This window comes from Microchirus variegatus, assembly GCF_963457635.1.
Source record: "Microchirus variegatus genome assembly, chromosome: 10".
Classification (NCBI taxonomy): domain Eukaryota; kingdom Metazoa; phylum Chordata; class Actinopteri; order Pleuronectiformes; family Soleidae; genus Microchirus; species Microchirus variegatus.
The window spans coordinates 7,666,619-7,810,797 of NC_139811.1; the positions used below are offsets into that span (position 1 = coordinate 7,666,619).

At 41.5% G+C, this 144,179-nt stretch overlaps 7 protein-coding genes across 7 annotated transcripts; 6 read left to right on the forward strand and 1 right to left on the reverse strand.

The window, feature by feature from the left end:
- Window positions 1–2,563: 2,563 nt before the first annotated feature.
- LOC310933100 (microtubule-associated serine/threonine-protein kinase 1-like) lies at window positions 2,564–48,188 on the forward strand (the record flags this gene model as incomplete). Its single annotated transcript, XM_083896522.1, has 27 exons — window positions 2,564–2,602; window positions 11,578–11,609; window positions 25,042–25,136; window positions 26,603–26,678; window positions 28,297–28,369; window positions 30,249–30,409; window positions 31,385–31,460; window positions 32,013–32,222; window positions 33,934–34,035; window positions 36,726–36,858; window positions 36,950–37,017; window positions 37,427–37,503; window positions 38,381–38,589; window positions 38,672–38,810; window positions 38,891–39,023; window positions 39,550–39,715; window positions 39,817–39,918; window positions 40,451–40,573; window positions 41,482–41,591; window positions 41,688–41,848; window positions 41,965–42,224; window positions 42,342–42,551; window positions 43,537–43,766; window positions 44,125–44,247; window positions 45,014–45,147; window positions 45,252–45,439; window positions 46,591–48,188. The coding sequence occupies 27 exons, from the start codon at window positions 2,564–2,566 to the stop codon at window positions 48,186–48,188; spliced, it is 5,028 nt and encodes a 1,675-aa protein (XP_083752648.1).
- Window positions 48,189–52,948: 4,760 nt separating this feature from the next.
- On the forward strand, window positions 52,949–57,335 carry LOC310933101 (cysteine protease atg4da-like; the record flags this gene model as incomplete). The annotated part of the gene is made up of 10 exons (XM_083896523.1): window positions 52,949–53,129; window positions 53,846–53,929; window positions 54,035–54,208; window positions 54,301–54,592; window positions 54,669–54,733; window positions 54,959–55,086; window positions 55,288–55,366; window positions 55,483–55,559; window positions 56,771–56,890; window positions 56,989–57,335. 10 exons carry the CDS (start codon window positions 52,949–52,951, stop codon window positions 57,154–57,156), a joined length of 1,368 nt encoding a protein of 455 aa, XP_083752649.1. The 3' UTR covers window positions 57,157–57,335.
- A 1,262-nt stretch (window positions 57,336–58,597) lies between these two features.
- Window positions 58,598–75,434, forward strand: smarca4a (SWI/SNF related BAF chromatin remodeling complex subunit ATPase 4a). The gene is made up of 34 exons (XM_083896679.1): window positions 58,598–58,681; window positions 60,783–61,046; window positions 61,227–61,359; window positions 62,558–63,007; window positions 64,638–64,736; window positions 64,830–65,085; window positions 65,196–65,322; window positions 65,444–65,617; window positions 65,740–65,913; window positions 66,013–66,180; window positions 66,272–66,322; window positions 66,438–66,568; window positions 67,139–67,199; window positions 67,320–67,435; window positions 67,589–67,736; window positions 67,836–67,999; window positions 68,475–68,541; window positions 68,642–68,752; window positions 68,838–69,080; window positions 69,170–69,283; window positions 69,566–69,673; window positions 69,799–69,885; window positions 69,972–70,018; window positions 70,120–70,286; window positions 70,852–71,015; window positions 71,100–71,366; window positions 71,901–71,978; window positions 72,069–72,287; window positions 72,426–72,685; window positions 73,193–73,298; window positions 73,394–73,495; window positions 73,591–73,723; window positions 73,827–73,975; window positions 74,834–75,434. Exons 2-34 carry the CDS (start codon window positions 60,825–60,827, stop codon window positions 74,864–74,866), a joined length of 4,929 nt encoding a protein of 1,642 aa, XP_083752805.1. The 5' UTR covers window positions 58,598–58,681; window positions 60,783–60,824; the 3' UTR covers window positions 74,867–75,434.
- Window positions 75,435–83,385: 7,951 nt separating this feature from the next.
- Window positions 83,386–92,222, forward strand: ldlra (low density lipoprotein receptor a; the record flags this gene model as incomplete). Its single annotated transcript, XM_083896524.1, has 18 exons — window positions 83,386–83,443; window positions 86,413–86,538; window positions 86,624–86,749; window positions 87,655–88,035; window positions 88,271–88,393; window positions 88,495–88,617; window positions 88,746–88,865; window positions 89,098–89,226; window positions 89,486–89,657; window positions 89,749–89,976; window positions 90,072–90,190; window positions 90,306–90,445; window positions 90,546–90,687; window positions 90,975–91,118; window positions 91,237–91,506; window positions 91,600–91,680; window positions 91,771–91,934; window positions 92,169–92,222. 18 exons carry the CDS (start codon window positions 83,386–83,388, stop codon window positions 92,220–92,222), a joined length of 2,700 nt encoding a protein of 899 aa, XP_083752650.1.
- A 6,593-nt stretch (window positions 92,223–98,815) lies between these two features.
- On the forward strand, window positions 98,816–105,707 carry kri1 (KRI1 homolog). Its single transcript, XM_083897111.1, has 18 exons — window positions 98,816–98,969; window positions 99,084–99,160; window positions 99,255–99,357; window positions 99,459–99,558; window positions 100,360–100,417; window positions 100,517–100,566; window positions 100,645–100,747; window positions 100,827–100,904; window positions 100,985–101,094; window positions 101,192–101,420; window positions 101,587–101,757; window positions 102,894–102,966; window positions 103,203–103,318; window positions 103,442–103,604; window positions 104,086–104,216; window positions 104,588–104,652; window positions 104,859–104,954; window positions 105,059–105,707. The coding sequence occupies exons 1-18, from the start codon at window positions 98,885–98,887 to the stop codon at window positions 105,576–105,578; spliced, it is 2,328 nt and encodes a 775-aa protein (XP_083753237.1). The 5' UTR covers window positions 98,816–98,884; the 3' UTR covers window positions 105,579–105,707.
- A 1,761-nt stretch (window positions 105,708–107,468) lies between these two features.
- On the forward strand, window positions 107,469–109,114 carry spc24 (SPC24 component of NDC80 kinetochore complex; the record flags this gene model as incomplete). Its single annotated transcript, XM_083896417.1, has 5 exons — window positions 107,469–107,634; window positions 107,734–107,878; window positions 107,968–108,072; window positions 108,717–108,793; window positions 108,886–109,114. 5 exons carry the CDS (start codon window positions 107,469–107,471, stop codon window positions 108,990–108,992), a joined length of 600 nt encoding a protein of 199 aa, XP_083752543.1. The 3' UTR covers window positions 108,993–109,114.
- A 2,374-nt stretch (window positions 109,115–111,488) lies between these two features.
- s1pr5a (sphingosine-1-phosphate receptor 5a) lies at window positions 111,489–113,583 on the reverse strand (the record flags this gene model as incomplete). The annotated part of the gene is made up of 1 exon (XM_083896588.1): window positions 111,489–113,583. The coding sequence occupies one exon, from the start codon at window positions 113,581–113,583 to the stop codon at window positions 112,375–112,377; it is 1,209 nt and encodes a 402-aa protein (XP_083752714.1). The 3' UTR covers window positions 111,489–112,374.
- Window positions 113,584–144,179: the final 30,596 nt, after the last annotated feature.

The window sequence follows — 144,179 nt, forward strand, 5'->3', positions numbered from 1 at the left end:
AGATAGATAGATAGATAGATAGATAGATAGATAGATAGATAGATAGATAGATAGATAGATAGAAATGCAATGATTTTGGCTAGGTGATAGCATAACCCTACCATGCTGATGCACCATATTAGCTTTATCTGGAATGGTGTCAACTGGTCGTGATGATTGAAACTGTATTATTTTGCCCCCCCCCCCCCCCCCCCCCGGTGGCTATTCAGTATATTCTTACTTCCCATTTAGCTTCAGCCAGCAAACTGTGGGAAGACCTGCACTTTTTATATCTGAACTATGGCCAATGTTTGTCCAGTGGTTGTTGAGATATATCAGTCTGTCAGACCATGACCATTACAGATGAAAGCTATTGTGGCTAATAGCATACATAACATAAAAATATTTTTTTCGTCTGCATTTCTTCAGTGTGGGCTGAGATTGGCTCTCCTGCTGTGTCTGGACTCTGGCACTGATGTGAAGCCATGGTTGTGTGGGCAGCTCAGACCGTATGTTACATAAAAAGAAAAAAACTGTGGAAATCACTAATTCCCGACACAAGCGTTATGTAATGACTTTGCAAAAAAGGGCCACCAGTCTGTCAATCACAGAGGTAATACCACCTCGTGTGACACCAGGACAGGACGAGTCTCTGTGTTTGCTTTGGTTTTACAATCACTCGTATTGAATCTGTGTTTCTTTGTGACTGGTACTAAAGAAACACCCGTGCTCAACCATGATGTAGCATTTGTGGATGAATCTGGCTATAAACACACACACACACACACACACACACACACATATATTCAGGTGGAAAGTGAGCTGAATTTTTCTACTGAAGTAAAATTGCCACTTTTTTGATAACATTTTACTTATGTACAAGTAAAAGTACTGGTCTAAAAATGTACTCATTAAAGTAAATAAATAAATACACCATTAAATAATTACTTAAATGTGTCATTATTTCATTCAAGTTGTAATTAAATACATATATGTTTCTCACATAAAATGAATTGGTAGTTTAATTAATTAATGACACATTTGAGTAATTATTTAATGGTGTATGTATTTAATTAATTAATTAACTAATTAATTATTTAATGACACATTTGAGTAATTATTTAATGGTGTATGTATGTATGTATTTATTTATTTTGTTAATTAAAAAACACATTTAATAAGACATTTATGTATTTAGTTCAAATTCTAATTAATTAATTACACATTTGAGTAATTATTTGAGTGGTGGTGTATTTATTTATTTATTTATTTATTTATTTATTTATTTATTTATTTAATTTTGGCACTTTCCGTCCCCCATACATGTTTGCGTGAATACTATTATATATACTAATGAGGAGATTATTATAATAACTCTGATAGTAACCCTGTATACACACAGCATACACACAGTGATTTGCCTTTTTTTTTAAAAGTGCTGAAGGATTATTATTAAGTATTATTTCAATTTAGGGATGGATTATTGTTGTTTTCATCACTTTTGTCTTCACAGTATTGCAGAATGTGACGTTGCCAGCTGAGATTGAGCCTGATAATGACGGGACGCTTTCAATCCAAACATGAATTTCTGGCCAAAATACCATTGGAATCTCGTGTGAAAAAACATCCCATGAATGGTCACAGAGCAGATCCAGAGCCTCCCTGCTGTGCACGAGGAGGAGGAGAAAGAGGAGAAAGAGGAGGAGGAGAAAGAGGAGGAGGAGGAGGAGGAGCCAGAGGGAAAACCCAGGAAGAGCTTTACAAATATCGCGTTGCTGCTGTCGCTCGCTCAGAATCACGGGATGTGACGGAGAGTCGACTGACTCAGTCAAAAACGGACGAATTTAAACTTTAAAACCTGAGGGGGGGTTTAGAGACGACGGGACAGGACCAAGCATCATCATCTTCATCATCATCAGCAGCAGCAGTAACGTCAGCCTGAGCGCACAGTCAGTCCACTGTGTGTGTGTGTGTGTGGAGATTAGAGGCAGCTCAGGGGTTTCTTCCTCTGGAGGATGGTGTGACAGAAGGACGGTGCTTGGATCGCTCTGTGTGTGCGTTTGCGGTGATTGTTCAGGCCTGCGCGCGCTTAACACACACACACTCACACTCACACACAAACGCAAAATGTCAAGGATGCTCCAAAGAGAAGGAGGAGGATGAGGAGGCAGCAGCAGCAGCAGCAGCAGCGTGACTGTCCGCACTGAGACACAGGACACGGATCAGGACTGAGAGAAATCCATTGCCCCTGCTTATGATTATTATTATTAATAGGGTTATATTGTTGTTTTAAGAGACTGTGGCACAATCGGACACAGTGCGATGGCTTGACATCGATTATTGCGCATCTCTGCGAGTTCCATCGTGACGTGACAGCGGACTCTCTGTGTAAGTGAGCGCCTTGTGATGATGATGGTGGTGGTGGTGTGCTGTTCGGGTGTGATCCAGTGAAGTGGAGCAGCAGCGGATGTCGCAGCCCTGCAGGGTCACAACGCGCACGACTGAAGGGTCGGGAGATTGTTGCAGCGAGGGGAATCCCCCCATCGCCGCCGCCGCCGCTGCCGCCGCCGCTCCTCATTACGCCATGGATGACTCGGGGATAATCCGCCGCCGGAGGCTGCAGGTGAGGAACATGATGGGATGTGCATGTGCTCCATGTTTCTTTGTGTGCCTTTACATTGTAAAGTTACTTTAATTTCATTTAATACATCAACATTGCAAGAGGGAGCCTTGTTGTTATGAGTGCTGCTGCTGCAAAAACAAATCTCATCTATTATGAAGCAGCCTGCTTAAAGGTGCATTATGTGATAAATGTAAAGCAACTGGCCATAAAATCCTCCTAATATGTCACAGAGACAGGAATAATATTCATATAACAAACTGAACTCACCAACAAGAACAGTACAGACAAAATATTTGCATTAAAAAAAATATTTTGCAGACTGCAAATCATGTTTTGGCATGTGGCGCCACCTACCGCCGTCTACCAATCATTGCAGTCAGTAGAGTCTCAGCTGCCGAGCAACCACGGGTTGCCAGTTATGTCAGAAAAACGTAAACCTAAAAGACCTCGGTATTTTGAATTTGAATGTAGTAACCGTTTTTTGGCCACATTCTTACATATGGCGCCTTTAACCATGGGTCATGCAGGTCATGAACCCCGCCCGCCACCCCCCCCACTCTACTGCACTCCCTATACTTCATCTTTGTGTGATTCAGTCAAGCAGAGCTGAAGGACCACTGTAGAGAGAGTGTGTGTGAGAGGGTTTCTTCTCCGTGTTCACTTACAGCCACGTTCAACCAAACAAGAGGACTTGTCAGCGAGGGCACGCCTGCCTGAGCTGCACACAGGCAAATTGGCCCCTATTACTCTGAGAGAGGGTGGGATGGATGGGAATGAAGTTGGGTGGTGGTGGTGGTGGGGAGAGGATTAGCAGTGAGGTGAACTGATGGTTCCACATCTCATCATCCCCAGCGCTCAGCTCGCTGCTGCGATGATGTATGACAGCAGGCTGTAAGAGTATTAATCATCTCAGAGTCACACACACACAAAAGCACCAGCAGTTTATTGATATAGGGAGTCCAGAATGATCTAGTGTGTTTAGTGTGTGTGAGAGAGAACAGAGAGGATGACTTTAAAGATGTAATATGTAACATCTGAACAATGATGAGACTATTGTTGATCCAACACGTCTTAAATGTATAGAAATCGATATTTTCCTTTTCAGGACATCATCGCCTTTTTCCATCGCTGCTATACATCAGTCATAGTGAAGAAGGAAATGTTAAATAATCATAGTTAGTTTTTGTCATATTATTATGTGTATATGTCTCCATATAGCACAAATGAACAGGACAACCAAACGTGACAAAAAGAAAATTCCCATAATGCAACACTCATTCCCAATTCCGTCATATATCTTACCTATCAAAGATTGAGAGGTTTATAAGTGGTAGAAATTGCCCACTCTACATTTTAGGCATGTGTGCTGGTGTGTAAATTGTGTGGCGTTGATTGGCTGTGCATGTCAGTCCCCTGGGCCTAATCATCCCAACCGTCACTCTCTCACTCTCTCATACACACACAATCATTCTCTCAGCACCATATGGCGACACACCCCACGCCCCTGCAGTCGGGGTCAGTGGGGTCACACCCATGATGCATTGCTCCGACACGACGAACATGAAATGAACATCGTTGTGATTCCTCGCACCTCCCGCGCGGCCGTGACACTTGCAGGCCCCGCGTTTAGCCAACTGACACATAAACAACATGTGCTGCGGAAATATCCTGAAATAACAGCTTTATCAGCCTCACAGGGGAATATAGGTAACGATATCTAATGTATTAAACAGACAGACACATCAGAGGTGAGGTCGAGGTTTACGTACAATGCTGTGGAAAAGTTGTTAGCCCTCCCTCAGCTTTGTCTTAAAGGTGCATTATGTAATAAATCTAAAGCAACTGGCCATAAATTTCCTCCTAATATGTCACAGAGACTCAGGAATAATTTTCATATAACAAACTGAACTCACCAACAACAACAGTACAGACAAAATATTTGCATTAAAAAATATATTTTTCAGACTGCAAATCATGTTTATGTTATGAAATCATGTTTTGGCATGTGGCGCCACCTACAGCCATCTACCAATCATTGCAGTCAGTAGAGTCTCAGCAGCCGAGCAACAACGGGTTGCCAGTTACGTCAGAAAAACGAAAACCTAAAAGACCTCGGTATTTTGAATTTGAATGTAGTAACCGTTTTTGGCCACATTCTTACATATGGCGCCTTTAATTTGAAAACTCCATTTCCTTGACCTTCCTTCAAATGTCTTTATTACTGTTTGAATACCTCATCTTGTTTCTAGTTTGTTTTCTGATTTTCCTGCATTGTTAGCATGTTAGCATGAGCTAGCAAGACGTCGCGCAGCTGCTCGTTTGGGGCACTGACCAAAATGTATGCAGTCTTCGGGTTTCTGTTTTTACTTTGGTGTTCAAACCTAATTGGTTTTTCACAAGAAAGCTGCCCAAATATGAACAGCAGGCGAGCTAGCGAGCTATCCTCACTTCCTCTCTTTGGTTCGCTGGTTAGCTAACCACAAGTGAACTGAGACCCACGTTTTCAGGAGCAGTTAGCTTGTTGAGCTTTCACATCTGTCAAAACGAAGTGGACTATCCGAGGAAAATGAACCCTTTAATACTACACTTTAACTTGTAGAAGCAGTTTTTATTATATTGTGTATTAAAGATAGAGAAAAGCATGTACGCTAATTAAACGTTAGCTAAAACAACAAATCAAAACCCTTTGGCATTGGAATTGGGAATGATTGCAGTTCTGCAAACCGTCATCAGCACCTTTTTTGGCTTCTACTTCAGCTCAGTGGGAAACATGATTGACGTTAGCGTACATTGTTTGGCCGTAAACTCATAAAGCACTGTAGCTGTGAGTGGCAGCTACCATTCCCCTGTTTTGTTCTTCTATCATGCAGAGACACGACTGACCTCTCAGCCCCTGATCCGTCAGACGGCAGATCAGTCGGTCAATCACCGCTGCAGATGTTGACTGCTCCCTGTTGTTTGTCTGCAGGTCTGCTCTCTGCACCATATTTTTTTTTTCTCCTTTTGCAGTGTGTGTTTTCAAAAACAATTGCACTGGCCAGGCTCAAACCACACCGAGCAGCGATGTGCTATGCAGTCAGAGAGCTCAGCTAATGCCATTTCATTACTGCAGAGGCATGTTTATTCCTTTAGTGCAGGCAGATGATCACAAAGGACCATTCAATCCTCAGTTATGGTTTACCGCCTCCATGCCCCGACTGACTTTACCGTCCATCACAGACATGGCTGAGCAGCAGCAGCAGGAGCCTCCCCAGCCTATGTCACGTTATCATAGACATAGACGGGAAAATCCATTGTAAATGGTTTAACCTGTGGACACAGGTTGAAGAGGCGTAATTCTGAATTTGAAGGATGAAGATACAGTCGGCGGACGTGACCCTGCGGACATTTCGGCCTCGGGGTTGAATGAATTACCGAATGATGCAGTGACAGTGACTCGAAACATGAGGCAGCCATAAGAACAGAGGCTGTTCTAGAGTCTGTTGGGGCCCGAAGTAAAAATTCCCAGGGGGCCCTTCCGACCACCTTTATATTATGAATAATGTTTTTATTCAAAATGAATTAAATAACATGGAAAAACCTTGTAATTTTGAAAATAAATAAAGTATGTGAAAATGTAAATAACAAAAAAATACTGTAAATAGCTTTTTAAAAAAACTATATAAACATAGTAAAAATATATATACATTACACTGTAAATAACACACATTATACATTTATAAACAAAATATAAAGTATAGAAGTTAAATAGTTTTCTTGGTTTTCTTCTACTAGTTAGCGTTAGCGTTAGCTAGCATTCTGACGCTAATGTTAGCTGCTGTTTAAGTCTGTGTCCGGTTAGTTAGACAAAGTAACAGTTCAATAACAGCAGTCGTTTACTGTTAATGTTATCATATCATTATCTGCATTATCTTTCTTTCTTTTTTCTTCCTCTTTTCCTTCAGCTTCGATTCCAACTTGCAGAACGATAACTTCACACAGGTTAAAGTGAGGTGGGGCCCCTTTAGGGAGGTTTCCTACTGAGATGTCATTGCAAATCACCCATTGTTGTTTAAGGGGGACGGGAATGCGCCTGGTCACTGCACATTTCAGTAAAAACAGACCTCAGGCTCTGAGTTTCAGGGGCCCCCTATCGGCTCGGGGGCCCCAAGCAGTTGCCTGCCTTGCCTGTTCACAAGCTGCGCGTCACTGACACACAGAAACTCCTACATATAAACCATAATAGCAGTTCTTCGTGTTGTCAAAGTGAACAAAGCATTATATATTCGTCTGTAGTCAACTGAAGTAATTTTCAATCAAAATGCTCATTTATAATCCACTGCTATTACACGAGTGAGTGTAAGTGAATAATATTCATCAGGCAAACGCTCACTGTCAGCCTGGCTCTCAAGAGGATAACACCGTCATTTAGAATCAGCAGCAGCCTCAGCGTTTCTCCCCCCACAGGACGCAGCTAAACAGGGTTTAAAAAAAAAAAAAAAGAGCTGTTCCTGTCAGGAAAATATGTACGTGGAGCTGTGTTCCATTCTAATCTGTGATCAGTGGATATGTCATATTTGTGACAGAGCCTCCCATCTGCCGCCAGACTTCATCGGTTGGACTCGTTGAACCCCAGCACACACATCAGCTGCAGCAGACGCAGCGTTGGCTTCTCTTTAAATCCCTTTTTTACGTGGGGGAAATGCAGCCATGCGATGAGCGACAATGGTGGCGTTCTGACAGACTAATGATACCACAGGAGAATTAAAAAAATAAATAAAAAATTTCGGATTATGTTGCAGGACATGAGGCAAGGATCGTATTTTCCTTAACGATGTATTTTTCTTCTGATTTGTGTAATCGTCCTGGTACAATGACCACTGATGAGCCGGGAAAACGATGGTCTCTTCTTGACCTTTTTACAAATTAAAGTGGAATTGGGGATAACGAGAGAGGCAGATAGGAGCAGACTCGAGAAATGTAATGGAATTCCTAGCGGGGTTAATAAAGGTCATTTCGTAACCGAGCTCCCCATCATAGCTATATAAACTGCCAGTCCACTCGCTGCGCCGTATATATTATTTCTGCTGTGTGGAAGCTCAGAGCAGGGGAAGTCACGAGAAGACGATGGAAGGAAGGTGGAAGCAATCGTTTTTTCCGCTGCGCCCAAATGTATTCTTTCAAACACCGATAGTTGACTGCACTTGTTTCATGTGCCAACTGCTTCTTTTATTGTCTAGACATGTCTGAAGTGCAGAGAGCTCCTCAGAGGGACGTCAGACAGACACCGAGCAGATGTTATCAGGGCTGGATTTAGCAATTTGCTCTGTTCCTCTGCTGCATGCAGTGTGTGTTTGGATTTTCACTTTTCGCTACTAAAACTGTTCTGGTGCATGAATGAAATCACATTCATCCGTGAGTATTGTGTAAGGAAAAGCTTTTGCTGATGCGCGTGCTAGTTCACGGACAATGACAAACACTTATTACAGTTCATTGTGAGGGGGAACACAAATAACCGGCAAGCCATTAAAGCCTCTCACACGTTAAAATTGCTTTTTTGAACGCGGGTGAAGCTGCTTAAAAACAGACGACTGACACCGCTCTCATTGACGATGGTTAGTCACAAATGAGTCAGAGGAAGAACGACAACGCTACGGAGCTCAGTGACAATGTGTTGACGATAAGGCGACGGTGGCTCAGTGCCAGAGTGAGTTGTCTTTCAGTTTGAAGGTTGTGGGTTTGGTTCCTGGCCTCAAAGCTAGTCTACAAATGCCGATGTGTCCATGGGCAAGAGACTTAACCTCATGTTGCTCCCGACAACTCTGCAGGTCGCGATCATCAGCAGCGACCTGGGCCAGACTCCTCTGTTAAATATTGACATTTTAGACATTTCCCTGGTAATTGTTGGCGATTGACCCACATTTTTAGGATTGTTAAAGCTCCCATAGAGTGGTCCTATCGCACATATATGTGAGTTATGGAGGTCTACTTACATACATTAACTTGTTTTTATGGTCAGAAACCTCCTAGTTGCTGGAAACTAGCCGATAGAAATCTCTCTTCACTGAAGCTCTCATCAGCCGCGCTGTTTCAAACCGAAATCTCACACTCAGAACACAGAACTGTGTTGTGATTGGCCGGTCATCGAGAGCTTTCCCAACTGTCTTGTGATTGGAGTGACGTAATCAGCACGTCAGCTCTCAGAAGCGCAGCTCCCCCCTCTGGAACGGTGGATGCACTGCTACTCATTATCAAAACATTGTTTTAGCTTAATCAGAAGACACTGTCGCAAGTGAAACACCTCTCCAACGTTATTCTTCTTCTGCGGTTCAATGTATGAAACCGGATGTACCCGGACTAGTGCCCGGAGCAGTAGGATCTGCCGTTCCCGAGAACCACTGGTTATGTAACCGGACCTGGTTTTTTCAGAGATAGTGGAAATGCAGCTTAATCATGCTGTGCCGAGGCGAGACTAGGCGAGATGTTAGGAACACGCCATAAAATATAAACATATGTATACAATGCAGTCATTTCAATGAAGAGTGAATACCAATGAAACACATATCCATCAGCCAACCAGACAAAATCAGACTTTTTTTTATTATTAAACCGGTGTGCACAATGGAGAACTGATCGATAAACCAGCATTGTCATGAAGTGTAATTAGAATCAATAACTACACTGTAGATATATATACAATACTGCGTTGTCTGATCAGTGGTTCCTGTGGAGGGACCGTGGATTTATAATGTCTCTAGATTCCTGGTACGGTGAGAATATCCGTTAAAAACACAGTTTTTATTTGACACAAAGAGGTTTTCACGTGTCGGCGCTGTTGACTTCCCCCCCGCGCCGTCACTGTGGCTTCAGCTCTCGTCGGGTGGTTTGTTTGTGTACAATAGTTGAACCCACTTGTCGCCGAGAAGCCTGTCTTGACGCCTCTTGTAAGTCATCGTCTCAGCGCCGACGGCTCGGGGTCAATTAGCCTGATCGATGAAGGACAAAGTGAACAACGGGGATCAATGGGTTGAATATTCACTCCTTGTAAAGACAGGATTTGTCTCTTTTCAGCGCGTAAAAACCTCCAGGACGTGCAGTTAAATAGCTGTTATGTTGCCTGTAAATGGATCTTGAGATAAGAACGTTATTATTATTATTATTATTTTCTTCCTCTTTTATTAGTAAAGCGTCTGCATGTTCCACAACATGGGCTTTCTCCTCTGGATGTAGTTGTTATCCATGACATAGGTTTGACCTTGTGGACGTTGATGGACTGCACAAAAAAGCACTCTGCCGTGTTGGAGGTTTTGTCCTTGTATTCGAAGCTTTGAGGCGACCACGGTGTGATACATGTATTTAGTGCTTCACAGAGATCAGTAGCAGCAGCAGCAGGTCCACACACACACACACACACACACACACACACACACACACACACACACACACACACACACACACACACACACACACACACACACACACACACACACACACACACACACACACACACACACACAAATCTTTATTTGAAGGTTAACCTAATAACTGCATTGACTGTGGTTTGCAGCAGGTCAATGTGATGCTAACAGCCCTTTAACCGCGTTACCGGGAGTGTGACGGCACAAAGTGCAAAGTGGCTAATGCATTAATTGTATCTGTAACTATATACTGAGTAACGACTCTCATGTCAAGCTGTTGCATTTGTATGACACACACACACACACACACACACACACACACACACACACACACACACACACACACACACACACACACACACACACACACACACACACATGGTTCCGACGGCCAAATGACTCAGGCTGAAGGATAAGCCTCCCTCCCACTTCTCTCACCCTCTACTCTACCCTTATTTACACCCTCCCTCTCTCAGCATGCAGGGTTTTATAAAGAGCCAGACTGTGTTGGCATGAGATCCGGCTCCACTCTCGCTGTTTTCTTTTTGCTGCTTTGTCTGCTGCTGTTTCAGTCCAACGCTCCCTGCACCCCGTCCATATGGACATGAGGACATGAGGAGCAAAAAATAAGAAGCAGTTTTCACGATAAACAAAGTGACTGCTGCTGTTTTTAAAAAACAGGCGCAGACACACAACCATGAGGACCATACAATACTAGCTTAAGAAAACATTTAGAAGTGAATTGACGTTGCATATTTGGAGTCCTGTCCATCTTTGGATACACGTACTTATGCCAGGCAGGTTTTTCTCAAGCATGAATTTCTTACTCTGCGTTTTATTTTGTCTCCACTTTATAAGAGATTATACCGCTATAACAGTTTTCTTTTTATATTAAACTTTATACATGTTATCTTAAATTTAGGGGTTTTGCGGGTCCAGATTAAGTTTATTTGGCTGGAGAGAGGGGGACAAAAATGGCTCTTTTTCATCCTAAAGGTTGCAGACCCTCAACCTCATTACTGTCTGATAGTTTTGCCTGACAGAGTGTGTTTTCAGATAAAGGATGTAGCATAGAGGCAGAACAAAAAACACCAGCAACAACAAAAAATCACCAAAAGTCACACACTGCAGCTTTAGACACATGCAGACGCTAAAATATATTGTGTATAAATGGAAGTTAGATTTATTTCCATGTTATTGTGAATAACCACCTAAGGGAAACCAAGGCTCCAAACCCCCAGAGTTCCTCCACAGGCGTCAGGGGTAAACTGTATAATAGTCACTTAGGCGCCGTCCAGCTTAGCTGTTGTTGCTAAGGCCAGTCGAGCTTTCTGTTTTCACACGGAACAAAACGCTGTTTTAATTGGCAGAGGCTGGTAATATAAAATATTTCAGACATTATTTATTTTCTTTGTATGAACTTTCTATTCCTTGCTATGACCTTTTGTAAAAAAAGGATTAAAATGTCACATATATTGCATAAACGGCATGTTTGTATATCTTCTGCACCCCTTATGTACATGTTGTATATGTACATATATGTTTGTACCTGATCTTTTTTCTTTGTTTTTCTTCCAGAAGGATTTGCCACTACCTCGCAAGAACAGCAGGTGAGTGTTGTGTTTGTTCCTCTCTCCTCCCTCCCTCCCTCCTCCCTCCCTCCTCTCTGGGGACAGACTGGGTCCCTCCCTGAAGAGGAAAAACAATGGCACTGAGTGAAGCTCATTCATCAACGAGGTCTCTCCTCCTGCGCTTACAGCAGACGGGGCTAGGCTTTCTTGGATGAGCATGATTTGCACGTTGCGTTTTTGAGAGCTCTGAGGGTGGTTGAGTGGTGCTTGTGCTGTGGAGAGTGTGGGGGAGGAGGAGGAGGAGGAAGAGGAAGAGGAGGAGGAGGCTGGAAGTCTGTCGGAGTCAGATTAAGGTCTGCCGGGAGCGCTGATGCTGTCCATGGTGCTGAATCCATTCTGCCTTTTTTCCGTCACTCATTTTTTTCTCTCTTTATCTTCTGCTCCCCCTGTTTCCTTTTACTGTGTTATCACTTCCTCTCTGTTGGACTTTCATTCCCACCCCTTTTGCCCTTTAAAAATCCCTCCCCGTGCTTGTTTGTCTGGTTATTATGGTATGTATGTGTTGAAGCAGTGTGGGAAGTCTAATATTTAGATTTAGTTACTGCGTATAGTAGTGAATAACGGCCTTCGACCCATCTAAATAAATATTTTTATATTATATATAAAGTCTATAATGATGTTTAGTATGAAAGGGGTTGTCTAATGCCACTTCTATCCATCTGTGCTGTGAATAAAAGTGGGTGAAAATGATTCAAGGCCACGTTCAGTCCTAGTATTTTATTTTATTTAACCTTTATTTAACCAGGTAGAACCCATTGAGATCAGAATCTCTTTGCCAACGGTGACCTGACCAAGAGGTCAACACCACATCCGTCATTAACATGCGTCTCCTGTGACTCCTTGACATTGGATCTCACTCCCTCAGGCTGTATGCTAACTCAGACGGATGTCATTTCCGTTGACAAGGACAAAATAATAACTACTACGACGAATAATAACTTAATTTGTATCGTTTTAAGCACATAGTTCTGTGTGAATCCTGAATAGATAATATCAGTAGCATCATAATATTAATAAAAGGTAACATAGAGGCTGATAAAGTGCTTAACTATAGTATCTCTTTGCTCCGCTGAGTAGTCAGTATAAACATCGGTGTCTCAATCTAAACTTGGAAAATGAAAAGATCAATCTTCACAGGAGTGATCCTAGCTGGAGAAAGACCTGATCATCGTGAGCCCTCCACATTTATACCTGAGCAACTCCTGTTTCGCATTCCTCCAATAGACAAAGAGTCTACCTTTCCAGGCACTGTTTTCGCACCCCTCTTTGTCCACTGTAGGTATCGGGGAGCCGACTCCCTGCGGATGCTGCAGGAAGGTGCAAGTTCAGGCCAGACATGCTAATTACACAATATACAATACACAAATACACAAAAGGACCTGATATTCTGTACTGGGCCTGTATGGGTGATGGGCAGTTGTAGCTCTGAGTCAGAGAAATTGAATTTACCATTACAGCGGTCACAGTCCACCACCACCGTCTCCACTCTCCTTCCTTGTCCCCCCACTCGCCACCATAACTTCTACCCTGTCCCGTCTTCTACCTCACCCCTCCCTTGTCCTTCGTCGTCGTCGCGCGTAACCGACCGTTAAATGACATCAACAGTTGTGTGTTTGTAAGTCGCGCTCTCCTCCTCCTTCTCCTCCTCGCACGCCTATCGCTAAATTTAACATCGCGCCGCGTCCTCTCCTCCTGCATCACATCCTGTCTTCCTCTGTAAGATGTAATCTGTCGGTCATCCATTATAGATGACTTCAGTGGAGTTTAAGCGTCACGTTTAATCTGCCCGTCACCGGTAAACACAGTTCAACATCTGTTTTAGGGTTACATCATGGTTAAGACGTCCACTTTGTCATTGTCTTCACCTTCCGCTCCCTCTCTTACATTCATTCCTGGAGTCCATGGCCTTTTTATCTCCCTATCTTTTCACTGTAAACACTGAAAGCATGGATGTACAGTAGAGGAAAGTCATAATATTAGTCTGTTTACAGCCCCATAGTCTGAGCCTTGACAAAAACGACCCACACTCCCCTGCTGCCTTTTGTTATTCCACTAAAAAAACCAGACCCAACCCACCTCTCCCTCTCCCTCTCTCTCTTCCTCTCTCTGTCTGTCCTTTGGCAGTTCTCAGCTCCTCTTGTCCAGACATTAGCGCACACCTCAGGGCTGTACGAGCTGCAGAGTGCGTTGCATTGCGATGACATTTTCTTCCAGACAGCTGCGTGCTGCTCAGCGCCCTCCCTCCCTCCTCCCTCCCTCCCTCTCTCACAGCTCAGCTGTTGCTGCTGCTGCTGCTGCTGCTGTTTGTTGTCCAGAGCTACGCCTCGATACTAAACCGGCAACATGTTCCGACGCACTAAAAGGTACAGCAGTAGACGCAACTGGGGCGGAAACATTTTGGCTTCTGTGTGTTGTGGATTGTGAGTGGCCTTTGGATGCCTTTGTACGCTGCTGCAGTGTCAAACATTACAGAGGCTGTTGAGGACAGTGACTGTTGTGTGTGCATGTGAAAAGTGTCAGTTTCAGAATATCGTCATTGTCATAGTTAAGGTCTGACAGCTCTGTAGGAACTTAAAGGGATAGTTTGGAATTTTGGACATAAGACCTATTTTCCAACTCAGCCGGTGTGATGGAGACGTCTGGAGACGTTTTCAAGAAATTTCATTCAGTTCTTCTATTTGCAGAGTTCGCTGGTGCTATGGCTAGCGCAAGTCAATGATAAAAGTTAGCATGGCATTAGACTCATACCGACTCCACAGTGCACCCGAGGCAAATCAATTGTAACGGCAGACTATCGATGTACATATCTGTGTTGATAGAATGTTTGAAATGAAACCAACCTTGCAATTTGAAGGATTTATGTCTCAGCAGCAGCAGCAGTGCGTCATACTTCCGGCAGCGGCGGACTGATTGCGCTGCTGCTGAGAAAGTAGTCCCTCAAAAATTCATGCGATGCAAGGTTAGTTTTGTTTCAAATATTATTCCATCAACACAGATTTGTACATCGATAGTCTGCCGTTACAATTGATTTGCATCGGGTGCACTGTGGAGTCTGTATGAGTGTTTCTAATGCCAGGTACCATTGACTTGGGCTAGCCATAGCACCAGCGAACTCGGCAACTAGACGTCTCCAGACGTCTCCATCACACCAGCTGAGTTGGAAAATAGATCTTATGTCCAAAATTCTGAACTATCCCTTTAAATCAGATTTAAATCTCTTACCCAAAACCGAATTAAATCATAAATCTGCTGAAGTCTATGATATTTAAAAATATATTTTCTCTTTCTGTCTAGAAACTGACGTGTGTAAACTGCTTACTACGCCAAAACTTTGCGTGTTGTAGCTCGCAGTGACACAGAAGCTGCTTGGACTGCTGCTTTGTTTGCTAATTTTCGAAATCTTCTGTAAATCGGAACAAAAGATCTTAGTCCTTTGGCCCTTTACAACAAACATGGTTGAAAAGAAAACCCGGAGGTAGTAATGGAGTCTGATTTTAAGCTTGATAAGAAGATTAGCAGTGTTTTTTTTTTGTGTTTTTTTACAGCTTCTTTCAATCGAGGCAAATAGCCACGGTTAAATCCATCACGACCTTGAAAGAACTCACAGACATGGACGTGATCTCTCAGTGTGCTTTATAAATACATTGGATTGGATTGAAAATATCTCAAAGAACTAAGTCACAAGATAACATCAATTAACAGCTCCTGTGTGCTGTGACGGAAAATAGCTGATTTTCCTCCTGGAAAAGAGTGCTTTAAAAACCTCACACTCCCTGGTGGTTCCATGGAAACCTTAATCAATGTGTTGAAAATGTGTCGACGTCTCATAAAACCTCACTAATCCAAAGAACGATGAAATCATTGGACCTTCATGCAGGTTTTTTCTTTTTCTTCTTCTTTCTTCTGTGCACAGCGCGTGATGCCTTAAGTGTCCTCACATCTGTGTTCTGCTTTTCTAACGACATGTTTGCAAACGCTAATTATTTCCCCATCAGCCTCATCTGTACTTAGTGTTTAATGCTAATTGAATGAATATGGAAATCCTCATATCTGCTTAACGCCCGTATTTGTCGCAACGCACCACGACGGCGATTAGCATCGTGCTCATTAATACATGAGATCGTGATAAATAAAGGAAACAAATCACATACAGTAATGAAATTATAGCACTTTAATCCCACATACATGTGACAGGAGCAACACAAACACGACACTGGATTCCGTGATCTGCAAATATCACATGTCAGAGCAATTTACTCCCATGGATGTTTTGAAATAGAAGGTTAGTATAGTTAGAGATTTACAACGATATACTCAGAACTGTTGAGCCTGACGTGAGTTTTATATGAAGTTATTGAAAAGGTGACTCATTCGTCACAGTCATGACATTTGTGCTCATGCCGAATCATCGTCTGATGTGATCAATCGGCAATTACGCGAGTCAAAAATGAGTCAGACGTCAAGTCTGACATCAAGTTTTTTTGGATGGATTTTTCCACAGTCTGACTCACTGACACTGAGAGATGTTTTTCGATGATTTGGAGGGTTATTTTTGGAGAGTTTGTCCAGCTCAAAACTCATTTTACCACATTTTCAGTGGCCAATGTCGATCTTAAGAAATCAGTGCAGTGATGGCCGACAAATGATGATGATTTTCTTTTTTTTTTATGGTTTATTTGGCTTTTTCCTCCATTGTTAAAGGTGCATTATGTAATAAATCTAAAGCAACTGGCCATAAAGTCCTCCTAATATGTCACAGAGACTGAGAAATAATGTTCATAATGTTGCTGATAAATGAAAAAATGGCCTGATTAGTTGAGTCTCCCTCTAATTTTGAATATCTAACACCTGTAGCTGGTGTAAACCAACGGCAGGTGAAAGCTGAATCTTCCTACGAGGGTCAATCAAATCCACATTTAATTCATATTTTCCAAATAACTTGTGTGTTTTTATGAATTTCAGTCACTCTGATATAAGGAGTGTGGAAATCCGAGCTGACATTCAAGCACCAGGAGCTTCCTCTTCACAGTGGCGTCTCAGAATGGCTTGGTTCTCCCCCCCCCCCCGCTGATCGGGGATTAAACCAGTTTCTATTAGAGCAGAGAATCTGGCCGTGACACACCTGAGCCCAGGCAGGCACTCAGGCGAGCAGATGGAAATAATGTCCACGTCTCGCCTTCTTTAATTACTACCACCCTCCTGCAGCGGTCGTGCTCGCGCACCCACGAGGAATTGTTTTAATAATCCTGCAGGTTTTGTATCGATGCTGCAGGATTGTTCAGAATACGGAAAAAAGTTCTCCCGCAGTTCATTCCTCTGCTGTTTTTACGACAGCGAGCTGCTCACGGCGCACAGTCACTGCCAGGAAAGAGAGAGGAGCAAAGGAATACGTGATTATGATGATGAAAGCAAAAGAGGTGGAAAAAGAGGAGGAGGAGGAGGAGGAGGAGAGAGAGCTGGAGCTCAGGGCCCTGGGGTGATATCTGTGTCTGCACTTCCATTAGGGACCAGCTCACTAAGGTTACGTGAGCAAGAAGACACGCACTGCTTTGACTTTACTTTCTTTCTTTTTCCTCCTCTGATTCACTCCTTCTGTATTCCTCTGCCCAGCAGAGAATAGATCTGAGCATCACTCGCTTATTTAATCACGAGCGAGCATGTAAGAGCTGCTCCTTAATCGCCCGTGTGCACGTGAACACTGATGCAGAACTATGAAGTAATGAATATTTATCATAGTTTAGTATCCTGACGGTAACTAGGCGTGGTATTCCAGTCGATTAGTGGATTCATCTGCTCGCCGAAGCTTTGAAATGAGCCAGTAAAGGATTATTCAGAAACATTTTAAGGAACTGAAGAAAAAAATGCATGTTTGATACTAGAGCTGCAACTAACGATTATTTCCGTGTGGTCCATAAAATGTGAGAAAATGTAAAAAAAAAACGTTGATCGGTGTTTGTCAAACGTTCTCGAGTGTCTTGTTTTGTGCACAAACTGAAATGATTCAGTTTTAATGATTTCTTTGTTATGTGGAGCAAAGAAACGAAGAAAATATGCACATTTGAGAAGCTAAAAACGATCAGAAATCTTGTTTTAATCATGAAAAAAGCTTCAAAGCGATTCATCGATTGATTGTTTCAGCTCTATTTGCTACAAACATAAGCGCAGTAGTGATGGGATCGGCCGATCATTTGAGTGTACTGAATCACTTGAATCAGTTCATTGAAATGATTCGTTCAAAAGGTTCGTTCACCGAATCGTTCAGTGCTTAGCAGGAGCCCAGTGCCCTGCTACGTTCGTGCCACGGGTCATTGAGTGAGTGACAGCGCGAACGAGATTCACGTCCTCAGCCACAGTTCTCCAGGTCTCTGTGTGTCAGTTCGTTCGCGAATCATGACTGAGTCAGTGTACTGACAGCGCGCACGAATCACAGCAGCACGGCAGACACAGTTCTTCTTACTAATCACTCCCCCCCCGCTCGGTGCACATTGGCTGGCGTAGTTTGCCGAAGATTCACGAGTGAGTGACGGCATCGGAGAACGACTTCACGAGTGATTCACAGAACGCGGCAGTTCCACTCCCCGGCCGCCACGATCGCTGCTGAGCTCAACTGAACTAAGAAAGGAACGAGTCAGTTCATGAAGTGATCACAGTCAGTCAGTTCGTTCACTCAACTGATTCGTACTTTCGAACGAATCACTCATGACCGACACAACAAATAAGCGCAGCTGGCTAACTAGCGTCCTGACCACTGCAGAAGATGATGGAACGTTCCAAGCAAGGTCATTCAGACAGTCAATGAAGGTCAACGGCTCCACATTTATACACTGATACAGTGAAGGAATTATCATCCAGTTAATATGACAGGGTTGTAGAGTCTGATGGCAGTGGACGTGAAGGACCTGTGGACGTCCTCCATCCCACTCTGGGATTTTTTTCTTAAAAACATCATTAAAGGAGGCAAAAAAAAAGAGAAGCTGCTGTATCCTCTTTGTTTTTTTGATAATCCTGATCCAAGGCTGACAAACTGACAAACATAATCCCTTCTGCAGAGGTTATGGCCACATCATAATTTAAAGAGTAACAGTTTGCATTAACTTCCACCTCCCACTTGTTTCAAATTCCCCTTTAAACTGGGGACAACTTTCACAGTCATTACCGATTTGAAGACTTGAAGTTCCCGCTACTTCCTACCATTTCCTGTTTCCCCACCCACTCTATTTCATTGACTGTTGGCCTAAGCCATTTTAATGACCGTAAAATAAACTGCTTGTGTGCAAATGTTCCACCAAAATGATAAAGTATTTCTGGAGCTCTGTCTTTGCATCCACCGAAGACAATTTGAATTGGTTGAAGAGTTTTCTTTTCACCGTCTTCCACAGCTGCTGCTGCTGCTGCTGTAATCATTCAGTCATTCTTGGCTTGGACTTTTCTCCAGTCTGAATATGGGGAACATTTGTCCATTCTGGTGGAGCTGGGCCTCAATACCCTCTCTGTTCTCTTGACTAAATCTGTGAAGCCAATGCTGCACACTGGCTGGTTTTCATCTCAGAGACTTTTCTGTCTGCTCTGTGGTGACAAGCAAAATGATTTAAATGATACTCGCAGTTTAATACACCAGAAGAAAATGTCGTCTTTAAACCTTTAAACCTTTTTCTTTAGAAGATTCAAGAATGTTTAATCAGTCGTTTGAGCAGCTGACCTAATTAGCTAATTTAAGCAAATGATAAAATGATTATCTTTTAGAAAAAGGAGTTAAGGGAATTGATTTACTTGGCTGGAAGCTATTATGGAAAGTGGAGTGATTGGAGTAGATACGATAATTGGAGATAGGACAATTGTGTGTGAGTGTGTGTGCTGGTATTACCTCTCTAGGACCTTTTTCTGGCATAAAAACTGACCAAAACCTGGTCCTAATGAGGCACAACCTCATTTCTGAGGAACTGGTTAAGATTTGAATCGTGGGGGGGCCGATTGCAGTGACCTGGGTTGATTCCGCCTGCGGTCCTTTGCTGTTTGTCTTCCCCCATCTCTCTTTCTCCCCTTCTTTCACGTTTCTCTGTACTATCGTTCATTCATTAATCTGAGAATGAGAGTCTAGAGCACACGTGTCAAACTCTGATGATGTGACTCAAAGATGTGGCCCGCCACGTCATTTTATGTGGCCCACTAGTGATTCACTGGTCTTAAAAATCTGTGTCAAAATAGGTCTATGCTGCTTTAAGGCATGCGTTAACCATTTCCCACAATGCATGGCGATTGTGTGACCCACAAAGTGACGGCACCGCCACTAGATCGCAGTGTATCATTGTATATGCATCATGCGACGAGTGAAATTGAATAAGTAATAAATATAGAAAGTTATTTAGCAAAATGTTAAGGAGTAGTTACCTTTATTTTGAATTATATTTGGTTACATTTAGTTACATTTATTCTATATGATAGTCACATCTGGCCCTTTGAGGGTAACCATTATGCTGATGTGTGGCTCTCAGTGAAAATGAGTTTGACACCCCTGGTCTAGAGGGAGGCTGGTGTCAATCCCAGGTTACATAGTGTGAAGGTTGGGGTACACCATGGACAGGACGCCAGTCCATCACAGCGCCACATATAGAGACAAACAACCACTACACTGTCCTGTCCATTAAATGCAAAAAAAAAGCCCCAAAAATATCTAAATTTGATTTGAATTGTGGTTAGATTAAAGTTAGGGTTAGGTATTAACTCATTATATTTAAGGTAAGGCATAAGGCTTTGGTTAGGCTGTCCAAATAAATGTGTGTGTGTGTGTGTGTGCTACACGTATCCACACACACAAACACAGTATACACTTGACTGAGTCGGTTACACGTAAAGAAGGTCACAAAGAGGCTGAAGTGTCTGACTCACACTGTGGAGCCTCTGCTTTAAAGTGTCGCGCTGTTTCCCGCAGAGCACACAGAAGGTGCTCCGTCCTCCATTAGCTCCCGATTCCAGCAAAGGGCGACCATCATTCCTCTCCTGTTAGAATAATAGGGTTCTTCTTATTCTCTTTGATCCTCCTCCTCCTCTCTCTTTCTACCCCCCACTGTCTCCCTCCTGGGGCTTCTCTTTACAGAAAGAACACTTTTGAGGACACAGACTTCCCGACGGCGCTACATTTGCGCGGAGCTTGACAGAAATTGGTACTGTCAGCTGCTGTGTAGCTCCTCAGACTAGATTTGAGACGACCGCTGAATGAAAGGACGGGGGGAAAAAAAAAGGTTAAGAAAGTAGTCGAGTGTTTCATCGTGGCTGATGTTTGAGACCCCACAGAAAACAGAAAACACAAAAGACAGGGGGGTTATGATGCCTCTCTGACATGTTTCTCCCCCTCGCCGTTTTATATAAGAGCAGATTTTTGACATTTAACATGGTGCTCAGTGATGGAGGTAAGTGAGGACAGTGTCCTGCCTCAGGCTCTCGTCACGACCCAATGATTTACTCACCTACTTTAGAGACTTGCAGGAAAACAAGGATCGATACGCTGTCCATACAGCATATACATAATGTTCTTACCTTGACCGCTGAGGCTAAGGAAAACTGAAATGATTGTTTAGGATTGATCACTTCATCACTGCATCATTGCAGCTGAAATACACGGTTTGGCTTAAATTTGCACTTTATTGTATTGCTGTTTCTCTTGGCTGCTGCAATGTTAGAAATTTTCCTGTAAAAAAACAGTAAAGAACCGGCACCTGGGTTGCCATTATGATACTGTTAAATTAACATCTTTTTACTGTCACTGAAATGTACAGTTTTGCCCTGTAAATGAAGAATACAGTGTAAACTGAAAATTACTTTCACTGTATTTTACGATTTAATGACCGTTTCCTGAATTTCAAAAATTCATCAAAATTATTCCTTAAGAGGTTTGCAAATATTTTCAACGGATCCTTGTTCAGGGCGATGCCGACTATTATGATGGTAAATTTCAAGTTATTCCGAGATACTTTTTGTTTTTGAGAAGACAGTCAGCTCACTGTCAAAGTGCACTGGGGCAATTTTGCCTGTCTGAGAGGCGCCCTGTTAGTAGATCAGGCCCTATGTTCTTTTGTCCTAAACCTGTCATGCTTGTTGATTTTCTTTCTTTTTTTTTTTTTTTACTCATATATAAGTCATATACTGTATATGTCATGAGGGGATACCGGTTGCCACTGCTTGCTGATGCTTTGCTGCAGGGATGAAACGTCTGTCTCCTCCTGAAATGTCAGTTTCCAGTCCCAGTGACTTCTTCACCTTTTACCTGGTGATGTCGCTCTGTCCTCTCCTTCTGTCTCCCTCTCTCCGCCCTCCAGCAGTGAACTTGTGTGACTTCTATAATGAGCGCTGCTTCCTCCCTCCTCCCTCCTTTTCCTTCTTTATGGTCCCTGGTCGTTATCAGAAGTCTTCCGTGCTGTTTGCTGCGTGACAACGAGTCCTCGTGCGACTCGTGTCACTCCCCCGTTTCCCCCAGCCGCATTGTTGTAGATCGCAACTAAAAGTCTTTCTCCTCTTCTGTCAAAGAACAGAAAAGTAAAAACCTTGATTTGTGTTTTGTCTCTTTCATGTTTCCACCAGCAGTGATTTATCCACCACAATCATTTTTCATGTTTAGCCTTGTTTTTACTCTCTCTCTCTCTCATGCTCTTTGTCCTTTTTAGATCTCCTCGCATGTATTTTCCATTTGTCTTTGTGTATATCACAGCTGCGTTTGTGCAGTCTCACGCGAATGTGTGGTTTGGTGTAATCAATATTAATGGTCCCCGTGCTGTTAGGTAAAGGGTGGAACATGCCGAGGATGAAGGCTCCTGCTTGTCTGCCTTTGTTAGAGCAGTGAACAATATTTCCCCCATGTATTTCTCTGTGTGTGTTTGTGTGTGTGTGTGAGCGAGAGATGGTGGAAAAAAACTGGGTCATGTTTACCTTGCACGGTGGGTGATAAGCACCACTGGGAACACTTTCAACCTACAGCTCCTTCTCTTGTTCTTGTTTTCCTCATTTCTCTCCCCCTCACATCTACTGAGTTTGCAGTTCTGTGCAGTTTTCGCCTTAAGCGTTTTCTTCTTCTTCTTCTTCTCTCTTTCATATCACGCTGGTTTAGCTCTCAGCCATAGACGATATATAAGAGATGCTGCATGTAGTCCTCTCAACTCCCACTTTGAAGCCTCAGTATATGAGATTTGACCAGCAGTGTCTGTCACTTCATGCTCTGACACCAACCTTTATCTCCTCGTGTAGTTTTTCTGCTTCTCTTATCTTAATAAATGTCCACATCGCTCACGTGATTACGGCGGTGTAGCAGACATCCATCCATCCATCTTCTACCGTGTTATCCTCCACATGAGGATCGCGGGGGGGGGGGGAGCTGTGCCATTCTCAGCTGACATAGGGCGAAAGGTGGGATACACCATTCCATCACAGGGGGAATTTAAGGCCAAGCACTGTGTGTGTGTGTGTGTGTGTGTGTGTGTGTGTGTGTGTGTGTGTGTGTGTGTGTGTGTGTGTGTGTGTGTGTGTGTGTGTGTGTGTGTGTGTGTGTGTGTGTGTGTGTGTGTGTGTGTGTGTGTGTGTGTGTGTGTGTGTGTACAGACCCGAATTCCATTGATTTCCTCCTGCACTGAAAATCCATTCACCAAGACTAACACTGCTGCTTTGGTTTGTCCTTTTTTTTTTTTTTTAAATGGTCTTTCTCTTAAGTCTGATCAAGCAAATTTACTTACTAATTATTTTTACATTTTTAGGACCCTGACACACACACACACACAGTCTGGTGTGTTTCCATGACTTCAGAGGACATTGCGTTTGACATTTTGTGGACACTTACTCTGACCTTAACCATAATTACTGCTGGCCTTTACCTTAACCCTAACCTCGTCATAACCTTTAAACACGTCTTCACCTTAAAATGTAGTGAATTACATGATGGGGACTTGCATTTTGTCCCCCATAAGGACGACTAGTCCCCATAATGTGACTGTGTGAACATATTTAGGTCCCCACAACATCCATAGTGAGGACACTGGTAGACATAATGCATTCCCTAGCCCCTTACCCTAACTCTAACCACCCACAAACGAGGTCTTAACCCCCCCCAAAAAGCCCTTTAAGGAAGCGAGGACCATCCAATAATGTCCTCACTGTGTATGTTTTATATATGGTCCTCACATTGCCACAAATACAAGAACACACACACAGGCTTTGATTGGTATCTGGCGTACAGGACCACGTGTGTGTGTGTGTGTGTGTGTGTGCGTGCGTGCGATTATGAATGTAATTGATCCAATTTAGAAAGTGTGAAATGGCACAATAGCACTTGGTGGATCTGCACGTCTTTAATCGAGCAGCACAAACACAGATTTTCTCCTAATATTGCGACTTTATTCTTGAAAGAATAAATATTTTTTTCTGTCCAGTTTGTCCCTCCTATTGCTCCATTTTAGTCCAGCGTACTAAAAAAAATTAACCATGTCTAAAGTATCTAATGTAAACGAAAGCATTGCAAATGAAACTGTGTGATGTCCTAACGTCAGCTTGTCGAGGCGATTCAGTGTTTTTCACTAGAGCTAAGAGGCCATATGTTAACACTGTGTGTAGTAGTGTGTGTTTCTGCATGCGTGTGTGTGTGTCTATCTCTATCCATGTTAACAATAGGGGAGGATTTAAGATTTGTTCATATTCAAATGTGGTTTTTAATGAGTCCTCACAGCGTCTTATAGCCTCTGTGGCATCATCACGTGATGATGATCTCATCTCAGTCCATTCACGTCTCTACTGTGTGTGTGTGTGTGTGTGTGTGTGTGTCCCGCTCACATGTGAAGCCACGTGACCACAGCTGAGACAGAGTTGACAAATCAAACACTGAGTGCAGAGATGAGACGACGCTGTTTAGTGTGCGTTTTGTTAGTTCTCTGTGTTTTATTTGCATATATTCATGCCCCTCACGTTGCCTTAGAACACGCATTAAAAGCCCTTTGAACAAATAACACTCTGTGCTGCTGCTGCTGAGGGGTTCAGTATCCTGAGGGAAAAGGAGTGCACGTTTAAAAAAAGCTGTAATGTGTGTGAATACAAAGTGATGCCACAGTCACATCTGACGTGGTATTAAGTGCTACAGAAAAGCTGATATTCTTCTTGAAATATCCCCCCACACTTTTAATCCTTATTCTTTCTTCTATCCCATGATTCTTGCTCCTAATCTCACCAAATTTGCCTCCCTCCCTCCCTCCCTCCGTCGCTCATCATCATCATCTTCTTCCACCCCCTCTTCCTTATTTCTTATCTGAGCCGACAGGGATGAATGACTGAGGAAATTGAATCCTCTTTATCACTGCTGCGCTTCCACAGTTGAGCCCTGCTGTTGCACACCTTTAGGTGATTGTGCTGCTACTTACTTCTCTCTCTCTCTTTTCTTTAGCTGTCGTACAAGCAACAGGAAGAGTCTGATCCTGACCACCACCTCTCCCACGCTGCCTCGTCCACACTCACCTCTGCCTCTTCCCGGACACCTCGGTGTGTAACTTTATCTCATCTGCCTGACCTTTGAACTTCTTTGTCTCTTAGTGACAGACAGGTCCACAAACCATCCTAATGTCATTTACTTACTGTGCAGCTCTACTGTACCTTTGAATCACAAACAATACTTTTTCAGCACTTTTTGAGTAATATGGCCAAACAACAAAGAAAAGAAAATGTAATCTTTCGAGAAAGAAATTGTAATATTTTAAGAGATATTGTATCATTATTTAATTTCAGTTTAAAATGTAATTGCTCCACGTTTCTCATTTTGTTTTAATGACTTTATTCTAATAATATTGTGACTTAATTCTCGTAATATTGTGACTTAATTCTCGTAATATTGCAACTTTATTCTTGTAATATTGCGACTTTATTTTTATAATATTATGACTTTTTTCTCATAATATTACAACTTTATTCTAATAATATTGCAACTTTTTTCCCATATTACGACTTTATTCTTGTAATGTTACAACTTTATTCTTGTAATATTGCGACTTTATTCTTGTAATATTGCGACTTTCTTCTCATGATATCGCAACTTTATTCTTGTAATATTGCGACTTTATTTGTGTAATATAACAGCTTTATTCTTGTAATATCGCAACTTTATTCTTGTGATATTGCGACTTTTTTTGTGTAATATAACAGCTTTATTCTTGTAATATCGCAACTTTATTCTTGTAATATTGCGACTTTATTCTTGTAATATTACAACTTTCTTCTCATAATATTACGACTTTATTCTAATAATATTGCGACCGCTTTTTTTCCTGCTTTCTTTCTACTTTCACTGGTGTCTTAGTTGATCCTGTGTCATAATTTATAACAAGATGTGTTTTTTATAAAAAAAATTTATTGGTATGGGTATGATGTTATTTGGCCTGAGTTAGACACAAAGCATTGTTTTCTTTTTTCTTTTTTTTAATGTTGCCATGGATTAGCTGCACTAATCATCATCATCATCATCGTCATCATCCAAGAGCAGCACTCCCATTTTCTTTATTTTTCAGCCAAATTCTATTTGTCCCCAGGGAGCAATTCAAGCGCTCACAGAGCGGACATTAAAACATTACAATAACAGTTCAGAAATGTTAGCACGTGCGAGGTCGTATCCGACCCTTCTTATGTTGTAACCTCTGGCATCTTCACGTCAGCTGCTCCTTTGATAGCTTGATACGTGACGTTTATGATCAAATGTCTCAGCCCGTTCATCAAAAACAGCCTCATTACTGTTCACAGCACGAGGCAAACAGAAGTCTAACATTCGCACGTCTATAAATCAATGTTGGGCCTTAATGGTTTGGCAAAAAATCAAAATCAATTTCACACCATAACGCCCCGTCAGACACTTCGTAATAATTATAAATAGTTGTTGACGTTGTCATGGCAGGGTTTTTTTTGTTTAATGCTCTCTTGTATCTCTAAATAATCTGTTTGTATCTTCTCGTCTTCATCAGGGAGCAGCCCTCTGGACAGCCCGCGGAACTTCTCTCCCAGCAACCCGGCACATTTCTCGTTTGCCTCCTCCAGAAGGTCACTGCTTTATATCGCTAAACATGTACTGTTTGCGTGTTTTGAATGAGACGGAGGAGGAGGGCTTGAGTTGGGATGTGTTTATTGTGCTTGGTGCTTGGACACAAGGGGGGGGGGGGCACATGAAGTCCAGACACAGGTGCTGATGATGGGTGGTTGACCTCACCAGTTGACATCACTTACTCCACAACAAATCCTAATACACTCTTAGAAATAAAAGTGCTAAGTAGAACCATATAAGGTTCTTCTGCTTGTCCTCATAGGACACACGTGTCAAACTCAAGGCCCGGGGCCCAGATGTGGCCCTCCACGTCATTTTATGTGGCCAACGAGCGATTAATTGGTCTTAAAAATCTGTGTTGAAATAGGTCTGTGCTGCTTTAAGGCGTGCGTTAACCATAAACTACATTTCCCACAATGCATGGCGATTGTGTTTCCTGCAAAGTGATGGCACCGCCACTAGATAGTTATTTATCAATATGTTACAGAGTAGTTACCTTTATTTTTACATTATATTTGGTTACATTTAGTTACATTTATTCTGTATGACGGTCACATCTGGCCCTTTGAGGGTCACCATTATGCTGATGTGGCCCTCAGTGAAAATGAGTTTGAGACCCCTGTCATAGGAGAAGCCTTTTTTTTCCACCTGGAACCCTTCTGGAGATTTCCACCAAGAACCCTTTTAAAATCCTTTATTCAGGAAAGGGGTTAAAGGGTTCTCTGGATCAAAATGGTTCTTACTGGAACCATTAGTGTTACCAAGAACCCTTGAAAAACCCTTTCTTCCGGAAAGGGTTTTTCAGAAGCAAATGGTTCCAGGTAGAACCTCAGCCCTTGTTGAAGAACCCTTTTAGAACCCTTTTTTCTAAGAGTGTACTCATTATATAGCTTATTCCGGTAACACATATTCACCATTAACTAGGTGCTTACTAACATGCATGTAAGTCGCATACTAGCCCTTTATTAGTAAATATTAAGCATGGATTAACACCTTATGTTGGAAAAATCTTACTTCATGTCATAATAGAGGTAGAATAAGGTGCTAATACATTACTAATAAAGGGCTAGTAAGCTACTTATGTATGTTAATAATCACCTACTTAATGGTCAACTGTATTGTCTGACCTCACCTCACCTCACTAATCCTCAAACTGGAAGCAAATACCTACAGGATTAGATTAGTTCAATAACACATGGATGCCATGCGGTGTGTTGTTATGAAATAATGCAGAATTAAATAAGGATAATACATTAAAAAAGTGGCTCCTGGACAGTTAATCACCACTGTCACTCAGTCAGACACAGACTTCTATAAATCCTCTCTTCATTTATCAAACCCGTCTGTCTGCCTGTCAACTGTGCCATCTGAGTGTGCGGAAGCAAACTGAGTGAGTGTTCTGTGTCCTGTGTTCTCCTCGCTGACGAAACGGCTCCAGGGACAAAGTAGTCGTGTTATAAGTCATTGTGGAATCTTTTAGTGGCCGCTGAAATTGAGACGTGCCTCTCGTGAGTCGCTGGGTTTGGTCTTGTTTTATTGTGTTTATGTCAGAATGTGTGGATGACTTTGGGTTGAGCGTTTGTTTAAATTATGTGATGTTGTGTGTTTTCCCTGCAGAGCGGATGGACGGCGGTGGTCTCTGGCGTCTTTGCCCTCTTCTGGATATGGCACCAACACTCCCAGCTCTACGGTAAATAGAATTATTCCCTCTTAGTGTCGTTTAAACGCCATTAAGCAGGAACTAATATGTTAATATTAAAAAAAAATCAACCTCTGACCTGGAATTGAAGATTATTATACTGCTGTAAATTAACATTTATATGAAAAAGTATCCAGTTTTATAGAGGGTTTAGTATTCAATACTTGTCTTAATCCCTGTGCCCTTTCACCACGCTCTCTCTGGTAATGTTAGACTCTGGCTCTGTTCTCTGTTCGTTATTAGATCTTGTTTCGCAGCAGGCTGCTTATTGACTTACTGTTTGTGATGAGATTTACTCCTGAGGTATCAAAATTTTGCTATTTGATATGTTGTAGAATTTCCCCCGCGCAGGTGGCACTCGCTGCTCGGCTTTTCTGTTTAAAGCTGGTACGAAGCATTTGCAGCGTTTTTTCTGTTTTTTACACACAAATACAATTGAGAGCGATAACTCGTTGGAGCTGAGAGCGAGCAGACGTCCTGGAGACCCACTGCCCTGCATGGTTTAGACGTGTCCTTGCAGAAGCCTGATAATCTGGATTGAGAAACTCTGGCCTAGAGTGAGTTACTGCTCTCCTCTTAAGCCCAATGTATACTCCTGCGTAAAGTGTTCTACGTCGTGTCCGTCACTCCGTCAAGGGACAACGGAGACGACAAGGGCTGCTATTGGTCCTCAGCACAGGCCGACAACGTCGCCGCCGAACTATAAATACGTCATATCTTAATACACAAACCACATGTTTAGACTCTAAATGGCCGAGAAACGGCCACTGTTTCAATGTTTTTCAGCTGCAACAACAACAACAGTCGTTCTCTCTTAGACGCCATTGCTCACTGTAGCCAGAAGCACAACAACCTTGCATAGTGACCCCTACTGATCGGGCGGGAAATTGCAGTGCGTATCCGGCACCTGGACGGAGAACTATGAAGGCTGGAGGGGTCTCCGTGGTTACGCAGTTACTTTAGACTGACAAAAGGAAATGGTTGACACACTTTAAAATAAATGAATTATATTTTTTCTAATGTAAGCAAATTGTCGTCCTATAATTTAGTACATTTAGTTTGAATTAGCTTAACTAGCACATAGTGAACGGGTACGGCCCTAAATAAATACAATTAAAGGTGTATATTGACTACTTGGTTTGTGGGTTGTGTCCAAATAGATGTAATGTAAATGTTATGTACTTTATTTCTGTAGCCCTTCACAACAACCCAAGTGCTTTTCAAAATAAAAGCATCACAGACGCACAGCATTAAAAGCAGACGGTAAAAATCATGAAAATCATGAAACATAAATCACAACATACCAAATAAAAACACGCAAAAATAAAAAAAAAACTGTATTAAACTGAATAAATATGTTTTAAAGATAAATAAATAATAATAATAATAATAATAAATATCTCTTTAAAAAATAGATATTTCTTATTTGGAAATGAACCAAATCATGCTTGCGGATTTATCACCTTTAGAATACTTTCGTGTGAATGTCCTGATGTCTCGTCTCATAAGCTCAAAAGTTTGCAGAAATGTCATTCTCAACTGAAATAGCAAGGAAAAATATATTACACTGTTCTGTTGAATCCAAAAAATAAAAACCCACAATGGAAATATAGTAAAGTATGAAAGAAAAGTCCATTTCAGTCATCCATTTAAGTCTGGTTAAATCTGGTCTGAATCTCAGGTTTTGTCTGTGACCCTGAGGCTAATGTTCTGTAACTGTAATAACTCTTACTGTCCTTCAGATCAATTTTTGATAATGTGCTTGATTTGGTCTGGTTTGTGTCATTAATGTTCCTTCCAACTCCTCCACCCTGTCTTATATCTTCCCTCCCTTCCTTCCTCCTCCTCCTCCTCCTCTTTACTCCTCCAGTCCTCCAGCTCCTCACAGGAGCGTCTCCATCAGCTGCCCTTCCAGCCGACCATGGACGAGCTCCACTTCTTATCCAAGCACTTTGGCAGCACTGAGAGCATCACGGACGATGACGGAGGACGCAGCTCTCCTCACATGCGGCTGCGCTCCCGTAGCCTCAGGTCTGCAGCAGCTTTGACTAAACACTGTCCTGTTTTTTGTCCTGTTCCACGACTACATTAAAACCAATAGAATCTCTGTTTAAGAAGGTTTTAAAGCCTCTTTTCCTCATGCAATATCCTAAGTTTTGAAATTATGTAAGAAACTCAAGCTTGGACTTGCTTGTTAGCCTCTACTCGAGGTGATTGTGCAAAGCCTCATTTACCTATACAACAATCAGTAAACAGGTGTTATGAAGTCAAAGATATGAATAACATTCTGGCTTTAATACATACAAATAATAACACATCTCCAGTGATGGCTTAAGAAGAACCAGATCTGTAAAGTAGCCTTTTGACTAATTCTACCATTTTTGCATTGATATGGTCATCAATATGCTTCGGATCTTTCTAATTAAATACATCTTAAATGTCTTAAATCGCCCTTGACAGCTGGCCGATGCTGTTTTTTTTTTTTTCAAAGAAAAGCAGACTCAGACAGAAACTGTGAAGATAAAACACGTCTCTGAACCGGAGAAAAAGACAAAGTCAGCACATGAAATCGGTCCAAGCCAACCGACGTCAGCAGGCAACGGCAGAGATGGAGGAAAACATGCACAAGAAAACAAACTCATAATAATAATAAGTATTATTATTACTGCTGGAAAAAAGAATAGATGCCCTGGCAAGGGGTCAGAGGTCAAGGTGAGATAAGAGAGAGTGGATAAATAGGGATAATCGGATGATCTGGGCACAGGAAACGCAACAGGAAATAAATAGTGAACAAATTGAATCCAAAAAGAACACTTCATTGTTGCTCTAATGCACAGTTTGTTGCCTTTATGACTTTAGCATTAGCAAAACATCCCATACATAAGGCAAAGGAGACATCTTTCTCCCCCAACTATCTTTATACAGCAGTATTTATACATTAATAACACGTAAAGTTTGAAAAAGCCTCATCTTTCTGACTGTTTCTCCGTTCTTTTCTCTCTGTAGCCCAGGACGCTCCTCCTCCTGCTATGATAATGAGATCGTCATGATGAACCATGTGTACAAAGAGCGCTTTCCAAAGGTAACACACACACACACACACACGGACACACACACACACACACACGGACACACAGTCTGATTTTTTTATGTTGTGTGTTGGATTGAGTTCACAGATCTGCGTGCATGAATGTTTAATATCATACATCCAAACGCTAAAAAGCAGAGCTATGGGGAATATAAAACCATGACAAATGAGATTATGCGACACTGCTCAGCCAGACATGTTCAACCCTGTCAGAGAGAGAAGTTTATCTATGAAAGCTGCTACAGTCCAACAGCTGGAAATAAAAAAAAAACATTCAGTTCTTTTCTTCATCTCAGTCCCTCGGTATCAAAAGGAAATGGGGTAAAAGCTTCCTTCATGATACTAATCAAGCTCTAGGAAATTGGCCATTATGGCTCATAGTTCATTTAAGGTAAAAGCTGTTTTGGCTGTGTTTTCTTCACACAACAAAATCCCACTGTCTCGGGCCGCAGATTAAATAGCTTTCTACGAAGTCACAAACGTTTCTGAAGAAATTAAATCTCAGTCTGTGTTTTTTTCTAACGCGTCGTCGCCTCCCTCCACCAGGCCACGGCGCAGATGGAGGGCAGGCTGGCCGAGTTCAGCCAGGCTTTCTCCCCCGAAAATGTTCTCCCGCTCGCCGACGGAGTCCTCAGCTTCATACACCATCAGATCGTGGAGCTGTCCAGAGACTGCCTGGCCAAAGCCCGCGAGGGCCTCATCACCTCCGTCTACTTCTTTGAGCTGCAGCAGAATCTGGAGAAGCTCCTTCATGAAGTAAGTAATGACATTAGTATTCAATGGTTAATAATAATAGTTAATAAGTTATTCAAGCACTCTCACAGTAGAGCGAGAACCTATTGGAACTCCTAGAATTGTTTTTTTTTTCTTCTGAAATGATCGTGTTTTCGTTGGTGAAAATGGACGAGAATCGACACACAAATCAGAAATGGCGAAAAGCGTTATTAAAAAAGGGTAATACGTTAATTTGGTGCAAAATGATCCAGTAGCGCCCCCCAAAGGCCAAAACTAAGTTGCACCAAATTTCATGAAACTCGGTGAAAAAACTGGCGTCCATCTTGGGGTGGGGTCTTTAAACTCGACGGTTGTGGGTTTGATTCCTGCGCACCGCTAGTGGATATGCCGATGTGTCCTTGGGCAAGACCAGGTTGCCCCTGACGAAGCAGTATTAAAGCACCTTTGAGTGGTCACCAAGACTAGAAAAGTGCTATATAATATAATATAACAAAACCTAATATCATATAATATGATATAATATGATATAATATGATATAATGTGATATAATATGATATTATATCACATAATATGATACACCATAACATAATATAACATAATATGATATAATAAGTTTATAATGTGAGTTATGTTTTATTATCTTATTTTTCTATATATTTATATTGTCTTATAATGTGGGTTCTTTACAATGTAATGTTTATTTTTTTAGTAAGTTTAATGTCGTTTTTTTTAAAAGTTATTTACAGTATTTTGTTGTTCTTTACATTTATATTTTCACATACTTCATTTGTCTATCAACAGTATAAAGAGAACATTTTTATTTTTCTGGAATATTTACGAATGGTAATTAATCGTGACTAATCCACAGCTGCCCTGTGATTAATCTGATTAAAGATTTTAATCTTTTGACAGCCCTAAATATAAGATAATATCATATAATATAACATATAAAGGAACTCATCTGAACACAGTCGATTTTGCACTTAACGCATCAAAGAAGGAAAGTTAGCAAACGTCTCACTCATTCAAAAGGGGCGTGGCCATCTGAAACAGGAAGTGTTTGCCTGTAACTTTTACCCGTAAATGAAAGTCCCATCTGCAAAATAACTGTACAAGAGATCATCAGTCAGAAATCATCAGCAAACGTAAACGAAGTCGAGGGCATAGCGCCACCTGCTGGCAGCACGGTGGTTGCGAGGACCCAGACACACATACACAGCTTATTCACTTTGTGAAAGAGTAATAGTTTGTAAAGCAGCTTCTATGACATCAGTCACACACACAGTGTTGAATTTCATCCAAACGCACCCTGCCACTGGTGAGAGATTGAAGATTGATATCGCGGCGGCTAATTGAGCTTGTGATTTGCCGGTAGGAGATAACAGGCATCGGGGGGAATCTCATTCTCATCAGCAGCTCCACTTTGACGACTTGATTAGACGACTGTGATTACTGTGGGCTGTCTGCTCTGCTCTGAGCAGTCTGACTGTGTCTGCTGTGATTTTCATTGTCAGATATTCTCATAACTGACAGTTTCAAACTCTTGCCTTGCGTCCCCCATATGTGTCCTTTTGTCTCACTATTACTAAATGCTAACACGTCTTTCTTTCTTTCTTTCTTTCTTTCTTTCTTTCTTTCTTTCTTTCTTTCTTTCTTTCTTTCTTTCTTTCTTTCTTTCTTTCTTTCTTTCTTTCTTTCTTTCTTTCTTTCTTTCTTCGTCTCTCTCGTCAGGCCTTCGAGCGTTCGGAGAGCAGCGAGGTCGCCTTTGTCACCGAGCTGGTGAAGAAGCTTCTCATCATCATCTCGCGTCCTGCGAGGCTCCTGGAATGTTTGGTAAGATAAAACGCACACTTTTAACTCCAGTGTTTACTGCAGGGGTCTCAAACTGGCGGCCCGGGGGCCACATGCGGCACCCCCAATCGATTACATGCGGCCCCCCCACTTAATATCATGTTATAATGAAAACATGGCCCACGACCTCACCGTCTTTTAAACACAGTGTGTAGCTGAGGCACAGCTGCCAACGAGGTGATAGAATATAATATATGTTTGCTAGCAATGTTTTTTTATAACAGTAATAATAAGACATTTGGTCATAATTATCCCATTATTAAATGCATCATATACAACATTCAATTACATATATAAATACGCTTGTTAGGGCCTGAACCACGAATGGCAGTGGCCCCAAAACGGCTCCTGGTACAAATTTTAATTACAGTTGTCCACGCTATATTTAAAGTAATTTAAAAATAAATATCGTTTTTTGATATTAATACATTAATTTTGCATCATAAATGGTATTATTAAGTATACGTGTGATATCATGATGCAATATTGAGAACACTTTTTGTTCTCTAGGCCCCCTCTTGACCACAATAGATGCACATTGGCCCCCAGGTCATTTGAGTTTGAGACCCCTGGTTTACTGTTTCACTGAAATATTTAGTTTGTCCATCGTGGGCTACAGCTGTCTCTTGATATACACGACCGTTCAAAAGTTTGGGCTCACTTAGTTAGAAATGTCCTTATTTTGAAGGAAAAACACTTTTTTCAATGAATATAACATTTAATGCATCAGAAACACACTCTATACATTGTTAATGTGGTAAACGACTATTCTAGCTGCAAACGTCTGGTTTTTAATGGAATATGTGCATAGGTGTATAGAGGCCCATTTCCAGTGTTCTAATGGTACATTGTGTTTGCTAATGGCGTTAGAAGACTATTGGATGATTAGAAAACCCTTGTGCAATGATGTTAGCACAGCTGAAAACAGGTTTGCTGGTTCTTTGACGAAAGGGCAAAAGTAATATTTGGAATAAAAATCATTATTTCTAATCTAGTCAATGTCTGGACCATATTATCTATTCATTTGTGTATAGGTGACCCCAAACTTTTGACCAGGCTCATTCTGGTGTAATGTAAAAATGACACACACACAGCAGCAAAAAATCAAATCGAGAAACACTGATGTTTAGGAGCCGGTCCACGTCTGTCTGAGTGACGACGCCATTTGCATTTAGATTAGACCACGGTGCCATTTAAAGTTGAAATTTTCCCAAGGTTTCGACGTCTTTGTGTCCGTCTGTGTCCCCGGCGTCCCCGTGTCTCGTAACAGCGTGTCCGTCTTGTGTCTTCTCTCCCCCGCCGAGTAGTGTCGCGCGCTGACTCGGCTTTTGATGAAAAATGACAGCTGAGACCGTGACGTCGGAGAATCAATTTATTGTTGAATCCAGTGAGCCGATCCACCAATCCCGGTTTTCTGCATATCATTGCATTTGGATTGCAGCGTGTGTATGTGTGTGTGTGTGTGTGTGTGATTCATTGCATGTTTTTTTGGCATCAATAGAGACCGGGGGCTTGGCGAAAACACTCTACTGCAATACACCGTGTCAGCTTTAGTAATCTGGCAAGGGCATGAAGTCTTTGGCCCCACTGCTGTGACATATTTCTTAATCCAATAGCATTTGCACACAGGGATGTGTCCTTTTCTTTTTTTTCTTCGGGCTTGCAGTAGCCGCCTCTTTTACCACAGGCTCAGAAATACAGCACGGACATAAAACCATATGTCTGGTTTTCCTGAGGAAAATCTGATTTATTTCAGTCATTTCCTGTTTGTTCCCGACCCTGTGTTGTTGTAAATGTCGTTGTTTGGGGTCACATCAACATGTAAAATATAACTTTTAGGTCTGCAAAAACGAGTATTCAACAACATTTTTCTTGTTTAAACTCCCATAGAGTGGTGCTATCGCACATATGTGAGTTATGGAGGTTTATTTACATACATTAACTTGTTTTTATGGTCAAAAACCTCCTAGTTGCTGCAAGAATTCAATCTAATTCTCTCAACGAGAGCTTTCCGTACTGTCTTGTGATTGGCCAGGTACCTGGAAGTGACGTAGTAATTAACACACCAGCTCTCAGAAGCGCAGCTCCCCCCTCTGGAACGATGGATGCACTGCTACTCATTATCAAAACATTGTTTTAACGATGTTTAAAGATGCCATATGTAAGAATGTGGCCAAAATGGTTACTACATTCAAATTCAAAACATCGAGGTCTTTTAGGTTTCGTTTTCTGACGCAACTGGCAACCCGTGGTTGCTCGGCAGCTGAGACTCTAGTGGCTGCAATGATTGGTAGATGGTGGTAGGTGGCGCCACATGCCAAAACATGATTTCAAAATAAACATGATTTGCAGTCTGCAAAATATTTTCTGCTGGATCTGCTGTTCAGGAGACGGGATCCTTACGTCACGATTCCAGGCTTATTCAGAGCGCTTGCAGAGCCCGAGAATACAATAAAACCCAGCGTTCTCAGCAGTGGCTGAACTATTTGTTTCCAAACTTTAGGGCTTCATAAACGAGGTAATGGCAGATACACACCAAAAAAACAGCGTTAATCGGAACTTCCGGTCTATGGGAGCTTTAATGGAAAAACGGTCTCTGGATTCTGATTTCCATAAGAGAATATTTAGAGACAATCCCCAGTTTAAGTCATAAATCCCTTTATGTTTCCCAGGAGTTTAACCCCGAGGAGTTTTACCATCTGCTGGAGGCGGCGGAGGACCACGCCAAGGAGGGTCATCTCATGAAAACCGACATCCCTCGTTACATCATCAGCCAGCTGGGACTCACCAGAGACCCCATTGAAGGTGAGCGGGAGATGGAAATCCTGATTTAATTCCTAAAATGTATTAACTGTCTGCGGCCTGCAATTGAATCCAACCATATGTGTGTCATCAGAGATGGTAAACCTCGATAGTTACGACAGCGAGGGACCGCTAACACCTGAAACTGATGACTCCACGGAGGTGAGACATGAATTATTCCTTTGGTCGTTTTCCATCATCGTTCATCAATTTCCCTTACCTTTGACTTATTGACAGTTTAGAGTCTGGCCTGTCAGATCTCACTGACGGTGTCTGGTTCATCTGCTAATGACTTGGCATGACGTCCATTTGTCCGTCTAATTTAGCTAATGTATGCTGGAAAAAAAAAAAGAGGATATCCTCCTCCTTGAATTTCTGGGCGTTCCCCCAAACATTAGGCTTCCCTCCAAATGGCTGATATCGAGCTAAGTAGACAAAAATCGTGCAAGGAAAGGAAAGGATGAGGAAGATTTACAGTCACTGATTTTGTTGATACTTACTAACAGATGATGATGATGATGATAATAATGATGATGATGACAGCAGCACTGTGGGGTTTTTTCATCCACAGGGAAAGATCAGAGCGTTGAAACCACCAGCAGAAGAAGACTTCCAGACCATCAAGCTGATTAGTAATGGAGCATACGGGTGGGTACACATTTAGAAATAAAAGTGTTAAATAGAACCATATAAGGTTCTTCAGCTTGTCCTCATAGGAGAACCCTTTATGGCTCCAGGTGGTAACTTTATAAAAAGGCCCTTTTGGAGGATTCCACCAAGAACCCTTTTAAAACCCTTTATTCAGGAAAGGGGTTTAAAGGGTTCTCTGGATCAAAATGGTTCTTACTGGAACCATTGGTGTTACCAAGAACCCTTGAAGCAAATGGTTCCAGGTAGAACCCCAGCCCTTGTAGAAGGGACACTTTTTGGAACCCTTGTTTTTCTAAGAGTGTAGAGGATTAGGATTGCTACGTTTTTTTCACCTTAAAATGGAAAAGTCCATTTAAAAAGAGGTGATTTAATTCATTCATTCAATTCATTTCGCAGGAAATGAAATGAAATAAATGATACTGAGCATTGTTCCGAGTGATTGCTGCAAGCTTTAATGCTAATGGCTGTAAGATGAATGAATTGTACCAGAAATTGCTTTTCTCTGGAAAACTGCAACTGATGAAAACATGTTTGCATTGGTAATTTCCTTTGGTAAATAGTTTTAAAAAAACATGCAATATGTGGATTAGGTGAATTGGCCATAGGTGTGAGGGCTGAATGGTTGTTTGTCTCTATATATATGTGTGTATGAATGATCATGGTGGTGGTCGGAGGGGTGGATGTGTGTATAATGAATTATGGGTCATTTGTACACATTTTGGGTATATAGTAAAGTGCTATATAAATGTAATGAATAATAATAATAATGATGATGATAATAAAAACCTTTAAACCCAGCATTAATCAGGTTTATGGGCATATTTTACAAGCTACACGTAGAGTGAAAATCATGTGCTTCTCTGTTCCTAAACAGCGCCGTGTACCTGGTGCGTCACCTGGAGACGCGGCAGCGGTTCGCCATGAAGAAGATCAACAAACAAAACCTGATCCTGAGGAACCAGATCCAGCAGGCCTTCGTGGAGAGGGACATCCTCACGTTCGCAGAGAACCCTTTCGTCGTGTCCATGTTCTGTTCCTTCGAAACTCGCCGGCACCTATGCATGGTCATGGAGTACGTAGAGGGTGAGTATGTGAATGCACGGTGACTAAAATGGTCAATTCCTGTCGGCAGCAAGGCTAATCCAATAACTATCTCCGCTGACAGGTGGAGACTGTGCTGCACTGCTGAAGAATATCGGAGCGCTGCCTGTGGAAATGGCCCGCATGTACTTTGCAGAGACGGTCCTAGCTCTGGAGTACTTACACAACTATGGCATCGTGCACCGTGATCTCAAGCCTGACAAGTAAAGACGGAGGACATGCTCAAGAGTTATACTGTAAAGTTTATGTGGCTCATCATTAACTCTGCCGTCTTCATCCTTAGCCTCTTGATCACCTCGATGGGACACATCAAGCTCACGGACTTTGGCCTGTCCAAGATGGGTCTGATGAGTCTGACCACAAACTTGTACGAGGAACACATCGAGAAGGACACGCGGGAGTTCCTGGATAAACAGGTAATCATTAACGCGGGTTTTCTAATCATCCAATAGCCTTTTAACGCGATTAGCAAACACAATGTACCATTAGAACACTGGAAATGTGCCGCTATACACCTATGTACATATTCCATTAAAAACCAGATGTTTGCAGCTAGAATAGTCGGTTACCAAATGTACAATAATATATATAGTTTAATTTAATTTAATGTTATATTCATTGAAAAAAAGGAGCTTTTCCTTAAAAAATAAGGAAATTTCTAAGTGAGCTCAAACTTTTGAACGGTAGTGTATGTACACACGCACATTTACCTTCACTTTTGATTAAATTAAGTGTTAAAGAGGCTGTAAACTATGTAAAAACTGGTACTGCAATTCAAATAAGAGCGTTGACCTCATCTCCCCAGAATCAAGTCCTTTGTTGGTTGCCAGACAGTTTCCAGGAGATACCCACTGTTTCACTGTATTTATGCACATACTGAAACATAACTCCTAACATCCTAAATAAAATAAGTAAACAAACATCTGTTGTTGTTGTTTTGAGGTGTGTGGAACTCCAGAGTACATCGCCCCTGAGGTCATTCTTCGTCAGGGTTATGGTAAGCCAGTGGACTGGTGGGCCATGGGCATCATCCTGTACGAGTTCCTGGTGGGCTGTGTCCCTTTCTTTGGAGACACTCCGGAGGATCTGTTTGGACAGGTCATCACAGGTGAGGGATCAGAGATTTTAGTTCCCACTTACTTTCCTCAACTCTTAATCAAGTACGTTGAGTCATGTTCTCTCCGCCGTCTCTTTGCCTGTGTCCTGTAGATGACATAGTGTGGCCAGTAGGGGATGAGGCTCTCCCTCTTGACGCCCAGCACATGATCTCCTCCCTCCTGCAGAGGAACCCACTGGTTCGACTTGGCACAGGTGAGTGAGTTCTTTCATTCTAGCTTTTTTATTATCAACCATTTAGCATTACCTATTATTTTTGGCCAACTTTATGTAAATTTCGGTGAAGACAAGAACATCTCTGTCTCTGGAAAAACACAGTTCGCCATAAGGATTATGACCCCTTTTACCAAAGTGAAACAGATCCTTATTCAGGGCGATGCCGACTATTATGATGGTAATTTTCAAGTCATTCAGAGATACTTTTTGTTTTTGAGAAGAAAGTCAGCTCACTGTCAAACTGTTTTTAATTATTATGACTTTGCCATTTTTAAATTATTATTATTATGATTTTATTCTTTATTATTTGTTTCTCGTTGTTTATTTGAATGGAGTGAACTCCACACTCACACACACTCTTGAAATACACTCTCTGAGGTATAGTATACAACAAAACGTCTTGCATGTAGACTCACAGGTTCAATTTACCAACTTCTTCAGAGCTGTACATTTTTTTTTCTTTCACTTCACAGTACCCCTCTCACTCTCCTTCTTTTTACCTTCCCTCTAGGTGGTAATTTTGAAGTGAAGCAGCATGCGTTCTTCACAGAGGTGGACTGGAACAGCCTGCTGAGACAGAAGGCAGAGTTCATTCCTCACCTGGAGTCAGAGGAAGACACCAGTTATTTTGACAGTGAGTCGACTTTGGATACCTTAAAGCTCACATAGAGTGGTCCTGTTGCACATATATTATATGTTAGTTATGGAGGTCTACTTACATACATTAACTTGTTTTTATGGTCAAAAACCTCATAGTTGCAGTAAACGAGCCAATAGAAATCTGTCTTTTCGATAGCGATATTTCAGACATAAATCTCACACCCAGAAGACAGAGTGTGTTGTGATTGGCCAGCCAGCGTAGAGGCTTCCCAACTGTCTTGTGATTGGCAAAGACCCGGAAGTGACATATTCAGCACACCAGCTCTCAGAAGCGCAGCTCCCCCCTCTGGAACGGTGGATGCACTGCTACTCATTATCAAAACATTGTTTTAACAATGTTTAAAAATAGTTTCTTCACGACTCCCCGCCACAGTCCCTTTTATGACTTTGACCAGAGTCAGAAGACACTGTCGCTCATGAAACACCTCCACAACGGACGTTATTCTTCTTCTGCGGTTCAATGTACGCAACCGGATGTGCCCGGACTAGTGCCCGGAGCAGGACGATCTGCTGTTCAGGAGAACCGCTGTTTACGTAACCGGACCGGGTTTTTTCAGAGATCTCGCTGAGCCCGAGATTACAATAAAACACAGCATTCTCAGCAATGGCTGAACTGTTTGTTTTGAACCTTCAGGGCTTCGTAAACAAGGTAATGACGCAGAAACACACTAAAAAACGGCGTTAATCGGAACTTCCGGTCTAGGTCCGCTTTAACAAACTCTCAGTAATCACAGCACCTCTGGGTCGCCTGATTCTCACATGTTGACCTGAAAATGTGTCATCAGATAATAGTGTGTATAAGACTGAATTCAGCAGACGGAGAGAAAGATGATACCCTCTGTTTTCTGAATTTATGCCGATTGCATTACCTCTCCTCGTCAGCCCGCTCTGAGCGCTACCATCACGTGCATTCGTACGACGAAGACGACACCAACGATGACGAGCCTGTGGAGATTCACCGCTTCTCGTCGTGCTCGCCTCGCTTCAGCAAGGTCAGACACCTGGCGGTTGCCTTATAACTGCCATTTCGCCTCTTTCTTATAACGTGTGAAGCATTAAAAAATTGCTTTTTTGCTCAAACCTAAAAGGTTTACAGCAGCATGGAGCATCTGTCCCAGCTGGAGCACAAACCCCACGGTGTAACTCTACGGGAGCACAAGGTCCCCAGAGAGGAGAGGATGGCCAAAAGAGAGAGTCTGGGAAGTGTCACTCTCAGGGACAAGAGCTGGAGGACTGGATCACCTGAGATGTGAGTGCAAGCTACGGGAAAACCTGCAAATAAAGCATATTGACAGTGTTAAAAAGAAGAAACCCGTCTTCTCTGCAGCTGTATAGTTCTAATCTTTTTCTTATTCGCTTTTCCAGGAAGCGCCTGTCCTGCTCCGAGACGTCCTTCACTGAGAGCGACTCCAGCCCGCCGTCGGGGGCTCGCAGACGTTTCTCCGCCCTCATGGACACGCACCGCTTTGCCTCCCCTCTGGAGATCGATGCTGAGCTGCTCACGTCTGGCCGACAGCCTCCTGTGAAGGCGAGGGGAGCTTCTTTGGAAGGGGCCATGGGAGCGATCTCCTCTCAAGGTGATCTTAGAGCGTTCCTCAAAGACAGCAACGGGCACGCAGCTGCAGGTAAGAAGGAAAGAGGCACTGCCGACATCACTAATGAATCTGAAACATGTATTTGGTCTCAACAGAAGTGGAAGGGAAAGTTTTACAGTAGGGTTTCATGTCTTTCCTGTGTCACAGACAAGATTTTGAGGCCTGCTGATCCTCTGTTGCCTGCTGCTCTGGGGCTTCCAGAGGCCCATGGGCCCCGCGGGGCCACCACAGACCTGGTGCTGCGCAGGGTTCGCCACCAGCAGCTCACCGCTGAGGGAGATATGCGTAACTCGCGACCAGGAACCAAAGTTATCAAATCTGCGTCCGCCACTGCTCTGTCTGTCATCATTCCTGCAGGTAGAGCAACAGATTATACCATTATTGTTATGATTATCAATCCTGATACTTTGTGGGGTTTGCAAATTGTTACTTATATACATGTTACTACATGTATTACATGAGATTTTTGAGCACTTACGTATACACGTATTTTCCTGATGTTAACAGATGTGTCATCATTAGGCAAGGCAAAGTTTGTTTGTATAGCGCCATTCTTACACAAGGCAATTCATAGTGCTTTACAGGCAAGGAAATACATCGAAAATTAAAACAAAATAAATAAATAAAAAAACAAACAATTTTATTAATTAAAGGTGCATCATGTAATAAATCTAAAGCAACTGGCCATAAAATCCTTCTAATGTCACAGAGACTCAGGAATAATGTTGCAGCCCGCAAATCATGTTTATATTTTGAAATCATGTTTTGGCATGTGGCGCCACCTACTGCCGTCTACCAATCATTGCAGTCAGTAGAGTCTCAGCTGCCGAGCAACCATGGGTTGCCAGTTGCGTTAGAAAACGATACCTAAAAGACCTCGGTGTTTTGAATTTGAGTGTAGTAACTGTTTTTGGCCACATTCTTACATATGGCGCCTTCAAAACTATTTAAAATCAAGCAGAAATTACAAATTAGGGGATTAGAGGATTCCTTTTCTGATTCATAACTGTTGTAAAGCGAAGTTAGAATTAATGTAACATCAATATTGATAGTGGTATCATCCAGTGTCCAGACAGACTGATATTTAACACTGGTTTTGACGTCCATTCGTAAGTAGCTAGAGCTGCAACTAATGATTGTTTGTTTGTTACATGAAGCTAAGAAAAGAAATTATTCACATTTAAGAAGCTAAAACAATCAGAAATCTTGTTTTAATCATGCAACGAATAATCGATTCATCCAGTAATTGTTTCAGCTCTATAAGTAGAACATTAACTGTAAAACTATTTAAAAATGACTCCCATAACGTAACTTAAACTCTCGTCTGTCCACGTCTCCACAGTGGAACAACACGGTGCTTCCCCTCTGGCGAGCCCCATGTCTCCTCGCTCCCTCTCGTCCAACCCTTCGTCTCGTGATTCCTCCCCCAGCAGAGACTACTGTCCCGTGGTCAACGTGCTGCATTCTCCTATCACCATCCATCGTTCCGGGAAGAAGTACGGCTTCACTCTGCGGGCCATCAGAGTCTACATGGGAGACAGCGATGTTTACAGCGTGCATCACATGGTCTGGGTGAGGGAAAAACAAGAGTTTCTATTTAGTGTGCCGATTTAAAGAAATGCAACTACTACACTACCGTTCAAAAGTTTGGGCTCACCTATACAATTTTGTTGTGTTTTCCATTAAAAGTCACACTTCTATTCATCAAAAGAGTTGCAAAAAGAATAGAAAATATAGTCAAGATTAGAAATAATGACCAGCAAAACTGTTTTCAGCTGTGCTACCATAGTTGAACAAGGGTTTTCAAGGGTTTTCTAATCATCCAATAGCCTTCCAACGCTATTAGCAAACACAAGGTACCATTAGAACACTTTTTCTTTACTAATATGTCCCTAAATCTGTTTCATGGAGTCATTTCTTCTCATCCCAGCATGTGGAGGAGGGCGGTCCAGCCCAGGAGGCCGGTCTAAGTGCTGGTGACCTCATCACTCACGTAAACGGGGAGTCGGTCCACGGCCTGGTTCATACAGAGGTGGTTGAGCTCATCCTGAAGGTGAGATCGATGCATTTATCCATCTGCTTATCCCTTTATTTTTTAATAGTGCTGGGCGAAGTTAACGAATGACGCGTTTCCATGTGACGACTGACCGGGAAAAAGATGCGTGTGACGTCATGTTTTACGTGACTCCCGATTTGTTAAAATTAGTCTCTAAAGTAACGCTAAACTTTAAAAACAGAGGCATACGTACACAGTGCACAGGTACGCTGGTTATTTGCAGCGCTGCTCTTTTTGTTTAAAAAACAGACCGCTCCAGTTCGACTGTAGACGCTAACGGCGCTAAAGGAGCTAACGGAGCTAACTGGTAAACGGTGCCTGGATGTAAACATGATGTCACACGCGTCTTTTCCGGTCAGTCATGCGTTCGCGTGCGTTAACCTAGTGCCCAGCACTAATTTTTAAATATCAAGCCATTCACTAAATTCATATTAAAGGTGCCATATGTAAGAATGTGGCCAAAAAGGTCTTTTAGGTTTCATTTTCTGACGTAACTGGCAACCCGACTCTACTGACTGCAATGATTGGTAGACGGCGGTAGGTGGCGCCATATGCCAAAAAATGATTTGCAGTCTGCAAAATATTTTTTTAATGCAAATATTTTGTCTGTACTGTTGTTGTTGGTGAGTTCAGTTTGTTATATGAACATTATTCCTGAGTCTCTGTGACATATTAGGAGGATTTTATGGCCAGTTGCTTTTAGATTTATTACATAATGCACCTTTAAGTAATATGATTAAAACACCTTAATATAATCCCGCAGAGTGGAAACAAGGTGACCGTTACGACCACTCCCTTTGAGAACACCTCCATAAAAGTGGGCCCCGCACGCAAGTCCAGCTATAAATCCAAGATGGCGCGACGCAGCAAGAGGGCAGGAGTTAAGGAAGGACAGGAGTGAGTTAAATCTGCAAAACAGATCTATTCTTCAAGCACCTGTATGTTTTTACTCTGCATTTATTCTGTCTCTGCGTTCCTTGTTGTTTCATGTTGTCCCGCAGGAAGAAGCGCAGCTCCCTCTTTAGGAAAATCACCAAGCAGTCCAACCTGCTCCACACCAGCCGCAGCCTCTCGTCTTTAAACCGCTCGCTGTCGTCCGGAGACAGTCTCCCGGGCTCCCCCACGCACAGCCTCTCTGCACGCTCGCCCACTCAGACTTACCGCTCCACTCATGAGCCTCCTTACCCGGGTCAGTAATGCAAAACGTGTCAGTTCTTACCTTTTTCGACCTTCGGCTGGGCATAGAAAACAAAGCTGCAACTAACAATTATTTTCTCGTTTAATCGGGTAATCGTTTGGACCATATAATGTCAGAAAAACGTTGATCAGTGTTTGTCAAACCTGGAAATGACGATGCTCTCGAACGTCTTGAAATGATTCACTTTTAATGATTTCTTTGTTATGTGGAGCAAAGAAACAAAGAAAATATTCACAATGAAGTAGCTGAAATGATCAGAAATCTTGTTTTAATCATGAAAAAATGATTAATCGATTAATGGAGTAACTGTTTCAGCTCTGTCACTCAGAAAGGACAACTTGTTGTGTAACTGTAGTGTGTAGCTATTTGATATAAATAATTTTTTGTTAAGTTCAGTAAGTCTGGAGGATGTGGCACCACGAGGAGTGGTTTTGACTAAAGATATTACATACTGGAGCTTTAAAAGCTTTGAAATCTTTGTTTTTAAAGGTGCCATATGTAAGAATATGGCCAAAAACAGTTACAACATTCAAATTCAAAATACCAAGGTCTTTTAGGTTTCGTTTTCTGACGTAACTGGCAACCCGTGGTTGCTCGGCAGCGGAGACTCTACTGACTGCAATGATTGGTAGACGGCGGTAGGTGGCGCCACATGCCAAAAACATGATTTCAAAACATAAACATGTTTTGCAGTCTGAAAAATGTTTTTTTTAATGCAAATATTTTGTCTGTACTGTTGTTGTTGGTGAGTTCAGTTTGTTATATGGACATTATTCCTGAGTCTCTGTGACATATTAGGAGGATTTTATGGTCAGTTGCTTTAGATTTATTACATAATGCACCTTTAAGCATAAAAAATAGACTTTCATAGTTACACATTTTCCCAGTATTTCATATAGTGAATGTCCAGTACATGTGGTTATGCAGAGAAAAATGAGAAAAAAAGAGTTGTAGCGCCTGTGTGCTAGAGGAACTTTTCCAACCTTCATCTTCAGTTTCAGTGGGATTTGTACCTGTGTAGTCCTCGACGTAGTCAAGTTGAACAAGTTTACCCACAAATCTGTATTTTTTTCTGGATTAATATGCATATTTTTTTATTTTGGGTCAAGAGGTTTCAGGTTTATTTTCTCTCATTTCCACAGGCACCTCCTCCCAGAGCAGCTCCCCTGCGTCCAGCACCCCAAACTCCCCAGCAGCCTCTCACCACATGAGGCCCAGTTCCCTGCACGGCCTCTCACCCAAACTCCACCGCCAGTATCGCTCTGCGCGCTGCAAATCTGCCGGCAACATCCCCCTGTCCCCTCTGGCTCACACCCCGTCCCCGACCACCTCGTCTCCTCCGCCTCTCAGCGGCCACACCGTCGGGAGCTCCAACACGACGCAGATCTTCCCCGCTAAGCTGCACTCTTCTCCGCCCGTGGCTCGCCCTCGTCCCAAGAGCGCGGAGCCGCCCAGGTCCCCGCTGCTTCAGCGCGTGCAGTCGGCAGAGAAGCTCGGGGCGCCCATCCTGCCTTCCTCGTCGTCGTCGTCGTCGTCGCCTTCCCCGCTGACGGGCGGCGTGTCGTTGCGCAAACACAGCCTGGAGGTGACACACGGGGACTACAGGAGAGAGTCTTTCCACTGTGAGCACAGTCTGCAGAGTCTGTTAGAGATAGAGGGAGAGAACGGGCCAGCTCCCCCGTCTCCTTCGTCGTCGTCCTCCCCCTCACCTCCCATGGGAGGCGAGATCGGAGGCCTGAAGCCTGCGAGGCGGCTGGGAAGGCAGGAGTCGCCGCTGAGCCGCGACACGCTGCTCACAGCCAAAGAGAAAGACGCTCAAACAGCAGCGTCTGACACCAGTTGGTCACACACAGAGAGTGTAGCTACCACAAGTAGAATAATATCCACTGCTGAGGTTAAAAAACCCAGCGTCAGTGCAACTGCAGTGGAGGCCAAGTCCACTACAGACACCAGGCGAGGTCCTGGGGACAAACCTATAAATATAAGTGCTTCAGCGTCTGAGGCGACAGTCGCCAAGAGTAAACCCGCTGAGAAACTCTTGACTACAGCGGCATCGAGGAAGCAGCAGAGCACGCAGACCGAGAGTGCAGCTGCAGCTAAGGCCGAAGACAAAGTGAAAGGCTCTGCAGCCGTCGACAAGGGCAACGTGCAGAGAGGAGCCTCGTCCTCGGAGCACGCCAAAGCACGAAAGGGCGCCGAGGCAGTGGATAAAGGCATTGATAAAGCGCCGGAGACGGCGAAAATCAAAGGCCCCGCACCTCCAGTTCCGACCCAGGTCCAGACCCGCGCTGCAGCTGCTCACGCGCCAGCTGCCGCCAGATCCAAAACAGCAGAGAGAGTGTCGAGCAGCAGCCACCGCGGCGGGGTGAAGGAGGAGAGGGTGCACCTGGAAGCCCTGGAGGAGAACCCCACGTCGCCCTCGTCCAACGCGGCCTCGCCGTGCTCGAGCAAATCCCGGCCCGTGTCGCCGGGGGACAAAGCGAGCTTCGTCACGCAGCTCACGAGCGTGGCCAAGACGGTGCTCGGGCCCATGAAAGGAGGCTCGCAGCAGGGGGAGGGAACCAAAGGCAAAGACGGCTCCAAGGCGAGTGAGGAGAAGCGCGGGAAAGCAGAGGCGGCGGCGGCGGCGGTGGCGGCGTCTGGTGGCGGACGCCGCGGGCCTCAGGCAGCGAACTCAGTCGTCGCTGGGGTAGGCCAGACTGATAAAGGAAGCAGTAGGAGTGGAAAGCATCATTCATGATGTAAAAGAGAGAAAGACGGAGGGAGACTAATGCTTTTTACTGTAGCATCATACTGACATATCATGACGGGGGGAGATCCAAAAACAAACAGACAAAGATGCAACAGCTACTGTTGAACAATGTGTGGTTATTATCATAACGCTAAGGCCTGTGTGTGTGTGTGTGTGTTCTGGATGTCCATCTCAATGTGTTGTGGGGGGGGGGGTTAAAAAAAAAGATGCATGTCTTACATTGTATGTGTAAAAAAAAAACGACGATAAAGCGGACCTCGACGGTAGCGAAACACTGTGAACATACATCTCAGCCGACTAAGCCCAGCAGATTAACCGTTAATTCCGTTAACGTTGGATTTTTCGTGAAACGGGGGGGGGGGGGGGGCATTCCTCGTACTGTTTCAGAAGCAGCTCTCGTGCCATCTTTCCATCGTTTAGTATACATAGAGCAAACACACACAGCAGAATGGAACCAGGCACAACCCCCGGAATGGTTTGAAATCGGACGGCGAATCGGGCCGGGTTTAGCGTCAGATTATTATGTGTCAGGGCTGGGATATTGTGTTGGGATGAACATGCACAGGGACACTATGCAATCTGCTTGTTATGTCGGTGTCTTTCAGTGTGTGTGTGTGTGTGTGTGTGTATCCCCTCTCCCCCAGTTACTAAGTTTACATTGTGTCATAGACGAGAAGAAGAGGAGGAGGAGGAGCAGACGACGGAGGTTTGCAATAAGCCAAGCGAGCTCGTTGTGTAGTGAAAACGTGCAATTACTGTATACTGTTTTGTATATTATAGGCTGCTGAGATTGATGCGTGTGTGTGTGTGTGTGTGTAATGCAGTGTTTCCCAACCGCGGTCCCAGGGGACACTGCCCTGCCATGTTTTACATGTTGCCCTGCTCCAAAAAACACCGGATTCAGATGAAAAAAAAAAAAAAGACAAAATTTGAATCATTAAATTTTTAGGAAAAAAATGACAAAAGTTGAACCATTACATTTTTTGAAAAAAAAATCACAAAAGTTGAAATTTAATTTTTTTTTTCAAAAATGTAATGGTTCAACTTTTTTTTTTTTTTTTTTTTTTTAAATGTTATGTTTCAACTTTTGTCATTTATTATATTCTTTTTTCCAAAAATGTAATGTTTCATCTGAACAAGTTCCCTGAGGACCAGGGTTGGGAAACACTGGTGTAATGGAAGTAGCACTTAACACAGGAGAAGATTAGAAAAAAAAAGATCTTTTATTTACTCTTTTCTATTTATGCAGAGGTACAGTTTATTGTATAATCGTGAAGGGGAAAGTGCCAGTGTTTTTATTTTCGGGGGATAATGTGATATTTTTGTTTTGTTGAGTTTTTATTTTACATTTAAATGTATGATTATAATAATAATAATAATGATATGCAATCCATCAGTGCCCAGTTCCATGAAACTGAGCGTCCTGGTCAGTGATGCACAGGAGACCACGCGTGTTGTGCTAAAAAAGTCTTGTTTGGAAACTCTAAATCTATCTTGCCATTGTTGGACACCAGGCTTTCACAGCTGCTGTCTTAGACTGCCACCTTGTGGACGACACGTCACGTGACACCAGAGGACCTGATGTGCAGCAAAAACAAAGAGTGTGTGGATCTTCTTCCTTTCATGACATTGTGAGTGTGAGCACATTTCCCTTTTCTGCAGTCGGAGCTTATTTTACACATTAATATACGAGTACACGCAGACGCTATCCACCATTTAACAGCAGTGGTTTTGTGTGTAATGTGAAATAAAACTGCACTTTATTTTACCTGATATTTTTTATTTAATTATCTTACATATTTATTTTGTATTTTTTTTTAATTTGTTGTATTTATTAAAGGAATCTGTGTTTTATGACTGAAATTAGTTATTTATGAATTACCAAAACTGTATGGCTGCCCCCCCCCCCCTTTAGTGCCAGTGTGACTGTCCATATTCCATAAATCTGAAGTTGTGTTTTTGTTGTTGTCGTCGTCGTCATGTCCATCTGTGTCCAAAGTGTTTGACTTTTCTACAATAACAACTATCTCCGTGACTGTTGTTCTCCATGACATGGTTACATACTAGACAGCATTGTGAAAAACTAATGCAAAGAGCCTACAGTGCAGATATGTAATAAAATGCAGCGAAACTCCTCCGTTTGTCTCACTTTATTTTTTTATTTTTTTTCAACTTCTGCCACTAAGATTATTATCAATTTTCTTTAAGAAAGCAAACAGACCCTAAAGTTCTTGGTTATTGTCCAGAAATTCTGAAACAAAATATTTATACTGGGGATTCAATTGGTACCTAAAGGTATAGTGTGTAAAATTTAGGAATTAAAAAAAAAAAAAAAAAAAAGTTCAATTTATGCCAGATTAACAAATTTCATCTACACACTGGACCTTTAATTGACCTTTAATTGACCTTTTATCCATGTTAAAATATAAATTACAATTAGATTGTGTCATTTTGGCACATTTTGGTGATAGTAATCGATTGCACACAAGACAATAACATTATATATATGCACATATTCCTTTTAAAATGTATACATATACATATATATATATATATGTATATATATATATATATATATATAATTATTAAAGTATTATTATAATATTATAATTACTGCTGGTTTTTTATGTGTATGTTTTCAATTTCACCACATGATTTAGCCTATTTATTTATTGTTTGGTCAAAAACAAACCCTTACCATTGAAACCAACAGGTACACAATTGTCTTTTTTAAAAAAAGAAAAAAAAATATACATATTTATATTTTTAAGTGAGTGAATTCCCAGCCCTTAACCCATCCAGGGATTTGACCCAGTTACAACTCTGATTCTTTTTCCTCTTTTGATTTATTTATTTATGTAGGTGTGTAAACATGTAAACAAACAATACAGATAAATAACTAAATTGTATTTAAAAAATCATTAATTAATTTAAAAACATTTTTTTTAATAAACCACGAGAAAGGAGCTGAGTCCTTGGCTCGCGCTCATTGGTCCTTTCTTGACCAGTCACAGCGCGGACGGCACGTGACCACTGTAAACAGGAAGTAAGAGACAATTTAATTTCAATGTCGTTCAAGCCGAAACGCTTTTGATGTTGGACTAAAGAGACGCAGACGAACTTGATGTCGTTTCCACACAGAGACGAACTCCTGGACGAGGAGCAACGATGACGGAACCTGAACTGAGGTAAAAGTACAAATAAAAAAGTGTATATTTCACAAAGCTCTCGGTCTGAATTTACCTGTAAGTTATTCAAATCAGTGCCGCATGAAACAGCTGACTTTTGTGTCTAAATGTCCAATATCTCTGTTGTTGTTTTTTAAAAATGTGCTATTTATATATTTTAGTCGGCGTCTCAAGTGACGTGGCTGTGATATAAGTTGACAAATACATCATTCACGTACTTATACTGTATGTTTTAGTCGAAACAAAACAGTAGATTAATAAAGTTTTAAAGTAACTCTAAATAATGACGTGTGTTTAAATTCACTGATTCTCTGTCAAGGCAGTGAAACAGTGAACAATGGCTTTTACTGTGTGAGTTAAATAGACATATAACATGTGTTTGATTACAGAGCTACATAAATGTAAAATACCCCACATATACAGTTTATTTTTGTCTAATATTTGTCTAATATTATTGTTTTCCTGTAGGGACTTAATTAGTGCTGCAACTAACAATTATTTTCATATTCGAGTCGTAATAAAATGCCAGAAAACGTTAAAAAATGAAAATGGTGATGTTCTCAAATGTCTTTTTTTGTCCACAAACCTTAAAGATTCGCTTTTAATGATTTCTTTGTTATGTGGAGCAAAGAAATTAAGAAACTATTCACATTCAAACAATCAGAAATCTTGTTTTAATCATGAAAAATGCTTCAAACCGATTTATCGATTATCAAAATAGTTGACAATTAATTTCATAATCAACAAATCTTTTTTTTAAACCCTCATTTGTCTCAATTTATTGAGACAAATTTAGTGACTCAATTTAATTTGACCAATCCTCGAAGCTTAAAGAGATTAAATGATTCTATATTGATTTATATACAAAAATCAAAGCTAGCATGAGCAAAAAGTCTCAAACTACTGTTTTACAAATTTACCCACAAATATACACAGCAGAAGTGAATTCCTTCATATGAACCCATTCATTCCTCATGACCCTTTGGAGGGACTGACTCCTCAGTTGGGACACACTGTACTCTTTGTACACAAAATGGTTAAAACTAGTTTAATATATATATGTAGATGTCATATAAAATAGAATTTCACTCACAGAGGTCTTTTTTTGTAGTAGAAAGTGCATAGATCTTAGTTGGAGTGGAGTATTTGTACCTGCTTATATAGAGATCTGAGGATGTGAGTACTTAAAAAAAGAAGAACCTGAATATGTGCGAGCATTGCTTGCTGGATACCAGCAGCTCTCCTGCGGCAGCTACACTGACATGAGTGAAATTCCTGAGTCACAGGGTGCAGTCATGTGATCCGAGTCTTTTACTTACTGTCATGGAGAATTATTGACTTTGCCGTGCGTAACGTTAACCCATCACCCTCCAGGCGTAGACGCGCTTTATTTTATAAGGGGAAAAAACAACAACACATGCCACATGTTTTTTCACATGCATGCATGAAAATCAAGCTTTTGTTGTTTAATGGCGTGCGTTGGTGTGCTGTGTTCTCACTGTGTTTGTGCAGGTTGTCGCGGCGATAACTCGGTCTTGGTCTGGTCCCTGCAATCCCAGGATGTCCTCATCTCACCGCGAGGGTGAGTCCCCTGCAGATGACATCGTGGACGACTGGCTCTTTCTGTCCTCTGACTCTGCCAGGCCCGAGGTTGTAGAAGTGCGCACGGACGACCAGGAGACGGAGGACAGAGGGAAGCTCAGATCTAAGCTGGTCTCGGCGTGGAACAGTATGAAATATGGTCAGTTTGTTCACGTCACAGATAGCGATAACAACTGTACGCATGGTGCATTGTGTTTACTAGTTGTCTGTCTGTATGTAAATAGTCTCCATCTTTCCCACCCCCTGAGAACTCATGGATGCAGTAAGTATAAGCCTTCCTGTTCAGCTCAAAGGAAGAGAGAGTCACATGGCTAAAATTAATTAGTGGTTGGAGGTTTAAATACAACACTACTAGAAAACCACAATATTTGCACATGGATACAGCAATAGAATCACTGTGTGTAGTATTTATGAATGTGGTTTATCCAGAAAGAAGAAGTCTCTGGAATCATGATGAGTTAAGTTTTTGAAGACAGCTCAGAACTGAGGAGGACAAAGGTAACATAGGACATGAACAGCCGGACCCCAGATATCAGATCTGTCTACGACCTTAACATATTTAATTAGACTTGGACGCCACAAGCTGTCCCGGCTCCACCACTATTATTATTATTCATTACATTTCTAATGAATACATTATTGGCATTATTAATTAACACATTCTCACTGGTGGTGGTAAGCTACGTGTAGCCACAGCTGCTCTGGAGCTGCCAAACGGCCCCTCCGACCACCACGATCATTCATTCATCGCATGTTTTTTGAACCCGGAGAAAACCCACGCACACACGGGGAGAACATGCAAACTCTGTGCTAATTAGGACAAAAATGCTTAAATTATCAACCTATTACCAACAGGCTGGACCTTGAAGCAGAAATCCAAATTCAGCAAGAGCTCCCCCGTGATCATGTTTGGGAAATCCTACCAGCTCAAGGATGAAGGTGAGGCCTCCGGCGTTTTTTTCCTTCCGAAAAAGAATAATTAATTATTCTTAAGCGCAAAGTAGAGAGAGGAAATGTAACATTCAAACTGTGCATCTGTGTCAGGGGAACGAGAGCATTTCCGTCGCACCTTTGTGTCCCTGCTGTGGTTGACGTACAGGCGGGGGTTCCCTCCTCTGGCCGGTTGCTCGCTGACGACCGACAGCGGCTGGGGCTGTGTTCTGCGTACGGGGCAGATGCTGCTGGCTCAGGGCCTCCTCTTACACTTAATGCCACCAGGTGAGAACACACTAAAAACATCTTTCCAATCTAGTAAATAAGATGCACATCAAGTATATTTAACATCAACATAATTGTTTTCTCACTTTAAGGCTGGACTTGGTCTGTGAGCCACCACATGTTCAAAGATGACATGGACTTAGAGAGCCGTCCTCCTGACTCTGGACAGACTTTCCGGGAAGGGTCTAATAAAAGAGGCCGGAAACTGAGCTTAGGTTCCCTCCTGGACAGACCCACAGAGTCCACACACAGGAAGGTGGTCTCGTGGTTGGCAGACCACCCGTCGGCCCCTTTTGGAATACACCGGCTGGTGGAATTGGGCAAAAGCTCAGGGAAAAAAGCTGGGGACTGGTATGGTCCCTGCATCGTAGCCCATATCCTCCAGTAAGAGCAATTGCACTCCATTACCAGCTTTTTATCAAGACATAATAATAATAATGAACATCATTCTGTCTTCCAGGAAGGCCGTGGCAGCATGTGCAGACCTTCAAAATCTAGCTGTCTATGTGGCACAGGACTGCACCAGTAAGTGATTTCTTTCATTGTTGTGTTTTTGCTCAGCTGTGCAAACACAGGAACGTGTCAGTCAAACATTCATCTGTGTTCAGTGTGTACCTGTAACTGTATACCTATAAAAGTAAAAGCTGCTGAGGGGGAGGGAAAATGAGGATTAACCTGCTCTGAAAGGATTTAATAGACCACGTGGTTACACATGTTTGCGTCTTTTTCTACTTGTCTTTGTCTGTACAGTCTACAAAGAGAATGTGAAACGGTTGTGCGAGCGACCTCCTCCTCAATCCTGGAAGTCCGTCATCATACTGGTCCCCGTGCGACTTGGAGGACAAGATCTCAATCCTGCCTACGTTAACTGTGTCCAAGTATTTACATTACGTATTACACCTTAAAACTGTCATGAATATTACTCTACTTATTAGGTGTAGTAAAATATAATCCTTACACCACAAGTTACTGGGTAAAGTGATAATGTTACAGTCGTTTCTTAATGAGTACTTCATGACTGCCTATAATAGCTAAATGACGGAAGAAGAACAAAGTATTCTTTCTTTCTTTTTTTATAGAAACTTCTGACGTTAAAATGTTGCATCGGAATTATCGGGGGAAAACCGAAGCATTCTTTGTTCTTCACTGGCTTCCAAGGTACTGTATGTGCAGAGCAGTGTAACGCCATAATGATCACGTGTGTCATGCTGTGCTGTTTTGATGTCACACCTCACTCCTGTCTTTGTGCTTTCTGTGGCCCTGCTGTGGGGAAGACAACAATCTGCTGTACCTGGACCCTCATTACTGTCAGCCCACGGTGGATATAACAAAGAAGAACTTTCCCTTGGAGGTAAAAGGAAGTATCAAATCCTCTTCTTCTTCTTCTTCTTTTTTTCGCTTTCAGTTTGGTTCCTCCTGTGACAGCTGGCGCTTTTCCACTACACGGTTCCAGCACAACTCAACTCGGCTCAACCGATACTAAATGTCACTGATTGGTCAGAGAGTGGCTCGACACTGGAAGATTCATGAGCGCGACGTCCGACACAGGGAACAAACCGAACAATGCCGAGCTGTCGGTCAGTTAAAAACATGCGGAAATGTCTAAAATCTCAATATTTAACAGAGGAGTCTGGTGTTATTTAGCGACACAACCCCTTCTGCCCTATTTCAGTCTGTGCTCTGGTCACGGAGGAAGTACTGAACGATTCCGTGAACAAATCTTTTTATTTAACTGGGTCTAATGATTCATTTACACCGAAAATAACCGCTTTACAAGTCACAAGTCTCTGTGTGTTTGTGTCGCATATAAAAACGATGTCACAGCAGTTTCATGCAGCCGTGCTACGATGACTCCCCCCACGTTGAAGAGCTACTATAGTAATGGAAAATTACACCGAGTAGAGTCGAGTCGTGCTGGAACTGTATCGTGGAAAAGTGCTATTATATGAACCTTTGGTCCCCTTTCTTTGGCTGTATCTCTGCAGCTCTTTTATGTCACACCACAGTATTCATTATATTGGCTTGTATCAGAGTAACTGACTTTTGTGATGTTTCTAATTAGTGGAGTTGCTCCAGGCTGTATTTGTTCTCCCATGTAATCCGTCTTTTGGAGATACTCATGTAAACATTCTAATAATATAAGTGTTATTGATGAAATGCTGAAGACTAAGAGTGTATGAAGTGGAGCAGAAAATAATGTTATTGACAGTCTGATTGGATACAGGCATGGTTTGTTTATTAAGCTGTTAAAGCAGCCAACATTTAAACTAGCTTCTTTCGCAAAAAGATGTATGCATTGAAAATAATAAGTGAAGGAAGTGTTTTAAATTAAATTTGTCCATAGACATCAAGACATAAAGTGGAATATGCTTTTAATTTCGGTGGAAAAAGAGGGTCTGTGCACCATGTGGTTGGTTATGTGTAATGCTGACAGCTGGATAATTATGATGGTTTTATATTCTATTTATTTCCTTATTTACTGTGATAAACTAGTCAATTGTATTGTGTCTGCTTAAAAAAGTGTAGCATATATTTTCTCTGACTCTTTTTCTCCACTTGCAGTCCTTTCACTGTAAATATCCCAGGAAAATGGCGGTCTCACGTATGGACCCCAGCTGCACCATAGGTTTCTATGCTAACGGTCAAAAGGACTTTGAGTCGTTGTGCACAGCTGTTACCGAGGTGGGCGACTCTCGATAATGTGTTTTGGACACGTTTTGTGTTCTAACGTTTCTGTCATAGCTGGCGTAAATCTGGAACCTGGCTCTTTTGTCTTACAGGCTCTCTCCACGTCTGCAGAGACATACCCCATGTTCATATTCGCAGAGGGACACAGTCAGGAAGAGGAGCAAAGTCATGCACCTACAAACATCACCTACATCCAGAGGAAAACCAAATGCAAGCGAGTGGACACTAACAACAGCATGGACGAGTTTGTTCTGTTATGAACATGGAGAAGATCATCAGTGATCAATGTGGTGGTTAGATTGTGGCGGTAGACTACTGAGCAATAGCCTTTTAAGTGATTCCTGAAATGTTTTAGTAGAAGCGTATATCATTATTCATGTTTTGTACCCGTTTGTATGATTATTTATTGTTTTATGATTTTTTTAATTTCTATTCATCTGAAGGACGGTTTTTGCTCGTTTTTATCCGGACATTAGCGAGAGTGTGCTCTTTTTGCCAACCTGTTTCCGATGAAATAAAAAAATATAATAATAGTTATTACACTGGAAGCAATTGTCTCCAGAAACGTGGTAGGCGAGACACACAGTCTCTGACTGTTTCATGACAGGATGTGCTGCATTTAAATAGATCAGAAAATGAGCAACATGTGACACACACATGAATGTAAACAAAAGAAAAAGGAGAGGCATTCTAATATTGTAAATGAAGAAAAACACTCCATGTACCACATTTTTTCTTATTAACTTGGTTATGGATTTATCCACTTTTTTTCCCTAATCTGAACAAACCTGGTTTTAGGGACCGTATGAAAATGAAAGGTTTACGAGATATAATCTATAAACATGGTGCTGCTCGGTGTTATGGGGGTGACTTATGACTTTTTGTATATTGTAGAATATATTGTTTATCACATCACAATAAAGTTATCAACAGACATATTTTGGAAGTGTTGTGTACTGTACACTAAATCACACACAAGTCAATTAACATTAACACATTACAGTAGCACATTAAAGTAACACTTAGTGGAATCATTTATTTATTAGTCAATTGAGAATAAATGTATTTATATGTATATTTTAGTATTCAAAAACAAAAGACATTTAATTTTTATTTACTTATTTGCTCTATTTAAAATAAATAAAACGATTTGTGAATTAATCTAGTTTGATTCGTCATTATTAAATCAATAAACACAGTTGAGGTGTGGATACAGGAGACAATAATGCAATATTACTGATGTCAAACGCCAAAAAAGGACGAAAGACAAAGAAAACAGGAGTCGATTACTTGTCGAACACAAACAACCACACGTTAACAACGACTACACCGAAAAACACTGTGTTCTGTTTGACTCTGTCCTCGAAAAACGCGTTTTAAAGCAATAATCTTGGAGCTTTTATCGTGTAAAAGCACATATTGTTGACGATACAGTCAGTCAACGTGTCCTTCACACACACACACACACACATACACACAGTGCTTTTACTCGATGAAAGCCCCATCCCCCACGCTGCCGCTGCCGCCGTCGCCGGCTTCTCGCTCTTTCGTTCCTGCCTGAGCATGCGGGAAGTGACCGAGACGAGCACAGGAGGCGCTGTTGAGTCGCACAAAGCCGGTTTCCCTGCGATACAATCTGCCGAGAGGAGGAGGTAGAGGCGGAGGAGGAGGAGGGGGTGAAGGAAAAAAACCAACTGGGTAGGTCGGTCTTTGTTTCTGGCTAGGAGGAAAAACCGAGAGACGTTGAAACCGGTGAGGAATCAAACATCGCCTTTCGCCACTCGCGTAAGTAAAAGTGTGACTCTGTGGCTGGTTTAAGCGACGTTTTTCGACGAGAAATGTGTTCACGCTTGGTGTTTTTTGTGTCGGGGGAAAACGATGAACCCGACATTACAGTGCTGCTGCTGCCGCTGCCGCTGCTGTGGCGCGACACTGAGCAATGAATGAAATTTGTTTTTGGAAATGTAGTCAGAGCGGAGCGCTGAGCCAAGGGTACGGGAGGCGCGTTGGATCAATCATCTCCAGCGACGAAGGGATGCTCTCCCCGCTCACATGTCGCCGCTTTTTGTTGCGCCAACATCTCCACAAAACGGCACAATTTTCTACAGAACCGGCCTGGGAGAGCATGGCCGTTACTGCTAACGCGTTAGCATGCTAGCCACAGTCAGCAGCCAGCTTATGGAGTTGTACGCGTTAACCGAGCTTTGCGAGTTGCGTGTTTTAAGTGTTCTTCGTGGCTTTACCTGAACTTAAAAATGCTTTTAAGTCTCAGTCGGTTGTGAAGTAAAAACAGAAAAAAACACAGAAGTCGTGTTGCTGTTTGAGAAACGAGAGGTTGAAATGTTGGGCTTTAATTGACGTAATGTAGCGTCAACTATAGAACCCGGCTAGGCCTGGCTAGCGTTAGCAAAGCTAATAATGCTAATAATAGTTAACTCGGTAGTTATTTTCTTCTAAATGTTCACAGTATTTGAACAAGTGAGCGAATGTGTTTTTTATTTTGTTCAGCTGGCCGCTCAGTATTACACAAACACACAAACACATGCACGTTTGTTTCCGTCTCGACATAGTTTGTTTACTGTACACTGCAGCTCCATCTACAACGGGTTTCTTTCACCTTGTTTGTAACCACTGGAGTGATTGTTTTGACTGTTTACATCCTGTGAATCCGTTACTTGGCCTCACCACTTGGCTTTTGTTATGTTTTATCAGTCTGCATAATTCAGTCTTCCTTCGTTCTGAAACTGAATGTGAACATCCCCCATAGCCTTAAGATAGAGCAAATGTAAAGGGATAATTCTTCACAACAAAATCTCATCCACCCTTCAGCTGAAGTTGTATTATTTGTGCTTTGGCTTATGTGTTTGTGATTTGCTCTTTGCAAAGCATCAGGTATCACGTATTACAACGCAACAGCAGCACCACTTAAAGTTTACAAATCAATAATTTAATTTGATTAATTTAAACCATTTCTTTATCCAGCCATTAAAAGTATCTTCTTGAGTTGGTTGCAACAATTATTTGATCAGTTAATTATTGTTTACCAAGTGAATCACCATTAATTCTCATAATCAGTTCTGTGATTTCAGCTTCTTAAACGTGAATATTACATGGCATCTTTATTATTATTAGTTTATTTAAAAGGGGAAAGTGCAATTTCATAGAACACATGATTACACATGGTTAAAAAGGCCAGAATTAGCCAGAATGCCCTCTTTGACAGTAAATTGAATAACTTTGTTTTGTGGACAAAAGAAAACATTTGAAGATGTGGTCATTTTGAAGTATTGGGGTGGAAAAACCTCGCCCAAAAACAGTTAACATTTTAAACCATGTTCTTCATTTGTATGGACCAAACAACTAACTGATTAATCGAACAATAGTTGCAACCCTTTTCTTGAATTCTTGAAGTAGTTTAAATATGCTGGTGTATTGTGTACTGTTGGTGAAGACGAATAAGCAATCTGAAGACACATTTGATTGTGGGTTATTTAGTGACACCCTTTTTCACCTCTGATAATCGATATTCAAAACAATATATCAATAATTAAAACAAAGAATCCATACATTAGAAGATGATTAGTTTGTTGCTACTGATCACATCAATCCAGAAAACCTGTTTTGTTTAGGAAGGACTGTCACCTTTTTGTAAATAATGATGGTGATGGTTTGTATTATTTTCACTTTGTAGATTATCTGTTATTGTGTAAACAAGGCAACACACGTAATCTCTCTATCACATGAATTATGACCGTAGCACATATTGTTTAGTTCTCGTTTTTTTCTTAATTATATATTCAGATTCATACTGTTGTGTGCATAGCACATCTCATGTACATATATCATCATCATCACTCCCTAAACTTTTTTTCACCTCACTTCCCAGGGGTCCTTGCTGCTGCCAGTCATTTCAAGTTTCCCCGGAGAGATGTCCACCCCTGACCCGCCGATGGGAGGGACACCTCGGCCTGGACCCTCCCCAGGCCCAGGGCCATCTCCAGGAGGCATAATGGGACCAAGCCCGGGACCCTCACCAGGCTCGGCCCACAGTATGATGGGACCCAGCCCAGGACCTCCTGGATCCGGACACCCTCACCCTCCACAGGGACCCTCAGGATATCCTCAGGACAACATGCACCAGATGCACAAAGTACTTGAGATTATTCAGTATCAGCTAAGCAGTTTCATCAGTATTGTGAAATTCTGTGCACATTATCTGAATCTAAATATGATCCTCATCTTGTACACTGAAGTGTTGACACTGCATGTGGTAAAAATACCTTTGTTTGGTTTTAATTGACTGATAAGGATTATTCTCACTATTAATCAGCCCATGGAAGCCATGCATGAGAAGGGAATGCCTGATGACCCTCGCTATGGGCAGATGAAGGGCATAGGCATGAGACCGGGGCCACACAGTGGTATGGGACCTCCACCAAGCCCCATGGACCAACATTCCCAAGGTAACACATCCAATAATGTTTTATGTTGTACTGCCTGTGTTAGAAACGTAAAAACTCCAATTCACCAAGGTGTCAAATCACAGTGGGTGATGAGAGACTGAAATTGTAGACATCCTTTTTGTTCCAGAAAAGCACCAAGCAGGATAGACTGATAGCACTGTTGCACAGACACAGAGTGTGTGAACACTGAGCTCCCATCTAGCCGGTTCCTCTTGTTTTGCTGCTCATATGGCAGCATGAGCAAACAGCAGTCGGCAGGGCGCTGGGCGGGGCGGCGCTCAGGGGTTTTCCCTTTCCAGACAAGAAGCTACTTCAATACAAACCACACAGTCAGTTAGCAACAGAGGATAAGAAGGGAGAGACATTCATAGAAGCACTTTAAAAAAAAAAGAATTATTATTTATCTGTTTTATCTAGCTTATAGTCAATAGGTTTCCATGAGTTAAGTCAAGCTTTGGTTGCCATAAAAACAGACACTCGCTTTACTGAATAATGTCTGACTCTATGTGACAGAATTGAATTGAATTGAATTGAATTGAATTGAATTGAATTGAATTGAATTGAATTGAATTGAATTGAATGACTTTATTCCTCCCCGGGGGGACACACACATTTACAATGGCTCAGTTAAGGTGACGAGGTGCAGAAATGTGCAAGGGCATAATAAGTAAAAAAAAAAATAAACATAAAGATAAGAGTTAAAATAAAATACAATATGGTAAAAAAAAAAAAAAAATGACATTAAATATAAGTAAGAATAAATAAATATGACCTTTTCATGCATTTTGTGGTTGACATATTTTGTCACAGACCAAAGAAACTGAAGCTTTCAGTTTGTTTGTACCAAGCCAAGTGCCATTCGGCATCTTTCTACCATCCATTATCTTCAAAATATTATACATTTGGGCTCCTCTCGTCAATACAAAAAAGCAACAGTCTGGACTATGTTTTTCTCGTCAATGTATTTCTGTCATCATCATCTAGTCCTGTTTGGCTCCAGTTTAGCGCAAACATGCAATGCAAATCAACTCCCAACAGCATTATCTGAGTGTTTTAGTTTGTTTTGAGAAATTCAATTTAGTACTAGTTCTGTCAGGCTAAAAGTCAATCTTTAGTCAGACTTGCTGAGTAAATGCTCTATTTTTAAGAATGTGACGGAATTACCAAGTGTATCATGCATCTGTTCTGTGCTCCACAGGTTACCCTTCACCATTGGGTGGGTCAGATCACGCACCTAGCCCTGTCCCAGCCAATGGCCCTCCCTCTGGCCCTATGATGCCAGGAGGTCCACCTGGTCCTGGGGCAGGACCTATGGAGGGCAGTGGTGACCCGAATCAGGGCTTGGTTCAACCTAACCGCGGCGGTCCCCCTCCAGGCGGACCAGTAGCTGGACCCGGCGGTGCAGGTGGACCCACTCCTTTCAACCAGAACCAGTTGCACCAACTCAGGGCCCAGATCATGGCTTACAAAATGCTGACACGCAGTCAGCCTCTACCGGAGCACTTGCAGATGGCCGTGCAAGGGAAGAGGCCCATGCCAGGGATGCAGCAACAGCCGGTGCCTAACATGCCACCTTCTGCAGGACCTGGGGGTGGACCTGTGCCTGGGCCGGGACCAGCTCAAGCCAATTACAACAGACCACCACATGGTGAGTCAAAGAAAGGCTCCTGGAAGCCTTTTTAGTGTATGAAGGAGTCCAAGCTGCCAACAGTGGTGCTGGAGGACCTTTTGTGTTTGTGTTCTGACTTGTTTTCTTATTGGGGCCCCAAGTCACTGCCAAGGACTGGGAGCCAACCAATGCATAGCATAGCATAGCATTCTGTGACAGCGGCGCCACAAGCCCTGTTGTTTTTGTTCAGATTGTATTCTTATTTGGGCACAAAGTGGCTAATGGCAGTACTGGAAGCCTAATTGTATTAGTTCGGATTATTATCATTATGTAGAAAAACCATTTTGATTGTATCACATAACATTAAAGGACGTAGACATTAAAGGACGAGGCTTGGGAGCCCGAGCATACCGAGCTCATACTCTGACTCCTCGTCCATTAAACAGCTGGTTCATGCCAATGTCGATGACCTCTCACACAAGGGCAAGGCTCGGAGCCTCATTATACCTGCGTGCAGGTCTTGTTATTAATTGTGATTTTGATCAAGCAAATTTGTAGCATGAGCTTGAAACAAAGAAAGCAGGTTATTTGATAGCAACATTGACCCCTGGTGGATGAACTGTTTGTGTTCAGTTGCACCAGACATTCACCAATTATGTGAACATGTAGATTAATATTATTGCTAGTGCTTTCAGGGTTATTTCAGTCAAGTTAAAAAAATAAATAAAAATAAGACTAATGAATTGCATTACATAGCTCCCCTTTTATGACATGAGAGTCGGTTTGCATCATCAGCTACCTGACGTGATCAGACCGACTTCTCCCTCCTAAAGGAGACGTGCAGACTCCTCGTGCATGAGCTCAATATTAATGGATATTAAAATAATAAATTGCCGTCCTCCCTCTTCATTTGCATGTGCTGATGCTCTTTAGCCTGTTCTCTCTGGAGGTCTCTCTTTTTTTACCTGCAGCAGTCAGGTACTGCAAAGTATCTCGCACATTAGTGCTGACTCTCTGTGCCACCTTTAATTTGAACACAGTAGTGAGGCTGTAACTAACGGTTATTTTCTGTTGATTATTTTCTCTATTAATGAAGTACTTGTTTGGTTCATGAAAAATCGATCGGTGTTTTTCAAACCTTGAAATGATGTTTGTCCACAAACCAAAATTATTTTGTTTTCACGATTTCTTTGTTTTATGGAGCAAAGAAACCAGAACATATTCACATTTAAGAAGCTGGAAAATGAGAAGGCTTGTTTTAATTATTGAAAAAACACTTGATTTATAAACAATTAATCAAATAATTGTCACAGCCCTATACAGCAGCACTTAATTTTAATTTATATCTATTATTTCTTACCTTTCTTATCATCACTATCGATGTCTGACACTTAACAGAAAAGCAGTTTTAAACGGTCTTATTCTCCACAGTGAATGTTCAGTGAAAACAATGTTTTGTGGACACAATTGACTTGATTAACTTGATTAATTTGGATCAATAAATCTCAGACTATCCCTTGACAGCCATAATTCCTTTTTTAGAGGTCGCCACATCGCAGTGATCTGCATGTTTGATTTGGAAAAGGTTTTATGCCGAATGCCCTTCATAACACAACCATCCCAATTTATCATAATATAACACATACATTTTTTTATACTATTGTTTCAGGCATGGTTGGCCCCAACATGGCACCTCCTGGACCTGCAGGCGTTCCCCCTGGTATGCAAGGCCAGCCCAACAATGGACCTCCTAAATCATGGCCTGAAGGTAAACTTGATCTTGAGGCTCACTTCAATCATCAACGCTCTTGCCTTTGTCTTGTGCAGCATAACTCATCTCTTCATCCCCGTGTTGGTTTAGGACCAATGGTGAACGCTGCTGCTCCATCGAACCCACCTCAGAAGCTGATTCCACCTCAGCCCACCGGCAGACCCTCCCCTGCTCCTCCCTCTGTGCCTCCTGCTGCGTCCCCGGTTATGCCCCCTCAGACACAGTCCCCAGGCCAGCCTGCCCAGCCTCCGCCAATGATGCTCCACCAGAAGCAGAACCGCATTACCCCCATTCAAAAACCCCGTGGGCTGGACCCAGTGGAGATCCTTCAGGAGAGGGAATACAGGTAAGAGAGTGTGTTTGGAAACAATGCAGACAATTCCTTGTTAGGGCGAATTAAATAATGCTTTGAATTTATGTGTTTATTTGAAATGTGTACTTTTCTTTTTTTTAAAGGTTACAAGCCCGCATTGCTCATCGAATCCAGGAGCTGGAGAACCTGCCCGGCTCTTTAGCTGGTGACCTGCGCACTAAGGCCAACATTGAGCTCAAGGCCCTGAGGCTGCTTAACTTCCAGAGACAGGTAGAAATAATATAAATATTTAAAAAAATATATGTTCCAGCCTACCTGATCACTTAATCAAGTAAAGAATCGAATATTACTGTTTCACGAGGATCTGATGTGATGTATTTTGTGCCCACAGCTGCGTCAGGAGGTGGTGGTTTGCATGCGGCGTGACACTGCTTTGGAAACTGCCCTGAACGCCAAGGCCTACAAACGCAGCAAACGCCAGTCTCTGCGCGAGGCCCGCATCACAGAGAAGCTTGAAAAACAACAGAAGATCGAACAGGAGAGGAAACGTCGTCAGAAACACCAGGTAAAGTTATGAGCCACGGCAAATGGTTTGACCGGACCATTTTTTTAACCATTCCTTAAAGGTGAGCAAAAAGAGCCTAATTTCAGTTTGCTAAATAATGGTGTATACTTTTATTCTGACAGGAATACCTCAACAGCATCCTGCAGCACGCTAAGGACTTTAAGGAGTACCATCGCTCCATCACAGCAAAGCTCCAGAAGGCCACCAAAGCTGTCGCCACCTATCATGCCAACACGGAGCGCGAACAGAAGAAAGAGAATGAGCGCATTGAAAAAGAGAGAATGCGGAGGCTTATGGTGCGACTCAAATCTATATACATGTATTACATTCAGTAAACAAATGGCAGAACTGTTTATTTATCAAGCACCTGACCCCCTCTGTGAATCCTTTACCAGGCTGAAGATGAAGAAGGTTATCGTAAACTTATTGACCAGAAGAAAGACAAGCGTCTGGCTTACTTGCTGCAGCAGACGGACGAGTACGTGGCCAATCTCACCGAGCTGGTGCGTGCCCATAAAGCCGTACAAGCTCTCAAAGAAAAGAAGAAGAAGAAGAAAAAGAAGGTGAGTGTCTTTTAGTGTGGATTCATAGTAAGTCTTTAAATTCTAATTTGATGTTTTTTTTAAAAATACCTGAATTCTTGTCTGGTTTCAGAAGCCAGAGGCTACAGAGGACGGTGCTGCTACTCTGGGACCTGATGGAGAGGTGACTTTTAATTAATTAAACCAAATTGTTAACCTTTGCTAACTAAATAATATATTAACTATTGGTATGTTGTGTATTGGTAAATAAAGCCCAATGTTTTTCTCTCTCCTCCCAGCCCTTAGATGAGACCAGTCAAATGAGTGACCTACCAGTGAAGGTCATCCATGTGGACAGTGGAAAGATCTTGACTGGGGTAGAAGCACCTAAGGCTGGTCAGCTAGAGACTTGGCTTGAAATGAACCCAGGGTACGTGTCACGTGACTTTTACTTTGTTTGACGTAGACACTTCTATCCCATGTGTGTTCCCTTGTTTTAATACTGTTGCACCTAGATTCTAACTCTGCTTAAATTGAATCCTATAGAATAACATATTAAAAGTTGCAGCCCAGACTCTTGTCAAATTTATTTCTCGTGGCACAAAAAACTCATGTTTTGATGCCTCGAGATTTTGCGATTTGACCAGTGCTGTGTCAATTTTTGCACCCAGACCCGTATTGGACAATACCAGCCGTCAATCACAAAGATGTCCACTGGTATCCATAGTGTTTATCATCTATTTCCCTCTAAAATTGGAACATAATTTATAAACTTGCCTGTTATATTGAAGAAGACCTGAAACTAGTGATTGAGAGGAAATGTTGATATTATAAATCAAGAGAGAAGCAACAAGCAGTCACCCTTCCCATTCTACTTCCTGTGTTTTATTTTTCAAGTGTAATGTTTTTGGTGCTTTATAACTGCTGTCCTTTAGCAGAACACTAGAGACAACACTGTCTTATCTCTGATTGTGTCTCACTTTGTCAAAAACACCCACAGATATGAAGTAGCGCCACGTTCAGACAGTGAAGAAAGCGGCTCGGAAGAGGAAGACGATGAGGTCCGTTGTTTAACTTTTTTCGTCAAAAGCCAAACCTTTCACTTGCAATTTTCCTGTTGACATTTTTCTCACTTTTCTCTTTGTTGTATTTGATTTTTTTTTTTTTTTTTGCTACCTCAGGAGGATGAAGAGGAGCAGCAGCCACACTCCACTGCAGCTCCAGCAGAGGAGAAGAAGAAGATTCCAAACCCTGACACTGAAGAAGTATCTGAAGTGGACGTCCAGCACATCATTGAGTAAGATGGAACCACTGGGATCTCAGTGTTATTACTCCATGTTCTATTGTCGTCTTTGTAGGCTACAAACCTCTATTTTTATACAACCAAATCATGCAAAGATACAGCAGACTTCCTATCTCATCTCGCTGTATCTTGTCTCTCTCCCTCCAGACACGCCAAGCAGGACGTCGATGATGAGTACGGTAATGCGAGCTTCAACAGAGGCCTGCAGTCCTACTACGCTGTGGCACATGCGGTCACCGAGAAAGTGGATAAACAGTCCTCACTGTTGATCAACGGCCAGCTCAAGCAATACCAGGTAGAGGAGAATATCTTTGTTTGAAGATTAGATTAGAGTGTCTTGTATTCTCATCTGTAGAAAAAAAAAGGTCTTAACTTTGTTGTTTTAATTGCTCAGGTCAAAGGTCTGGAGTGGCTGGTGTCCCTTTACAACAACAACTTGAATGGCATCCTGGCTGATGAGATGGGTCTCGGCAAAACCATCCAGACCATTGCCCTCATCACTTACCTCATGGAGTTAAAGCGCATCAATGGACCCTTCCTCATCATCGTACCTCTCTCGTGAGTCATAACACCCTAATACCAACTTGAAAATTGAGTGCGTGACTTTAAAATACAATCAGACACTACACTATACATTGTTAATGTGGTACACGACTATTCTAGCTGCAAACGTCTGGTTTTTAATGGAATATAGGTGTATAGAGGCCCATTTCCAGTGTTCTAATGGTACATTGTGTTCGCTAATGGCGTTAGAAGGCTATTGGATGATTAGAAAAACCTTGAAAACCCTTGTGCAATGATGTTAGCACAGCTGAAAGCCGTTTTACTGGTTCTTTGACGAAATGGCAAAATAATTATTTGGAATAAAAATCATTATTTCTAATCTTGTCAATGTTGTTTGTCAATTGTTAACTCTTTTGATGAATAAAATTGTATAGGTGACCCCATAAACTTTTCAACGGTAGTGTACGTACATGTGTTAAAGAAGACACTTTAGTAAACCACATTTGTTGTTGTTGTTTTTTCTCCCCAGAACTCTATCGAACTGGGTTTATGAGTTTGATAAGTGGGCGCCATCTGTGGTCAAGGTGTCGTACAAGGTCAGTGGCACCGGCTTGAATATTGTGTCATAATTAATCATTAATAAATATTTTTGAATACAAATATCAGTTGTAAGACAGTTCTCTTCTTCCATTTTAGGGCTCTCCGGCTGCTCGCCGTGCATTTATTCCAATCCTGCGCAGTGGCAAGTTCAATGTGCTGCTGACCACTTATGAGTACATTATCAAAGATAAACAAGTGCTAGCAAAGGTAAGGAAGCTTCGAGGTCGTGCAACATTCACACATCCACGTGACGTTCCTCTTTCTAACTCCCTAAACGCTCTCTTCCTAAAAGCTGCGCTGGAAGTACATGATCGTGGACGAGGGCCACCGCATGAAGAACCACCACTGCAAGCTGACTCAGGTGTTGAACACGCACTACTTGGCCCCCCGGCGTGTGCTTCTCACTGGCACTCCGCTGCAGAACAAGCTACCTGAGCTCTGGGCCCTGCTCAACTTCCTCCTGCCCACCATCTTCAAGAGCTGCAGCACATTTGAGCAGTGGTTTAACGCTCCCTTCGCCATGACTGGAGAGAAGGTAATAATCATCATCAACGTGACTTCCCTTAAAATGTTGTCTCAGTCCATCTTGCCTCACCCTCTTCATCTTTTTTGTCTTAACTCCAGGTTGACCTAAATGAAGAAGAGACCATTCTGATTATTCGCCGTTTACACAAAGTTCTCCGACCTTTCTTGCTGCGCCGACTCAAGAAGGAAGTGGAGGCCCAGCTGCCTGAGAAGGTCAGGCTGCATTCAGATTGGTTTTACTTCCTTATTTGGAGATTGTTATTAATAATTAAAAAAAATGTCCTGGATATTACACACTTTTTCATACAAGATCAAATTTAGGTTTGGTTTTCATTACTTTTCTGCTACTTCTGCTACTGCCTCTAATATTTAGACCTGAAATTAAGTTTGTATTAAAGCTGCTTTATTACGTATAAATCTCACATTGTATTACTTTAAATTACATTTACTGTTAGGCCATCGCATTGATCTTTCCTTTCCTCCGTGTGTGTTTAGGTGGAGTATGTGATCAAGTGCGACATGTCAGCCCTACAGAGGGTGTTGTACAGACACATGCAGGCCAAAGGTGTGCTGCTCACAGATGGCTCGGAAAAAGACAAGAAGGTAGAGAGAAGATCATGTCTTGTAACATTTACTTCCCTTCATTTTTTATTTGAAATCTCAGAAAGTAATGGTTGGAAACTAAACTGGTGTATTTCTCTATTTCCTTCTTCTTCTTAATATCCCAGGGTAAAGGAGGCACGAAGACCTTGATGAACACTATCATGCAGCTGAGAAAGATTTGCAACCATCCCTACATGTTCCAGCACATTGAGGTACGAGAAGACACTTAAATATACTGAAAAAAAAAGTATGTAAATGTTGAATTTAGAGCAAAACTAATGAACCTTTTGTTTTACAGGAGTCTTTCTCTGAGCATCTTGGGTACACTGGGGGAGTCGTCTCTGGGTATGTTTAAGTTTGAACTTGTGTCTTGTGTTGGTGTGGATGTCTTGTTATATACTGGCTCACTTGATGCTCATACTCTCTCTCTCTCTGTCTGTTTCCAGAGCCGACCTCTATCGCTCCTCTGGGAAGTTTGAGCTGCTCGATCGTATCCTGCCCAAGCTGAGGGCCACCTCACACAAAGTGCTGCTCTTCTGTCAAATGACCACACTCATGACCATCATGGAGGACTACTTTGGATTCCGCAACTTCAAGTACCTGCGTCTGGATGGTGAGAAATCTTCCTCCCACGGCTTGAGCCAATTTTTTATTTACAGGGATGTCCTGATCCTGGTGTTTGGATTAAAATGGAAGCTGATGTGTGCATTTATTTTAACTAATTGAAGATCTGCAATCATCAGCTGCATTTATTACCTGTGTTTGATATAGTTGATCATAATTTAAGACAATGCCTTGTTTCAATCCACTACCATTCGCTCTGTCCTCTCCTGGGGTGAACGTTGTTGCTGTAACTCAAGTTTACGACACTCGTTTGTCTTTGTACATAAAGTTTGTACTTGAACACTGTTTTTTATCAAACCACATGATCCACAAACATGCAGAAAAGCAATATTTTCACTATTTTGGTGGCAGTTTAGACGTCATACTCAATCACAGTGCTGGTTTTAGCGCTCAGAGACCAACACTGTGCAGCCTCACAGCAGCAGTACAGAATATTGATCTATTTTACTGAAATACAAGGTTGAGACTTGTCGCAGTTTCGCAAGATAAATGGAAACACTGCTGAAATGTTTTTGGATTCACTTTTTCACATTCGATGTTTTCACCTCCCGTAGGAACCACTAAGGCAGAGGACCGTGGCATGCTGCTTAAGACATTCAATGACCCAGCCTCTGAGTACTTTGTGTTCTTGCTTAGTACCAGGGCTGGAGGCCTGGGTCTGAACCTGCAGTCTGCCGACACCGTCGTCATCTTCGACAGCGACTGGAACCCACACCAGGTACTGCCTCCCCCCACAGGTCTCCGTTATTGCAAAGATAGCGTAACCACCTAAACTTAATCAACCACGTTTCTCCGCACACAGGACTTGCAGGCGCAGGACAGAGCCCACAGGATCGGTCAGCAGAACGAGGTGCGCGTCCTCCGCCTCTGCACGGTCAACAGCGTGGAGGAGAAGATCCTGGCAGCGGCCAAGTACAAACTGAACGTGGACCAGAAGGTCATCCAGGCCGGCATGTTCGACCAGAAGTCGTCAGGCTGTGAGCGCCGCGCCTTCTTACAGGCCATTCTGGAGCACGAGGAGCAGGACGAGGTCGGGTCTCGAGGAGGGCACAGCGCCAGAGGGGCATGGGTGCGTGTGATCTGAACCTGTCCCGTACATTGCGCATCCACCCACATCAGCCTGTGTGCTGTTGTGCCTCATCATTCTCTTTTTTCTTGTTCCTCTCCCCTCTGTCTCTTTTCCTTAATTTTCCTCAGGATTTGTGAGTTCTCATCAATCCAGACTTCTCCTTTTCTCGCTTATTTATTTGCTTCTGCACAAACCTTTAATGGTTAATATAACACTTTATCTCCTACACTAACATACTGACTTTCCCTTTTTTCTTCTTCTTTTTTCATTGTTCTGCTGTTCTGACTGAAAACCTTTTAATTTTTCTGCTTTCTAATGTTAATTTCTACTGATAACTAACTTTTGAACATATACGCCTGTAATATAATGTACTATAGTGCTGTAATGATGCAATATAATACATTTCTTACATCAAATAACGAGTAACATATACGTTTACTTCATTAGTTCGGTCATAAGTTCAGAGAGGTGGCTCTGAGGTTCCACATACTTCTGCTGATGGCCTCCTATCATACTCGTCTCTTTTATTTATAGGAGGAAGACGAAGTTCCTGATGATGAGACCGTCAATCAGATGATTGCCAGAAGTGAAGAAGAGTTTGAGCTGTTCATGGTACGTCCCACTTCCTTTCTGGTTCTTAGATATTTACACGTTTCACAGTTTAAAGCCACTGAACAACCCTTTTTTTTTTTTTTTGTCCAGCGCATGGATCTAGACAGACGCCGCGAGGAAGCTCGAAACCCGAAGAGGAAGCCTCGTCTGATGGAAGAAGATGACATGCCCAGCTGGATTTTGAAAGACGACGCCGAGGTTGAGAGGCTTACGTGCGAAGAAGAGGAGGAGAAGATGTTTGGCAGAGGGTCCCGCCAACGGAAGGAGGTGGACTACAGTGACTCGCTCACTGAGAAACAGTGGCTCAAGGTGGGGGTCTTTGGAGAACTTTGACAACATTTTTTATTTTCTTTGACAATATATATATATATATATATATATATATATATATATAAAGTCAGTCGTCATCGACTATCGGGCGCTTCTGACCTGAATTTTTCATCACAGGCCATAGAAGAAGGCAATCTAGAAGACATCGAAGAGGAAGTGCGTCACAAAAAGACCACCAGGAAGCGCAAGAGAGACCGCGACCACGACGGCCCGGCCACGCCCAGCTCCAGCAGCGGACGAGTGCGGGACAAGGACGAGGAGGTGAAGAAGGCAAAGAAACGCGGTCGCCCTCCTGCTGAGAAACTCTCACCCAACCCGGCTTCACTAACTAAGAAGATGAAGAAGACGGTTGATGCTGTCATCAAATATAAGGACGGGTGAGAAGAATAGTACATCATCTCTGCAAGCTTATGGATATCAGTTATTACAGTGCGTGTGTATATGTGTGTGTGTGTGTGTGTGTATATATGTATATGTGTATAGATACATATGTGTATGTATATACATATGTGCGTGTGTGTGTGTATATATATATATATATACATATATGTGCGTGTGTATATATATATATATACATATATATACATATATATATATATATATATATATATATATACATATACATATATGTGCGTGTGTGTATATATATATATATATATATATATATATATATATATATATATATATATATATATATATATATATATATATATGTGCGTGCATATGTATATGTGTATATGTGTGTGTATAGTTGTGTATATGTGTATATGTGTATACGTGTATACGTGTATATGTGTATATGTGTATACGTGTATACGTGTATATACATATACACAGTTATTATATAGTGGCACATCCTAACATCACAGCTTCTCTCTCTGTAGTAACGGGCGACAGCTCAGTGAAGTCTTCATCCAACTGCCCTCTCGCAAGGAGCTGCCCGAGTACTACGAGCTCATCCGAAAACCTGTGGACTTCAGAAAAATCAAGGTAATATAATAATGGAATAAAAGGCTTGTTCTTTTTTGGTCATTTCATTACATTGCGTTTGACGTGCGTTTTCCCTCGTTCCCTCGCTCCATCAGGAGAGGATCAGGAGCCATAAGTATCGCAGCCTGAACGACCTGGAGAAGGACGTGATGCTGCTCTGTCAAAATGCCCAGACTTTCAACCTGGAGGGGTCGCTGGTGAGTTATTATATAGAGTTCGATTCATCTGAGATTCATCAATATTTGTAAGAAGCAAGAATCAGAGAGCTTGCGTTTCTCTTCCCGTGTCTCAGATCTACGAGGACTCCATCGTGCTGCAGTCTGTTTTCACCAGCGTGAGACAGAAGATCGAGAAGGACGACGAGAGCGAAGGAGAGGAGAGTGAGGAGGAAGAGGAGGAGATCGACGAAGGCTCCGAGTCGGAATGTGAGTTTGAGAAATGTACGAGCAGAAAAGTGAATATATAATATATATCAGCAGGCAGTGTAATCAGTGCAAAGTTTACAATCTTTGTTTTTTTCCCCCGTAGCTCGCTCGGTAAAGGTGAAGATTAAACTGAGCCGGAAAGAAAAAGGAGATCGTGGGGATCGTGCAGGAAAAGGACAGCGACGAAGGGGCCGCGGCGCCCGTGCTAAACCTGTGGTGAGCGACGATGACAGTGAGGACGAACAGGAAGAGGTGAGAGTTCCCTCTATAATAAAATCCCAGTGAATTAATACATAAAATCACTTCTACTAAATGTTAGTTGGTTGGTTTTGCATTTAATTGTTAAATTTTAATGAATTAATAATTTATTTTGCAAATGTTAAATTGTCATTCATGTTGGATTGTTGGATTGAACTTAACAAGGATTTTCCTCATCATACTGGACTCAACTTATTTTTTTACACATTATACTATTGTCGTCCAAATTTGACTATTTCTTTTGAAAATACATTTTTGGTCCAAGATTTGACAAAAACGTCATACTATACTATGTTGTCCAAAATTTGACCATTTTTTGAAAGAAAAATAATTGGTCCAAAATTTGACAAAAACGTCATACTATATACTGTCGTCTAAAATTTGACAATTTTTGGGGAAAACATTTTGGTCCAAAAATTCGACAACAACGTCATACTATATTATGTTGTCCAAAATTTGAAGAAAAAAAATTGAAAAAAATTTGGTCCAAATTCTTACAAAACCGCCATACTTTACTATGACTTCCAAATTTTTGAAAACATTTTTTTTTGGTCCAATGACATTTTTGTAAAATGTTATGTTTATGTAAAATTAATTAAATTAAAGGTAAATCATTAAGGGTAAAAACACTTTCACCCATTAGTTGCAGCCTTGTTGTTTGTTCTTCTCAAAGAATCGCAACAAAGCACATTTTAATCCTGTTGTGTTGAAAATATCCCCTTGTTTGTTTATGTCATCGTAAATGTCTTTGTATTTGAGATATTTGAAGAAAACATGGATGAAATTTGCGACCACCTCGTCCTATCTGTGTATCCGTGTTGAATAACAAAGGTTAAACCTGTGTCGTTTCAGGAGCGTTCAGCCAGCGGCAGCGACGAGGACTGAAGTGATCGGACCTGAACGGCCCCCTGAGCCCCTTACTGGACTTTATATATTTTACTTAGATACAGCAGGGAGACAGCCAGTGGAAAAAGGCCTAGTTTTACCTAGATGAGCTGATTTTTAGTGAGACTGTTGTATTCTCATTAAAGTATACAATTAATTAAAAACCAATTAAAAACAAAAAAAATATGAAAGCTATGAACCCTCTACTTCCATATTTAAACCCTATTTCCCCCAGTATGAGTAGTAGTGTGTCTCTTTGCCTTTTTGTTTTCTCCTGTAAGTGGAAAATGACAGAGCCTGAATTATAGACTGATCGTGGGCCATAAAAGTCAGCTGTTTTTTTAAAATGGTATTAATTTTTTGTCGTCTTTTACTTTGAGACAACGCGTACATGTGAACCAGGAGTCACTGCATTCCCCCCCTCCCCAAACCCCACCCCCGAGAAAGTCTCTTTTTGAATGCATGTCGTGCGTGTCTGTGGAAATGCACCTGGATGTGTCGTCACTATTATCTCTGTGTTTAATTTAAGACTACAAGCGGGATCACGGTACATCCCCACGCTGCAGTCCCTCCCTCTCAGGTTGTGTATGTGACGGGGTTGGGAAGGACAGGACCATTTTCTTGTGTCGGTGTCACTGGATTCCAAAAAAATACAATAAAGGCATCTCATAATAAATCTGCTGGTGACACTGTTTTTAACTGACCGCACTTATTACATGTGAACACTAGAGGGCCTACTAAGCACACAACACTTCTGATGTGTTTACAGTCACTAGAATGTTTTGTTCCCTCATCCATGTGTTTCTGTTGCTGTACATCTTTTAAATCCTTTAATTAGATTGTTTAATTAAAGGTGCCATATGTAAGAATGTGGCCAAAAACGGTTACTACATCCAAATTCAAAATACCGAGGTCTTTTAGGTTTTGTTTTCTGACGTAACTGGCAACCCGTGGTTGCTCGGCAGCTGATTGGTAGATGGTGGTAGGTGGCGCCACATGCCAAAACATGATTTCAAAACATAAATATGATTTTTAGTCTGCAAAAAAAGAATGTTAATGCAAATATTTTGTCTGTACTGTTGTTGTTGGTGAGTTCAGTTTGTTATATGAACATTATTCCTGAGTCTGTGACATATTAGGAGGATTTTATGGCCAGTTGCTTTAGATTTATTACATAATGCACCTTTAAGTGTGTTGGAGAATCAAAACATGTTAAGTCTGTCCATTATGGGCCCATTGTAGAAGCTTTGTGGAGTTGACCCGGCTCATTCATGGGTCAAAGTGTATTATTTTTCAGATTCTACCAAATTAAGATAATTTCACCTGCGTTTTACACACTCATAGTCTCACTTAATAATCCAACTTTATTTATAAATCACTACAGCTGAAACAAAGTGCTGTACATCACAGATAAATAAATAAAACATACGAACGTGTGACCTAATGGACTGAAAAACAAATGATAAAACAATAAAAAATGCTGTAGAAAATAGACACAAATAAAGAGGTCGTACAATAAAACTATAAAAAACAAACTGGTATTTGTTAAGATCTAATTTATGCTGAGCCAGAAATCGTCATTTCTTGCACAAGAACACGAGCTGGAACTGTCGCATGTGCGGATTTCCACATCGCTGCGATCCCAGTTTTAAAAAATGAGTCATTGAGAAAAAGTGAAGTTTATGTGGCATGACTGTAAATCATCCCACGGAGGAGGAGGAGGAGGAGGAGGAGGAGGCAGCGCTCAAGAATTTGAGTGGGTGTGAAATGTGAGGAGAGAGTGAGGGAGGGAGGCCGGCACACACCGAGAGATCTGTGGCAATACTGAAGTTTCACAGAGGCTGGAAGTTGAGAGAGAGGAATATGATAATTCCAGGAATTCCATGAGCTCCTTCATTCCTCCGAATGAGTGAAGCTGTTCAGCTGGAAGAGGCTTCTGTAGTCTGACTGAACTGATGACAACATTCATCATGTCACACCTCTCCTTCCCCAGTGTGGAGTGTGTTGTGGAAATGAAGGCAGAAAACTACAAAAAAAACAAACAGAAAACAGTGTTACAGTGTAAACAAACAGTGTAATCTGCTGGAAAGCTTCCAAAAGGAGGAAAACTTACTATATTTTAGTGTATTACAATGTCAATATAATCGAGATACTTGTTTACGTTCTTTAATCACAATGTAACACAGGTTCTATAATGTTTATGCATTGCTCAAGTACAGCTTTGAGGTGTTAACACGTCATTTGTATAATTAATTATTTTAGATGTTTTAGCTCAAAGTTTGAGATGGATTTGCTGTTTTCTATCTCATCTTTTTTTTTTACAGGTCTCATACACTTTCACTCAAAAGTGTACGCAAAAATTACAAAAATCATTTTTAATCATCTGACGTTCATCCTGCTAATTATCAATATCCATTGTTGATATATAAAAGAAAAGATTGTGCTGTTTTTGGCCAAGTAATCCAGCCTGTGTGTGTCTGTATAAAAAGCGGATGTAGTCGGTTTGCCAGATGAGGCCGACCTGGAAGTACCAGTTGGCAAAAAATGTATTTAAATGGAACAAAAGTCTATGAAAGTCTCCTCTCAATTGATTTATAATATCAGTAAACAGGAGTTAATGGTGTCAATCATTTTGTTAATTATTGTTCCCGTTTAGGGTTAGCACTGCCCCACAACCCCGCCTTTGGATGGATGGATGTTCCCGTTTAGGGTTAGCACTGGATGGATGGATGTTCCCATTTAGGGTTAGCACTGGATGGATGGATGTTCTCATTTAGGGTTAGCACTGGATGGATGGATGTTCTCATTTAGGGTAGCAAAATCCTGAGGCTTCAAACAGGAGTTTTGATTTCAATGGGTGACTTAGGGGGGGGCGCCTATAGCTGACATAGGGCAAAAGGCGGACGGTGTGTTTGTATGTTTGTATGAAACAAGTAAATTCACCTTCACTTATATCTGCGCAGAGTCTTCTGAGATAAATCTAATCTTATCTGTCCTTCACTCAATAAGCACTTCTCTCATTTACCCTGCGGCCTTTTTACAACCCGTTGTCGGCGTTATCTTCTTCTCCAGGGCCAAGGTTGACGCCTGTGAATGGAACTTCTGCACTCTCCAGGAATGCGTGGCACCATTTTTTCCCAATGGATGATTGACTCAAACAAATCATAACAGAAGTTATTTTACATGAGAAACCCTTCCTCCTTTGTCCTCTGGTGATCCAGCTGCACATGCAGCAACTGCCCACTCTCACTCCCGATTGGCTGCTCTGTGTTTGGTGAATTGGAGCCAAAAACTGCATCTGGGAGAACCTGATCTGACCTTCAGTGGAAAACAGGGAGAGACAGTAACGACACACACACACACACAGAGGCTACATTTGTTTTCCGGGCAGGCCTTTGTGAGTGAAAGCACACTGGAAGAACCAGAAAGAGAGGAGGAGGAGGAGGAGGAGGAGGAGGGGAAAAGTTGTAGCAGAGGGGGGGCGTGTTCTATTTATCTGTGAATAAAAGAGGAACTTATCCTCATCTGCACTCCCTCTTGAATTGACGCCAAGGGCATACGTCAGCGCACCAGTTCTTCTAACACGCTGTGATTTAGATTCTGTTCTATTTGCAAAACAAAGGCAGGAGCGAGGACAGAGCGCTCACTACCGTTCAAAAGTGCGGGCTCACTTATAAATGTCCTTATTTTTTGAAGGAAAAGCACCTTATTTTCCCTAATGAATATAACATTAAATGAATCAGAAATACACTATATACATCGTTAATGTGGTTAAACGACTATTCTAGCTGCAAACGTCTGGTTTTTAACGGAATACGTACGTAGGTGTACAACATTGCGCGAGTAAAGTGAGACGGCTGAAAACACAGAAGAAGAAGAACCAGCAAAACGTTTCAGGAATGAATTCTACTGCACAAAACAAACAGTTTTTCGGCACTGCTGGTGTATACACACAAATGTTTCTTCTGTCAGGTCTGATAGTATTGCTGGACAGAGTCACTTAGAAATGTCCTTATTTTGTAAGGAAAATCACTTTTTTTCCAATGAATATAACATGAAATTAATCAGAAACACACTCTATACATTGTTAATGTGGTAAATTACTATTCTAGCTGCAAACGTCTGGTTTTTAATGGAATATGTACATAGGTGTACAACATTGCGCGAGTAAAGTGAGACGGCTGCAAATACAGTAGGTAGAAGTATGACTGAAAACACAGAAGAAGAAGAGCCAACAAAAAGTTTCAGGAGTGAATTCTAATTTTTCGGCACTGCTGGTGTATACACACAAATACTTCCTCTGTCAGGTCTGATAGTATTGCTGGACAGAGTCACTTAGAAATGTCCTTATTTTTGAAGGAAAAGCACTTTTTTTCAATGAATATAACATTAAATGAATCAGAAATACACTCTATACATTGTTAATGTGGTAAACGACTATTCTAGCTGCAAACGTCTGGTTTTTAATGGAATATGTACATAGGTGTATAGAGGCCCATTTCCTGTGTTCTAATGGTACTTTGTGTTTGCTAATGGCGTTAGAAGACTATTGGATGATTAGAAAACCCTTGAAAACCCTTGTGCAATGATGTTAGCACAGTTGAAAACAGGTTTGCTTGTTCTTTGAATCATTATTTCTAATCTTTCAATGTCTTGACTATATTTTCTATTCATTTTGCAACTCTTTTGATGAATAAAAGTGTGACTTTTTATGGAAAACACCAAATAATTGTATAGGTGACCCCAAACCTTTGAACGGTAGTGTACATTAACTAGAGTATTCAGCCTCTCATCAGCAGGACCCAGTTTTAGTAAGAGGCCTGACTCGTCCCTGTCAGCTCTTATTAAATGCAGAGGCGATGTACAGTGGAGTTAGGAGAGGGGAGGCCTCTCTTTCTGTGTGTGTGTGTGTGTGTGTGTGTGTGTGTCTGACAAAAGTGTGTCATGTAAAGTTCATGGCTTTGTTGTTCAATAGAGGGGGAGGAAGCGAATTTGCTCATGTGAATGCTTTGTAGTTGTTTGTAACATTCATTCACAAAGTCAATGTTATTAATAACCAAAACTTCTACTTAAGTGCAGTATTTCAGTAAATGTATATTTCTATATTACAGATTTAATTGAAAGTGACTTCGTTTTAAATAGATAAAGTGGTAGAAGATGACTGAAGGAAGTCACACGACCTTTAAAGTGCAGAAAACTGTCTTTCTCTCATCCCATCACAGAGAGTGAAATGATGTAATGATGCAAAATAATCTGAGCCTTCAGATTTGTCTTGTGGCTCTTTGCAAAGGGTCCAACTCTACAGGAACTACAGGGAAACCACAATAAAATAACCTCAAGCATGTGCAGGAATGCAAAAAGAGTGTGAATAATGTAAGTAATGCATGACTTAAAGGTGCATTATGTAATAAATCTAAAGCAACTGGCCGTAAAATCCTCCTAATATGTCACAGAGACTCAGGAATAATGTTCATATAACAAAATATCTGCATATATATGACAAAATATTTGCATTAAAATAAATATTTTGCAGACTGCAAATCATGTTTATGTTTTGAAATCACGTTTTGGCATGTGGCGCCACCTTCTGTCGTCTACCAGTCATTGCAGTCAGTAGAGTCTCAGCTGCCGAGCAACCGCGGGTTGCCAGTTGAGCGTCTGAGCTACAATGGCGATGGAGAAAAAACGAAAAACCTAAAAGACCTCGGTATTTTGAATTTGGGCGTAGTAACTGTTTTTGGCCACATTCTTACATATGGCGCCTTTAAGCAGTATCTACATGTGTCTCATATACTGTAAAGGTACATTTCCTCCATATTGTTGCTCCTTCTTAGCTCTTCATACTCAGTCACTGGCCTTGTTCCTTCTCCTTCCACTCGTAGCTTATACTCCAGACTATAGTTCCTGCTGCTAACACTAAACCCAGGGTTTGTTTTCACTGTAAAGACCGGACGCTCACGTGTTTCTTCGAAACGTGTGTGCATGCGTTTACCTGTTTTCACCGTTTCACCGAAGGCCACGTGTGACGAAACACACGGGTTAATAAAAGTTATACAGGAGGCTATCTGTGTCACCTGGACGTGTGACCCTTCCTGCGATAGTGACGGGGTCAATGTATGCACTCGGCAACTTGACAAGTTTTCCTCGTAAAGCTTGTTGTTTTCCAACCTGTGTCAACATTTAATCCTATGGATCCGTGTTCAGAGAAACATCTGTGTCTGACGTACAGACCCATTTTTTTGTTGTTGTGTTTTCCTCTTCGCTCCACGCGCTCTCTCTCTCTCTCTCTCCGCTTGGTTCAAGGTTGTTGTGGTTGAGCTTTTATCTCTCTCCCTGTGCTTTATCGCCACCTCTGTGCAGGTAAATCTGGTCGTAAAACTCTCGTCATATTATGTGGAGTCTCACACGAGTCGAGACTTTGAACTTGTTTGATTTCACCTCCTCAAACCTCCTCTCGGGAAGTGATAGCAGGATAATGACTTTACAGCCTGAGGTGAAAGATATTATTACGACTCAGGGGGACATTAAAGGAGGCTTTTTTCTTCTCCAGTGTGATGTGTACATGATATTTTTGTTGATTTGGTATCAATTGAATAAGGAATTTTGGACTTAAATCGTGTCGATTGGGCACTTTTTGTTCACTTAAACAAAACATTTTGTAGTTTAAGTTAACATCAGTGTCTTAAAGGTCACATAAAGTGGTCCTGTTGCACATAAATGTTAGTTATGGAGGTCTACTTACATATATTAACATGCTTTTATGGTCAAAAACCTCCTAGTTTCTGTAAACTAACCGATAGAAATCCTCTTTTATGAAAGTGTTTTTCAGCCGCGATGTTTCAGAGTGAACTCACCCCCAGAAGACAGAGTCTTGTGATTGGCCAATACTATCCAGCACATCCGTTCTCAGAAGCGCAGCGCCCCCCTCTGGAACGGCGGATGCACTGCTCCTCATTATCAAAACATTGTTTTAACAGTGTTTAAAAATAGCTTTGTCACGACTCCCCGCCACAGTCCCTTTTATGACTTTAAACCGGAGTCAGACCCAGAGTCAGAAGACACTGTTGCTCGTGAAACACCTCCACAACGGACGTTATTCTTCTTCTGCGGTTCAATGTACGCAACCGGATGTGCCCGGACTAGTGCCCGGAGCAGGACGATCGGTTGTTCAGGAGAACCGCTGCTTACGTAACTATTACGGGATTTTCAGTGATCTCGTTGAGCCCCGAGATTACAATAAAACACAACGTTCTCAGCAATGGCTGAACTGTTTGTTACGAACCGTCAGGGCTTAATAAACAAGGTAATGACGCAGATACACACCAAAAAAAACAGCGATAATAGGAACTTCCGGTCTAGTTCCGCTTTAAAGGGTCTATTTTCACTCATTTTACCCCCATTTGGTCAAATCAAGAATACCCTTAAAATCATTATGATGCTTCTGTTTGTTTGATTCACATTTGATTTGATCAGCTCTTTTACTCACAGTAAAGAGCAAGTGTAGAGCTTTTATTTTCTCGGCAGGAAGTGACGTTGACGTCAATTCTATTAATTCTATTTACAAACCCAACTTCCTCTGTTGTTGCTGGAATGAGACTTGTCTAATGATTGAATAACACATTTATCTATGGAAATTAGTTAAAAAAACAACTGTATTTTTTTGCGGTGAAGTGGCCCTTTAATTTAGGGGTAAGATTAGGGCATTAGAGGCAACTTTCAAAGGCAAACTGGTTGGTTTTTAACATTATTTTTACCAAATAAAGTTGTACTTTTAGAGGAAAAGAAAGAAAATATATGTACTTTTTCTTTTGGAGATGAAGAAAATAACATTTAAGAACTATATTGTTGTTGTTGTTGTTGTTTGGTGGATTTTAAAGTCCAAAATTTCAGGGGAAAATTTAACATTTTATATATTTTCAACGGTCAGCGTATATTAGAATAGAATATGAAATAGACCTTTATTATCATTAAGAATAAGATGATGAAGCAACTCTGATCAGTGCATATTTAAAGAGGGCCCCTGAGTAAATCACAACCAGGTCTCCCAAATTCCTGGCCACACCCCTGTGTGGGGGTTTGTCTTTAGGGAATAGAAACCACTGTGTCCAAATATACTGCACGTGCATCGCTCACTGAAAGGGTTAAAACTCATAGTAAAAAAAAAAACAAAAAAAAAAACATCTTCACTGAGCTCCACCCCCCACCAATTGTTGAGGCCGTGCGACTCAGAAATCACACCACTGCTGCAGGCCCCGCCCCCTCCCCCTTCTGGGGCCCCCGTGGGTCCCACCCACCCGTGGACCACATTGAAATGGGTCTGATGTTGTCAAACATTACAGTGAGCAGAGCATCCCCTCTTTAGACCCTCGGGCAGCAGCAGCAGCTGTAGTGAGCTTCAGAAAAGCAGTATTATTATTATTATTATTATTATTGTTATTATTATTATTATTATTTATAATATAGTGACAGAGTTTTATTTCAAACAATCTGCAGAAAACCAACAGGGTTGTGTGTAAACCATGGGACGGCTGTGTTACACGCCCCTGCTGCTTCTCATCTCCTCTTTCTATCAGACAAGTAAGTTCACACTTTTCAATTGTTTTGAAATATAGAGCAAAATCTCTAATCTCTAATCTGTGTTAAACATAAACAAAAAATAATGTTATTCTCCAGCCATATATAGTATGTTTATACTTTAACTTATACAGTATTTCGGGCTGAATGTAGGTCACAGAAATAAGAATTCCATTTAAAATCTTAAAGTCTTTAATCACATCCTGTGTGTTTTTAATGGTCTCCATTATTCAACAATAATAATAATAATAACGATCGTTTTATTCTCACTGTACGGCTTCTGAATGAAGCTGTGTTGTTGTTGCTTTTCATATCCTGCCGCTCCTCTCTGCAGCGCCAATGAGCTTTGAGCTCAATGTATGTAATGTGTGTGTGTGTGTGTGTATATGTGTGTGTTCTTGTATTAGTGTCTTTGTGCGGACCAAAAAAAAGTGAGGACATTTTGGCAGATTTTTTTTTGAAGGTTAAGACTTGGTTTTAGAGTTAGGGTAAGGGTTAAAGCGATGTTTGATAGGGTTTAGATTAAGATAATAATATGTCTATGAGTGTCCTCGCTACAAATGTAGAACAAGCATGTGTGTGTGTGTGTGTGTGTGTGTGTGAAAGATGTTCCTGAAAAGCCGTTTTTTAAGCTGCTGCCATTCACAATGAGGCACCTGTATTTAAATAACTGTAGAAAACATTGGCGGGCATATGGATGAATAAATAAATGAATGAATGAATGAATGCTTTTGTGGTGACATATGAGCACATCACAATTTTCCCGTCAACATGATGCAACATCCCAGCCTGCGCGTGAATTTTCTTTTACCTGAAACGCCCTCTGCTCTGCTCTGCTCTGCCTGTGGGAGACTGTGGGAGTGGGCCGCCATTCAAGAACCCGTCCTCCAATACAAACACTGACTTTTTGTCTCGACCGCAGCGCAGCATTCCTTCGCTTTTCGATTGTACACTTTAGATGTCAGACCTGTTCCTGGTGTTGTGTTGGTTTTTCTGAGAAATGGTGTGTGTGTGTGTGTGTGGTGGAGGGAACGTGTTGGAACTGGTCGCCAGTGTCACCGAACTTCATCTCCACACCGGCAGCTATGTGTCGACTGTGTCCCCCCCCCCCCCCCCATGTTGTGAAATAGTTGTCTTTCGACCATGATTGGACCGACACGTTTGTTAATGTTTATGATGAATAAATCAAAGAATAGGTGACAGAACATGAGGAAGAGGAGGACAGACGTTATTTATCAAAGCACTGATTGAACCCCGATCGATAAAGATGACATTTAGTCCAGTTTGTGTCTCTCGGACTGAACTTTAAGCCTCCTGAGTAAATAACCAGCATGAACTTGTGTGTCGGGGGTTTTGTGTCCTGAAGTTCAGGGAATTTGAGTTGATCTGTTAGATTAAAAAAAAAAAAAAAACAATCACAGCGTTCGTAAAAAAAAAGGAAAAGTTTGACCTTCTTTTTTTTTTTTTTATTACTCACCAGGATATAGTATTATGACCGGGGATCAGTAATGCATGGAGTCATAAAGAAATAACTGTGTTAATGATCAACAAAGTGACTGTAGCCATATAAAATACTACACTCTGAGAAATAAAAGTGCTAAGTAGAACCATATAAGGTTCTTCGGCTTGTCCTCATAGGAGAACCCTACCTGGAACCCTTTTGGAGGGTTCCACCAAGAACCCTTTTAAAACCCTTTATTCAGGAAAGGGGTTTTAAAGGGTTCTCTGGATCAAAATGGTTCTTACTGGAACCATTTGTGTTACCAAGAACCCTTGAAAAACCCTTTCTTCTGGAAATGGTTCCAGGGAGAACCTCAGCCCTTGCCGAAGAACCCTTTTGGAACCCTTGTTTCTAAGAGTGTACAACAGAGGCTGAAGTTTATTGAAACACAGCTGCTACTGAAGCGTCAACCATGAGTGGAATCTGAACCAGATGTTTAACTTTTCCCAGAAGCCATTACAGGGATACATCATATATCAATCTGTATAGGTCACCAAACATAGGAAAATAATAAGACTTGAGCAAAAATGTCAATTGAACTTCAGCCTGAAATGCAGTGAAGCTCTAAATTCATGTAGTAGTTAAACAGGAACAGGTGGTCGTCCGAGGCTTTGATGACCAGCTGCAGGAGGAATGGCTTTGAGTAGCTTTTAAATAAGTGATATAATGAACCGTCTAATTGGTTCTACAAGTTCAGTCGCTTAATGGGGATTGTTAAAGATAGGGGTCGCTATAAATGCTGGAAAAAATGACATTTCCCTTGTTGTTCATGAACTTGTCATAAACGCAGCTCAGGCTGCTGCTGCTTACACAGGCGCTGCAACTATGTCAGTGGTTTAACTAGCGGTTTAACCATTTATCTGCCCTGTTTAAACAAGCAGAAACATGCACGTGTGTGTTTGTACATGTGTGTGTCATGCTCAAGAGTATAAACCTCCCAAGTCCAGAGCTCCTGTGGCAGCATGTTTATAACCATCAGTGATGAAACCTGAGTGAGGACGCTGAGATCGCCGCCGTGAAAGCAACATTTAAGAATGGAGTTTTGTCTTTTAGCGTGTGAAGCGACGTCTTTACTCGATCCTGACGCCAGGAGGACGCGGATCACAGAAACGATAACCGAGCAAAAACAAAAAGCTGCTGACAGAATACAAAAACAGCTTTCTATAAAATAAGATTAACTCAATAAAGCGGGCGTCTTGTTTGGCGTTGGGTGTTTTGGTTTGTGGAAATAATGACCTTTTCCTTCAACCTTCTTCAGCTTCTTCCAAAATCAGCCAGTATCTAATTGTTGTGATAAATGTCAGATTGAATTAAAGGTGAAGAAACCCGTAAATAGACTTTTAAAAAAAAAACCTAATGAATGAAACTATACTGTGAACATATTGTTTTTTAATTCTCAGTGACTTTATATGTCCAGATTGTTGATTTAGCCTGTAAAGCTGAACCGTGCGTTTCTACCTGTCTGTCATAGATGCATGGACAGCATGTGGAAATGAGCAGTTCCAGTGTGGAAATTGGAAATGCGTCCCGTTCACCTGGGTGTGTGACGGCATGGACGACTGTGGCGACGGCACGGATGAACTTCCTGCTACCTGTTGTGAGTACGACGTGCTGTTTTAACATCAGTATGGACAATGCCGTCACTCTTTCAATAACCATTTCTCTGTATATTCCACTTTCAGTGGCTAAAACGTGTAAGCCAACGGAATTCAGCTGCCTGGACCGTCTTAACGGGTGCATACCCAGCGGATGGCGCTGTGATGGGCAAGCTGACTGTCAGAATGGAGCCGATGAAGACAGCACCTGTGGTGAGTCTGAACTAGGGATCAGACAACATATGACAAAAACACTGAACCCTAACCCTAACCCTAACCCTAATTCTAACCCAAGAAGTTGATGGTGGTGAATTTCCATCATTTTGGTCATCATGAATGTAAAAAAAGTCTTAATATTGCTCATTGGTCATGGAATATTATACTCTTAGAAATAAAAGTGCTAAGTAGAATGCTATAAGGTTCTTCGGCTTGTCCGCATAGGAGAACCCTTTTTATAAAGGTTCCACCTGGAACCCTTAGTGTTACCAAGAACCCTTTTAAAACCCATTATTCAGGAAATGGGTTTTAAATTGTTCTCTGGATCAAAATGGTTCTTACTGGAACCATTAGTGTTACCAAGAACCCTTGAAAAAAAAAAACGGTTCCAGGTAGAACCTCAGCCCTTGTAGAAGAACACTTTTGGAACCCTTATGTCCATTATGTGTCCGTAGCAATGCTTTTGTAATATTACAACATGTTTTTCAACGCACACAAATGACCATACACTCTTAGAAATAAGGGTTCCAAAAGGGTCCTTCTACAAGGGCTGAGCTTCTACCTGGAACCATTTGCTTCTGAAAAACCCTTTCCTGAATAAAGGGTCTTTCAAGGGTTCTTGGTAACACTAATGGTTCCAGTAAGAACCATTTTGATCCAGAGAACCCTTTAAAAGCCCTTTCCTGAATAAAGGGTTTTAATAGGGTTCTTTGCGGAACCCTCCAAAAGGGTTCCTGGTGGAACCTTTATAAAAAGGTTCTACCTGGAGCCAAAAAGGGTTTTCCTATGAGGACAAGCTGAAGAACCTTATATGGTTCTACTTAGCACTTTTATTTCTAAGAGTGTATCTGTGCACATCTTCTGTCCTGCTCTTCATTCCTCTGTCACATCTACTCTCCCAGGGCCAAAGCAGTGCTCAAGCGACGAGTTCCGCTGCAGGAACGGCCAGTGCTTGTCCGCGTCCTTTGTGTGCGACGACGAGCCGGACTGCGACGACCGCAGCGACGAGGACTCCTGTCCGCCCGTCACCTGCAGCGCTTCGGCCTTTCAGTGCAACAACAGTGCTTGCGTGCCGCGCCTGTGGGCCTGCGACGGTGACTCCGACTGCTCGGACGGCTCGGACGAGTGGCCTCAGAACTGCGGCACGAAGGCACAGCCCACCGCGGCCACTCATCAGTGCTCCTCGCTGGAGTTCCACTGTGGCAGCGGGGAGTGCATTCATGGGAACTGGAGGTGCGACGGAGGAGCTGACTGCCTCGATCGATCGGATGAAGCCAACTGTGGTAAGACTGACTACAACACTCTGACTGATACAGATATCACAACTTTTTTTCCATCATGACACCAATATCAGTCCAGTACCTAGTGATACCAAACCACTTCAGAAACATAATGCAGAATTTGCTTTTCTTGCTCACGTTCTGATCCTGAAACAGTTCTCTCAGCCGATCTTTGATGACACTGATTCATTACCTCTTGTTCCCACATTCTGAATTTACGTCTCTTTCCTCCCTTCAGCTCGTCAGACTTGTCGTCCTGATGAGTTTGAATGCGGCGATGGAACTTGCATCCACGGTAGCCGCCAGTGCAACCAACACTTCGACTGCAAGGACAGGAGTGATGAAGCCGGCTGTGTCAATGGTAAAAATCAGTAAAACCTGGTTACTGGCGGCCAAATGTGTTGTTAAGACTTTGTTGGCTGATCCTCTGACTTTTTTTTTTAATCATTTGTCACGCAAAAGCAACCCACTGTGATGGCCCGACCAGGTTCAAGTGCCGCACCGGGGAGTGCATCAGTATGGACAGCGTGTGCAACAACCATCGTGATTGTAGGGATTGGTCCGATGAGCCTCTTCGAGAATGTGGTGAGTACAGAGCCCCCCCCCCCGCCCCCCTCATTTATAACTGTCTGGCTAATTACTACGTTCGTGTGTTAAATGAGAGAGTGCAGCACCAGAAACCAAGCTATATCCTCCTCTTCTCCCCACTATAGGCCTTAATGAGTGCCTGTTCAGCAACGGCGGCTGCTCTCATGTCTGCAAAGACCTGAAAATCGGCTACGAGTGCCTGTGCCCTGCTGGATTCAGGCTGGTTGACCAAAAACGATGTGAAGGTAACGGCCTCCCACACAGCTGCAGTCTGAAATAGTCAAATATGGATGTGCATGATCGTGCTGATGTGAACTTTAAATTGTGTCTGTTTACTCGGACCATTCCACCAAGTGTCCTCTCAGATAAAACGGAATACAATGTCCCACAATGACTCAGCGTTGTTCTGTTTGCTGACACTGTTTCAGTGTGTTTTATATCATTCTAACCGACCTTTGTCCTTCTCAACGAACGAAGATATTGACGAGTGCGTCGTCAACATCGACGTCTGCAGCCAAATCTGCATCAACCAGGTCGGCGGTTACAAATGCGAATGTGAGGAAGGTTACCAGATTGACCCGTCCACCAAAGCCTGCAAGGCCATCGGTAAATATGTTCTTTCCAGAGTGTTTGTTTTACCGTTATGCAAGGGTTAGATATCGAATAGCCTTGAGATATATTACTCTAAATTTCATGCCAAAAGTTCTTAGTGTGGGCCAGACTGACACATGATAACTCGCTATTAAAGGCTGTCTAGTATTGATTCTGATTAAACTATTATTTTGCCAGATAAGTAGGGTTTATCCCTTAAAGTTTGAGTTAAACATGCAAACCAGCAACTCATGTTTACTCTCCTTGTTTACAGGTACAGTAGCCTACCTTTTCTTTACTAACCGTCATGAGGTTCGAAAGATGACCCTGGACAAAAGCGAGTACTCCAGAGTGATCCCCCGTCTGAAGAACGTCGTCGCTTTGGACGTCAACATGGCCACCAAAGACATCTACTGGTCGGACATCTCTCAGAAGAAAATCTACAGGTGAGTTATCGGGATGAGAATGATCAGAACGATTGGAGACACCAATGTTTCCTTAAAATCACGTTTACTGACAAAAGCTCTCTCAAACCAGAGCTCAGATGGACTCCGCCGAAGACTCAACTCAGCACAGCGTAGTGATCGGCAATGACATCGATGCTCCCGAAGGCCTCGCCTATGACTGGATCCACGGTAACCTGTATTGGACTGACAGCATTCGCGGCACTATCTCCGTAGTCACTGCCGATGGTCACCGTCGCAAAACTCTCTTCCACCAAGACCTCTTGAAACCTCGTGCGATCGTGGTCGACCCCCACAGCAAGTAAGTCTTGTGGTCCTAAAATAAAGTACTGTAGCGTAGACTACATCGTTTCTAAAGATCTAATTTAATTTACTATATTTACCCCCAACCCACAGCTTTATCTACTGGACAGACTGGGGAAGTCCAGCAAAGATCGAAAGGAGTGGTCTTAACGGAGGAGACCGCACTGCTCTGGTCACTGACAACATTGAGTGGCCTAACGGAATTACAATCGGTAAGCGTCAGCATTCACGTCTCTCTGGTTTCAGGGATTTTGAATCTATTCATATGGATTCATATCAGTGTGACCTGTGTTGACCCCCACTCTGACCCATCTGCTTCCTCCGCAGACCTGTTGAACCAGCGCCTCTACTGGGTGGACTCTAAGCTGCACTCCCTCTCCAGTATCGACGTGCAGGGTGGCGGTCGGCGCACGCTCATCATCGACGAACACAAGCTGGCTCACCCACTGGGACTCACTGTGTTTGAGGTACCTATTTCACCATCCGATAACCTACAGTAGATTCACTGCACACGCCGCTCCCCGATTTCAATGTTAAAGCATTGTGGTGTTTATTTGTGTGTCTTAGGAGAGAGTTTTCTGGACGGACGTCAGCAACAATGCCATCCTCAGTGCAAACATGCTGACGGGTGATGACATTACACCAGTGGCAGAGCACCTATCGTCACCAGAAGACATTGTTCTCTACCACAACCTCAAACAACCTTCAGGTAAGAGATGGTATTACCATTTAAAACATGTGGTGGGTTTAGTTGGTCATGTAAAACCATGGTCACTCAGGTTATTAATTCCATCTCAATCAACCAGTCAAAATACTTCATGTTTGCATGCTAAGCTAAGCTAACCGGCTCTTTGGTGGAAAGCTAATTGGCTAGTTGATTTAGCATATTTTCAAAATTATTGATATATTGCTGTGCTATAATGACATTGGAAATGTGTTGTAAAATGTGTGAAACTGTTGAATTCAATCAAATTTATACTCTTGTTTTTATTTCAGGGAGGAACTGGTGTGAGGTGTCCAATGGTGGCTGTGAATTTATGTGTCTGGCTGCTCCTCAAGTGGGCAGACATCCTCCCAAATACACCTGTGTCTGTCCAGATGACATGATGCTAGCCGGTGACATGAGGACATGTGTGCCTGGTGTGTAAATTATCAAGAAGACATTTACAAAATCATATTGTAATTATTGCTTTCTCTTAAATTGCTTAAACTATACCAGTTCAAGAAGTCTTTCTTTCTGTTTCTTGTGCTCCACCAGCTGTGCCAACATCCGCAGCGCCCGTGCAACCTCAAAATCCTACCGACGCCCCTCGTCTTCCAACAGCGCCACCTAGGACCACAGCCAGGACTGTCCCCAAACCCCGGATCCATACCAGTATCACAGTTCCTACTGTAAACACCAAGCCAGCGCTACGCACCGTCAAGCCTCTGCTCAGGATCAGCACACCGAAACCAAGCACCCCTTCACCGCAGCCAGTCATACCAATGATTTCCAAGACCACCACAAACGCTCCGACTACCTCTCCGGGTATGTGCCGTCATGGCGTTCGATTATTAATTGCACAAACTCCACTGTGAAACTACTTACACGGATCACTAACTGTGTTTACTTTAACATCAGGTGACAAACATGGATTTGTTGGAGCCATGCCTAACACTGCCTCCACCACGCCGATAGCCCTGTACATTGTTGTACCTCTGGGTGAGTAGATTTGGTAGCTTCTGTGTACATTATACACACATACATTCTAATAACCTGAAATACTAACATCCGTCTGTTTTCCTGATGCAGCAATCATTTGTCTGGTGGTTGTTGGTGGCCTGCTGCTGTGGAGGAACTACAGGCTGAAGAATACCAACACTATTCACTTTGACAACCCAGTCTACCAGAAAACTACTGAGGACCAAGTGCACATTTGCAGGAGCCACAGTCTTGATGGTTACTCTTACCCAAAAGTGAGTCTCGACTAACCTGCTTAGATCTCTACTACCTGTTTAACCTCAGTAATCAGTCTATTGTGGAGCGTGGTATACCTAACGTAGACCTCAGGCCTAACACTAGAAATTTGAAAACTCCAGTGCTCGTCTGGAAGATGAATTCTGGAGTGTCCATATTTCTGTTCAATCCAGCTACTAAACTACAGAATATGTTTTGTCTGACATATTTTTTATTACTTGCTGTGTTTCCAGAGACATGTTCTTCTAAACGAAGAAGCAGACAATCCCACCTTCACAGAGAACTGAGAAATACCGTCACGGTGAGAAGAGAAGAGTGTCAACGATAAGCTAACTTAGACCTTAGTCCTTTCCTGTTCTTTTTTTTACCTCACTCGGCACAATGCTTATGGAAGTCAAAGCCAATATGAGACAAACTTGAACCACTATATCCTCACAGACAAACACGTTGTCTACAATAGTATACATTTTGGGGGGGAAGTGAGCTCTTTTAGCACAGTTAGCACAGCAGCAATTGTGACATGTCTTAGCAGGAAAAGCACTGAGCACATTGACAGCGGCTTTCAGCTGTCAATGTGATTACTTACACCTGTGCTTTCCCTACCAGACAAAATGGCTGCTGTTCAAAGGGCTCTTACACATAGCTTCTTGGCTCAGAAGGAAGCGACTGACCGACCACCAGCAGCAGTTAGCTTAAACAGAAAACAGCTACCACAGCTTTGTCCACAGTTAAAAGACTTCCTTGTAGGTGTTATAACAAAAATAATGTTGACTTTTTCATAAGAACAAATGAGGTGAGAATCTTAGTTGAAGGCCAACACAGGGGTCCCGTGGTGAGCATTGGTGCTTTGCTAGCAGAAAGGTTCTCTGTTCAAAGGACAACACAGCACAACAGCCATTTTGTTTTAGCCAAGTGTTTAGCAGTGAAATCACAGGTGTTACCGATCACATTAACGATGGCTTAGTCACAACTAGTGAACCAATGGAATTTGGTCAATAATGAAACATTAATTTCATTGTTTACATGTGTGATTTTTTCCCTGTTGTGATCCATTGGAAGCTAAATGGGATGAATGTTTTCCCACAGTCTAAAAACATTCAGATTTGGGGAATCAGGCAAATTTGACGCTCTAAATTGACCATATGTGTGACCCTGTGATCCTCATGTTGAGGGTAAAGCGGTAGAAGATGGATGAATGTGACTGTGTTTGGCCTCTCATTATTATAATTATTGAGCCAGTATCACCATGATTGTTGATGCACAGAAATGTGAGTAGAACCAATTTTTAAGTTGGCAGAAAAGTGCTAAATAATATGTCACACTTTGTACACATTTTGTACACTTGAAATAGGAAACTTGCAGCTGATTCTGGGGCTGATTTAAAGGTGCATTATGTAATAAATCTAAAGCAACTGGCCATAAAATCCTCCTAATATGTCATAGAGACTCAGAAATAATGTTCATATAACAAACTGAACTCACCAACAACAACAGTACAGACAAAATATTCACATTAAAAAATATATATTTTGCAGACTGCAAATCATGTTTATGTTTTGAAATCATGTTTTGGCGTGTGGCGCCACCTACCGCCGTCTACCAATCATTGCAGTCAGTAGAGTCTCAGCTGCCGAGCAACCACGGGTTGCCAGTTACGTCAGAAAACAAACCCTTAAAGACCTCTGTATTTTTGAATTGGAATTTAGTAACCGTTTTTGGCCACATTCTTACATATGGCACCTTTAAACCTGACCTTTCAGTCGAGTGAATGTGAGGATACATCATCATGTGTGACCTCAGAAAGTCTGATAGCCTCAGTGTGCCTTAAATACTGTACTCTGACCGCCTTCGCATTTCTTTTTCCACAATATGTCTTTTTATGTTGATCTGAATTGGCCCCAGTGTCTGTGAGCAGCTGTGCGAAGCTTCACAGTTTTCTCCGAAAACTTCTGTTTTGTTATTGGCCGTCTGTACACAGGAGAGGCATTTCTTAAACCCCCCCCACGGGTGCCTCTCAGGAGGTCCAGTGCATTCCTCAGTCACGTGTGACCAGTGGAGGCCTGGTCTACAGCACTGTACTGTGCCACGTGTATATATTTACATCCTCCCTCAACACCAGGGCTGCCTTGTTCCAGCATTCCTGACAAAAGGGAAGCGATTGCTGCTCGTAAAAGCAGAGTTCTCAGCCAGCTAATTTATTTGTATTGATAAATGTGTTGTCGAAATCTGCATAAAATCGATGCGTCTGCCTGTTTACATTGGATTTGTTTAAGGGATGCGGCAGCGCTGCATGCAGGTGAAGTTCCGCCCCAACAAAGATTATTATTATTTCAATGATCGCTCTGATGCTTTTTGTTAGAGCAACTGATCCCTAAGTGCTTTTCTAAAAAAAAGAAAAAGAAAAAACTGAACACATTCAAATTCATTGTTCACTGAGCAGATTAAGTGTAAATATAATGTGCATAATTGTAAATATTTGTTCTTTGCATTCTGTTGGTAATGGTGTCATTGTTTTAGTGTTTGTTGTTGTAAATTTTAAACATTTGCTGTACATGAATAAATGATTCTATTTATTATAGAACGAAGACTCGCCTCTTTTTTTTAAAAAAATGCATCAATTGAGACAGTTTGTTATACATTTAACACAATTGTGTTAAATTTGCTCCTTACATTCAACTTTAAGTGAAATGATGAATATCGTAATATGATCATTTCTTAGTTTTTGCAATTAATTATAGTTCTTTCAACATTTTATTTAGTAGCCATTTTGACTCACTATTTATCACATTGAACTAATTTAATTTGAGCTATTCTAATGATTGTGAATTGTTTTCCATACTTTGTCCTTAACTAAGTCATTTTTTTGTAAATGTATTCTTCATCTTTAGCGATTTAAGTGCAGTATTATGTCTTATTTTATGTTGTTTAACCATTAAAGTTTGCTTTAGCTTCAACTAAGTCAAATAAAAATCAAATATTCATCCTTCAGATGAAATATTTCGGTCTTTTGTTTGTTTCTTCACATCCATTTCCTTTTGGATCGGTTAAGTTGACCTAAGTCCACTTGTTTTTCAAGCTTTTCTCTCCCACTCCCTGTTTTTTCATTCATTTATTTTATTTATTTGTGTATCTTGCCCTTGATACAAAGTTAAAAACACTACAATCCACTATCTCTGTGTTCCTGGCTCCAATTCAGATCGACGTTTATGAAAAATGTGTGTGTCCGACGGTTTAATGGCTTTGTCTGTATGCACACATGGCTGAAAATGTGAAGAGTGAAGGGGGGTTTGCTCCTTTTCCTCTCTCCCCTTTTTTCTTCTTTTTTTTTTCTTGGGGGCTGGCTGTGGCTGTGTTTAGTTCCGTGGAATGCTGGGCTTTATTCCTGGAAAGCGTCACCGTGAAACAAATGCAGAGTTTCTTAGAAGTCCTCCCACATGGTGAGCTCACATGTCGGGAAAATAACACCCCTGTGTGTGTGTGCACATGGTATTAATGGATTTGATAGCACACTGGGAATAGACGGTTATACAGTAGAGTAATGTATTATATTGTGCAAAAGACTGAGGCCACAATTAACCACTAACTTTGCTGTGACCTTACTGATTTTATACCTGACAAATGTGGTTATCTTTGGCATTTAGATCTTTTTTTTAGAGCAGCCATTTTCTACGTTAACCCTTTAAGGTATGCACCAATAAAAAAGCAAAGGAAAATTATTTATTTGCATTTTTTATTATTTCATTTTATTTCCTTATGATAACAATAATGACAATCAATATACTTTTTTTAATTAGACCCTACAGTATTTCAGATACAGGCCTCTACCAAACGGTTGAGACGTCTGTTCATAATAAACCTGGTTTGCTTAAAGTACAACATTCACAAGTCACATTAAGTGAGTTCAGCTTGATGCATTTTTCAATGAGACACAGTGACGTAAAGTGTGGTCAACCAAATGGTTGATTAGTACCTTAAAGGGTTAATTATTAGGACAAACACAGGTTTTCTAATGAAACTAACGAGGTTCCGCTCCATTAAAGGTGCCGTATGTAAGAATGTGGCCAAAAACGGTTACTACACTCAAATTCAAAATACAGAGGTCTTTTAGGTTTAGTTTTCTGACGTAACTGGCAACCCATGGTTGCTCGGCAGCTGAGACTCTACTGACTGCAATGATTGGTAGATGGCGGTAGGTGGCGCCACATGCCAAAAGCATGATTTCAAAACCTAAACATGATTTGCAGTCTGCAAAATATTTCTTATAATGCAAATATTTTGGTTGAACTGTTGTTGTTGGTGAGTTCAGTTTGTTATATGAACATTATTCCTTAGTCTCTGTGACATATGAGGAGGATTTTTAGAAGATAGAAGATAATTACACCAACTACCAGAGAGGAGAATAGAAACAAACACGCTTTATGACCTCAAACATCTGCGCTCAGGTCATGTGTCTCGTGCAAAGAGCAGAAAAGTCAGGGAGAAGAGGCAGTGACGCATTTATAGACGTGTTTGCAAAACACACAGATAAAAAAGACGCACTTTATGCCGACTTTGTGATGTTTTTTATTTTTGTACGTCGAAGCAATGTTTTAAGATTCCCTTGTCCTTTGGCATTGTTTGTATTTGTACACGCGACAGGGGCAAAAAGTCCGTTTTTTAAAGATCTTCATCTGGAAAATCATTAATCATTAATTCAAAGGTCATGTGCACCAGCCCGGGCTGAATCATTCCTGGTACTCCAGGTAGAAGAATGGAGTAGCTGAGGTCATGGAGGGTTTTTTCGAGATGGTTTTGTAAAGACGGCGACTCTTTTCATGTTTTAAGTTCAGAGGGTTGCAGGGGCCGATCGATAAACTGTTGTAGAATTTTATCAATCCTATGTGACCATGTTTAAATTTAGCTGAGGAACAAACAAAATCCTGTTTTTATAACTTAATAAAGACTTTACATCCTCTTAATCAGATAATTTAGAGCTATGATCTCCCAATGGGTGACAATTAGGGATATGAATCTTTGGGTGGCTCACGATTCAATTCGATTCAAAATCAATTCTCGATTCAAACGATTCTCGATTCAAAAATGTATACAATGCATAGTGTGTTAAGGCAAATTATGGCATTTAATAAGCCAGACATACAGTTTGTATAAGATAATGTGATAATGTGATCACATAAAGGCAAAATTAAGACAAAAGTTACTATAAAAACTTACTTACTCTTTAAAAAAATAACTTGCATAAATAAAAGCTTAGGCTAGCTGCCTTTTTCTCCCAGAAGTTACAAAAATAAACTGTATACAAATAACACAAACTGGTGTTTTTTTCAAAATAGAAACTTTTTTTTTTTTTTTAAATAGATTTTTGAAGTTTATGAATCCATTCAGAATCATGGATGATTAGAATCCATTTTTCCCCCACCCCTAGTGACGATACATTAAAGTTATTAGTTTCACATCTGCTGCTTCTGCATGTAAATAGAACGGTGTCGTCGGCGTACAGGTCATTCGTCTCCCAGTGTTTTAACTGACCCACAAATGAAAACACCTCATACAAAAGCGATGTCTGTCCGTGTGTTTTTGTGATCATATTCCACACTCATGTCCCTAAATCAGGTCATGGTTTTGTGTTTACCTCCTGAGGAGAGAGGGCGGCGTATATTATTATTATTATTCTACTGTGGGGGGGCGTTACCATTCTAGACTCAAACCTCTCTGATTGGACGTGACGATGTTCTGTTTCCCGAGCCTCACAGGCCCGCTGCCTCTCTCCTCATGTTAGGTCAACATCCTCTTTCCATAATAAGCCATGACACTGCAAACAGACTTGCTTTATTGATCGCTGATATGTTATTTGCTGAAGCACATTTTAGGGAATAAGACGCCAAAAACAACATGTTTATTTCAATAAAAGAGATCACCAACTCCAAAACACATACACATATTACATGAGAGATTATTCTGTCACCAACGTTAAAATACAGTGGCGTAAATAGGTCGAGCAAAGTCAGCTACAGACTTTTCTCAATAAGATCATTTGCTCTCTCATCATCATCCTCCTCTTCCTCACATATACTTCACACACTGGTATAGTGACATTAGATCAAGATGGAGCAAGAGATGACTGTGTTTATTATCACAGTGGTGCAAGGACCTACTGTTCTAGGAATTATTCAGGCCGAACTTCAGACTATTATTATCATTCCGTGCGCTTTGCGGTCATTTTTGAGGGGGTTAACGTGCATATAAACTCTGGAAACTTGGATGCTCAGACCTGTGCGGTTGCACCAGGGCTCTATGGCGCCCCTCTAAGGTGAATTGCGGATGGATTCAAGCCAAAACTAAGTTGCATTGAATTTCACAAAACTTGGTGGATACATGTTATAGCCCAAGACGAAAAAAAAGTCAATTAGGACCATGGCCTCAACTCAACAGGAAGGCGGCCATTTTGAATTTAGTGTCCATCTTGGCCAATCGCAAGGGCTATTTGTTTCATTTTCTACAAACTCTGATCAGTATATATATATATATATATATACATATATATATACTTATATATGTATATATATATATTGTATCAGAGATGTACAATAGTACAGTATTTCTGATTTTCCTTGAGAACCTTGAGCACCTTTAGCTCCTCATTAAACTATTATTAACAGTTTCCATTATTAAATCTAATCTAATAAACTATTATTAAAAGTTAATTAATTTCGGGCCACAAATAAACAGCTATAACCTTCGTGTGAAACGTGAGGACTTCTGCTGCTGTATAAGATTATAATTGTTCTTATCACGCCCCCTACTGGACAACATGTGTAAAACTCTGATTTGTGCACCGGAAACCACGTGACTCAGCGCTTCACATGCCGTGTGTCCTGCATCCGGAATGGTCACCTATCGTCCGTGTGTAGTTTACGTTTAAGTTTAAAAGCTTTCTACTTTAATTGAAATCATGTCCGACAAAGGGGAGTTGAAAATAAACCAACAGTTTTCGCAGAAATATGATAAATACAGACAGAAGGAAGAGCTACAGCGGCGTAAGTAATCCACTGCTAGCCTCCATGCTAACACGACAACGTGGGAAGTGACGCCAGTGGTTGTTTTCAATGTCTTGGTTTTTTGTGTGTTATTGTCACGTTTTGCTGGTGCAGTGAAGGATCGATACGGAGACCGAACAGGTGACAGCGACTCTGAGACCTCCGAGTCCAGCTCTGACGACAGTGAAGTGGTCAGTGTCGACGCTCCTTCTCGATTCATCCTGTGTCCTCGCATAATAACTGTGTCTCTGAAGCGTGTGTGTGACGTCATGTGTTTGCCCTCAGGAGCTCGACCCTGCGGTTGAACGAGACTTTTACAGAACCCTGTCACTGCTGAAGAGGAAAGACCCGAGGATTTACCAGAAAGATGCCACGTTTTTCTCCGAAGGTGATTCAACAAGTACAGTCTCTGGTGTTGCTTTCACTGACTGTGGGACTTGTGTGTGTGTGGCTTCTAAACAAAAGGTCTAAAAGTGTTGTTGTTTTCAGGTGCATCCACCAGCGATGAGAAGCCTTCAACTTCAAAGAAAGCAGTGAAGCCCATGTATCTCAAGGACTATGAACGTAAAGTGATACTGGAGAGGGAAGGGTGAGTGATCTGTCTCTCTATCAGAGTTATAGAATAACTATTCACATCATTCAAGATTCAAGTGTTTATTGTCATATACACAGTTAAGAAACATGTTTCCCTGTACAATGAGATTCTACCAGCATACAGTAGAAAATAAATAATATTATGAATGGTATATAAATATGCATAGACATCTAAAGATAAATAATATATATATATATATATATATATATATAAAATACACTACTCACAAAAAGCTAGGGATATTTGACAACATCCATATGAAAAGTTCATGCTACAGTGGTATTCTACCACTGAACAGTTGGACATGTGCATTCAAAAGTTTAGAGAAAGGTTATAGTGCATTTTAGGTGCATTCTGAAATTGAATACAAATCACTTACTTTTTGTGAGTAGTGTATGCAGTGTTATGTCTTATTTTAACATTGCGGAATTCAAAACGTCTGCTGTTTTCTGCTATGTTATAGACAAAACTGCTTCTTCATAAGCTGAGTATTAGATTATATTTTCATCTCTGTGTTTGTCTGGAACTGTTGATGTTTATTTCTCAGCATTTAAACAATGTTTTTTCCACCTGTGAGGGCACAGGATAGTACTGAATTGTGTTGAATTTAATGTACATTTTCATGACTATGCAAGAAGCTTATTGTCAGCAATTATTTTGAAATACGTATAGCTTGTATTTTACCTGTATTTACCTGTAAGTACAATGTATTTGGGCATCATACAACAGTGCTCTTTGAGGTGCAGGTAAATTTGAGTGCGACTCTCAGACAGAGCTATAACTTTTATCTTACAGAAAATTTGAAGATGATGATGAAGAGAGCGACAGTGAAGAGGCTTTTCAGCGACGAGAGGTAGACTGTGCTGTGTAATTCTGTTTTCATGGAAACCTGGAGCTTCTCACCTATAACGGCTGTTTTAACAATCATATTTTTATTTCCCCCCCACAACAGAGAGCGGCCTCACCAAGCTACATTCAAGAGCAGAAGGAGCTGAAACAAAGGTATGTCTAAACATTGACGTGAAAGGCTCAGGCAGTTTCACTTGCAGTCTATTGACCGTAAACAAAATCTGTCGCCAGCTTCCAGAAGTTTGTTCAGGACAGCGATGAGGAGGATGAAGGCAGTGACGAGGCTGAAGGAATCAAGCTGCTCACCAGGAGAATCAAAACACAGGACGAGAAGGTCGGTTTATGCTCCTCCCTTTTTTGAAATACTGTGCTATAGCAGCTTTAGATGTCAGTATTAACTGATCTCTTTTTAGGATAAAGAAGAGGCAGATTATGTGGATTGGCTGAAAGGCCAGACTGAGCTTGAGGGTCCAGAGGAGGTGAAGGACATGGTGAGTGTCTGTATATCGACTGAGGGTGTGAGAGGGAGCATCCTGGAACATAAATTAATCACTTGTTTTTGTTGACACAGCAATGCTTGAAGGATTACTGGAATGACCCACAGCTGGATGAGAAGGAGTGCTTCCTGAGAGATTATGTCCTCAACAAGGGCTACGTAGATGGAGATGGCAATGTTGAACGGTACTTCCTTCCTGTCTTGATATTGATTTTTTCCTCCTTGAGCTGTGTAAAGTGAAACGTGCGTCTGAACAATGAATTGTTCTGCCGTGTCGTGCAGGATCCCAACCTACGACGAGGTGGTCCAGGATGACGTGGACGACTCCGAGTCGGAAGGGGAGACTTTCTTGGAACGGCAGGAGAACTTTGAAAAGAGCTACAACTTCCGCTTCGAAGAACCCGACGCGCAGAAGATCAAGACCTACCCTCGCAAGATCGCCACCTCTGTTCGCTCTAAAGATGACGGCAGAATACTCAAAAGGCAGGAAGTGAAAGAAAGGAAGCAAAAGGTAAACAAACATTTCATCCCTGGATATAAACGCTTTTCTGTTATCAAAGGTCATCTGCCAAGTTTGAAGTAGTAAGACCTGTTGGACAATTATTGAATGAATGAATGAATTGATGTCTATCCTGACACATTAGCTAATGCAAACCTCTGTCTCATAACTCCTCCAGGAGAAAGAGCAGAAGCAGGAGCAACTCAAACAGCTGAAGAACCTCAAGCGCAACGAGATCATGGAGAAGCTGAAAAAGCTCCAGGAGCTGACGGGCAACGAGCAGCTCGCCTTCAGCCAGATGGACCTGGAGGGAGAATTTGATCCGAAGCAACACGACCAGCTCATGCAGGTGGGTGGACATCCATCTATCGTCTGCCTTTTTAGCCAACACATGAGGGTCAAAGGTCACTGGAGCCAGCTTACACAGGGCGAAAGGCGGGGTACATCCTGGACAGGTTGGAAAGGGACAGTTGGATGTAGATTAATGTGAAGGACGTTTTGACAGTCTGATCCATCAGAGGGAACCCTCCTTCTGACTCTTTGGCTCAACAACACAGGGCTAAAAGTTAAATAAAAATGTAACGCTGTTAGAGCTGAAACAATTCATCTTTTTTTTTTATAATCGATTAATTGATTTGAAGCTTTTTCATGATTAAAACAAGGTTTCTGATTGTTTTAGCTTCTCAAATGTGAATATTTTCTTTGTTTCTTTGCTCCACATAACAAAGAAATAATTAAAACTGAGTCATTTTGGTCTGTGGACAAAACGAGACATTCGAGAACATTTCCATTTCCAGGTTTGACAAACATTGACATTTAAAAAAAAAAAAAAAAAACATTTTCTGACATTTTATTGACCAAACGATTAATCTGGAAAATAATCCACACATTAATTGATTACAGAAATAATCTTCATTTGCAGCTCTAACAGCTATGACTCAATTCCTGCTCTAGCACCTACACGCAATGCAAGTCGTGTGTCCCAAACAAATAATTGAAATAATTAAATTACTTGGAAATGACTCTTCACATTCACCCAGAGTTTCTGCTCTTAAAGCTACAGCTTGGTTATTGGTTAAGGTTGTCACTTTGCTGGTCAAAGTTATCCATGGTTGATTTTCATGCAAAAATAAGCAATTTTTTTTACTTTCCCCTGAGCTCACACAGAGGAATGTGTCTGGTCTGAACCTCGGGTCAGTTTTCCCGCTAGTAAACACCAACTTTTTGAGCAGCACAAGCAAGCACTGTGGTAATGACTCATTTGGCTGATTGAACACAGGTGTCTGCTGTGATGATGCCAACCAGCTCACAGGTGTTCTCTCTCTGTGTCCTGTTAAATCTGACTCATCAGTTCAGGTTCAGCTCCCTTTTAATTCACAGCTCCAGATCTAAAACACTTGATAATATGCTAATTTTAGTGCCCTTTACCAACTACACAGGAGTTTTCCACAGTCAGTGACGTCGCTTTCTACGTTGTCTTTGCAGAAATTCTTTGGAGATGAATATTACGGAGGGGAAGAAGAAGGAAAGCCTCAGTTTGATGATGATGATGATGAAGGTAAGAAGTGTTTCCATCACCATCACCTGTTACGGACATTTTGCAGTGAGCACTGGATTAAGAATACATTCTCATTGACGAGATGTAGCTCAATGTTGAAGGCTTTTTCTGGACCTTTCCATCTGAGTTAAAGTTTGTTGCTATTTTTTTATTTTCTAGTTTTAGTAGCAGCTTTGAGAGGAATTGTTCTTTCTAAAATGCTAACTTGACTAATGGCTTATGTGTGTGTGCTACAGAGCATTGGAACTGGGACACATGGACAGGAGTTAAACAACAGGAAGACTTTGAAGAAGACTACGGTGGAGAAGGACATGAAACCTCTCAGCCACACTGCGACGATGAAAACTTTGTTGTGAGTCATTTTGCTTAAAATTGCTGTTTTGATCCGCTCAGCTGATCCTCTCTATGATGTTTTTTTTTTTTGATAATGGTGAGGAGAAACTCACTGACTCATGTTTTTATCCTGCTGAGACAGATGGATGCAGACTATGACCCCAACCAGCACATGGCCTCAAAGAAACAGAAGAAAAAGGACAGGAAGAAGTTGAAGAAGGAGGATTTACCACAGATGGGCAAAAAGAAAAAGAAGTCTCACTTTGCTCAGGTCATCACCCAAAACAAGCCTGTGTTTGATCCTCGTAAGTGTCAATAAACCCATCTATGTAGGGTCTAACATGCACTACTCACAAAAAGTTAATGCTATAGTGATGTTCTACTGTGAAAGCAGGGCATTTAAGTAGAAGGATGCAATGGTAATTTCTTTATCTCAAACAAGAGCTAACAGTGGTGGCAATACCACAACAAAACATCTCAATGTCTGAATAACGATCAATTTTAAAGTGTTGTCTTGGTCTCATGATGACAACATTTTAAAATCATGATGAAGACGACTGTTTGAATACAAATTGTCATTGCACCAGAACTTTTAGTGGTTCAATAATAACAATTGAACCACTACATCAGACGGTTGTTGTGATTTGTGCAGCATGTTATTCAATAAGAACTGAACATTGAACATGTTTAGAGTTCACCTAAAGGTTATAGTGCATTTTAGTTGCATCTACTACTTAGTAGTGCATCTACTACTTCTGTAGTCCAACTCCAGTCTTTGTCTTCTAGAGGAGAAGAGCTTTGAGCAGTACCTGGACGAGTACTACAAGCTGGACTACGAGGACATAATCGACGACCTCCCGTGCAGGTTTCGCTACAGACAGGTTCTCGCCAACGACTTTGGTCTGACCACTGACGAGGTGAGGGACGGCAACAAAATGACACATTTCTTTTTATTTCTAATTTACTCCAGTCTCCTGTACACAGCGTCATGTTTAGAAATCAGCCCTGTTGTGCCCAACAACCGTTATTAAGATTTGAACAGTTAATTGTTTGAAAAGGAAATGAGGAATTAACAATGTTAGACTTGCTGTTGGTTGAAATGCTGCAGTGATGAGCCTTGATGTGACTGATCTGGTATTGCTTCCCTCTGGGGAAAGCTCTGACCAGGGAATGATCTGAACTTAATCTTCTCTCTGAGCAGAACTCTGTGATTAGATAACCTGATTGTTGAAAAAGAAAATGACCATTTTGATTCTATACTAATGACCGATTCTGATTATTTCCTCAGGTTTTAAATGCAAACGACAAAGAGTTGAACCAATGGTGCTCTCTGAAGAAGACGTGCATGTTCAGGTACTAGCTCTAATTGGCTAATTTCTCGCCTCAAATGATCTTAAAACTGTGTTCCGGGAAATAGAACCCTCCTTGAGGGTTCTCCGTGGTTACGCAGTTGCATAACGCATTACGTAGATGTATAATGTGGCCTTTAATATGATGCTCTTTATCTTGTATCTGAACTTCACTTCTCAGAATGACATCTTTTTGTTTCCTGCTCTTAGATCTGACAATGAAGAGAAGTGCGATTTGAAAAACTATAAAATCAAGGCCCAGAATGAAAGGAAGAAGAGGGAAATCCTGAGCTCTGTATATACTGAGTGAGTATAACGCAAAACAAACTAATTAGTCATGCCCCTTCTAATAATGAATCTTCCTTTACAGTTGAAATGTGTCACAATTCCTAACTGAATTTCATCTACAGGGACGAGAAAGAGATACCAGGTGCCAAAAACAAGGTGGGGAAGAAGAGAGATCGTCTGAAGGATGCAGAGAAACAAGACAAAGGAACAGATGATGATGATGATGATGATGAGGCAGGCATCATGGACTCTCCAGATGAGACCCTTACTCGGGCTCTAAGAGAGGCAGGAGACGACACGGAGGAAGAGGAAGAGATTCTAATACCCAAGAAAAAGATGAAGAAGGAGGAGGAGGAACCACAGGAGTCAGCAGACAATGCAGAGGTGAAAAAGGTGGCCGAGGTGAAAAAGGTGGCTGAGAGGGCAAGCTGGTCCAAGAAGAAACACAATCGTTCAGGCGGACGCCTCATATCAGGAACCATGGGGGTGAAAATAGGCGGACGGGAGTTCAGTCGACATAGACTGAAGGCCTACGGTCTGAACCCCAAGAGGCTGTACTTCAGACAGATGGGCAGACAGAGGAGAAAAGATCAGGAAAAGAGCGAGAAGCAGAAAAAAAAGAACGAGACCAAGTCGAGCTGAGCTCACCCACTGTCACAATTATGTAATTGTATAATAAATGAATACATATTTAGCCTCACCTTAACATTTCAGCAAAAATATTGACCATGGCATGTTAAAAGTACAGCGTTCTCCTGCTGTATTCATTCTGTGTACATATAGATTTTATTAAATGTAATAAACGTGCTGGTCAACTTTGATTTCTGTTGGTTAATCATGAACAAGATGTGTTTAATGCGTGTTATACTGGTAAACGCAGGGGATGGTAATAGGCCTGTATATTATTTTGTTATTTTGTATTATTTAACAGAAGCCTTCACAAGTTTTTTTTTTTAATAAATTAAAGTAGTTCAGATGATACATTCTCAAGCAATACTACAGTATTGTATGTTTTTGGGACCACATGGTGGATCTATATATATATATATATAGATCCATATCTATATAGATATAGATTGTGGATGAAAACAAATAGTATATAGGCTATTGTCAGTGTATAAATATAAAACGGTGGACAAAATTGTGGTTTAATTATAATTTTCACTCATTCCAGAATTTACTGATAAATGCGATGAACGCATGAATTATAGTTGAAGATAAACATGTTGAGTGAAAGAATCACGAGTTATAAAACTACTTTTTACACGTTGTTATTGTTCCTAATTATGTTTTATAATACATCCTTGGTGAGCAACTCCATAGAAATGAACGGAACCAAAGGGGCGGTGCTCTTTCCAGTTCTTGTACACTGAGTGGACAGCAGGGGGCGGTGTGATATGAGAGGCTGGAGGAAAAGCTCAGTGAGCAAAGAGGAAGTAAAGAAGAGGCGCGCGCTCTGTGTTTGTGTTTGAATGACGGAAACGACTTATCTGGTATGTTTCTGCTGTTTGTTTGGTTTAAACGTGGTCAACGTTTGTCTTTTTTTGCTCACTATGTCTATATTCGATAATACTTGTGTAACTCTAAAAGTGCGCATGTGTCGTTTTTGTCCGAAATCAGCTTATCACGTAACGAACGTTTCCACGTAGCTAACATAAACAGAACAGCGAGGTTTGCTAACGCTAAAAGTATTACTGTTGAATGAGGAAAACAGCTAAATATGACATTAATGGCAGTCATTTGATTTGAAAAAATAAAAATAAAACGCTTACTGTACTTGTGTTGGTTCACTATAAATTAATATTACAAAAAAATAGCATAGTTAGCAGTCGAGTACAGTGGACAACACTTCAGCTCGAGCTGTAAAGAGGTAAAACTACAGTTACACTTTATTCCGTTTTTTTTATCACCACTGTACAAATTGAGGTAATGGTATGGTATATAGTATGTTATTGTTGTCAAGAGAAGCCACTTTATTCTTTAAGAGAGACATGCTTTCAAATGTATTACAGACAGTACACAATAGACTGAGATAAATTAATAAGACACACATTAAAATTGCCAAATTGTTTTAACTGTATTGAATGTGTTCTAACTGTATATGTTTTCTTCTTTAAAGCTGCCCAGACCACTTGATAATCTGATCAGATCTCTTTTACTCTTGAAAGACATGTTTACAAACCATGACACCAGAGAAAAAAATCAAATCAAGCCAGTAATAGCACAATTACAGAACCATCATGAAACAAAACCGCTGCTCTGACAGATTCATAGTTTTCTTCAAAGTTCAGTTTTATGTCAAAGATTGTCTCGATGTTTTTGTAAGATTGCACACTTTCCACTGTCCTAAAATCATTAATCATGTCCTTAGTTTTAAATATGTTAGTATAAAGTTAAGACTGCTCACACCTCATTCATTGTTGTTTATGGTGTGAAACCTAACAAGCCCTGCTGAGCTCTCACTCATTGAAAGGTCTTATATTTACAGTTTAATCTTTTTTTCTTTTTTTCTTTTTTTTTAGCTCCACCACAATGGCTCAGGGTCATACGTTTCAGGACTTGGAGGAGATGGGGGAGGCGTTGTTGGAGTACATCAACAGCAGCCAAACTGAAAAACTGAGGCTGATGAAAGCTGAACATCAGGCCCTTTTTGACCAGCACATAGAAACCAAGAAGATCGTAACTCAAATCCTTAAAGGCAGGTTTTAGGATCTTGCTGCTGAATATCCATTTTTAAGTGTACTACAAAACATACATGGTTTCTTGTTTTCTCACTGTCACTGTCCTTCGCCCGCAGAAGAGGCTGAGATTGAGGAAAGTGTCGGGCAGCAGCTGCTGGACATGGAGGAGGAAAAGCAGCGAAGGGACCGGGAGCTGCAGAGCGTGGAGGAGCAGTTGAGCCAGTGCATCGCCAAGAGCCAGATAACTGATTCAGAACTGCAGTATCCTTTACTTCATTGATTTTTTTTTAACCTTTGTGGCTGCAAACATACACTCATTTTCTTGGTTAGCATCTTTAACCCTACTACAGGTTCCTGAAAGGAGAGTTAGAGAGCTTGAAAAACACAGAACACCAGCTTGAGACTCTTCAGAGCGAGGTGGACGAAGACACCACAGAGGTTATTCCTTCAGCAGTGTGAGTATCACACTATTCACTTATGACAATCTATGTTTTTATGAATCTGACTAGTCAGAGTTTTTCTTTTTAAATTGCTGTTGTGCACAACAGTCACAGAGAAGAAAAAAAGTGAGATGTGATCTTTTGCCCTTTGTAACACACATGATAATTCATTGGTGTGTATTTATTGACACTTTTCATGATTTTTACAGCAAAATGGCAATTAATTCCTTGTGTTTTTGAAATTGAAGATCTTTGCAATCCTTCATTTGTCTTTTTGATTGTGTTACATCAAGAAAATGATCACTGTGTGCTTTACTGAAACCAGAGGAAAAATAGAAGATTTATTTAACTCCCACATTAACTGAACTTGGGCTGCAATGATTATTCAATTATTAATCTATTAATAAATGAATGGTCAACTCAATCAGTGTTTTTTAATAAGATTTTTAATTTTTCAACTTATTTAACCCCTTATTTAACCTTTTGTGGACAAACAAACACTCGATTAATTGAGAAAATAATCAACAGGTTAGTTGATAATGAAAATAATTGTTAGTTTTAGCCTTAAACTGAACTCCTCTCATTGAGAAGAAATTAAAAAATCCTTTATTCAGGACTTGTAAGTTATTTTCAGATTTCTTGAAACATTTCATGAACAGGTACGTGGCCAAGCTGTTCTACCTAATAACCAAGATCAAGTGGGAATATGACACACCTCCTAACATCTTAAAAGGAGGTGAGTGATTTGAGTTTTCTTGTTTATGCACTATAGTGCGCTGTCTGATTACATGGCTTCACTCTGTTTGTTGGTTTTTCCTGCTCTTGCAGTGCACTACGGCGCAGACCTGGCAACTCCCATCAACATCGACACGTCTGCGCGCTCTCGGAGTAACGTCAGCGACCAGCTGTGGGGCTTTGTCAGCACCGAATGGTAGACGAACAATGTAGGAATATTGTCAGAAACGTTGTGTACATTATATATTTGTTTGTCTGTTAACGTGGTTGTTGTTTTAATTGTGTTCAATATTCTTAAAGTTACTCTCAATATATATTTCAATACTGGTGTAGTTTTTGGGGGCAGGTCGGTCACTAGGTGGCACTGCTGTTCAATGCTGAAGTGTGAAAATGTGTGTGCATGCCCATGTGGTTTTCCATGAGACATCAACTTCAAATTCTGATGAAAATGGTCATTTTGTGAGTCCATGAGAAGCTCTTGAAAACACTATTGAGGTGATTCTTGGGATTAGGACTGCATCAGCTCCAGTGTCTGTTCATCACCAGTCATGTAACACTGTTTTCAGTAATAAAGCATACACTTTTTCACAACATTATTGATTTGACTAATATTGCCAATATATTTCCTTTCAGGTGTAGTTTTGATCTTTAAACTCTGCTGGTCAAATCCCTGAAAGAACATGTTGATTAGTGTTTCCCAATCCTTGATATAATAATGTTCTTTAATGAAGTGTTTTTTTCCACAAGCCAAATGTAATCACTCTTTTTGGAAAACCGTGCTTGAAAATGACATGGCCGAACTAAATAGAGTAAATATCTGCAGTTAAAAGCTCTATTTGGATTATCTTGGTATCAAAATTATCTTGGTTCCACCAGATCACTAGACCACTCTAAGTTTCACTGTAGATGCCTCTGTGCCAGAGTAAATGCACATGGAACCCAGCATAAATGAAGGATTTTTTTCTCTCACCTAAAAGAATATTGCATTTTAAAGTAAATATCACCTTAAAATTATGCAGTATGGAGGTCATGTAACAACATGTGGACATGAGCTGTGCAAAGTCTGATGCTGCTGAAGTGAAGCAGAGTAAAATGACAGAGGTTTTAGTAAAAAGGTGTCTTGGCGTTCTCGTTTGATTTGAGCTTTGAGCTGAGTTTCTGACCTTTCTGTGGGTATGCAGCATGTCTGTGTTTATTTAAGTTAGATATGGTTTTATGGCGTTTTTGTCGCTGCGTGTGTCGCTGCCCCTGGTACCGGGGGCATCCGTGAAGAAGAGGTTAATATAGGTCGTCTATATATTTGAGTACTTTTGTCAACATTCAGAAATATAAAGTGATACTATGATATGAAGATGCTGAAATAAAAATAAAAAAAAACCCAACACATCTAGATAATGCCCACACACTTTTAGCAATGAAAGGCAAATGTGTTGCTCTGCAGAACAAAAAAAACCCAGAGCTCTACTGAGAATTGAGAGTTTGTGTACCTCTACAGCAAAGTGAGCGAGCGCGTGGTGGGCAGGATGACTGTCGCGGAGGTTCATACAAGCACCCACGTGTGGTTTCCTTACAATAAACGGGGCATTAAGTTTTTTTCTGCAAGTTCATCTGTTCTCCGGCACGTCACATCGTGTGGTTTAACAGGTGGTTTGCTCTGAGGCGAGGGTTTCTCACTCTAGACCGAGTTTATCATCATCGTGCTGCCTTTTCTTGCCTTTCCTTATATTTGAGTCGGCAACTGAGGTTTCAGCTTTTAATTTCTTTTCCCCTACGGTCGCTGTTTATGTTTTATTATCTATCCCTGTTTGAAACCATCATGTGCTAATTAACTTCACAGAGTTGCATTTAATTCAACTCTTTAACTGCACTTTAACTGTTGAACGGAGGCCTCGGTGACAACGCTGTCGGAAACATCTTGAGCTCCAGAAGGATGTGATTTATCGCAGAGCCGATGGAGCTGCAGTTGATTTGCGGTGGCTTGCATTGTCTGGTTCCCACTTTGTTTATTTACGCACAGTAGCTTCATATATTACACAGTCGTGAAACCTGAAAACAATGGCTTAAAGCTGCAGTGCGTAACCCTTGTTGTTGATGTCGTTATTCTGCCTCGGTTCGGTCTTGGTGAACGCGGACATGCTAACGTGATTTGCTGCATCCGTCATCTGAAAACAGGCTGCGTGGAGTGATATTATCAGGCCTGACGGAGGGAGCGTTTGTGTGTATACAGTGGAGTAGCAGGAGTGGGCGGGGACAAGAAGGATTTATTATACCGTATAACGTCTGGTTGGAATTCACTTCTGAAACCGTGTTTTCAGTCATACTCCGATCTCTTACTTTACTACTGCAATGTTGTTGTTGCCTTTTTAAACGAAACACTTCCTGTGTGCAGAAAAGCTGACAGATCTTTAAAGGTTATGTTACTTGTATCTCAAAAATAAAATGAATAAATTAAAAAAAGAGGAAGAAGACGAACAAACCACGTTGTAAACTTAATTCACATGTTTATTCAGTGCACATATAAAAACAGACATAAGTTAAAACAATACAAAAAACGGCTATAGATATATTTACAAAATGTACTAACGACAACATCAGTCAAAATATATTTTTATCTCTTTTCATTTATGTACAAAACTACAATTAGGGAAAGTGTCCATGTTTACGTTCAATATAACTACCACAGTGAGATCCCCGGTTCTATACTAAGCTCACACACTGTCGTCTGGGCTTTGACAGATGTGAAATGTAAGACTATATTTATCGTTGACAAAAATAGGTACAGAAGATCATTTCCTGGTGAGATGATTAGTTTCATCCCAGAAGACGTTCTTTGTTGTCCACGAACTGTAGCTTCTTATAACTGCGATATCGTAGTTTCGTTAAAACCGAGAAGGCGTCGACAAACCTCCGCTGTCAGCTTTTATAGCTTCCAGTCATTCATTCGGTGTTTCTACACATGTTGAAGGGACCTCCTAAGCTGCAAACCACCCAGCTCGACTTGCCATATGACGTCTGCAGTGCCGTCTCCAGGCCACGGAGCCTCTGATGTTGGTGGAAGGGGTGTGGGGCCGGCGGGAGGTGGGGTGGTGGGGGAGGGGGGGGGGACCTCTCCCCTGCATTGGTGCTGACCAAAACTCACATGGTAGAAATTACATGGGTTTGGCCGCAGAGTTTGGGTGTGGATGCTCTGTGTTTGTTACAACGTGTCATTAAACGCTGCACAGGGACAGCAGATAAGGATAAATCTCATGGCCCCGGCTTTGGCCCTGCTCTTTCAGAGTCTTTAACTTCATAGAATGAAATGCGATTTTGCCAGAGAAGTAAATCACCTGGCAAATACTGGCCCTGTTTTGTAATACTAGTATGTTTTAAAACATTTTTTACACTACACAATCTTTCTCCCAATATCGACATTTATCAAAACACAATGAGCTTATTCCGATCACAGAGATTAAAGACGACAAAAGTGTGACAGAGTGCAATGTTAAAACTTCAGCTCCTCTCTCTCACACAAGCCTTTTCAAAGCAGCCTGGTTTTCTAAGTGGTCCAGTTAAAAAGTCTCGAATGCTCGCTCTCATGTGTCATGTCTTGCTCATTCTCGGATAAATGGCTTTGATGGTGGAAGGAGTGAAGTTACCAGAGGACACCGTCGTCTCCAGTCCCTCCAGTCTGTGAGAAGCCGCGTCGGCTTTGCTGGTGCTGCACTCCAGGAAGGGAATCCCGATCTTCTTCACTTGCCCGTCTTTCGTTAGGAGGCATGGTCGGCAGAGCAGCCTGATGATGGCCTTCCTCATGTCCTTGCTGGTCAGGGTGTAGATGATGGGGTTCAGAAGGGAGTTGAACATGGCGATGCCCAGGAAGTAGTCCGCCTTAAAGAGCACCTCGCAGCTTTTGGCCGGACAGCAGAAGTCCAGCAGCAGGAAGATGAAGAGGGGCAGCCAACACGCGATGAAGACTCCCAGCACGATGGTGACCGTCTTCAGCAGGGCCATGTACTTCTGGGACTTGCGGTAGAGGCCCTTGCGCTGCGGCACCGAGGCGAGGCGCTGCGTGTTGGACTTGACGATGCGGAAGATGCGCACGTACAGGACCACGATGGACATGAGGACGGCGCTGAAGACGGTGATGCAGAAGAGGATGTAGCTTTTGGCGTAGAGCGGCAGGACGGTGGAGCACTGGTCCAGGTGTCCCATGCAGTTCCAGCCCAGGACGGGCAGGACCCCCAGGAACACCGACAGCACCCAGCTCGCTCCGATCAGAGCAAACATCCGTCCCTGTTTGTCGCCCTGGTAAGGCTTCATCCTGACCATGGTGACATGGCGCTCTATGGCGATGGCCAGCAGGCTAATGACAGAGGCGGCCAGCATGATGAACACGCCCCCCTCCCGCAGGAACCACAGCACTGGGGTCATGTTCAGTGTGTTGGCACCCGATGTGATGAGGTTTACCATGTAGGTGAAACCTGCGAGCAGGTCAGAGAGGGTCAGGTTGCCCAGTAAATAGTACATGGGCACATGGAATTTCTTGTTCTTCCAAATGGCCAGCAGCACCACGGCGTTTTCTACAACTATGAGCAGGCAGACCAAGAGAAAAGCTATGGCCTCTGGTTTGAGTCCTTCCTTGTACTTGTTCTCCTTCAGTTTGCCGGTGTAGTTGTAGTGTTCCAAGATGACTGCGTTGCTCTGGTATTCACGAAACATCTTCAGCAGCTTTCCTGACGATGATGGGGATATGGGGATCACAGAAGGGGCCACAGCAGCATAGGCAGCATGGGAAGACTCAGTGGCCATGTTCCTCACTTCCCACAACTATGTGCTCTGTTTCTCCTCCTTTTTCTTGTGTTTTTGGACTTCGATCCACAGATAATTGCTCATATAGTCCTCGGGGTGTGCATTATTTCTTCTTCCCTTTGAGTTGAAAACTTGAAAAGCGAACCACAAAGCTGTTTCGGGGAAAGTTTTTTTCCCCCTTTTGAAGCTATCAAATAGGATTTCCTGTGGTTTGAGAATTTTCCTCCATTAAAAAAAAGAAAAAAAAGGAGTTAGTGCCTGGTTTGGGCACTAGGGGGCGACGAGAGGCAACCTGCAAACGAGAGGAGAAAGTTTGCATTAGTGACAGGAAATAAACATGATAATTTGCAGGATATAGAGTATTAAATCAATTATCCAGAACGTAAAGGGATGATTATCAGATAATTGCGATCATATCACGATCAATAATGAGATGGAGGGAGACAAATGCCACGGGAAATGACTACTTTTTTGAAAAGAGGCAAAGCTTCAATCAGAGTACAACACTGTCAAAGTCTGAGTGAAAGGTTTTTTTCTTAATCTGTTGCCCTTTATGGCGATTTATCTATATTTTTACAGGATTAAACGAAACGAGCAAGAAACCATACGTGCGTAATTACGCGTAAATGCGCACGAAATGTCCAAAACGGCACATTTTATTACAAATAGGAACGAGAAGGGTTTTTACTTTAGATTATTAATATAAACACAAATAAAGTAGAGAGAGTAATTTTGTTAGTTTATATTTGCTTATACAGGACAGCACCACAATACAACATAATCTGGATGGATTCACGAATGCGTAACGGCCGGACATTAACGAACCAACTCGTTAATTAATGAAGAAAAATAACGTAGCCACGCACCTGTTAAAACGTGTAAATATCCAGTGAAGAGTTGCAGCAGCAGCAGAAGAATGATAATAAAAAAAATAAGCCTGATCCCACGGTGGAGGAGAGAGGACGCAGCGCGCACCGCAGCGACATGTGAGTGTGATGTGAGTGTGATGTGTGAGCGCAGCAGGGCAGGACTCAACATGCAGAGAGAGGGTTGGTCTCTACTGTGTGAACCCTTCAAACATGTTTCTCCCTCCTTTCGCCTGACGATCCCCCCCCTTCAAGACTGTACCCACCTCCACCACCGAACATCCAAACATCTCAGCTTCACATTCAGCCTCAGGAAAGAGGTGAAGCTCGGTGACATTATGAGTTTCTCCTGAGGAAGAAGAGTGAAAATGCTCCAGCTTATCGGTTTGCCCTCAGGTACTTGATAGTGCAACATGGTGCCAAGAGTATTATTCCTCTTGGTGTTCACAGGAACAGCTCAGTGACTGTGATCACTGCAGTTCATATGTTGATCTTCTGGTTTTTCAGATTATGTGGAAATCTCTCTCTCTCTCTCTTTCTCTCTTTCTCTCGCTCTCCCACACACTTAATAAAAGAGAAACATCACACACATAAGTAAACTGGCAACTAAAAGCCACAAGTTAATTTGCCAGTGGAAAAATAGTAATTTGTGAGTGTGCTGTGGCCGGGTCTGTTTCACAGACGAGATTTCAGAAAATAGCTTTAACTCTGTACTGCTCCACTAATCTGTAATTATCCTAACATCCAGAGAGAAAAAAACACACTTTTTTAATCAGACATGTTGTTCACAGATCTTATTTTGCCATTTTTTCCATGTGCCTCAATTAGATTGCACTCATTTTAACAAAGTCAATCTATGAAGTTTTGCATTTTAACCCTTTAAGGTACTACTCAACCATTTGGTCCACCACACTTTAAGTCACTATATCTCATTGAAAAATGCATCTGAACTGAAGCTGAACTCACTAACACTTTAAAGGTGCATTATGTAATAAATCTAAATCAACTGGCCATAAAATCCTCCTAATATGTCACAGAGACTCAGGAATAATGTTCACATAACAAACTGAACTCACCAACAACAACAGTACAGACAAAATATTTGCATTAAAAAAAATATTTTGCAGACTGCAAATCATGTTTATGTTTTGAAATCATGTTTTGGCATGTGGCGCCACCTACCGCCGTCTACCAATCATTGCACTCAGTAGAGTCTCAGCTGCCGAGCAACCACGGGTTGCCAGTTACGTCAGAAAACGAAACCTAAAAGACCTTGGTATTTTGAATTTGAATGTAGTAACTGTTTTTGGCCACATTCTTACATATGGCACCTTTAATGTGACTTGTTCTGAATGTTGTACTTTATGAATTATACAAACCAGATTTATTATGAACAGACGTCTCAACCGTTTGGTAGAGCCTGTATCTGAAATGCTGTAGGGTCTAATTTCACGTTATTGTTATCATAATAAAGTAAAATAATAAAACATGCTTTTGATTTTTTCTTGGTGTGTATATATCTTTAAGGGTTAAAAGCCACAAACCAGATGTAAGCTTTCTGGTGTCGCACATACTGTACATCCGTCTGGAACAGAGTTTTCCATAAACACGAAATGTCATCATACAAATGAACCCTAACCCCCCCAAAAAAAACAAAACACCACAGAAATACACACAAAAAATACCCTGAAGAAGACCATGCACATGCAAGAAGAAGAAGAAGAATGCCCCCCCCCCCGTGACATGTTTGTAACAAAAGTTACCTATTGATTGACAAAAAACAAGGGGTGGCGTTTTATGTCTCCTAAAACATAATTTTTACTTGTGGATTAAAAGGCCGACCTGAACCTAATCTAGTTCTCGAGTCCTAAATGAATTCACCAAACGGCTAATCTGATTTCTGAGAACAAAGCGACTTTAAAACTCTCTGTGCCCGTGCCACTTCCTTCTCACTTTGGTGTTTTGCGTCCACGGCGTTAAAGAAATTAAGATTACTAACGTGTCTCCTGACTGGGATTAAATGAGTTTAATGACCTGACTGCTATCTCAGTCTCAGTCTCACTCTTAACTTCACTATCACAATGCAAACACAGCTGGAGTGAGACACACACACACACACACACACACACACACACACACACACACACACACACACACACACACACACACACACACACACACACACACACACACACACACACACACTCACACACACACACACACACGCACACACACACACACAGATCACAACACGACTCTTATCATTAAACTCATTATTTCTTCACTTTCCACTTCCACTGCTGGTGATCGTTTTCCTTTTCTGTTCATTATTTAGTGAACAAAATATACTTTTAATGTTGTTTCTGTGTGTTAGTGTCATGCATTTGCTGTATTTGTCAAAGCACTTTGTAAACTTGCACTTTTAAAGGTGTTTAAATGAAAAGAATGATATTTGTTGACTAAAAATATGCATATATATGAGGGGTCATGTAGGCCATAATTCCTTTTTTACCTCTCACATACACAATTTTACCTCACACGTTCACAATTTTACCTCTCACATACACAATTTTACCTCTCACATACACAATTTTACCTCACACATTCACAATTTTACCTCTCACATACACAATTTTACCTCTCACATACACAATTTTACCTCTCACATACAAAATTTTACCTCACACATTCACAATTTTACCTTACACATACACAATTTTACCTCTCACATACACAATTTTATCTCACACATTCACAATTTTACCTCTCACATACACAATTTTACCTCACACATTACATTTTTTACACATTACATGTGAGAGGTAAAACAATTGTATGTGAAAGGTAAAATTGTGAATGTGAGAGGTAAAATTGTGTATGTGCAACGTAAAAGAGAGTATGTGAGAGGTAAAAAAAAATTGTATGTGAGAGGTAAAATTGTGTATGTGAGAGGTAAAAAAGGAATTATGGCCTAGACGGCCCCTCATACATATACATTCTTGTTTCACATAGTTTTTTATGGCACTTTTATTCAAACATTTTCATTTTCTGTTCCACAGAACAAGGATAACTCTCACAACAGCTGGGATCCTCTCAATCCACCGGTGGGACGTTGCCGGGGACGGCGACAGAACAACGGGGGAAATGACGTAAACGTGCGGGCGGGTGAGTGAGAGCTGGTCGTGGCCTTGTTCTCCAAACAGGAAGCTGCCTTATTGTGCCTAGAAATGAGAGGGATATCCTTGAGAAAAACACAGATGAGGTCACCGGTCGGAATTGACACACACACACAAGTGGGGGAAGCTGCGACTCACACAGTGACGCGCAACAGGCACTTAATGCAAGTTACTCATTTCAAACCGGTTATTAATGGAAATTTTTTTACTAGCCACTTCTTCTTGACTTCTTGTCTGTGGTCTTGTCATAATTTGGCCCACGGGCTTAAATTGTAAGTTCCACAAATAAGTTATTTTCTTTCTCCCGACATTATTTTTAGCTTCCACAGCTCTGCTTTCCACACCTGCTTGTTTGGAATCAGTGTTTCTTTCTACAACCCATTTATATTAAGACTCTTTTACACTTGAACCAGGCCTTACCCGAGGCAAAACAAACTAAGCACAGAGAGCATTTCATTATCTTATTGTTTCATTTTTTTTTAATGGTTTGTGCGTGAAAACAACACTTTTTCAGACCAAAGTTCTTCACATATATGTTCTTCAACCATTGTTGCTGTCTTGTTTCAGTGCCATCTCTTTATTTATGATGTAAGTATTTGTGTTATTTAGTGTCTTTTGTTCATTTGCACTTATTGGTGCTGTTTTACTAAGTTATTTGACTTTCATCGTAGTGTTTTTTGTATTTATTGGACCTATTTAATTACCTCCGGCAAGCTTGAGTTTGTTCGTTCGATAGTTAGCTACATAACTCGAAAAGTCACGGATGGATTCGGAGGAAATTTTCCTTCATGTCTTTTGTACTTTTTTTACCAGTATGGATTTGAAATGGGTCTTAAATTGTATTCATTATGGTCTTAAGAAAGTCTTAAATTTGACTTGTTGAAACCTGCAGAGACCCTGGCTGTCTGACCCAGGCGCGCCGGCAGGGTGTAATTTTGGAGGCACTGAGCTGCCTCTGGCGGAGTTCTGTGCTCTCCGAGTGCTTTTCTAGTTGTTGTTGTCAAAGTCGTTGTCATAAAATTCCCGCAGAAGCATTATATGACTTACTGCTTTATTATTGGTGAAGATAAAGGGGCCCAGAGAGAGAGCAGAAGTTGATATTTGACAGGTATTAAATTCCCACAGCTCTTTTTTTTTTTTTTTAAACTGTGGGAATGAGACACAAGTGATTTATAGTTGGTTTCTGGTTGGTGTTGGTGTCCCTCTGTTCTCTTCCCCTGAGGCCCACCCATGTGATCACCCAAAAAAACACTGCAGCTTTGGCCAAGTGGCAGTTTACCCCCCCCCCCTCCCCCCCCCGCAGAGATACAGTGACAAGCTCACAGTGTGTCGCCTCTGATTAGTTAACACACAAAGACTCACGACAGCAGGACTCTCTGCTCTGCCCCCTCCTCGGCCTCTGCTCCGTCACTGCTTCTCTTTCCCCCTTAGGCCACTGGGAGTAAACTGGGACCCGTGTGGACGCACCCAGGCGTCTCACTGCTCTTGTGTGTGTGTGTGTGTTGGGAGGGTGGTGGGGGGGGGGTCTTTCTTTGTTTGGTATGTTCTCGTCCGTGACTTTTTTTTTCCTGTGACGTAAATGTTCTCACAGAGAGGAAGCCAGGCAGTCTGCCTTTTGTCGCCATCTCACTTTCTGATCGACTGCTGTTTGTGTCGAGTTCGTCGCTGTGTGTTTTGTCAGAGACTGACGACGTGTTTGAAGAAGAAAATTCACAACGATCTTGAAGGAATGAGGTGACGCAGGTCAAGTGCAAGAACTTCTTGTGCTTACATTTAAAGAATGCACCCTAAAGTGTGCTCTCACAGTTCACACGCTGAAGCCTGCTGTCGCGGCGGGGGGGGGGGGGGGGGGTGTTGAACCCACCGATGAACCCATATGATGCAAAATCACACCTCAAAATTGCGACTCTCACCTTTTGCTAACAGTAGAGAAACACGCCGCCAACAGCCTGTGTAATGTTGTTTCACGGGGACAAAGGGACTCGTTCACACCTTGTCAATTCAAACAGCGAGCCGTGTTAATGCTTTTTAGACATTGTATGTAGAATTTAGAGCCAGGGTGTGCTTTAAGACACACACCAGACTGCTTTCAAGAGGAAATAGTTTGACCGGTATTATTCTAAATTATTATTTTGCTTTAAAAAGACTGCAGGCGGTTGCCAGATTAGCGCTTAAGCTCTCTAAATAACATGTTTTGAAACATCTAATTTATTAATTATGCACATTAAATCGTGTCAAAACAGTTTTGATGGGAATTTCCGCTGCTTAACCAAACTGCATTTATAGAGAACTATATTATTTGTTGACACTAAATTGTAGCGGTGGCTGCAGAAATAAAAGCCTCCTGTGAGCTCCTGTTACACGCCCTGGCTTTTATTTTGAAAATCCCTCTCCCAAACTGCCAAACGCTGGTCTGACTCAGACCGGTCACATAATAGAGATTAACATCAGAGGCAGGACTCCAGCTCTGAAAGGAGCTGAAACAATGTTTTTCGGTTAATTGTTTTTGTTGTATGTACAAACCCCGCTCACATGCTGTAGTGTGGTGGGTACAGTATGTCGCAGGCGACTCAAAGTCTAATCTCATGTATGTTTAACTGCACTTAAACGTTCCCATGATGATAATGCTAACTGCTAAGCTATGGGGTCTGATAGGGAATAAGCCAAGATATACTTCTTTAAGTCTAAGGTTTATACTGCAGCATAAAGATAAAAATAGCTAATAAAATAGCTAATGGTTGCATCGTGTAAAAGACAAGTGTGACTAGATTTCGGTGAAAAGACAAATAAAACGAGTTAAGGTTCCAATCCGTAAGGTTTGTTGACGTTTTTATTTTGCCTCTGTTTGGTCCTCATTGATAGAAAAGATGTAACACTGTTTATATGTACATATATAAACAATGTTACATCGTATGTTATATATATACACATATAGATATGTAACATCCAATATTACATCCTTCTATGGAAAATGGGCTCTGTCAAGCAAAACTATCAGACTTGACAGAGGGGGGCGTTCGTATGCAGGGGCTGACAGTACAGGTTTTTTTTTTTTGAGGAGTAGAATTCACTTCTTTCGCGATCGATTCTTTTGGGTTTTCAGTCGCATTCCAACCTGTTTGTGGCTGTTTGACTTTACTCACGCAATGTTGCTGTTGCCTCCACCTGTCGAAAACAAATCACATTTGGCGCTTTCAATTATATCTCTATATCTATTATCTCTATAATTTCCACTGAAGTACTTTCTCAACGTGGACGCACAAAAGCGCCGTGACGTTGTGTTGAACACGACACAAACACGCAAACGTATGACGAGCAAAGCAGTTATTTTCAGCGTACTGAACCATCACTGTTGCTAAAAAAATTAAAATTTTTATAAATTTGCTTGCTAAATCTGGGAGATTAACCAATGTTTTCAAGATTTTTAAGTCAACAGTTCTTGTGTCGGACTCATGACTCTTCCAGTGACGACACAATCTGACCGATCAGTGGCCCGGCGGTCTGTCGACGTCACATTTTAGCTCCTCGCTTGGAACTTTGCCAGAGCAGAAACTAAAAAAAAAGCACCAGGTAAAAAGTACCACTAAAATGTCACTGAGAGTCATGAGATGTAAACACTGCTTCACTGACTGAATTACACACTGCAGATTTACCGTTGGCATTTACGGGGCAGTTGAATGATTCATTGTGGTGTTTACAGTTAGTGTCTGTTGGTACGTTTTCACGACATGAGAAAAAACCCCAGAATTATTGTGTTAATCCAACTAAAACAAGTACATGTAAAAATACTGTAAAACACTTTAGATTAAGGAACACATATTCACCATTAACTAGGTGCTTACTAACATATATAAGTAGCATACTAGCCCTTTATGAGTAATCATTAAGCACTTATTCTACCTCTATTATGACATGAATTAAGATTTTTCCTACATATGGTGTTAATACGTGCTTAATATTTACTAATAAAGGGCTAGTATGCTACTTATATGCATGTTCATAAGCACCCAGTGTTACCACAAATACATGCAAACATGTTAGTCTGACAGTAATTGTATAATGAATCCAATTTAATACAAATTCCAGTTAATGCAATTAGGAATTGAGCTACTACTGCATGTGTGCTCTCAGTCGGACCAGAGTCTAACTCAAGCTGGCACAGGCGCTCTGTGCATGAGCCACAGACCCCACCCAGAAATAATAGAAGACGACAACACAGACAAAAATATAGTGAAATTCTTTTAGACCAACAGATTTTTGTGCTCTATCAGCTTAAAGAATTGGAAATTTTTAAGTTAGGGCCAATTCCAATTCCTATCTTAACCCTCAAGCTCAACCCTTAATCTTAACTGGCCCTCAAAACCAAGTGTTGAGGGTTATTTTGTCACTTAGAAATGGGACACCCCTTAAATGCAGATACGTCTTCAGACTGTAGGGGGCAGAATAACGCGAAAGCTGCATCCAGTCTGTCAACTCCAAAAAAGAAGAAGAAGAAGAACGCATTTACGTCAGGATTATTTATTACGATCCGTTTGTCAGTCAAGTTATTAGGTTGTCAGTTAGTTATAAGATGATACTCATACAAATACCACAACCACGGACATATTCAGCTGACAGTTACCACACACCACGACTGATTGAAAAGTAAACGATAGCAAACCATCGCTTGTCCGCACCGGCCGGCTATTGACAAAAGATCGTAAAATAAAAATAAATGTTACGCAACAATGACGTCAGTAATCCATAATATGGACCTAAACTAAGATAATACAATGGTTTTCATCATTTATAATAATAATAATTTGTAGCGTACTCGTTTCGCTGCTTTCGGCGCCATCTTTGTTATGTCAAAACCCGCAATGCATTCTGGGTAGCCCTTGCTCCCAAGGGTGGTCTCGGAAAATCTCAATATTTAGGGTGATTCAACCCTTAAACTTGCCCCTTAACGTAATTTTTCTGAGAATTCTGCGCATTTTTGAGATTGAGGGTTAAGCAAGGAATTGGAATTCACCCTTCATGATGGTAGGAAGCCTCTGAATGACATAAGAACCACAGCTCCACTATGAAAGAGCTGAAGAATGAGGAGAAATATCTGTGTCTGTTTACAGTTTATCCTCTGTGATATAAACCCCCTCTGGCCCGTTGACATTTATTTGAAAATCATCCATAAAAGCTTTGGAAAAATATTGAAGATACAAAGAGTTGACCTCATCGTGTCCCAGATGAGCTGAACATAGTAAAATGTCTGCAAAAACGCGCACTGTGGTAATAGTTATGGTTATGAAAGACAGTGCAGAAGAAGAATGAAGACATTTTTTTGGACATGATGACAACATTTATTTGAGTTACTGCTCCCTCTTTACTGAGAAATGAGTAAAGTGCTGGTTGATGGAATTTTGGACAAATTGTTCCAGCTTCATCTTTAGCAAAATAGACTGAGAACATCAATCATCTCATCTAATGCCTAAAAGGGAAATAAAAAAAATGTGAATTTCGAAGAAAGTACATCTTTTATTAATGTAACAATTTAACTACAGGGTTAACAGTTACACAGGGTCTCAGTGTGGACATATATACGTCTTCCTGGACAATAAACATTCTGCTGGAGTCGTTAATCTTTTGCTCCTCTTGTGTCTGTTTGCTTTTCAAAGAGGGGAATCCATGGCTCATTCTGGAGACAGAGCCAACAGAAGCGTAATATAGTGTATATAAACTCTGATGTAGTGTCCCGGACTATAGTGGCTGCCAGAGATTTATGGGAATCCTAGAAATAGCCCCGCCTTTTGTCCAAGTGGAGCTTTTTTTGCCCCTGTGTTGTTTCACGTGCAGCTGCGCCGCGCAAACAACTTCACTCTGAGCTCCCAGTTCAACGGAAATGGGAAGAACATATGTAAATGTTGGACATGTTTTCTTTCCATCGCTTCCTTTGCCGTCCCGTGTATTTCTGTCAGGAGGCCAGACTGCACGTATATGACTCTCTTATTTTAGTCCCAAGCTGTGTACGTCTGCATGCAGGGGCACAGCTTGTGAACAGGCAAGGCGGGCAACTGCTTGGGGCCCCGAGCTGATAGGGGGCCCCCCCGACACTCGGAGCCTGAGGGCTGTTTTTACTGAAATGTGCAGTGACCAGCCGCCTCCCCGTCCCCCTTAAAAACAATGGGCGATTTGCAATGACATCTCAGTAGGAAACCTCCCTAAAGGGGCCCCACCTCACTTTAACCTGTGTAACGTTATCGTTCTGCAAGTTGGAAAATGAAGAGGATTATTTACAGTGTAATGCATATCTTTTTTTATTAAGTTTATATCGTTTTTCAAAAGCTATTTACAGTATTTTACTGTTCTTTACATTTATATTTTCACATACTTTTTAATTACAAGGTTTTTCCATGTTATTTCATTCATTTCGGAAAAAAATAAATGATTTTGAACTCATACATTTTTCGTTGGTGTCAGATTATTTATAACATAATGGTGATGAACACTGGTTGGAAGGGCCCCCTGGGAATTTTTGCTTAGGGCCCTTACAGACTCTAGAATCACCTCTGTTGCATCTACAGTAGAAGTTGAATCTCAAACCAGAGTGTGCTACACCGTTTCCGCCTGCTTCTCATTTAATTTGCGCCGTCTCTGTCATGCAAACGGTTGCAAATCTTCCACTGTTGACATTAACACACAGTGTATTTTCTGTAGGAATGCGTCAATCCTTTCACCAGACGGAACAGACGGTGTCTAACAGTGTTTTTGCTCTGATCCAGGCCTCCTGTTTCACAAGCCTGGAAGTTTTTCATTTGTGTTGAAGCCAAACAGCTTTTTATATAGAGCAAAAAAAAAAAAAAAACTATTCCCATGTTTTTTTCCAAAGGGGGGGTGGGGGGAGAGTTGTTGGTTGAAGTACTCAAAGTCAGTGGGGATTTTCTGTTTCAAATAAACACAGGAAGAAGCTGCCATTTTAATTAGACCTAAAGCCCAACATACATCTATATGCAAACACAAACATTCTCATTTCCTTTGTAAACCTTGGCCGGTTTCTCACCCTCTAGCTATGGACCAAGTTTGCTTTGTTTTGCGCTCACTTTCCATCCTGCACATTCAGATTCGGTCGTTTTCATCTGTGTGTGTGTGTGTGTGTTTGCCTCCGCTCACTTACAGCTGTGTTTATTAAAAAAATCCTCCATGGCATCGCTGAAACTGAATCCCACAAAGCTTTGGCAGAACTGTGATTTAGGGTTGACCGCCGACATATCCTGGCCTGGGAAGAGAGGGAATCAACATTGTCTTTATTATTAGAAGACGATCGCTCGGCAATGTTGATACCGAGTGTTGTGCCTTCGGTCACATTCACTCGCGTGACATGTCTCTGTATTTTGTTTCGTTTGTGGTTACTCTCTGTAAAGACCTTAGGGGTAATTCAGAACGTTCTGGACGGAGCACTGTTTTTCTAAATTAGTTCAGGAGATTGATACCACCGTGCTGCGTAATTGGTAACCAGGAGTTTGTCCACTTTTGTGTGATCTTGTAGCATTTGAGTGGTACATGTTGTGGTTGTCATTAGACCCATCTACAGTATAACCTCAAGCAAGTTTCCATGGTTACCATCATCTTCATTGTCTCTTTTGATCAAAACTTGAGCAAACCACCACCAAATTGGACTGGAAAGTGTTGCGGTGTGTTTCCGACGAGTGGAAAAGGTTCGGTGTGATACGTTTTTTTTTTTTTTGCGTTTCCATTAGGAATAGAACCAAAATAACCATCCACAGCTGTTCTGTTTTTCGGGTACCCTTCCCTTGGGGTACGCTAGTAATGGTACAGAGCTAGACCCAGGACAGTCAGCTGGAAAGGCTTTTGTTGATGTCTTGTTGAGACAAACAGCCGAGACGTAAACCTGACCTAGGGCTTTGCTGTACCAAACCGAACCGTACCATGATGGAAACACGGCTACGGACTCAAACTGTAGGGACGCTCACCGATGTCCATCTAGGGTCGGCATGGACCACCGAGGAAACGTGTTGCTACGATGTTAGCTGCTGTAGCATGAATGATTCCACATTTAAACCCTCCCAAAAAGTTACTAATCGACCACAACCAGGGTATCCGCTGGGTCTTAAAATGTCTTAAATCCAATTAAATTTAAGGCCTTAAAATGTCTTAAATTCTCCTAAAATCTCATAAAAGGTCTTAAATAAAATTTTGAAAGGTCTTAAAAATCAATTAACGTTACTTTTCTTTAAAACGTGCATAAACTTCAGATTCGCTTTGAAATGAGGATGCGCTAACATAACTACAACACGGAACTAAAGTAGGCCACCTGTGCTGCCCGGTGAGAATTTATCGAGCACCACTAGCTAGTGTGCTGTGCGCGCGGTGTGTTACAGCTTAGCATAGCATAGCAGCGGAGAAAACTTAAACAACCCACAGTTGATGATATATGGCTCCAATTTGACTTCATGTCTTTTGTACTTTTTTGCCAGTATGGATTTGAAATGGGTCTTAAATTGTGTTCATTATGGTCTTAAAAAAGTCTTAAATTTGACTTGTTGAAACCTGCAGAGACCCTGACAACACCCTCACACCACATTCCATAATCCAGGTTTAATTCCATGCACTCTCATTTTGGACTTCATAGTGAGCTTTTAGCATCAGGTGTATTTTACGAGCCCAACTCGGCGCCAAGCTAATTTTTCTTCTTAGCTTAGCCAAGCTAACAGGCTGCCAGCTGCAGTGTTAGCATACAGATGATGATGATGATGATGATGATGATGAGAGCGTTTACAATGGAGAAAGTGAGTAAGTGTGTAAAAACTTTAAACTATTTCCTTTAACCGTTCTTCTGTTTCCTGCCATAAAGTATGGACGTCTTTGTTCCACTTCATGTTTGGTTCTTTTTCCCCAGACGTTTTCCTTTGTCGTTCTCCACATTCCCACATTTTAACATTTAACCTCCCACCTTTTCCCTCCCCTCTGTGTCTGTTACACATGCTCTGATAAGCCCCCCCGAAAAAAGACAAAGGGTCAACTTTGATAAAGACGCATTCTCTTCTAATAGGGGTTCTTTGTGTGAGTCATCACTTTGTAACTTCGGTTTTAGTTTTTATTTTCATTTCGCTACAAAGGAAGATACTATGTCACGACTGAGCTGGTAAAAGCCACAGAAGAACGAAGGTTAATCTGAGAACAAGGGTGAATTCCAATTCCTTGCTTAACCCTCAATCTAAACCCTCAATCTCAAAAATGTGCGCTCCCTCTAGTGCAAGTGCTGTCCCGATTTTCAGAAAAATTAAGTTGAGGGCCAAGTTTAAGGGCTGTATCGATACCATCAATATTGAGATTTTCCGAGACCACCCTTGGGAGCAAGGGCTACCCAGAATGCATTGCGTGTTTTGACATAACAAAGATGGCGCCAAAAGCAGCCAAACGAGTACGCTACAAATTAAGTATTTTCTTTGTTAAAATGATGAAAACCATTGTATTATCTTAGTTTAGGCCAATATTATGGATTACTTACGTCATTGTTGCGTAATTTTTATTTTACGATCTTTTGTCAATAGCCGGCCGGTGCGGACAAGCGATCGTTTGCTATGGTTTACTTTTCAATAAGCCGTGGTTGTGGTATTTGTATGAGTATCATCTTATAACTAACTGACAACCTAATAACTTGACTGACAAACGGATTTTAATAAATAATCCTGACGTAAATGCGTTCTTCTTCTTCTTCTTTTTTGGAATTGACAGACTGGACGCAGCTTTCGCGTTATTCTGCCCCCTACAGTCTCAAGACATATCCACATTTAAGGGGTGTCCCATTTCTAAGTGACAAAATAACCCTCAACACTTGGTTTTGAGGGTCAGTTAAGATTAAGGGTTGAGCTTGAGGGTTAATATTGAGGGTTAAGATAGGAATTGGAATAGGCCTCAAATCCATGTTCGGAAAGATCTGACCATGAGGTTTTTCACAGCGACTGTCATTTACAATTCATCTGCTTTCATTGCAGTGGTTACTCATCGTCACACTGTTAGACATATGTATTTTTTTTTCCACTCAGACTCTTTCGGGGGGTGAGATGTGAAAAGGGCAGTTTTATGAAAGCTGGTTTTGTTCGCAGAGAAGCGGTTTGGGATGAGTTCATGTTGGAGGACAGAGTGGAAGAAAGAGCAAAAGAGCATAGGGGACGGGGGTAGGTGGGCGTGGGCAAGGAGTGGGATGTATGACAGGATAGATGTGGGAGTGAGTCACGAGAATGAGTAACCGGCCTCTGTGAGATTTATTCCAACTCCTTCAGTTACAGACACACCAACAGCCCACCAGCACTCTCTGTCAGGGGTCAGATTCTGGGAAGAGCTCCTTTCACTCGCACAGAGAGCGAGCGTATATGAATGCTGCACACGTAGGCATGCTTCTTTTGTTCGATGACGATGCTGGGGAGAAAAAAAACACAAGCGTCACATTCTCGGGACTGATCCTTAGGGTTTTTGTCCGAGTTTCGGGTACCTGTTGATTAGGACTTTTGAAAAGTGTTTTTTGTCGCTCTGGTGAGGAATGTCATAAAAAGTGAGCTTTCATACACTACTTTTCCCAGGAAAAGGCGATGAAGTACTTCCACCAGGGTGTTAGTCAGCGAGTGAAACCCTGTGTGTCTGTGTATAAAGGAAGCAAACAGGTAGGAACAGATTAGCAATACAATAGGCAGTTGAATATATTCAGGAAATGTCACATATGAACCAAACATGTAGGACCATAAACGGAGTCGCTCTGCCATAGAAAATGAGGTAAAAGTCATTTTAGGGTACTTAGCTCCATGGTTAAAAATACCTCCTTACAACACTCCATTGTCTACATTCAATTCCTCATGCACTCTCTCTCATACAAACACACACTTTTGTCTTTGCCAAACTACAGTATAAGCACTTGACTTCCAATACAAATAAAGCTGTGAATGTTACAAACCAGACTCAAAGAGAAGACTTTTATATATATATATATATAAAAGGAAAACACAAGGACATTAGTTAGGTTTACAGGGTCTTAAAAAGTCTTAAATCCAATAATTTGAATTGAAGGCCTTAAAATGTCTTAAATTCTCCTAAAATCTCATAAAAGGTCTTAAATACAATTTTGAAAGGTCTTAAAAATCTATTAACGTTACTTTTATTTAAAACATGCATAAACTTCAGTCTTGCTTAGAAATGTTTCTATTTTTGAGGATGCCGATAAAATAACTACAACACGGAACTAAAGTAGGCCACCTGTGCTGCATGGGGAGAATTTTTGTGCTGTGCGCGCGCCACGGTGTGCTACCGCTTAGCATAGCTGCGGAGAAAACTTAATGAAAGCCCACCGCTAAGCCGAATTGCAAGTTCAACAATTTGCTGCTCCAATTTTCCTTCATGTCTTTTGTACTTTTTTGCCAGTATGGATTTGAAATGGGTCTTAAATTGTATTCATTATGGTCTTAAAAAAGTCTTAAAAACTCTTAAATTTGACTTGTTGAAGCCTGCAGAGACCCTGGTTTAAGATGAACGAGATTCTTTGTACTGAATAGATCGATTCCACTTCTACCTTTGCCTCGTCAAAAAACCAAGAATTTCATGAAAACATTAAACCCAATTTTGATCACAGAAAAGGGCAACATCTGTTACCTTCCATCCATTATCTACAGATTTATCCTCCACCGGAGGGTCGCGGGGGCTGCTGTGCCTCAGCTGAGATAGGGCGATAGGCGGGGGTACACCCTGGACAGTTCGCCAGTCCATCGCAGGGCCACATATAGAGGCAAACAACCATTCACTCTCACTTTCACACCTACGGTTAACTTCAGGCCACATTATACTTCTCCGACTGCGTAACCACGAAAACCTCTCGAGCCTTCATACTTCTGCGTCGTGGTGACGGATACGCACTGCGATTTCCCGCCCTGATCAGTAGGGGTCGCTATGCAAGGTTGTTGTGCTTTTGGCAACAGTGAGCAATTGAGAAATTGGCCTTTTAGAGTCTAAACATGTGCTGTGTGTGTTAAGATATGAGGTATTTATAGTTTGGCAGCGACGTTGTCGGCGGTGATCAGCTCCGCCTCTGTGGACGCTCGGTGCGCACTGTGAGCGGGCACAGAGCAGCTTACCTCGGCCTGTCCTGAGGACCAATCTCAGCTCTTGCCGTCTCCGTTGTCCCTTGACAATGTTCCACCTGGAGCCCTTGTTTTTGACCTGCGGGAGGAAGCCGGAGAAAACCCACGCACACACGCGGAGAACATGCAAACTCCTTGCAGCAAGGCCCTCGAAAGGGCTTGAAGTTGTTCCAACCGGGGCTCAAACCTGAGAACCTGGGTCAATTTCAGTCCTGGAATATTGGATTTAAAACGAACAATAGCAGCTTAATCCTGCTCCTTTTTGAAAAGTTTACACTCAAATCAACCGACACTACTTGAGATAGTATTATGTTTGCAAAGCTGCCGCGATGGAGCCGCTCTGGACTGGACCTTTTTTGTTTCAGGACACAATAATCCTGTAAAGCTGTTTACATGTCGACATCAAAATCATAATACTCATAATGTTGGTTGTTATAAGCGTGACCTTAGTCAGGTTCAGGTAATCAGACAAATCAGTGTGTCTTATTTGGAGCATGTAGTCTTGATCAGATTAATACCAGAGTCATGTAAACACAGTCAGGGGAAAAACAAGATGTGCCACACTGCTCCAGGCTCACACCATTGCCTTATTTGTCTGAGCGTTTATCTGCATTTGAACGAGATTTGGCCTCGTGCCTGATTCTGTAGCGAAATCAATTCCTGTTTCCTTTTGGCTCTTGACATTCCGCACAGTCCTTCACCGTGTAAATAAACACAGAGACTCACAAAGCCACAATATATCTTTTACACATTCTTAGACATTATGCTAATGTCATAACTGCTTATTTGGCGCCGATTAAATAACGCTTCTCAAATGATGACTTATCACTGCATGCATGACAGGGCTATTATGCAGTTATTCTCTCATGGTGCAGATAAACAAACAATTTCCACAACTATAAGACTTTGGGCCAATTCCAATTCCTTGCTTAACCCTCAATCTCAAAAATGTGCGCTCCCTCTAGTGCAAGTGCTGTCCTGATTCTCAGAAAAATTACGTTGATGGGCAAGTTTAAGGGCTATATCGCCCTCAATATTGAGATTTTCCGAGACCACCCTTGGGAGCAAGGGCTACCCAGAATGCATTGCGTGTTTTGCCATAACAAAGATGGCGCCGAAAGCAGCGAAACGAGTACGCTTCAAATTAAGTATTTTCTTTGTTAATAGAGATATAAAAATGATGAAAACCATTGTATTATCTTAGTTTAGGCCCATATTATGGATTACTGACGTCATTGTTGCGACTGGACGCAGCTTTCGCGTTATTCTGCCCCCCGCAGTCTGAAGACGTATCTGCATTTAAGGGGTGTCCCATTTCTAAGTGACAAAATAACCCTCAACACTTGGTTTTGAGGGCCAGTTAAGATTAAGGGTTGAGATAGGAATTGGAATTGGCCCCTTACCTCATGTAACCAGAGAAAAAGCTAACTCCGCCCCCCTCGTCCGCGTCTCTTTGCTTATATTTTTTGAAGTAAATATAATCCGTACATTGTTCCATAGCGGTTCCAAAAAAAGCCCAGCAGAAACCTTTCATTATGAGCGTGCACTGTGAGTGTGGTGAGGGCCCGCGCAGGGGGAAACCAGTGGGCTGTTGGGCTCACCCAGACCATCACAGAGGCCAAGCTGGGTAGGCTTCACTGATCCTGTACTTAACTGACACCAAAAGTATTGTTATTCCCTCTCTGGTTTCATGTGAGTCTGCTATAAAAAAAAAAAAAAAAGGCAGAAAAAGAAAGGACGGTCTGGCCCATCAGGAAGTACTTTGGAGGAATTTAAACATTCTATGTGCTTCAGACGTTGCACTTAAAGTTGTTCCATCAGACCGATCACACAACAAGGAAAAGATAAGGCTGAAGTGGCTAATTACTGGGTGTCACTTATACTCTCTCTCCCTCTTCTTTCTTTATGTGGTCGAAATCATTTTTAGTCTCTCCTATGTCATTTCCTGTGGCTGGAGCGAAGAAATGTGTGTGAAAGTGTCATCACAATACGACAAGCTGGTGCACACACACCACTCGCAGAACAGGTCGTCCGTCTTTGGCGCCTGTAGCACACACACACACGCACACACACACACACACACACACGCGCACACACACACACACTCCACCGACGCCGATGAACCTATTGCTATGGGAAGTGAATTGCACAACATTCGGAGGGTTCCTGTGTTTTTATTGGCTGACACCGTTCAACCTCTGGAACCTATTAAAACCAGCTCAGCCTGGCCCGCGCGCACACACATACACACACATACACACACATACACGGCAGTTATTAAGCGTGTGTGTTCACACAATCACACTGTGACTGTGTGACCCCACCGCGTTATACACGTTATACGACATGTGTGTGACAATCGCAGATACATGTGAACACACGCTCCTTAACACACCGCGTGTCAAAGTGCGAGAGCGAGAGTTATTGAACTCGTATGCGGGCTGGACGTGTGATGAAAGGGTCTCACAGCAACACACACACACACAGTCAGACAAAGGCAGAAACACAACAATGCATATTAATTTGTACATAAAGGACAGAAAAAAACAATATTATAAGTTAAACCTTGATTAAAATGTGTGTATTCAACACCTTTTATCTCGTATTCCTCTATACCACACAACGTTTTTGAGATACAATAACTTACTCAGTCTAATACTGCAGTGAAATACTGTGTGTCTTTTTTTATTATTTAAAAAGCACAAACAGGCTGCTCCTGATATTTTACTGTGATGAAATACAGGACTAGAAAGTGCTGCCGGCTCCAATTTAGTTTGAAAACTGCTGCGTGTATAAATGACATTGTAGTACGATAAATATGTCATAACTTATTCTGAACCTATAACTTGATACAACTGTTATAGTTCTGCTCCTGGTCTCTTTCTTCTGTCTCTACACTCTTAGAAATAAGGGTTCCAAAAGTGTTCTTCTACAAGGGCTGAGGTTCTACCTGGAACCATTTGCTTCTGAAAACCCTTTCCCGAAGAAAGGGTTTTTCAAGGGTTCTTGGTAACACTAATGGTTCCAGTAAAGAACCATTTTGATCCAGAGAACGCTTTAAAAGCCCTTTCCTGAATAAAGGGTTTTAAAAGGGTTCTTGGAACCCCCCAAAAGGATTCCAGGGAGCCAAAAAGGTTTCTCCAATGAGGACAAGCTGAAGAACCTTATATGGTTCTACTTAGCACTTTTATTTCTAAGAGTGTATTTCACCTCCCTCTTGTCCTTGACCTCTCCCCTTTCCTTTCCTCTGTCCCCCATTTTTCCTTTTACCACAATCGGTCTAGGCAGATTGGGTTTAGGGTTAGATTTCATTTTTTCTCTCCACTGATGCCTCTACACTCTTAGAAATAAAAGTGCTCAGTAGAACAATATAAGGTTCTTCAGCTTGTCCTCATAGGAGAACCCTTTTTGGCCCCAGGTGGAACCTTGGAACCCTTAGTGTTACCAAGAACCCTTTTTAAACCCTTTACCCAGGAAAGGACTTTCTCTGGATCAAAATGGTTCTTACTGGAACCATTAGTGTTACCAAGAACCCTTGCAAAACCCTTTCTTCGGAACCCTTATTTCTAAGAGTGTACACTCTTAGAAATAAAAGTGCTCAGTAGAACCATATAAGGTTCTTCGTCTTGTCCTCATAGGAGAACCCTTTTTGGTTCCACCCGTTTTAAACCCTTTACTCAGGAAAGGCGTTTTAAAGGTTTATCTGGATCAACATGGTTCTTACTGAAACCATTAGTGTTACTAAGAAGCAAATGATTCCTGGTAGAACCTCAGCCCTTGTAGAAGAACGCTTTTGGAACCCTTTAAGTGTGTTTGCTCATTGTGTGAATTGTTGGTTTTCTCTTATCTCTATAATATTGTAAAGGTTTCTGTCCTTAAGATAATGTATGTTGTGATTGGGCGCTATACAAATACAATTCAATTCAATATGACTTAAAAAAAAACTTCTTCTGTCCACGTTACACCAGTGTTTTAAGTTTTAAAAAAAAAGAAGAAAAAAAACTTCTCTTAGTTTGAAAACGTCATTCCAGTCTAGACGGGCAGAAACGGAAATGAAATAAACGCTGTTAACTTAATCCCCGTTAAGTAATACTTTCTGAAAGTAAGCAAACAATAATCAATTCATGGCATGCACATAATAATACATCATTAGACCTGTTTAGTACGACGCTGAAATGCTTGTAAATCTTACAGTAACTGTTTTTTCTTGTATGAACGTTAGCCTGCATCGGTGACTTTGAAGTCGCTGTGAATGACGCCGTGTTCGCTGACTCCGGCACATGTCGACCAGAGGAGCTCAGAGCGCTGCTTGTGTTACAGTGAGCTGTGAAGTTATGTGAGTTATTCCACTGTAAAAAAAAAAAAAACCTTTACGAGGAAACAAGACGTCTATTCTCTCCGGCCTCGCGTGTGACCGCGGGGCTGGAGTAAGCGTAAGCCTTTTATGAGAGCGCTGGCAGCGGGAGGCTAAAAGCACCTTTCTTTTCCTTCGAGAGCACTGGACGCTGCAAAGTCCTCCTCATCTGGACGCGCTCACAGAAAAGTAAATGAAGTTTGTGTTCTGTTGATCTTCCTTGGAAACCGACTCGTCTCATGTCCCCCTTCCTGTTTATTGATGAGCTGTCCAACGTGAAAAGAGAGCCGTGTCATCGCTGGAGGAGGTCATTTATTTAAACACATGGTTGCTGTTACGATTACCGTGATTAGACTGTGAGATGCTGCTTTCGCTGGATCACTTTTTTGGAAGCGGCTCCGCTGTCCTCGTCTTGTATCAATTCAAGCCAATTATCCCCCCGATCTCTTTCCCACTTTCCTCTCTCTGAGTCACATGTTTATTATCCATTATTCCCCTCAGCAGTTTTTCAGGGCAGATGCCGCCCTTAATCACAAACTAAAACAGATCAGCGCGGTGAGGTTTTTTTCGAGATCAGATGGGGGGGAAAAGGGTTTTATTGGAACACTTATGAGGGAGATGATTGAGCCGGCGCGGCAGGAAGGATGAGGAGCTGGTTTTTAGTTCTGTTTGGATACCAGTGGTTTTTGTGTGATGATCGCGCGCCTGCAGCTATCTCAGTCAGTCAGAGGCTCTGCTGCATTGTGGGACTTGATTGGATTTAAATATTCAGAAAGAGTCTGCACGGCACATGTTGCTTCTTCTGCCGGAGTCAACCAAGTCCGTTCTGTCTGGGCGGCACAAACCGAGGACCGTGTTCGATTATTCTACAATTATCTTTGTCCACAAACAGATATTGTTCCCCCGTGAGCTGCTCTTCCTCTCTGTAATCCGGCTCTATCCACCTTTCCGTGCTCCTAAGATCATAACTGTACACTCTTGGTATACGTGGTAGGAAATGAGCAGCTCGATAATTAACGTCGTACACTGCGGCCTGTCATAGGAGTCATTAAACCTTTAAATCAGTGTGACTGAGTGGGTGTAGGTAAGGAAGCGAGAGAGGTAATCATTCCCAGCTGCTCCTGAGGAGATCTTTAATTGATTCATAAAAATCTGTTCAATGCAACACAGTGTTTGCTAAATATAATACTCAGATCACATGTAAGAAGAGTGAAGATACCACCTACGCTACCGTTCACTTAGAAATGTCCTTATTTTTTTTAAGAGAAAAGCACTTTTTTTTCAATGAATATAACATGAAATTAATCATAAATACACTCCATACATTGTTAATGTGGTTAAACGACTATTCTAGCTGTAAAATGTCTGGTTTTTAATGGAACATGTACATAGGTGTACAACACTGCTCGAGTAAAATGAGACGGCTGCAAATACAGTAGGTAGAAGTACGACTGAAAACACAGAAGAAGAAGAAGAAGAGCCGACAAAACATTTCAGGAGTAAATTCTACTGCACCAAAAAAAAACTGTTTTTCGGCACTGCTGGTGTATACATACAAATCATTCCTCTGTCAGGTCTGATAGTATTGCAGGACAGTCACTTAGAAATGTCCTTATTTTTTGAAGGAAAAGCACTTTTTTTTCAATGAATATAACATGAAATTAATCAGAAATACACTCCATACATTGTTAATGTGGTTAAACGACTATTCTAGCTGTAAAACGTCTGGTTTTTAATGGAATATGCACATAGGTGTACAACACTGCGCGAGTAAAGTGAGACGGCTGCAAATACAGTAGGTAGAAGTACGACTGAAAACACAGAAGAAGAAGAAGAGCCAACAAAACGTTTTCAGGAGTGAATTCTACTGCACCAAAAAAAACAGTTTTTTGGCACTGCTGGTGTATACACACAAATACTTCCTCTGTCAGGTCTGATAGTATTGCTGGACAGAGTCACTTAGAAATGTCCTTATTTTTGAAGGAAAATCACTTTTTTTCAATGAATATAACATTAAATGAATCAGAAACACACTCTATACATTGTTAATGTGGTAAACGACTATTCTAGCTGCAAACGTCTGGTTTTTAATGGAATATGTACATAGGTGTATAGAGGCCCATTTCCAGTGTTCTAATGGTACATTGTGTTTGCTAATGGTGTTAGAAGGCTATTGGATGATTCGAAAACCCTTGTGCAATGATTTTGAACAGTTTTGCTGATTCTTTGACGAAAGCAAAGAACCATTATTTCTAATCTTGTCAATGTCTTGACTATATTTACTATTAATTTTGCAACTATTTTGATGAATAAAAGTCTGACTTTTAATGGAAAACACAAAAAAAGTGTATCGGTGAGCCCAAACTTTTGAACTGTAGTGTATATAAACCTTATCAATTTAAATCTCTACACCTCCCATCACAAATATCTAATCGGCCAATCACACGGCAGCAATTGAAGACAGGCGGCTGAAGTCCAAGCCAAGCATTAGATTCAGGAAGGAAGGTGATTTAAGTGGCTTTGAATGTAACACGGTTCCTGGTGCCAAATTGGCGGCGTCTAAATATTTCACAAACCGCCGATCTACGGGGATTTATTATTGTTCTTGTACAACCTTTACAGAGAAAAGATAGAAAACATCAAGTTCTTGAGGCAAAAGTGGCCACTTTAATAGGTGTCCTAATAGTGAGGGTAAACACTGATTATCAACAGCACCTAGCTTGGCATGAAAAGAGTCTGGCTCTGTTTAAAAACCTGGTCCCAATGAGGCTTCATGTCGTTTCTGAAAGTGCTGGTTAAGTTTAGGCCTGTGATTAGAATTGTGGTTAGGTTAAAGTTAAGGTTAGACATTGACTGGTTATGGTTAAGAAGAGGATGTTAGGCTGTCCAAACGAAATGGAAGTCAATGTAGAGAACTGCATGTGTGTGTGTGTAGAGTCATAACCCCCCCCCCCCCCCCCCAGCTGAGAGCAATGAGGAAGCTGTGAACCCTCTGGTCTCAGAGCTGTGAAATATGTTGAGTAGTTTGCGAGCAGTGACGCGAGTATTTCCTCAGGAAACTGTGTGGCACTGAGAGTCTGATGGTGGGCACTTTTTTATGTCATTTGTGGTTGTGCACCAGCAGCGTTTGTCTGGAGAATGCGAGGAAATGCACAACATGCACGTGCGCCGCAGCCTTGCAGGTTTACCATAAAGTGTTTGGCTTTTCATTTTCACATTAACTCTGTTACCCCACCCCCCCCCCTCTTCATGATTTCCCCCTCGCTGTTCCGTCTCCCCAGGAAAAACCACTTGCATACATTCACACTCACTTTATTTGCCCCAGACAGACTCCATTAATTGCCACTGAGTCACAAACTGCCAGTGCGGTGGCAAATATTGGACTAACATGTCTAATGGCAGCCACACCTGTGAAATGAAAAGAGAGAGAGAGAGAGCACGGTGAACTGGACCACGGGCAGAAAACAAAGAGAGGATTTGTTTTTGTTTTTCAGACTCCTGGCTCATCGCTGTGCCAATAATAAAGGCGGGCAGGGACAGTACAGTACAGTATAGGTGCCTGGTTAAATATGTGCAATGCAAAACTGTGACTGTGTCTGTGCTGCACTATGCAAACCAAAGGCCTATATAGACAATTATTCTGACTGCGGTAACCCAAACAAGAGTGTGTGTGTGTGTGTGTGTGTCAGGCCACAGAGCAAAGGAACAAAGATAATAGTCAGCATATTTGCAGATGCAAATGTGCAGACTGACTGAACTGATAATCGTGGACACTGCAATGCATTAAGTCTGTAGCTTTCACCCATACTGAAATGAGGGTCTGTGTCAAAGTTTGGCCTCCTCCATTTGTGTGCAAAATCAACTTTTTAATCTGGAACTGTTGTCTCGCGGAGCTCCGCTTTGTCCGTAAAGCACGCAAGAGTGCAGGCGTGGGGGCAACGGTATCCGAAAACCGGAAGTCTGCGAAGTCTGCGAAAAGTTATTTTCTTGTCTCCACAGTGCAGCACAGAGTTCTACACAAACTTCCAGCCTCAGAGGATGTATCTGTCCAGTGGATAAATGTTATATATGACGGGAATGTGCCTGCTAGAGCCTGCAAATGATCACTTTTCCAAATGCTAACTGCTGTTAGCTCTCAGTAGCCTCTGTGGCTGATGTCATTTCCTGTCCCTTAAGTTTCGTTTTTACTTTTTTTTTACTTACTAAACAGAGTGTTCTGAACAGGGCTGTTTTGTTCAGGGTGATTGAACTGCTGTGGTGCTTCATCCTCTAGGTATTTTGTCCAAAGTATGTCACAGACATGTTCATTAGGGAATTAGGCTAACTTGGGGGAAAAGGATATAATATTGGACTTTAAATGTGTCAGCAGATCCACTCCTCACATAACTTCATGAAAGTTTCCATGGTTACCTTCTTCTTCTTCTTCTTCTTCTTTGAACCTGTGCAGTCAATCTACAGTCCAACCTACATGTACACTAGTCCACGGAAATAGGCGGAATTATACATAATGTGGATACGTGTATGCAGAGAGTTGGTCCAACAGGAGTCAGTGCTGCTGTGTCTTGTTTGAATCCATAATGCTTCATTGTTTTTATATGAAAACACACAAAAAACAACAACCTGTGTCTAGATCAGGGCTCTCAAACTCAAACGGGCCTCGGGGCCACTGAGCATCGTCTGGCCACTAGGGGGCCAGTGAAGAGAAAAACAGCAGCTGTTCAGTAGGTGATGGTAACAACGAGTGTTGTAACCAGTGATAGCGTCTACGGATCACGCCCAAAATTTAATAACTTGTTCCTGGTCCCATTGCGGACATTTCCTGAAAATCCATCCATGACTTTTCCGAGTTATGTTGCTAACTAGCAGACAAACAAACAAACAAGCAAACTCCTGGCGAAAACATAACCTCCTTGGTCGGAGGTAATAACTCCATAATATTAAGCGGAGGGGCCACGTGAAATGGACCACGAGTTTGAGAGCTCTGGTTCTGTGCCATAAACTTTACTCTGTGAAATTATATTTGCTTTCCTGACTTGATGATAGCCTTCTTAACAGTCTGGAAATGACATATCATTGAGAAATGATTTATTATGTTGCTATTACATCCTTGCAAACGCGTATATCCTGTATTGTGTGTGCACAGTGAAAGCTTTCCATAAACTGCTGAGGCGAGTGCCACAATAAAAATAATTCACCTCATCAGAGTCGAGTGTTTCAGGGTGGAGTAGGTGTGTGGTCTTGCACACAACAGCGCATCACACTGAAGTTGCACTCGCTTTCTCGCTTGGTTCTTCTTCTAAAATGTGTGAAATGTGTGGGGTTTTTTTTTAGCCTGTCATGCTTGGCTGAAAATAGATATTCAATGCTGAGAATGCAGCTACTACTCTGACTTACTGGTAGTCTCATATACACTACTGTTCAAAAGTTTGGGGTCACTTAGAAAGGCACTTTTTTTCAACGAATATAACATTAAATGAATCATAAAGACACTCTATACATTGTTAATGTGGTAAACGACTATTCTAGCATTCTAGCAAATGTCTGGTTTTTAATGGAATATGTACATAGGTGTATAGAGGCCCATTTCCAGTGTTCTAATGGTACTTTGTGTTTGCTAATCGCGTTCGAAGGCTATTGGATGCTTAGAAAACCCTTGTGCAATGATGTTAGCACAGCTGAAAACAGTTTTGCTGGTTCTTTGAATCATTATTTCTAATCTTGTCTATCCATTTTGCAACTCTTTTGATGAATAAAAGTGTGACTTTTAAAGGAAAACACAAACAAATTGTATAGGTGACCCCAAACTTTTGAATGGTAGTCTATGGACTCGTGACTGGTGAAAGAACCACTTTATCCTGCAGATTCCTGCACACAGTGTGTTAGATAAGCCAGTCTCATTGAGTTATCTGACCTGTGGATCTCGGTGTGTAGAGGTCACCAAACACTCAGCATTATCAAGTCAAAACTTCCTGTTTTCTTTCTCTCCCATCTGATGTTGTGTTTCCCCCTTTGTCCGTCACATTTGGACTTTTCCACGTGAAAACCAGCTGCAGGCAGCAGCAGCAGTATATATATATATATATATATATATATATATTCACAGCCTTAGTCTGAACCGTGATGTTTTGTCTTCAGGACAAGGACTCACACCATCGCTGGGTTCAGTCTTTTGGAACCGTTATTTCTTAGAGTGTATTATGGTCTGCATTCATATACACTGTAAAAAAAAAAAAAAAGTTGAGAAAACTCAAAATTTCAAGGCAACTTGATGCAATTTTTTGAGTTTTTAAAAAAGCAAGTTGCCTTGACATTTTGAGTTTTCTTTTTGACGGTGTAGATTTATTATTTACACTAAAGTTTTGACATTCACCCTTTCATACACTGCAATGTGGGGTTAAGTCGAAGATCCATAAAGACTAGCAGAGCCAGGAATTGAACCCACAACCCTCGAGTTTGAAAGACAACTCGCACCTACCCCTGAGCAGAGAAACATTGAGAGACCCCAAAAAATAGTGTCGTAAATGTGTTTAATAGTGTTCGAATTTGAAATTTAACACACACAATCTGTTGTCCATGTACGACTGCAGTCCAATAGACCTTTTCTCCATTTTAAATTGTTAAAACAGTATTTTAACATGCAGTAAATTGTAAATAAATGCCAGATTCTATGGAAAAATGGTCAAAAACACTTAGTTAGAGGATATTTTCTGGTCCTTATATGGTTAAAATAAGCAAAGTCCAGGCAGACATTTGAGTTTTAAGTGTTAAAGTACATGACATTTACTGTACTTATCCCTTTAAGGCTTTTACTTAAGTAATATTATAAAAAGTGACTTCACCTTCTACCGAAGTCATCCCTTTAAGGTACTTTATATAAGGTTACTGGATATAATGAACTTTACATCTGCATCCTGCCATTCTTAAATGTAGCAGACGACAAAACAAACAAAAAGCAACGTTTGCTTACATTTAAAAGTGACGATGAACTTTCCATGACCTTCGGTAGCACAGCTTGACCGGCTCTTATACAGACCATGATTTTACTGAGCTCAGAGATGACGTCCTTTTCATTCCTACGAGAGTTTGTCACTGAAAAAGCTGGAGAAAAGACCATGATTGGTTTTTGTTCGCACGCTGGAATACTCTTCATATGAGAGAATGCAATAATGCTTCGACAGTGTCCAGATGTGACTCAACTAAATAAATTAAATACCAGGAGTTTGTGGCTCTTTAAATATTGCATTCACCACCAGTGTGTGCTGACAGATATGTGTCACATGACCAAACACAGATGTTGTAATATTTTGCAGCCGCATCAAAATCATTTCACAGCCCGGCTCCATTCGCGTTGGGCCTCGGTGCTGCTGTCGCCCAGCCTGCCTCAGTGGAAACAGAGAGGGCCAATTCCAATTCCTATCTTAACCCTTAATCTTAACTGGCCCTCAAAACCAAGTGTTGAGGGTTATTTTGTCACTTAGAAATGGGACACCCCCTTAAATGCAGATACGTCTTCAGACTGTAGGGGGCAGAATAATAATACAATGGTTTGCATAATTTTTGTATCTCTATTAACAAAGAAAATACTTAATTTGTAGCGTACTCGTTTCGCTGCTTTCGGCGCCATCTTTGTTATGGCAAAACACGCAATGCATTCTGGGTAGCCCTTGCTCCCAAGGGTGGTCTCTATTGAAAATCTCAATATTGAGGGCGATACAGCCCTTAAACTTGCCCCTCAACTTAATTTTTCTGAGAATCGGGACAGCACTTGCACTAGAGGGAGCGCACATTTTTGAGATTGAGGGTTAAGCAAGGAATTGGAATTCGCCCAGAGACTCTTAGTCAATATAAGTCAATAAGTCAATATAGAGACGGGTTCACGATGTACAAAAACTACACGGTCCAAAAATATCTGTTAAAACAACAACAACATTAAGACAACGAAAAAAGGAGCTGAGAAAACTGCACCCACCCCCGTGTTTTGTCTTGTTTTTTCAGGTTTGTCCTCCAAACTATTTAAAGCCTCACACACACAGACACACACACACACACACACACACTGTGAGATTCTGTGGCCGTCGTGAACACTTGTTCTCAGTCCAAACCAAAAATCTCACAGGTAATAAACAGAGAATTTGGACACAGTGCAAACACGTCCTCTGTCAATGTCACAGCAGGTGCCTTCACGTCTGTGTGTTTCCAGGGTTAAAGCTGCACCAGGCCGTTTTTTTTTTTTCCTGGACTCTGTTAATAGCATCGCTCTGCCGTCACTCCGCTGCAGTGGGTGTGTCTGTGTTTTTTTGTTCCCATGACTTCACTTGTATTGAATTGAAGGGCCGCCGTCCACTTGTGAACAGGAAATTGCGTCACAAAGTAAATGTGGCAGCACTTGAACGTCGAGGCTTTATATATGGGATGTGGAGCGATCTGTGGATATCTACATTTAAAGGTGCATTATGTATTAAATCTAAAGCAACTGGCCATAAAATCCTCCTAATATGTCACAGAGACTCAGGAATAATGTTCATATAACAAACTGAACTCACCAACAACAACAGTACAGACAAAATATTTTGCAGACTGCAAATCATGTTTATGTTTTGAAATCATGTTTTGGCATGTGGCGCCACCTACCGCCGTCTACCAAGCATTGCAGTCAGTAGAGTCTCAGCTGCCGAGCAACCACGGGTTGCCAGTTACGTCAGAAAACAAAACCTAAAAGACGTCGGTATTTTGAATTTGAATGTAGTAACTGTTTTTGGCCACATTCTTACATATGGCGCCTTTAATGTCTACTTGTGTGAGATTTACTATGATGTTGGGAGTGAGGCTACAGAGCTAAGAGGTCTACGCTGCGGTATTTAAGAGGCTGTGGGGCTAATTTCCTCTTTTGATGCAAATGCTTTTCCCTGTAAAACTGCATTGACATATCTATTCTTGAAAATAAATCACACTTTACTGTCAGTATCTTTACATATACACTACCTTTCAAAGGTTTGGCCTCACCTATACAAGTTTTGTTGTGTTTTCCATTAAAAGTCGCACTTTTATTCATCGAAAGAGTCGCAAAATTTATAGAAAATATAGTCAAGATGTTGACAAGATTAGAAATAATGATTCAGCAAAACTGTTTTCAGCTGTGCTAACATCATTGCACAAGGGTTTTCAAGGGTTTTCTAATCATCCAATAGTCTTCTAACATGATTAGCAAACACAATGTACCATTAGAACACTGGAAATGGGCCTCTATACACCTATGTACATATTCCATTAAAAACCAGACGTTTGCAGCTAGAATAGTCGTTTACCACATTAACAATGTATAGAGTGTATTTCTGATTCATTAAATGTTATATTCATAGAAAAAAGTACTATTAATCAACCATATTTTAAGTTATATTTGCCAAAGTGACTAAAAATGGAAATTAGCCGTTTGGCTATAATCTTGCATATTTACATGTATATGTTCATTAATATGTATTGTCCCTGCTTTAAATAAACTCAAACTCAAACTCATTTCTCTTTTTTTCTAATCTAAATAGGCTTCTAACCTTTATCTTTCCTCTTCTACAGCGGCTGGTTTGTGTCAAGAGCCGCTAATGGGTGGTTAACCACAAGAGGTTTCTCACTTCGCAAAAGATTATAGGAAAGAATTACCCACCTTGCTCAACACGACTCAAAATCAACCATTTTTCTCTGAACTCCCCTCCTCCCATGCGTCCTTTTCCTGCCTCCTCCTCGTCTCCTTCAGCTCCTTCCCTCTCTGTTGTTTGGAGCCGCTCCAAAGTCTTTAACCAATTATGAGCAAAAAATGCTGATTGGCTTGGGATTTTTGGACAATGTCCAGTGGGATTTTTTTTTTTTTTGTTAACAAGTATACATGAAAGTTGAGACAGGAAATGAAAGGAAGTGGTAGCAGCTCTTGCGATGCATTTTCACAGGAAGTCATCGTTTACTAGTTATGCTCTGACTGTGAAGGTCTGGAATGTCGTGGGTGTCTCTTGACCTGCGAGATTGTAGCGATCCCCCCAAAATCCCCTTTAAGCTGGTATCCAGAGTAGTGACTGTTTCTCCTGTTTCTGTG

Coding starts and splice junctions, on each gene's coding strand:
- smarca4a (XM_083896679.1), top strand. CDS start 60,825: ATGTCCACCCCTGACCCGCCGATGGGAGGGACACCTCGGCCTGGACCC. Junction 69,674..69,798: donor GCTCGGAAAAAGACAAGAAG/GTAGAGAGAAGA, acceptor TTAATATCCCAG/GGTAAAGGAGGCACGAAGAC. Junction 73,976..74,833: donor GTGAGGACGAACAGGAAGAG/GTGAGAGTTCCC, acceptor GTGTCGTTTCAG/GAGCGTTCAGCCAGCGGCAG.
- kri1 (XM_083897111.1), top strand. CDS start 98,885: ATGTCCGACAAAGGGGAGTTGAAAATAAACCAACAGTTTTCGCAGAAA. Junction 102,967..103,202: donor TGATGATGATGATGATGAAG/GTAAGAAGTGTT, acceptor TGTGTGCTACAG/AGCATTGGAACTGGGACACA. Junction 104,653..104,858: donor AAGAAGACGTGCATGTTCAG/GTACTAGCTCTA, acceptor TCCTGCTCTTAG/ATCTGACAATGAAGAGAAGT.